The sequence below is a fragment of the Vombatus ursinus genome, unplaced genomic scaffold (assembly GCF_900497805.2).
Source record: "Vombatus ursinus unplaced genomic scaffold, bare-nosed wombat genome assembly UNPS02000582.1, whole genome shotgun sequence".
Lineage (NCBI taxonomy): Eukaryota > Metazoa > Chordata > Mammalia > Diprotodontia > Vombatidae > Vombatus > Vombatus ursinus.
In genome coordinates, this window is record NW_020940360.1 from 25,073,119 (window position 1) to 25,217,297 (window position 144,179).

Below are 144,179 nucleotides of genomic sequence, written 5' to 3' on the forward strand. Positions count from 1 at the left end.
TGAAACCCTCCTTAAGTCTGACATTCACCTCACTATTGCCTTTTGTGTGACCAGTAATTTTAGCTTTTTAGACTAATTAACCACAGGGGGAAAATGCTTATTGTATACATGATATGCAATTTGGTGGAAACTGGGACATTAGTTGTGTATGTGTAATTGTATGTGTGTCTGGGTATATGTATGTATGGGAGCTTACTGGCTATGTGACCCTGGACAAGCCACTTCACTCTTTGTGCTTCAGTTTCTTTATCTATAAAATGAGGGTTGGATGCAATGATCTATAAGACACCTTCCAGCTCTATATCTACAATCCATGACAACACTCCCCGCTTTTACTTAAACGCCTTTGGTGTGTCTCCATTATCTGCAAGAGAAAAATTCACCTGTAAAATCTCACACCTCTTCACCAGCAGAGAGCGAACACACACAGGAAAAACCACAGTTGTTTAGTATATGGAAGAAAAGGATGACAATGACCTGGACTAGAGTAATACCTATAGGGAGAGAATATTAGACTTCAGCTTCTGGGAGCCAAGATAGTGGAGTAAGAGGTGAGTCTCTTTTACCCTCTCCTATTAACCCCTGAAAGCCCAGAAAATATCACCCCAGGAAAATCCTGGAACAGCTGAACCAAAATAAAGATGGGTTGCAGCAGTCCAGTAGCCCAGGTAACTTGAGGGATTAACTGGAAAGGACCCTCTTACCTTGGGGGAAGGGGAGCAGTACCGAACTGGAGGTATCCCAGAAAGCTAGTGGAAAGCCCCACCTCAGCATAATAGGAAGAGATCCTGAAGCCCAGGTGGTGGAGCAGGTAAATACCAACACCTGGACCCTGAGTACCTCATTGAGGGTGGGGGAACTGGTGGAAAACAGCTCAGAAAACCACCAGGTGCCTCTGCAATTCTACAGCAACTGGCTCTCCCAGTGCCTTAGCAAAACTAAGGGAAGCAGTGCTCCAAGGGACCCCAGGTGGATGAACACCCTACAACATCCATCTGAAAAGAGCTGAAGAAAGCAAAAGGAAGGAAAGCCCTGGGTGAGCAGGAAATCTCCAGGAGCCACACTACCCAATCCTACCTCTAGAGTTCCAGTGTTGCTAATAAAAGCCCAACACCAGGTAAGCTGCCAGAATCCTACAACAAGAATCAATCAAACAAAAACAAAAGAATGGAAAAATAGATGAAAATGTAAAATACCTCATTGGTAAAACAACTGACCTGGAAAACAGATCCAGGAGAGACAATTTAAAATTATTGGTCTACCTGAAAATCACAATGAAAAAAAGAGCCTGGGCAGTATCTTTCAGGAAATCATAAAGGAAACCTGCCCTGAGGTCCTAGAACCAGATGGTAAAATAGCCATAGAAAGAATCCACTGATCACCTCCTGAAAGAGATCCCAAATGGAAAACACCAAGGAAAATAGTAGCCAAATTCCAAAATTACCAGGTCAAAGAGAAAATACTGCAAGCAGCCAGAAAGAAACAATTTAAATATCATGGAACCACAGTCAGGATTACACAGGACCTTACAGCTTCTACATTAAAAAACCATAGGGCGTGGATTATGATATTCCATAAGGCAAAGGAGCATGGATTACAACCAAGGATCAACTACCCAGTGAAAATGAGCATGATCTTTCAGGAGAGGAGATGGATATTCAGTGAAATAGGAGACTTCCATACCTTCCTGATAAAAAGACCAGAGCTCAACAGAAAATTTGATCTTCAAATACAGGCTCAAGAGAGACATAAAATGGGACAGAAAGATATAATATGTTGTTAATAAGGGCAAACTGTTTACATCCCTACAAGGGTAGATGATACTTGTAACTCTTGAGAACTGTATTGTTATTACACCATGTTAAAGGGGTATACATAAAGGGGGTGGGTATAAATTTACTTTTATGTAATGATGAAAAAAATCTAATCAAGTGGGTTAAATGGATCCAAGTAAATGAATTAATCTGATCTAACGAAGAAAATGTAGTGAGAGAAAAGGAAAAGAGGAGTCAGACAAGATGAGCATTGTTTGAACCTTGCTCTCACCAGATTTGGCTCAAGAAGGGAATAACATAATCAGGCATAGAAATCTAACTTGCCCTATAGGCAGTAGGAGGGAAAAGGGGAAAGAAAAGGGAGGGGGCTAATAGAAGGGAGGTGGGACTGAGGGAGGTGGTGGTCAAAAGCAAAACATTAGTGAGGAGGGAAAAGGAGAAAGGAGAAAGAAAAGCATAAACAGGGGAGGGGGGAAAGATGGAAAGAAAGAAACAGATAGTAATCATAATTGTGAATGTGATACATGAATGTAAGGAATACTATTGTGCTATAAGAAATGATGAACAGGCAGACTTCAGATAAACCTAGAAAGACTTGTATGGTTTGATACTGAGTGAATTGAGCAGAACCAGGAGAATGTTGTTCACAGTAACAGCCACACTGAGTGATGACTGACTTTGATAGACTTAACCCCTCTCAGCAATACGAGGATCTAAGACCATTTTCTATCATGATGGAAAATGCTATCCATATCCAAAGAAAGAACATACTATTTGCTATTTTTTTCTTCTGTTGTGTTTTGTTTCCTCTTTCTGGTGGTTCCTCCTATTAGTTCTAATTCTTACCTACAACATCACTACTGTGAAAATATGTTTAATAGGAATGTATATGTATAGCCTATATTAGATTGCGTGCCACCTTGGGGAGGGAGGTAGGGAGGGAGGGGGAGAAAAATTTTAAACTCAAAAGCTTATGGAAGTGATTGTTGATAAATTAAAATAAATTAATAAAAAAAATTTTAAAAGAGAATATTGTTGAGTTACTTTTTTTTTTTTTTGCTTTTTGGTGAGGCAATCTGGGTTAAGTGACTTGCCCAGGGTCACACAACTAGTAAGCATCAAGTGTCTGAGGCCAGATTTGAGCTCAGGTCCTCCTGACTCCAAGGCTGGAACTCTATGAAAGAATTACCTTGGTGATTTATCAAAGCCCTTCCTGACCCCAGTTATATTTCTAGAAGGTAGCATAGTGCATAGAGCACTAGACTTAAGAGTCAGGAAGACCTAGTTTCCATTCTTACCTGACACTTACTACTTGTGTGACCATGAAGACATCACTTGATTTCCTTCAGCTTCACTTTCCTCATCTACAAAATGGGAATAATAATAATAACACCTAACTCACAGGGTTGTTGTGAGGATCAAATACGATAATTTTTGTAAAGCATTTTTCAAACCTTAAAGCCCTATATAAATTTTAGCTATTATTATTGTTATTGTTATTTTGTTATTATTGTTCAGATTCTTGAAGTCATGAGTTTCCCATATAGGCTAACTGCTATGTGAACAACTACTTTTTTCTTTAAGCTTTATGCTAATGATCTTTAAAACATCAGGTCTACATGCCTTTTAAAGGTTAAGTCACTGTTTAGTCAGACATTCAAATATTTATATACCAAGACTTACACTAGGGTTGTCTGATTAATAGCTGTCCTGCAAAGCTCTGAATAATGCTGCATGGACTATGTTATTTCTACTAAGAATCCATCCATTTAATTTAACTTGTGTGTAGCAACAATTGCAAGTCAGAAGCTATTTGCTGAATGTTGTTACAACACTGTCCCATCTCATTCACAGCTCCTAATGATGATTACTGCCCCAGAAGACACTGAAGAGACAGTATAACCAAAGGCTTAGGGAAAACCCAACCAGGTTTCAGTGAAACTCAAAAAAGATTGTTTCATTAAAGAAAGTTGCTTTTTGTAAATACAAACTATCAATCCCAGCTCTGCCTCTTACTAGGTAGGTGACCTCAGATAAGTCATATAAGCTCTGTATCGTAGTTTTCTCATCTGTAAAATGGGGAAAATAATACTTGTGTTACCCACTGCATAGGGTCATTATAAGGATCACGTGAAAAAATAAATGTGAATGTATATTGTAACCATAAACTCTAATGATATAAAGTGATATTATCATTTTTAACTGGCAACTTTAATTTCTTGGAAACTGGCTTTCTATTATTTAAAGTCATGTCACGTCATCAGACAAATGTATATATTTTTAAAAAAAAGAAAATGATTGACTTTTCTTTCAGGGAGAAGTCTGGAATTAATAGAAGCCCTACCTAGTTTTTCAAAGGTGATCCAGCCTACTCTCCTCATCCTATTCAATTATGAACCAGTTCATGCTTTCCCTTTTTGGTGTCTGTTTCACACACACACACACACACACACACACACACACACACACATACTGTTTGCAAATTATTTTATATATGTTATCTCATTTGACTCTCACAAAAACCCCTCTAAGGTAGGTATTATTATTATCCCCATTTTACAGACTGGGAAACTGAAGCTAAGAGATATTAGTTGAGTAACTTGCTCACAGGCACAAAGCTAGTGTCTATATATACATATGTGTGTGGCTATCTATATACTAACATATATTTGTGTGTATGTATATGCTAATATTAACATATGCTATAAAAACATATGCTAACATCCCAACTGTCCAACTAATTTCATGTCATGTCTATACCAGGGATGGAGAATCTGTGGCCTCTAGGCCTTGTGTGACCTTCTAGGTCCTCAAGTGCAGCCCTTTGACTAAATCCAAACTTCACAGAACAGATCCCCTTAATAAAAGGATCTGTTCTATAAAACTTGGACTCAGTCAAAAGGCTGCACCCAAGGACCTAGAAGGTCACATGGGGCCTTGAGGCCGAAGGTTCCCCACCCTGGTCTATACCACAAGCATTATTCTTCCATTTGGTTTTTCTGGTGGGTGTAGTTAGTAAGAAGAGTTCAAGTTGCACCCAAAAAGCAAATGAAGAACTGTGTGGGAGAAGTGATATGAAGGGAAATATGAGTTATTATCATTATACATACAACAGATTCCCAGAAGTTTGTTAAAGGAAAGTTAGTGCTTATTCTCTGCCCTCATTGGAGGATAAGACAATCAAGGAGAAATAGTTCCCACAAAATATCCTTTGATATCATCACGGGGGGAAAATCCTGAATCAGATGGAGCACAGGTCTGACCTAGATGGCATTTTTCCTATTTGGTGCAGTCAGATCGAGAGAGGCAGAGCACAGAGGGAGAAGAGATAGATGCAGAAGCTCTGAGAATAAGATGCACCAACGTCACAATCAATAAGCATTCATTAAGTGCCTACTATGTGCCAGGTACTGTTCTCAGCTCTGCAGTTACAAAGAAAGGCAAAAACATGGTCTCTATCCCCCTAAGGATTTCCTTGTCTAATGGTGAAGACGACATGGAGACAATAATAGCACCTACCTCCTAGAATTGTTGGGAGGATCAAATAAGATATTTATAAAGTACTTAGCACTGTGTCTAGCATATAGTAAGCATTATATAAATGCTAGCTATTATTATTATTATATCATCATTTTTAGCTATGTATAGAAATAGTTTGATAGGGGCCACAAATCTTCAGAGCTCTCACCTGCTTTGACTCTTAGTAAATCACCCAATTTCCCTCTTTTCACTGAGCTGCTCTGTGAAAGTTGAAAATCATTTGGGAGAACTGTGCTATATTAAGGTAATATAATCATGTAGGGAAAATGACTGGAAATCAGAAAACTGGGGTTCTGTTACTAGTTTTGCCACCAAGTAATTGTATAATTTTGGGTAGGTCATTTAGTCCTTATGGGCCTCATCACTTCAAAAAAAAATTTTTCCCTAGATCTGTGATTTCATCAGTATAGAAATTCCTTTCATTCAAATAGATGAACATCTCATCTGCAATTTATAGTCTGAGTCAATCAGTGAACAAACATTAAGTACTTACTATGTACCACACACTATGCTAAGTGTTGGGAATACAAAGAAAGGCAAAAATAGTCTCTGCCTTCAATGAGTTTATATTTTTTTAAACACTTAAAAATTTTTTTTAATTTAATCTTTTTAGTTAATGAAAATCTTTCTCCCTCTCCCTCTCACCTTTTCCTACCCCTTCACTGAAAAAAAAAAAAAAGAAAGAAAATGCTGTAACAAATATGTATGTATAGTCAAGCAAAACAAATTCCTTCATTGGCCAAACCCAAAAAACAATGTATGTATCAATCTGCACCCTGATTCCATCCTCTTTGTCAGGAGGTTGGTAGTATGCTTCACTATGAGTCCTCTGGAATTGTGATTGGGCATTGCATTGATCAGAGCTCTTAAGTCTTTCAAAATTGTTTGTCTTTATGATATCATTGTCATATAAATTCTTCAGGGATCTTGCACATTAATGGCATTAAAGAATTACCTGAGGAGCTAAGTGATCTGACCAGTCATACAACTAGCACATATCAGGGACAGGACTTGAACCCAAGTCTTCATGACTCAAGGTTCCATCCTGACTCTGTCTCTATCTACTATGTGAAGCTATTTCTTTAGATCTTAAAAAAAGGTTTAATAATATGTTCTATCCAATAAGCTAATGCAGGTGAATACAACTGAAAAAGTTTGAGTACTTTAAGAAAAGAAAAAAGGTAAGCTATTATTACAAATCGAAATTCTTAGTCTAAGAGAACATGAGTCACAGGAGTTGGACAAGGTAAAAGAGGTGTGCCAACTACCAAGAAATGCTCCCTTAATTGTGTGTTTGTGTATAAGTGCATGAAATTCTCCCTGTTTAAGAGTAGACCCCATGTACTTGATTACAAAGGATGGACTTTGGCTGTGAAAAATCACTTGACTATAATTACAGAATCAAAGGAGTGTAGTGAGAGAGGGGATTGGGGGGAAAGAGAAGGAGGGAGTCATGATGCCAACAGGGAATAAAGGATTCAGGTCTATGTAATATATTTGCCAAGCAAACAGGAACACTTTGAATTACAGGGCTATAATTCCATCAAGGGATACTGGGAACTACATAAACCACTTGAGCTTCACTCACAGAACAAGAAATTACTATCCCATAATTCACCATCACCTGCAGCGTATTCTGTGTGATTCATCAGTTCCCTTTGAGGTGCATAGTGTTGAAGGCCCAAACTTTTGATGCTTCTGGGTAATTTGATTATTCTTTGTTTTTTCTCCAGGAATTCAGTCAGTCAGTCAAAAAACATTTACTGGGCATTTTCTATGTGGCTAACACATAATTGAGATGGTGAGGGGCAAAAATGAATACATGGTGGTCTCAACAAACATTTATTAAGCACCACTGGGTACCAAGGCAGTGCTAGGCAGTAAAGGTATGGAAAAATTTTAAAACATTCCCTCCCACAAGAAGCTTGCATTTTATTAGGGGAAGCAACACGTAAATAGGTAAGTAAATATAAAATTATACTAATACAAAGTAATTTCAAGGGGTAAGAGGAAATAACTGGAGAGATCAGGAAGACTGTCTTATAAGAGGTGACCCTTGGGCTTAACCTTGAATAGAACTACAATTTATTTAACTATTCTCTGCTTGATATGCAACCCCTTAGTTTCTTTTCTTTTTTTTTTCATTTTTTTTACCACCACAAAAACAGCTGCTATGAATATTTTTGTACTTATAGGACCTTTTTCCTTTCTTTGACCTCTTTTAGGTATAGGCCTATAATTCCAAATTGTTTTCTAGAATGTCTATAGCACCAACAATGTATCATTATGTCTGTTTTCCCATAACTCCTCCAACATGTCATTATTTCCTTTTTTGTCCTGATTGCCAATCTGATGGGTGCGAGGTAGGACTTCAGAATTACTTTAATTTGTATTTCTCTAATTAATAATAATTTAAGCATTAATTTATAATTTATAATTAATATAATTAATTTATAATTCCTTTAAGTTCCTCCAAGTGTAATAATTTAATTAATAATTTAAGCATATCCCTAAATGATTTAAGCATTTTTCTATATAACTAGATGGCCCAGCTTTCTTCTCTTGAGAACTGCCTGTTCATATCCTTAGATCACTTATCATTTGGGGAATGACTCTTAGTCGTATATATTTAAATCAGTTCTTCATATATTTTAGAAATGAGACCTTTTTCAGAGAAACTTGCTGCAAAGATGTTTTTCCCAGCAAATTGTTTCCCTTTCGATCTTAGCTTTATTGGATTTATTTGTGCAAAAACTTTTTAATTTTATAGCTACTTTAAAGTAATAACAATATTTTGACAGTTACTATGCTACGGAATAGTTTGTGATCTGGCACTGTTAGGCCCCCTTCATTCCCACTTCTTTTCATTGTTTCCCTTGAGATTCTTGACATTTTTGCCTCCATATGAATTTTGTTATTATATTTCTAGTTCTATAAAGTAATCCCTTGATAGTTTGATTGGTATGGCATTGAATAAGCAAATTAATTTAGATAGCATATGTGATAATAGTTTGCTGGGATGATAGGGTAAAGGAGGAAATTGTTTGGGAGAAACCAAGAACATATTAAAGCAAATGAGCTCTACATAGAAAAAATAGACTTTAATTCTTGTGAGTGTGGTATAACTCTATTTTCCCCCGTGCACTTACTCTCCAGGTCTCCCTGTTGGCATATTAGAGCAATAACACAGAGTTCCAAGCTTTGGAACCAAATACCAGTGACTTGGCAGTAACTCAGGAAAAAAGCCCCTTAAAGATATTGAGGTATCTCAGTAAGTAATCATATATGTGAAAATATATTGAAAAACCATAAAGTCAATATAAATATAAGGTTATGTGCATACACATACACACATATTTATTATATATATATATAATATACACATACATGTATGTGTATATACATAAATGTATATAGGATACTTCCCTACTGTGAAATAATAATTGGCATTTATATAGTCCATAAAGGTTCGCCAAGTTTTCTACATGTATCATCTCTCATGAGCCACACAACAACTCTCACTCTCTCTATCCCTTCAAGCTAACATGATTTCACCTGCCTAAAAATATTGGGGAGACCATCCACAATGTGATTTTCCCTGTATCTGAAATCCCTAAGAACTACTCTAACAGTAGTTCACATTTATATTTCGTAGTTAATACCTAAGAAGAGAGAGCTTTGAAGCAGCCATGGAACACAGACTTTTTACAACAGTGCAAAAAAGGAATTGCAAATTGTCACTCTTCAGATCATTCAGTCCATGGGGAGTCCAATGAACCAAGTCTTATAAACCATCATTTCTAACATGTCTGGCCTTGCTGATAATCTTCGTCACCTGGAAATACAACTCATGTTTCATCAGTATAACACTGAAGGAGCCAGAAGAGTCTGGGTGCTTTGTGACCTTGGAAAGAGTTATTCAAACTTTTGGCATTAAAGGAATAGTTGTACAAAAGATTTCTGGATTTGGAGTGAAAAGATCTAGGTTCAAATTTCAGTTCTGTTACTTACTACCTTAGTAACCTTGGGCAAGTCATTTCTTTCCTTAGGATCTTTTTTTCCTCCTTCACTGAATGAAGGAGGGAGTTGGACAATATGATATCTAAGGCTTCTTCTAGATCTAAATCCTATGACTTAATGGGTATAGGCACAGAATAAAACTGTTTATATCCCCCTTCCTTAGAGAAAATCCTTTCAGAAAAGAGTCCCTTGGGATCGAAATAAAGTAATTTATCAAGCCACATCATTTTTTTTCCCTTGAACTCAGAGAAAATTTGTGGGCAAATAAGTCTTGATTATCAATGTCAATGGAAAAGACATTGAGGGAACAAAGAAGAGAAAGAAGGAAAAAGGAAACTTTACTTGAAAGAGGGAGAGGAGCCTCTATGCATATAGCATGATTCATTTCAAGCTTCCCACATACACAAACAAACAAATATACATACAAATACACATACATAAGCACACATATCCCTAAGAACATTCCTGAAAATGATTTTTGGAAAAGTTGGAAAAGGTATCCAACTGGAAATTTCTCACCATAACTATTCATAACAGCTCTCATAATATAATATAGCTCTCCCAAAGGGCTTTCCAAGAATTTTCACAAAAGATTTTCTCTCTGATACTTGGGCATTTTCCACACATAATGAAGTTGGTTTAATGTTCTCTTACTTGTTTCAAAATATTCCATTCTATGTAATAATAAGTTGTGGCTGGAGTAGGAGACATCAAAAAAAAAAAGTAAGTGAGGTAAAGACAGCTAGTGGACAGCCTAATGGATAGAGTGCTAACCTAGAGTCAGGAAGACTCATCTCCCTGAGTTTAAATTTGGCCTCAGACACTTACTAGTTGTATGACCCTGGGCAAATCACTTAACCCCATTTGTCTAAGTTTACTCATCTGTAAAATGGGCTGGAGAAAGAAATGGCAAACCACTCCAGTATCTTTGCTTTAAAAAAAAAACAAATGGGATCATGAAGAGTCAGAGACAGCTGAAACAACTGACTAACAACAACCTAAGGTAAGTGGCATGAAATGTGTTTTAAAAAAAAAAAACTGATGGGTAATAGGTGGAGCTTACAGCGGATGCAGGTTCGCCAGTTCTGGTAGATTCCTATTTTAACTAACTATTACTGCTAAGCAGATATTAAGCCTAGTTGTTTCTACTTGCTAAAGGGGTGCAAGTGCTATCAGCTCCACCTCTATTTCAGCAGTATAGAGCAAACACCCAAGTACCCAGGGTACTTACAGTTCTGCTCACTATTTACAAAGACAAGATCTTTTTTTTCCCCATAAGAATACACTAAGTAGAGCTCACAATTATTAGCATGATCTTTTACAAATGAGAAAATTGAAACTCAGAAAAGTTAAGTAATTACCTTAAAGTCATATAGTTATTAGGTAAATAAAGGCAGGCCTTGAACTCAGGTCTCCTGATTCCTACTTTCCACTACACCACATTGAAAATAAATCCCTTTAACTGTGGCAGTTCCTAAAAAAAAAAAATCTAAACTATTGTTTTAAAAGTAAATTGTATATAAATAAGACAAAGTCCTGGCCTAAAAGAACCTTAATGAAGGGCCAAGAGTAAGACAGGATTGTTCAACCCAATTAAGTAAGCACTTAGTGAGTTCCTATGGTATGCAGAGTGCTATGTCCTACATGACCTAGAAGGTATCCTACTCATCTTCCCAAAAAGTGAAGGGGCAAAAAACCTTTTTCTGTTTTCTATGTTTAGAACCATAGAATTTTGGAGCTAGAGGGGGAGCTGAATCAAAGGAAATTTATGTTCATAACCCTGTCATGCTACTAAATGGCTTTCTTTTTTCTGTTTCTGCTTCACAGGAAAGGAAATAAAAAAATAGGAGTTGTGAGAGCAGGAAGTTTTCCTCGAATTAGCTCAGAAGTAGTGAAAGGGCTGAATCTTCAACTCAACCTAAACAAACGTTTATAAATTGTCTAGTGTGTGCCAAGCACTCGAGAGATATCAGATCCATGCTTTTCTTTTATGTCTAGAACTCCCTCTCACATAGACTGCTCAGCAACTATTAGTCTTAGAGAATTGCCCGAGTTAGGGCATTAAGAGGTTAAGAGGTCCAGCTTCATATCAACAGTTTGCATCAGAAATGGGACTTCAACCCCTGTCTTCCTAAATCCAAGGCTGACTCTGATTCCATTAGGCCAGTAGTTCTCAAAGTTTGGTCTGGGTTTTCATAATAATACTAAGATATTTTCATTGCTAATATAGAAAATACTGATAGATATGATCCACATAAGCAAAAGCTTTCGAGGAGGTCTTCTGTAATTTTTAAGAGTATAAGGAAGCCCTACAACCAAAAAGTTTGAGAACCTATTGTAAGATAAGGCCTAGTGGTTTTGAGACCATCATAACAGACTTTTCTTAAGGGTTGTTGTTGTTTGTCTTTTGTTTTTGGACTATGACATCAAAAAGGTGATGTCATGATTTGCAAGTGAATTGGATTTAACTGAGGGAGGGTTGTGCAAAGTCATCGGCCTCGCTCTCTTCTGAAGCCATCTAGGTCCAGTGGCCAGATATAGATCAGGATGACTAGAGATGGCCCAGCTCTCTTACAGGAGGCTGCAATTCATAACATCTATGCATGTCAACCATTGCCTAAGATTAGGCCATGGAAAACTACTGACAATAATATTTTAAGGTTAATACAGCTGTGTGTCCAAAGATAGTATTTCACCAATTACCAGTATGTCTTCCTCCGCCCTGGCACCTGTGTACCTCAAAAATCCCCTATGTGCCCTGAACATGTAAATCAGTCAGCTCCAGATGGGCCATCAAGATCAGGGTTTAAGTATCCCACTCTCAGAAGGGTATTGCGGGAGTATATCTCTCCTCCCTAGGAGTATGTCACTCCTGTGAGACCAAGCCTTTCTCACCTGAATGGACCACTTGAACGGATCTATGCCCCTGTGGTCTCCAGTACTATGCCACCCTTATGTGAGTTTTATTCTATGTTTACAAATATATTTGTCTGTGATTTGTATATGGTCCCCTTCTCCCCCACTTTCCATTCTACTCTATAATTTGTCCATAAAATTTGAATATTGAACTGGCCCCTATAGTTATGACATTATTCACAACACTCAAACTCATTCAGAGGCTTGTTTTTCTGATGTCTCTGGCTGGCCAACGGTCTTTTCTTAGACATAAACCTGGTTCCCAGACAGGCACATTCCCTTTCAACAGTCACACCTCGGGTAGGGGCTTAGATAAAAAGGGGAAACTTCCCCCTCCCAAGAGGGACTCCTTTATGCCAGAGGACTGTCACCAGCCATATCTCATATCAGGAAAAAAGACCAAAAGGAACAGCTTATATGACATGTACACATTTTAAAATATGGAAGATGATTTGAAAAGGAAAAAAACACAAGCAACTAGATCAGGGAAGGCTTCCTTGGGAATAACAACTTACCTGAGCCTTAAAAGAAACTAAGAGGAACAGAATGAGGGAGGGAGGACATTTTAGGCAAGAGGGACAGTTTGTCTGAGAGACATGAGAAGACAAAATGTCAAGTTTAAGGAATACAAGTAGACCAGTTTGGCTGCCTGAAGGAGAGTCATAACTGGAAAGCAGGATGACAGCCTGAGTGTGGAAAGGTTTTAACACTATGCCACCATCACCGAGTTGCATTTTATCACAGAGCAGGGGTTCTTCCTACTTTTGTACTACTGACACTTAAGTGTGTCATGTTTCCCTTTGGCAATCTGGAGAAACTGGGCCTCTGAGAATAATATCAAGTCTCAGGTTAAGTCCCATCTTCTTCAGGAAACATTTTCCCATTCTCCTTAATCCTAATGCTCTTCCTCTGAGACTACCCCCAACTTTTCCTGTATGTGTCTTATTTGTACATAGTTGTTTGCATGTTGTCTCTCCCATTAGTTAGTGAGCCCCTTGAGAGCAGGGACTGGTTTGTTATTGTTGTTGTTTGCCTTTCTTTGAATCCTCAGTGCTTAGCAAAGTGTTTCACCTTTGTTTTGCTGTTCTCTCATTTTCAGTCATGTCCAACTCTTTGTGACCCCATTTGTGGTTTTCTTGGCAAATAACCTGGAGCAGTATCCAGAAAAATGAGTCTCCAGCTTATTTTACAGATGAGTAAACTGAGGCAAACAGGGTTAAGTGACTTGTCCAAGGTGGCACAGCTAGCAAGTGTCTGAGGTCACATTTGAATTCAGGTCTTCCTGACTCCAGGCTCTGTATTCTTTATAGGCACTTAATAAATGGTTGCTGACTGACTGCATAAAATAAAATATATAGGATTACAGAGGAAATATGGTTATCGAAAAAAATTTAAATAAGTTCCACAGACACCAACTTAAGAACTCCTGTCCTGCTGCTGCTGCTGCTGTTATAGTGGTAGTCAGATGGAGAACGATTGAAGGCTGTAGAGACAGGAAACAGGAAGACCAAATATGGAGGCTACTGTAACAGACTTTAGGAAAGGTGATAAAAGCCTGTTCTTGTGTGGTAGCTATGATGAGTAAGAGAAATGTTGTAGAGGTAGAATCAACAAGATATGGCAATTGATTGGAAATGGGGAGTGGGCTTCTTGCTTGCCATTGGAAGCAGTGCCTAGAGGCACTGTGATGCTAAGCTAAAAGCCCAGAGGCACAGGACCCTGGAGAGTTGTGACTTCAAGTTAAGACAAACAGCCTGGCTTTCAAAGCTTGGCATTTTTATCATGATCTAAATATAATATTAGAATTAGGTTAAGGTATTCAGGAACCAGCACCCAGAGAGGATTGCTAAATTTTCATTGGGGGTGAGGAATGAGGGGTGGGGGAGAGGGAAAGGGAAAAAAAAATAAAGTAAAAAATGCACAGCAGAGAGCAAAAGAAAACCTAGAAGGAAGCAAAGAAAAGCAGGGAAGCTTTGGAAACAATGTGTAATATTTATTACATAGGTTTTCTTGAAATGGAAATTTATTGTTTTATAGTGAATCCTCTCATGGTCTTCTGTACACATGGACATGTTCTTTTTTTTTCTTGTTTTGAAGTTTAAAATGAATAAAAAATTTACAAAAAAAATTTTCACTATGAGCATTTACACCTTAGAAACTGGCAAAGGCCACAAATCAGGGCTTGATTTATTGTTTAGTTCATTGTGATGGGAAAAACCATCACTAATGCAAATTAAATTTAAAAGCATATCTTTGTCTTTGGAGAGTCAATCATTAACCATGTACCTGCACAACGCTGGAATTTATACCAGTGAAATGATAGAGAAAAAAAATTACCTAACATACCATAAGAATTTTTTGGTTTTGACCAAAACTTTATTTCCCTGGTAGAGGGAATCCCCAGGGAAGAAGCTCCATCTGTCAATACAGAGCAACCCCTAAACTGCAAATTGTAGTCTAGGCATATTGCCTGTGGCAATACTGAGAAGTTAAGTGACATGCCTAGGGTCACATAGCCAATACATGTCAAATAGGTCTTAAACCCAGGTGTTGCTGACCCTGAGGCGAGTTCTCTCTTCACTACACACAACAGCTACCTTTCTGAGTTGTTTTAAAAATTTCCACAAAAAAAACTTTAAATTCAGTTACAGGGTATTTTTGCTTGAGTTTAACTGCCAATGAAAAATTTTCCTTTTTATTAATACTCAGATATACCAATGAACCTATGAGTTCATCAATGTGAGCATTCCCTCTAACAATGCAGATTATAAAATCATTTTTTTCTTTCTAGCTTTTGTGAAATTCTTGTCCATGTCCTCCATCAATATCTTTCAGAGCAGGGACCCATCTTGTACTTAGTAAAAACATACACCTTACAAAGGAGACCCTGGGACTGTGAAAAATAATTATCACTTAGTGACAGTGTACTCAAAATGCAAGAATAGTAACAAACAGAAAATCAGCCTCTTAATTTAAAAGTTATGAGGTTAAGAAATTTATCAGACCACACCTGAGTGGGAATTAAGGATTGAACAGTCCATGCTTAACCTCAAGATTAATGTATAGTGAGACTTGAAACTGTTCTTTTTAATTCTTTGTAGCTGGGCTTCCAGGGACAGCTAGGTGGCACAATGGATAGAGCACTGCGCCAAGACTCATATTCCTGATTTCAAATCTGGCCTCAGACACTTACTAGCTGTGTGACCCTGGGCAAGTCACTTAGCCCTGTTTGCCTTACTTTCCTCGTCTGTAAAATGACCTGGAGAAGGAAATGGCAAACCATTCTAGTATCTTTGCCAAGTAAACCCCAAATGGGTTTTACAAGTAAACCCCAAAAGAGTCAGAGATGACTGAAAAATGACTAAGCAACAACAGCTGGGTTTCTACACATGAAAGATAAGAGAAAGTGGCCATATTTAAATTACACTGGGTCCTCTTCTCTTTTCCCACTATACCACTTCCTTTGGTGATCTCATCAGCCCCATGTCTATGTCAATGATTCTCAGATCTCTATGCTAAGCTCCAATTTCTCATCTCCAGCTGCCTTTCAGTCATCTGGAACTGGATGTCATTAGACATCTTAAATTCAACATGTCTAAATCAAAACTCATTATCTTTCCCCCTAAAACTCTCCACCTCCTACCTTCCCTAATATTGCAGAGGACAACACCATTCTCCCAGTCCCTCAGGCTCACCCAGCAGTCATTCTGGATCCCTCACTATCCATCATCCCCTATATCCAAGCTGTTGCCAAGGCCTGCTAATTTCACCTTTGCAACATCTCCAAACATAGCCCCCTTTCTCTTTCGATATTGCCACCACTCTAGTGCAGGCCCTCATCACCTCACATCTTAACTACAATAGTCTGCCTGCCTCAAGTCTCTCCCTACTCCAATCCATTCTCCATTCAGCAACTAAAGTGATTTTCCAAAAAGCAGGTTTGATCATACCACTCTCAATCCCCTAACTCAATAAACTCCAATTTTTCCCTATTGCCTCCAAGAACAAACACAAAATGCTCTATTTGGCATTCAAAAACCCTATATAACCTAACTTTCTAGTCTTCTTACACCCTATCGTGCAACCTGTAATCTTCAATCCAGGCACACTGTCCTCCTGGCTGTCCCATGAACATGACACTCCATCTCTTGGTTCTGGACATTTTATCTGGTGGTCCTCCATGCCTGGAAAGCTCTCCTTCCTCTACTCCAACTTCTGACATCCCTGACTTCCTTTCAGTCTCAACTAAAATCTTACCTTCTTACAGGAAGCTTTCTCTCACATTTCTTAATTCCAGTGCTTTTCCTCTCTTTTACTTCCTTTTTATCCTATAAATAGCTTGCTTTGTATATATTTGTTTGTCTGATTTTCCCCCATTAGATTGTAAGCTCAAAGAAAGGGACTGTCTTTTGCCTCTTTTTTGTGTTCCCAGTACTTAGAACAGCACCTGGCACATAAAAGGTGTTTAATAAATGTTTACTGAATTGAACTGAACTGGAATTGAATTGGTTAATGGTGTGTAAAGCTCATTGACAGATGCAGATCCAACTCCTTATATAGACTATATTTAAATTTTCCAACTAAAAACAAGATACAAATAAGAGGGGAAAGTAGAGGAGGGAAACAAGTGCTCTTGGTGGCAATAAGTGACAAGTCATACCCCAAAATATCCTTAAAGGAACATCAGGCAAGCAACTGGAGAGCATAGGGAAGGGAGGAGGAAATTAGTGCTTTTCCAAGGCAAATTTTCCTTTTAAAATTTATCAGAGTTAATATCCATTAGCTTAATACCTGCATAGATCAAGGACCTTACAAATATATACATATTCCCCCAACTCTGGATCCATTCATCTATGGGATCAAGAGAATGATGGATGTGGAAACTCATTGCATGTATAAAATTAAAGCATTTGTAAAAGAGAAGCACATTTCCCCAGTAGATAAATGGTCAAAAGATAAGAGCAAACAGCTTTCAAATGAAGATTTACAAACTATATATGACCACATGAACATCACTAGTAGCAAGAGAAATACAAATTTTTAAAAACTGAGATTTCACCTCTCACCCTGTAACTGGGCAAAGATGAAAAAACACAGGAACACTTCATTACTGGAGGGTCTATAGGAAGAAAGACACATTATTACACTATTGTTGGAGCTGTGAATTGGTCCCATGATTTAGGATATCAATTTGGAATTAAACAAAAAAAGTGACTAACATTTATATTCTTTGCTACAGTGATCCCATTACTGGGTGTGTACCCCAAGGAGGTGAAATAAAGAAACAAAAGTTAAATAATATATACCAAAATATTGATAATAGCACTTCTGTAGTAGCAAAGAACTGGGGACAACATACTTGCCCATCAATTTGGAAATAGCTGAAAAAAAATGTGGCATATGATTATAATATAATATTATTATGAATAATATTAAAATGAGATTTTTTTAAATGGGAAGATACATATTAACTAGTACAAAGTAAAATAAGCAGAATTGAAAGGTAAGCTCCCTCAGAGAAGGAACAGTCTTGTTTTCAGGGTTTATATACACAGCACTGAACACCATGCCTGGAACACAGTAAGCGCTTAATAAATACTTCATCTAAGAAAAATGACATGCACAATGAAGACAATAGACATGTAAAAAATCAGTAAAAGGAAGACAAACTGAGTAATTGAAAAACCTGAATGGTTTCAGGAAACAGATAATGAAACATTTCTTCCTCCTTAAGAGAGACTGAGGACTCCTACAGCACAATGTTATATACACTGTCAGACTTGGTCACTGTATCCAGTGTTTTTGCCTAATCTTTGTTTGTTGGGGTTTTGGGCGGGGGGGACCACAAGGGAGGCTGCAGTGTGGGCAATTTTTTTCCAGAAAATGCTGCGATAGAAGACCAAAAGGCATCAATAAAATTTTGTTGCTGTTGTTAAAGAGCTGGGCGCATTTGGAATAAAGACACAGAACTCAAGCAATTTCATACCCATTAATGATCATTTACACATCAATTACATGGAGCACTGAGACCAAATATACAGATTTTCACAGATTTATGTACATAGTGATCAACCTAATGCACAATTCAAATCTATCTTACAATCAAGTGTGCAAGTTTAGATATGGCTTTATAAGCTAGTAGTAATAACAGTGCTAAAACAACTCGTCTCGTGTAGGTCAAGAAACGAACAATGGGACACAGGTTCCATTAAGTAAGAGTCCTTGGTTAGCAATGTGTTCTTCCATGATACTTGCAAAAAGAGATTGTACAGATGTCTGCCCAAGTCATGCCCCAGGCATCCCAGGAATAGTGATTCCAACTAATTGGAAAATTGTTGGGTCTGCTCCTTTTCAAATGCTCTGAAAATTAAAAACCTGTCCAATTTAAGGACATATAAACACACTGAATTACAAAACAACAGAAGACACACATTAGCCAATATCTTTCTGAGATGTGTCATAGGATTGTTGATTTAGAACTGGAAGGGACCTTAGAAGTCATCAATCATTATCTATGGAGTCAAAAATAAGTCTTCTTAAAGAAAAATGGCTAGAAGATGAAGGCTGAGATTTTTAAGGGATTCAGTCTCCAAAGTGTCTCCAGACACTATTTTGATTTAGTGTCTGTTTTGTTCAGATCAGGGGATTACAAACATCTTCAGCAGCACTGAAGACATACTCAACCTGGGGTCCGTGAATTTTTTTAAAATACATATTTGCATAACTATTTCACTATAATTTTTCTTTGTGATCTTATGTATTTTATTTTATTCATTTTAAAATGTTTTCATTAGAAAAAGTCCATAGGCTTCACCGTTTTGCCAAAGGGATCCTTGACACACACAAAAATGGTAAAGAACCCCTGCTCTAAACCATCTGGTACTAAAAATGGAGAAGAGGAAGAACTCACAGAAGAGTTACTCCAAATCATCCACCTCTCAGAACAAGAAATATATTTTTCAAGTGTAAAACACAATATAGAAATCCCTCGTTTCCTTCCAACCATGGTCCCATTGGTGGGTCCTCCCTCTTTTGCCATTCCCACAGCCTACTGAATGAACAGTTGCAGACTGACTACCTAACTGCTTCACACTCCAGAAAGACATCACCTTTGTTTCTATAGCCTTAAACAAGTGACCACAGGATCTTAGATTTGGAGGTGGAAGGTATTTTATGGGTCAGCTAGCCCAACCAAAATCACTCCCCCATTTTACAGATGAAGAAACTGAGTCCTAGGAGGGAAGATGGTACATTGGGGAAAATGTTCAACCTAGATTCAGAGAACCTGAATTCAAACCCCAGCTCTACTGATTACTACTTATTTGGCCCTGGCGAAGTCATTTAATATCTCTGGGCCTCAATTTCTTCATCTATAAAATGAGAAAATTGGTCTAGTTGACCCCCAAGTCCCCTTTGATCTCTAAATCTATGATGCTATGACTGGCCCAGGGTTTTCCAGTAGTAAGTAGCAGAGCTGATACTCAAAGCCAGGGCCTCTGACTCAAGATCCAACACTCTTTCAACTGTACCACTTGACCTCACCTACTTGAGGATGTCTTCAATTATCTCTCAAAGAGTGTTGCAAAATTCTCAAAACAAAAATTGTTAAATTGGATTTTTTTAAATGTATGCAGTGCATCATTTGTAAAGGGATAGGGGGATATCTCAAAATCCAGTGATAAAGAGCTATAACTGCCCAAAAATTGGGGGTCAGTATTCTAGAGGTCTAGAATAGGGTAGATCCAAGACGCAGGTGGGGTAGGCTATATATGTGTGTATGTCTATATCTGTGTATACATGTATATGTGGCTATTTTTACACAGCTCTGTGTGTATATACATGAACATATGTACCTCCCAGGATATCCCTGGTTTCTTAGCCAGTAAAAAATGAAGAATAATTACTTTAATGGTCCCCTGTATTAGTCATTTATATACATGTTAGCAACAGCTCTACATATTAAGTACATTCATTTTCAACTTCTCAACCTGCAGGTTTTCATTTGCTTGAGAGATACCAAATCCCAAGAAAACATGAGTGGAAGTTACCTGATATGAAACACAGACCTCAGTTTCTTCACCCCTAGAGTTCACATTGATTTAACATAATTATTCCCACTCCTTCCACTTCATGTTCCAATGCTACCAAAGAACTTAGACCATCATTTTTCTGACTACCACCATCCAGAAATCTCAGCCATCAGAGAAATTCCAGTTTTCAGACATCCTACACAAGGCAGTTCATTGGGAAGAACATATGTGTGCACTAGGCCTGATTCCATAAGGCTTATTTACTTGAGGTAAACTCATCTTGACCGAAATAAGACAAAGTTGTCACCACTGCTGGAGTCTATATCCCTTGTAAAGTTGAAAATTGTGTTTAGCCTATTGCTGCAAAACATTTCAGATGCAATTTGTCTAAGGTAAAAATGAAACCATGGGGACATGGTTTCTGTTTTAATGAGCCAAAAGGGACTTCTCATGGAGAGTTCCAATCAAATAGGAAGGGATATATTTTATTCTAAGTAGCTCCAACAAAATAATAATAATAAATCCAAATAAAGGAAGAAAAATTGCTATCCTTTTTGAAGGTCCTCTAGAAACATAATCATATTATATTCCTTCTATAATTCTGCTCAGTAGCATTTAATAGAAGCATGGCATTTCAAGGTGTTGGCACCTACAAAAGGAAAAAGAAGCTGATTGGTCACAATGAGGTTGTAAAGCTAGCAAAAGATATGATTGCTCCTTTCAAATGAAGGTGGTTATTTTGCCTGTGCACCATGCCAGACAAAAATCAATGCCTGTCAACAAGAGGAAAAACTAAATGCTCCATAAATGCTTATGACTGATCATGAAATTAATAATAATAAATATTTATTTACTGCTTTAGATAACAAGCAGCTTATTACATTCAAAGCTATAAAGTGCGGCTATTTTCCAAAACTTCATAAAGCAAGAAAAGGCAACCAAAAACCATGAGGAAAGGGTTGTCCATGCAACACTAACCAAAAAAAATGTTTTTTGAGAGAAAGATGTCAAATTCAATTAGTGGGTTGTTTTATCTACCCAACAGATTTCTTTCTTTGAGTTGGACAATTGTTTGTGGTGTCACATAGACGCTGTCTTGGAATTGTACAGTCACAGTTGTTTATTTTCACATTGAAAATGTTAGCTTGTATGATGAAGACAGAGGAACATGGCCTGGCTTCTATGACTTAATGTAAAGTGAAGTAAGCAGAGCTAGGAAAACAATGTACATAATGACTACCACATAAATGGAAGGAATCACAACCACAAAACAATTGAATATGAAGAACTGTAAGAACTCTGATCAATACAAGGACCATTCTTGATTCCTGAGAATCAACAATAGAACATGCTATGTATTACAGAGAGGTGAGGGATTTAAGGTAAAGTATAAGACATATATCTATATATATATATATATATACATATATTTTTTTAACACAGCCATTTAGAGAATGTGTTTTGCTTGACAATACATATTTGTTAGAAGAAATTTTTTTCTTTTTCTTTTTTTGCAATGGGGTAAGGGGTGGGAGGGAGAGAAAATAGATTTGTTAATTTTTTTTAAAAAATAGAGAGGTAATATGAAAAGCTGCATGCACTTTCCTATGAGGTTTTATTATTAATTTTACTTAACTGTTTTACTTTGTTACAAGAGAATTCTCACAAAGTGGGAGTAATCTATCAATGTATGTAATGTAAAAGCAAAACAATGAAACTAAACTGAAAGTGACGCAAAAAAAGAAAATTAAGTTTCTAAAATTAAAAAGAGCTTAGCCCCAAATAAAAATTATAAAAAGATATCCCCCCAAAAAAATCCTTAACAGAGCTGGAGGTTGGTAAGTGAAGAATACCATATATAACATCAAATTTTTCTATGCGTTGAGTGGTTCTGCTGAATATTTTTCTCTTTTAAAAAAAAAATCTTTGTTACAAGAAATAACTCTCTGGGAGAGGAAGTAAATAGGTTATATGGGAAAATATAGGTCATATAAAAACAAGAGATGTCAATAAAAAAATTTTAAAAGAAAGTATTGGCTTTGGTTTATCTAGAAATCTGAGAGGATGAGAGCAAAGACAATTCTTGAGATGCTTTTAGAGCAATTCCTTTTGTTTGGCAGAACTCCAGGGAAGGCTTTGCTCTAGTTCCTAGATCTAGTCCCAGCTTCCTGCGGGTCAGAAACACTGGGGGCCAGGACTCCTGAGGAGGCCACATCCCTAGCCCTAGTCCTGGGATATGCTGGAGTCACTCCTCAAGACAGTCTTCATAACTGACACCTGCCTGGATTCCTGAGCCAAGAAACTTCCCAACAGAGACATGAAGTAAGAACTAGAAAAGTTAGGGACAAAAAAGGGCAAACTCCTTGAAAGGAATTTAAAGGAAACATACACACACACAGAGAGACACACCCTGAAACTTGTATATGTAAGCCACAGGCTACAACAGAGTTTAGTTACAATAGCCACTGCCACCACCTGACACTTTTAACCTTGGTAAGTTACACCAACGCTATGGGAATAAACCGAACCTTCAAGACATGGAATGAGTTGCTTGCCAAGTACATGGATTTGGACCATACACTTTCTATTTGAAAGTGTTTTGCCAACTCTTTGTTCCTCTTAAGTAGTTAGCCATCATTCGCATGATAGAAGACAAGGATCCAGCATCAAAGTCATGATGAGGAATACACAACTAACCAGACCCTGTTAAACTTAACCTGAGTTGTTTCAGATCAATCAAAGGCATTCACCTCCTATTGAAAATAACATTCACACATATGGTCAATACAAAGAACTGAATGAGGACAAGCTCCTGAAGACCTTTAAAGGGCAGGAATCTCTTTCCAGATAATTTGTCGCATGCCCAACCACCCCTCCTCCCCCCGCCCATGCACTCCCATAGCAGTTTGAACTGTCTACCAGCTAGAAAACTTGCATTCAGAAAGGCACTCACCTGATACTGAGTCTGGTTTGAAAAACATATGAGCTCTTTGAATCTAATTATTCTCCATAACTGCCCAGGGTTCTTCTGCATTACTCCCCAACGTACACTCCATGGTTCAGCTATTTTTGCCTCTCATCCCTGGAATTCATTCCTTCCTCACCTCCACCTTTGGGATTCTGATTTCCCTCAAGTCTCAGCTCAATGACCATTTCTACATGAAGCCCTTATTAATCTTCCCAGGTGCTAATGCTCTCCCTCCAAAACTACCTGTATTCATTTTCCGTATATTCTGTATGTACTGACATACAGAAATGTAGTCTCCACTTTTGGAACGTAAGTTCATTGAGAGCAGGGACTGCTTCACTTTTGTCTTTGTATCTCTAGCCCTTAGCGTGATGTAGTTTTCTTGGCAAAGATACTGGAGTGGTTTGCCATTTCCTTCTCCAACTCATTTTATAGATGCAGAAACTGAAGCAAACAGAGTTGTGATTTACCCAAAGTCAAACAGCTAGTAAGTCTCCAAGGCCACATTTGAACTCAGGTCTTCCTGACTTCAGACCTGGAGCTCCATCCACTGTATCACCTAGATGCCCTTCCTCACACATAGTAGGTGCTTAATAAATATTTATTAATCACCTGCTTGATTGATTATCAGGGGGATCACAGGATCAAGAACTGGAAGGACTGGATCCAACCCCTTCATTTTTCAGAAAAAGAAACTTAGGGGCAGCATAAAGTGGCTTGCCTAAAGTCATACAAGTAATAAGTAACAGAGCTGAAATTTGAAGCCAGGTCTTTTAACTCTAGGGCTAAACTATTTCCACTATCCCACACAGCCATTCACTAAAAATCTGTAGGTATTTTTTTTTCAACCACAAATTTAAAAAAAAAAAGTTTAAATTTAAAAGAAGTATTCTTACCAAAATATCAAACCTGTCCTTTTAAATCTGAAATTCAAAACCATTTTCCCATATGTTATCTTTTAGGACAGTCTTCTCCCTAGCCCCCAACACACACACAACCTTTCATTCCTGTTGGGATTCATTTTGCTTAATTCTTTTCCATCATTTCTCTCCTTCCTGCATTATGGGAGGAAAATAATGTACAATGAATTTAAATAGCACAATTTAGTGCTAAAATTTGAGTTCCATTTCTAATCTTAAATGTATTTATTACATAAGTTTTCTTTCCACTGTACCATGATAACACATGCTATAAATTCAGGGGATAGAGAAATCACTATAAGCTGAAGTGGTCAGAGGTCGTTTCACGGTAGAGAAGAACCTGGTACTGGACCCTAAAGCACAGTTATGATTTAGATAAGAAGAGAAGATCAGCAGCCAGGTTGGGGAAAAAAAAAAAAAAAACAGAGAGGTGAGGATAATCTGGCAGGGGAAGTGGTGTGGTCAAAAATACCGAGGTTGGAAAATGAAAGATGGGTTCAGACAACAATGGGTAGAACAGTGTGGCTAGGAAAATAAATGCTCACATAGGGGAGGAATAGTGGATTAGTAAGTACCTGGAAAGGTAAGTTTGGGGTCAGATTAGTATTGAACTTAAATATTAAGTCAAGATTTTGAATGTCTTTAGCTTCTACATGATAAAGGTCTTTGATCAAGGGAATGGCATGATCAAAGAAGTGATTTTTGGAAATTTAATCAGGAAGGACTGGAGTAGGGGGAAGAGATTAAAGATAGAGAGATCAGCTAAGAGATTAGCAGAAAAGTCTGGATGTGAGACAGCATATCAGGGCCTCTACTTTGGTGGGAATTATTGTTGTTCAGGCATTTCAGTCACGTCCAACTCTTAGTGACCCCTTGTTGGATTTTCTTGGCAGATACTAAAGAGGTGTGACATCTCCTTCACCAGTGCATTTGACAGATAAGGAAACTGAGGTAAACCAGATTAAATGACTTGTCCAGAGTCACACAGTTAGTGCCTGAAGCCAAATTTGAACTCAGGTCTTCCTGACTCTATTCACTGCACCCCCTAGCTGCCCTTTAGGTGGGAATTGCAAGAATATAATTGAGGAACACTGTTAAGGAAGAATAACAAGACTTCATGGCTGATTCAATATGGGAATTGAGGTAGAGGAAGGAATCAAAGTTTTCTGGGGCATCAAGATTGGGAGACCTGAAGAATGGTGATGTCATTAAAATAAACAGAAAAATCAGGAGAGAGCCATTTGGGGTTTGGGGGAGCAAGATGAGTGTAGTCTACTAGAAAGAACATTACACTAGATGTCAAAAAACTTCAGTTACAGTCCATAACTTGCTAGTTCCTAGCTGTGTGTTCCTGGGGAAATTCCTCATATCTCTGGGCCTCTGAATTGATCATTTATAAAATTATGAAATAGGTGCAGGCATGGTGAATTTTAGTTAATATATGACACAATTTGTAAATTATGTTCCTTTGATTTTTGGGATGGTTTGTACATGACTTCTAGGTTCCCTTTTGCGATCTTGTTTCCTGCTAAAATCTACTATATTGACTAGAAAGGGGGGAGGGGGAGGGGGGAGGTGGTCAAGGGGACCAGAACAAGCTATGACTTTAACACAGCCTCTAAAACAAAGTACCTGAATTAACTGATCTCTAAGATCCTTTGCCATTCTAAGAGACTGATTTCATGCTTCCTTTCAACTTGTCAAGCTAAAAACCTTGACATATTTTTGTCTTCAAATTCCACCTACTCTGCATTTGTGCAGATATCCTAAAATACAGTACATGAGAGATGTAACTAATGAACTCCCTGCTGCTCAAGTTTGGCTTACAAGCACTCCCAGTGGTCCCCAAAGTTAGCTCAGTCAGTGTTTACAAAGTGCTAACGTTATATTTCTTTGTTAATATATGACAATTGTTATCTCTAAAATAAAACAGAAACCCATTTGTGTGGCTTTTTAAAATCATTCACCATTTGGCCTCAACCTACCTTTCCAAATTCTTTATAAATTACCCCCATTTCCATACTCTATAATGCAACCAAAGTGGCTTTCTGGCTGCTGCTCACACTCAGTACCCCCATCTCCCATCTCCACGCCATTATCCTGGCTGTCCCCCACCCCTGGAATGCTCTCCCTCCTACCTTCCACCTCAGAATCCCTTATTTCCTCCAACTCAGCTCAAGCACTTCTTCTCCCGAGTCCTTTCCTGATCCTTCAAACTGCTAGTGCCCTTCTTCTTTTCACTACTTTCAATTTATTTTGCATTAGTCTGCTTGTACTTAAATATGTGCATATTATCTCTTCCAAGAGAACGTAAACTCCTCGAGAGCAGGTACTGCTTCATTTTTGACTTTGTGTTCAGGACCCAGCACGTGCATGGCACACAGCAGATTCTTAATAAATGCTTGTTGACTGGTTTAATTTCTGCATAAAGGAATGATACCCCCTCATTGGTCTCTCATTAAAACTAATACTGTACTGTTCATTAATTTTAATAAGATGATCACAAAATTAGAGATTGAGCGTTGAAAAGACCTCAGAAGCCATCTTGTTCAACCCCCCTCATTTACAGAAGAGGAAGCTGAGGTCCACCAAAGTTAAGTGACTTGCCCAAGGTCATACAAGGAGTAAGGAGTAGAAGTGGCCTTTGAACTCATGTCCTCTGACTCCAAATTCATTATACTTTCCCCTCTACCAGGCTGACTGGAGTTCGTTTTTGGTTGTCATTGTTCTTTGTCAGGGTAAGTGAATAGGATGGTTGGTTCAAGGGTCTTCTGACCACTCAAAAGAGATCTGTGAGAAAAGTCCTCCAAATATAGACAAATGATCCAAGTACTTAAAAATAGCCCCTCCTATCAGCTTCCTTGCAAATAGCACTTTTTCAGCAAAGACTAGGAAATTTCAAACCCAGATTTTTTTTAAAAAAATTTGAAGTTCTGAAAAAGTCTGGGGGGTCTTGTATGCAACACTGCTTCAAGTTACAGACACTTTGTGAATATTTGTTTTGCTTTAGACTTAATCTTACAGACATATTACATGGTTATATTGTTCAGAAGTCAAAGTCAGATTTCCATCTACGTGAACAACTGTCTACAGAGACATGAATCTTCACTGATGTCCCCAAAAAGAAATTCTGATTCAAGCTCCTATGTAAGGTAGCCTGAGTAAATCATCTGAATTAAATTTGTTTTCCATCCACCCTTTGGAAGCTGGGCTTCCATTTTAATATATTCCAAGTTAGACAGACGTTCATAGTACACAGCTGCCTAAGTATGTGCACGTTTAGCACTGCATACATGTGTGGCACTATGTACAGACTCATTGATTTAGACCTCAAAGGGACCTTAAAGTCATTGAGTCCAAACCTGAATCTTACACCAGAGGAAACTGAATTGGTTGAGTGACTTGTCCAAGGTAACACAGACAATAAGTGGCAGGACTAAATCAGATCCTCTGACGCCAAATTCTTTTCCCTTCCCATTGTACAACACTGCCTTCCTCAAATTGTAAGCAAACTTTCAGACAATTTTATGACCAGCCCAAAGACTAAAGAAGATTCCCAACCCCACCCTCACTGACTAGAATCTCAGGGACAACTCTTTCTTTGCCATACATACAGCAGGCCCCAAAACCATTGATGGCAAGGCATCGCTTTAAAACACATATGTATCACCTGTATATTCACTATGTCCATCTTTCCTTGTCAGTAGTTTATCCATATTCCAGTCAAGTTTATCCATGACCTGCCTGTCCCAGCAGCGCTCCATGCCTTCTCTGAAGGGTGATGTGAGAATAGCACCCTCAAATAAACTTCCAAAAAGAGACTCAAAACAGAGTTGGTGAAATCAGTGGCACTCCAGACTCCAACTGCACTTCCTACATTTGCTCCATAAAGACGAAAAAAGTTTTTTCAGATATGAATAGTTTTGATCAGATGTTAGCCCTACAATCCTTTCCAGTAATTCCTGGGGGCAGTTACCTGTGAAATAAACCTCTCTGATCTAGCACATTCCTCTTTCTGTTTTCAGGACTTTAGCTATATGTGCCCTACAAAGGCACTAAAGTAGTTACTTATGGAGACACAGATGCTCTTTCCTATTTCCTTTTGTGATTCAACTGTAGTTCCCTAAGGATTTTCTCACACAAACTATATTTGAGACATAAACTTCAGGAAAGAAGCTGGTCTGCAAACACCATTTGGGTCTCATGATACAAGATGCTACCTACTAGCCCCCAAATCCCAAAGGAATCATTGCCTTGTGGAATCAACCCAAAGAAGGGGGATGGTTGATTAATTTGCAATAGCAGGTGCCGCTTGATGGACTAGATCTCTTGAGTCGATTCATCCAAACCTCTAGCCTCTACCCAAACTATCTGAACCAATAACTAAAAGTGATTAGATGACCTTTAAGGTCTCTCCTGATTGTTGTTCAAAGATTCTCAAACCCATGTTTCCATGAATCAACAAAAACATCATTAGCAGAAGAGAGGATACCTTTTAAAAATCCCAATAAAATCCAGCATTCCAAAATCTTTGGGGAGAACAATTAAGAACACCAGATTAGCCTCAGCAGTTGCCCTCTGTCTTTAGGATATAGGTTAAAATATCAGAAAAGTCACATCAGTAGAGCTGTGTAGCACCTATCTATCATTGTAGTGCCTAGGTGCTCTGATATGAATAAGTTGGCTCCCTTCCTACTGCAACTTTTCAGTATCTCCCACAGTCTTGGATTTGGTGTTTGGTTTTGTTTTTTTTTTAAAGGAATGTTTTTCTTAGCAGCCAAGCTCCTGATTACCCAAATCCATAAAATGTTGCCTTCATCTCCATTAGACGCATGGTCTTTCTGTGCTTTATTGCCTCCAAATTAAAAAAAAATGGCAACCTAACGTCCTGGGGGTGGAGGAGACAAGGCTATTGAGCCCACATGAAGACAGACAAGATAAAGAACATTATTCTTCAGGGACACAGAGAAATACCAAGATGTCTTCAGGTGTCCTGTGGTTTGCAGCATTCTTTCAAAGAAAGATTTCAAGCAAAGTCAAGAAAAGAAATGATGGTAGATGGAGCCATAAGTGCTCCCACCTGTATACATACTTCATCTGCTAAGATGGTGCCCCTGACTGTCTGATCAGCTGATGAACTAAAATTCCTTTCCCTCCCTCAGTGTCTCACACATAAGAATCACAAAGATAAATGATATTTTATGTCTATGTAGCGCCTTTCTTCCCAAAGGTTCAAAGCGCCTTATTGTATATTATCTCATGAATCCTCACAACATCCCTGTGAGGTAGGTAGGTGGAAATTATTATAATCCCCATCTTACAGGCAGGGGAGACTGAGGCACACAAAAGTTAAGTGATTTGTCCAACCTCACACAGAGAGTCACTGGCAGAGCTTAGAAGAAGCATATTCCTGTTTAGCACCTAGCACAGTGCTTTGCACACAGTAGGAGCTCAATAAATATTTGTTGATTTGATTTATGCTGCCTCTAGGAACATATAATTCACATACACACAGGACAAGCAGTCACCAGGAAAAAAAAAACATACATTCTTCCATTTTTACATCTTACAACCATTTCCAATATAATCAGGTATAAGAATTTCAAGGACTCCTCTTTCAACTAAGCCTTTGGCCTCTTTTTTTAAAGAGGCTCATCGCGTGTACTTTCCTGTAGGCCCATCTCTCTGTTCTCCCTGCACCCAGGGCTCCACCCAAATTGACTGAGATACTAGTTTTCTCATGAAAACAAAAATGGATTTCAGGAACCATGCTGACTTTGTTGGCCGTTTTGTGTTTTACATGGAGCCAGCTGAACAGCTTTGTTTTCTGCTATTTGTGGGTTTCGTCTGTGTTGTCTTGGTCTTTTGTTACAAAAAGAAATAAGGCTGACCTAGTCCAGTTGACATGGGAGAACTGTATGTACCACATACCAGGAGCTCTCCCTCCCTGGAGGGTGTGGTGCTCTACCTGGGAACACTGGACTGACCCCAAGAGGTGACAGCTCTGAGAAAGGAGGGCCGGTATGCCTGGGCATCATTTGCATTGTTCATGGTCTGTATAGTCATCCATATCCACATCAGAATCAAAGAGGGAGTGTCCAGTGAAGTCTGTGTCAGGCGTCCGGGATATACTGTTCTCTGCCCCTTCATCATCAAAGGTTTCTGTCCTTGAATAAAAGCTGAAATCCGGCAGTGGGGTGTGGGTCTTGCTGCCTTCACTGCTTTCCTCAGACTCATAGATGGTATTGTCGTCATCATGGTGCCACTCTGGCCAGAATTTCCTCCTTATTCTTTCACAATACATGGCAAGGTTAATCAGTTCTCCTGAAATTGAATAAGACAAAGTGAGTTCTCAAAGTCATCAACTTTCCTGTCCCTACTGCTCCAGAGGACACTGGAGTTAACAGATCTTTTAATAGATAGACATTCTCAAATATTTATCACAACCCAGATGAAGAAAAGGATGGATGGAATGAATTAAAGATAAGAAAAAGAGAAAGAGACAGACAGACAAATGGATGGACAGAGAGAGACAGACAGATATATCTGTAGCATTGCATACCAAATAGAAGTCCAGCCTTAGAATTATGAAGACCCAGGTTCACATCCTGCCTCTGACATGTATTAGCTGTGTGGCCACAAGCAAAGCCCCACAGGGAAGAGATGATCAAGGGCAGGAAGGTATACTGGGAAAAACCCTGGATCTGGAGCCAGGAAATCTGAGTTCAAATCCAGCTTCTAATGTTTACTACCTGTATGACCTTGAGCAAGTCATAACCTCTCTGGACCTCAGTTTTCTCATCTGTAAAATGAGAAGGTTTGACTATATGATCCCTGAGGCCATATGACCCCATCTATGATCCTAAAATGTAGAACAGATGATTCAAAGCAGTAGATAAATGCCTATTTGTATGACTTTCTAATACATTTTACGACTGGAGAGGGGGGCAAAGAAAATATATCTTGCTTGGGTTCCTATCTGGACGTGTTCTCTGTGAAGATTTATGAAATGCCTTGAAAAAAGTCTCGAAGTGTAATGCATGAATAGTTCATGATCTCAACCACTAGGGGGAGTACTGACATTGATGAGATCATATATCCATGAAAAATATTAAATTAAGTTCTCAGGGAATATCAACAGAGAAATTGTCCAAAGAAAGCACAGAAATACACTATTTGGTAGGAAAATACCTTTCTAAATTAAAAATTTGGGCAAAAATAATCCACAAAGTAGATAGCTGAATATTGACTTTATAGATATGTGACCCACGTGAATTTTCTAAAACAATGATATCTGATTATAGATTGTTATTGAATCATTAGAATCAGTATCTTCATTCCCCAAATTTAGTCTTTTAAAAATATGAGTCAAAGGGAACTAATTCTAACTTTGTGTCATGAAAAAACAGATATTCAAAAGATAAGCAGTCAAGGTTTAGGAACAAATAGTTTTCAGAAGAAATGCAGGTAATCAACAACTGTATTTTCTAAAGTGCTATTTATGAATTATGATGAATATAAATTTAGAATGATAAGAGAAATTAAAATTAAAACAATTCTGAGGTTTCTCTTCACACTCATAATATTGGCAAAGATAACAAAAAACCAGAAGTCAATGTTATAGGCAAGTCATAGGAAAGAAATCACAATTTCTCTTGGAGAGAACCATAAAGAATGATGATGATGATGATGATGATGATGATGATGACAATAATAATGTTAGCAAGTATTTCTATATTACTTTAAGGCGTGTAGAGCACTATAGGTGTCATATAATTTGAGCCTCACAACAACCCCAGGAGAGAAGTGCTATTATTATCCCTTTTTTTACAAGTATGGAAACTGAGGTTGAGAAAGGTTAAGCGACTTGTCCAGGGTCAAACAACAACCAGTAAATCTCTAAGGTGGGATTTTAATTGAGGTCCTCCTGACCCTAAGTGCAGCACTCTTAACCGATGTGTCACCTAGCTATGAATTGATTCAACATTCTACAAAGCGATTTGCAATCAAAGAGGCACTAAATTATTTTTCCCCTTTTACCTTAGTTGTTCCATTCTTAGGCAGCTATGCCCAAGGAAGTCAATGACAGAAAAATCTCATCTATCCCAAAATGTGCATAGCAGCCATTTTTGTGGTAGAAAAAAAGTGGAAATTAAGGTAGTACCCACTGATCAAGAAATGACATAATTATAGCAAATGATTATAAAATGGAATATTATTGCACTATAAGAAATGACAAATATAGGGAATCCAGAGAAACATGGGAAGGTTTGTATAAAGTAATATAGAGCAAAAAGCAGGAAAAAAAAGGAATTATATACTCCCATACACACAATGAGCATAATAATGTAAATGAAAGCAATTTCTGATATTTACTGCCTGAATGACCTTGGACAAAGTCAATAAATCTCCCTGGGCCTCAGTTTCCTCATGTATAAAGTGAGGGGGTTGGATTACAGTGTCTCTATGGCCCCTTTCCTTTCTACATCTATTATTCTCTGCTCCTATGAACATTAAAGGGCAGCTAAATTCTGAGTATTTAGAATCAATATTCTTGGTCCCAGACAACAGGGGATGAAACCTATTTGTCTCCTCTTAGTGCAGAGATAGGGTGGAGGACTGCAAGTGTGAAATGTTGTACATCCTGTGAGTTGTGGTTACTCCATCAGTCAGTTTTATGTAACTTTTTTTTTAAATAAGAGTTCAATGTGGAGAAATTATATTGGGAAAATGGGGAGGGGATGGGGATGGAATATGCATTAAACATACCAAAAAAAAAAGAAAGAAAGAAAAAGCAGGTAGTCAACTGATCAAAAGGTGACATATACTAGTGTCTGATTTCATATGCTCAGACAGAGAAATGGACATTGTAATTTTGTTCCACCAGATGGCAACATTGCTTATAACAACATATGCAGGGCATCCCAAAAGTCTAGCATCAGTACAATTTTAAGCTACTACAGGGCAGTTTTAAGCCACAAAAGCCTAAAACTGCACTAGCAACAAGACTTTTGAGACTACCCACACAAACATATGTATATTTACATATGTGTACAGGTATGTCTGTTGTATATACCTATAAATGCATGTATACATATATAATTATCTTGTGTAGAACTTCACATCTAATCATTTTCTTGTATCTTCATAAGAAAGTAATATACATGCAGCATAAAAACAGTTGGATGTTGCATGAGAAAGATTTTAAAATATTACTCCTACCTATAGGTTAAAAAACATTTTTTATGCCTTTGCTATCTAGAACTCAACAAACTAGGAACCTCAGGTAAACAGACTGCTTACAGCATTCACTTTTTAGGAGGGAAAAAAAAAAGCAAATCATTTACAAACAAAAACAAAAAACTTTCAAGAAAATGCCCTGAAGTCAGTATACGCCCAATCCATCTGTCTTCATCTTCCACACTAATGACCCTGAGGCATTATGAAGTACCGACTCATCCAAAAACAATCTATATAAGCTCAATATCCTCTTACTTAAAAAAGCAGAAAAGTGAATTAATGCATTTGTACAATAATGTATTATTCACTTAAATGTTAACAATACATTTATAGCTGTTTATATTTCAAAACAAATTTCTACAGATGGTATGTTCATAACAGATCATATTTTAGTTTCTCCTTCTATAAGCTCTCTGTTCTCTGTCTCTATACTCATTATCTGTATACAACTTCCTTTTTATAACTTTAGAAATAATAATTTTTTAATATTTAAATTTTTAAAATATCTCAAAGGGTTGAAACAAAAAAAGTTTTTTAGTTAACCCTCAATCAGTTGAATTTTCATAGGATTTACAGCTAAACATAAACTTGGAAATAACCTAGTCTTACCTTCTCATTTTACAGAAAAGGAAACTGAAACTCTAAAAGACTGAGTGACTTGGCCAAGGTCACATGATAAGTGAGTGACAAAACTAAGAATCAAACATGGGTCCTTAGACGCCAAATGCAGAGCTTTTTCCACTACACCATACCGATTCTCATCAGTCACAGTACCCTGGACAAGTCACTTAATCCTTCTCAGCCTCACTTTCTGTACCTATAAGAAGGGGGATAATAATAGCACTTATATCTCCCAGGGTTGTTGTGAGGATCAAATGATATGCACACCTTAAAATAATATAGAAATGCTATCATTGTTACTGTTATTATTATTATTATTATTATTATTGTTATTATTATTATTATTTACAATTCTCTCCAAACATGTCAGTTAACCAAAATTACATAGATCTTGGATACACAGAGTTCATTAAATGGTGTTCCCAATAGTAAAGTCAAGCCATTGTAACCAAAAGCAATTACAATATAATAGTAACAAATATGAAAAACTATTTCATTTAAATCTTACACAGAAATGTGTGCATCCTGTATTATATTACAGAGAATTTTTGGGATGATAGGAGGACAGAGAGAAAAATTATTTGTACAATCTATGTACATGTAAGAATTCTGTGTTGGCGAACCCAACTATGGAAAAAATTTCAAATCTAAGTCATCTTTCCTTAAATGTGTCTTTCCTAGAAGAAAACTTTCAGAATTTCAGACAAATATTTGTGCCTAAGAGTCAGTGAGTCACTGATTCCATGAACAAGTATTTATTAATCACTTCATATGTGCCAGGCATTGCGCTACGTGCTGGGAATACAGAAAAAGACAAAAACAAGCTCTCCTCTCAAAAAGCACACATTCTAAAAGAGGAGACAATACATAACTATGAACAAAAAAAGACAAACATTTATTCCTTCCACATCATGGGGGCTAAGGACTGGGGGAACAGCACCCACGTGATCTGGAAAATCCACGTAAAATATTTTTGGCCCTCCCCTCATACCAGAGAAAAAGTCTGAATTATTACAGTATTAAAAGATAGAATATGTTGATATTACATACAATACTATACATATATTTTATGCATTTCTGAGTTGCTAAACTTTTTCTATGTCATCTACAGGCCTTCACGTGTTGTCTGCAGCTTCCACAAAAATCCCAAAAAATTCCCATTTAATTTCTTACACCGACTCGCAATATATCAAAACCTCAATGGGGAAAATCCTGACACAGAAGGGATAACTTCATACAGTGCATATGAAAGATTATCTCAGAGAGAAGGGATTGGCAGGGAGAGTGGAAAGAGGACCCAGAAAGTTCTTCTGCAGAAGGTAGGATTTTACCTGAGTCTTAAGCAAGAGGGAAACTAGGAGTTGGAAGTGAGGATGGACAGCATTCCACACAAGAGAGACAACCCAATACAAATGCATAAGGTCAGGACAAGGAGTGTTGTAGGTCAACACCAAGAAGGCCGGTGTAGCCAGATGGTAGAGCGCGTAGAGGGGAAAAAAGTGAAGTGAAAACTAGCAAGTCAGAAAGGGGCCAGGTTGTGAAGGTATTTAAAAGCCAAAAGGGGATTTTATGTTTGATCTTGGAGGTAATAGGAAGCCAGTAGAATTTTTCAAATACAGGATGATACGGTCAGACCTACAGTTTAAGAAAAGCATTTTTAAAATAAATTAATTAAAATTTAATTTAATTTAATTTAAATTTTAAAAAAAGAAAAGCATTTTAGCAGCTGAGTGTAGGACAGACTGGAGTGGCAAGAGACTTGAGGCAGGGAAACCAATCAAGCAGGCTATTACAACAGTCCAGGTACAAGGTGGTGCGTGTATATGAGTGTGAGTGAGGAGTCAAGGATGACAACTAGGCTGTGAACCTACATGAATGGAAGGACCATGGTGCTCTCAACAGTAATATCAAAGTTGGGAAGAAAGGATGGTTAGGAGACAGGGGGGAAGATCATCAATTCTGTTTTGGAAGTGTGTCTTAGATGCATACAGGACATCTAACTCAAAATGTCCAAAACACAGCTGGTGATGTGGGACTGGAGGTCAAGAGAGAGATTAGGACTGGACAAAGAGGTTAGGAATCACTGCACAGAAATAACAGTTACATCAACAGAAGGTGATGAAATCACAAAGCAATACATTATAGAAGGAAAAGATAAGAGCCAGGATAGAGCTTTGGGGGATACTCACAGTTGGGAGCATGACCTGAATGAAGATCCAGCAGAGGTGAATGAGAAGGAACTGTCAGAATGGCAAGAGGATGGCCTCAGACACTTGACACTTACTAGCTGTGTGACCTTGGGCAAGTCACTTAACCCCCGATTGCCTCACCAAAAAGCAAAAAACAACAACAACAACAACAACAACAGAATGGCAAGAGGAGAACCAGAAGATGGTAGTGTCACAAAAACCTAGAGAAGAGAAAGTATCCAGGAAGACAAAGTGATTGACTGTCATAAGCCTGTGAGGGGTCAGAAAGCATGTAGATTGAGAAAAGGTCATTAAAATTGGCAATTAAGAGATTATTGGTAGCTTTGAAGGAAGAAATTTCAGTTAAATTAAAGTTAAAGTAAAGTTAAAGTTAAGGTAGGAAGCCAGACTGCATAGCCTCCTAAAAGAGATCCACAATTATTCAAAAGAGTTCAGCCTAACCATCCACATAGGAAAAACTAAGCGGATAAAGAATGCCTATTGCTAAGGTTATGTATACAACCAAATGAACAACCTATAGAACTCATACAACAGAATAAATATCTCTTGAAGAGAAATTGCAAATGAACAATGAGGTAGGCCCAGAATGTAATAGGAGGAAAATAGGCTGGATTGTCTTTGGGAATTTGGGATTTTAATGACCCCAAAAGTTTCCCATAAAAAAATGGGCCCAGCTTTTTAATAAAAGTATTCTTTGGATGATGCTATATGGCTGTGAGTCATGGAACACTACTTTCTAAATGATTTGAGGACCACCTACAGGCTCATGGGGGGCCCGAAAAAACAACAACACCTTACAAATAAGAAATTATAAAGGAAAAACAGTATAAAGGGTGCATCAAAGAGATGTCCATGACTCTTTAAAAAAAAGGGACTGCTCATTAAATAAGAGAAAGGGATAACTGCCCACATTCTTCACTGGTATACACGAAATATGAAGAAAACAAGAGGAAGGTACCCAACATTCTGGGCAGACCTACTGTGGCAAATTTATGGGATTTGTTGTTTTTCAGTCGTTCTGTCATGTCCAACTCTATGTGACTCTATGGACTTGCTGTCCAGGGGTTTTCTTGGCAAAGATACTGGAAGGGTTTGCCATTTCCTTCTCTAGTGTGTCTTCATTTTACAAAGAAACTCCTTAACTGAGGAGTTAAGTGACTTGCCCAGGGTCACACAGCTAGTAAGTGTATGAAGGTGGATTTGAACTCAGATCTTCCTGGTTCCAAGCCCAGTATTCTATCTACTGCACCACCTAGCTGCCCAAAATTTATGGGAACACATGGACAAAAATTGCAAAGGATAAGCAAACATAGATTGCATTCTGCGTCATTGGTACAGATTACATTGATGAGATTATAGATCCAATTAGATATATTAGAATAAAATTTTTCAAAGACAGAATTCTTATTTAAGAGCCTCTTTGAAATAAATAGTTAAAACTATTTATTGTTTGAAAATTTAAATATCATCCTCTGGGACACCACATCTGTTCATAGCATCCTTTTTAAAAAAATCATAGGATTTCTAAAACCTCTCAGTATGTATACTGAAATAATAGGGCTTAGGTCAATGAGTGACAGCACAGAATCAGAATCTGTGGGCTCTCTTCCCAGAGCTAATATTCATTAGCTATGTGACCTTAAGCCAAATGCTTAATGTCTCAGGAACTCAATTTCTTCATCAGCAAAATATATCACAGAACCCTTTCTAAAGAGTAATACCACCCTAATGGTGCACAGCAGCTCCATAAAGGCTATAGAAAACATTTAGATTTTAACAGCTTCTCCAACTTTCCTTGCTGGGATCTGAGGAGGACAACACTGAGGGCCTCTGTACCCTGTACCCCATGAGGGGCAGAAGAGATGAGTGCAGAGGGAAGCAGGAGCTGTGTCACAATTGCAGCCACCATCAATGTGCCACAGTATGCTTACCTCCATCTCCAGAAAATCACTGGACTAGAAGGATGCTTAAGCCATCCTGTTCATTTCCTATATTCATCAAATCCTTATGCCATATTAGACAAAAGATATCAATTCTGATGTGCATTCATCTATGTGTTTCGTAGATGTCCAGAGAAAGATTCCAGTCTCCCTAGATGATGGATTTTAATGTTCAGAAACCCTCTGCATCCAAGAAATTCTTCCTTATATCTAATTTGAAGCACTCGTATTACCTTGTAAAAGTCCATTCTTTTTTTGTTTTTAACCAGACCAGTGACTTCACTGGTTTAGGAAACACCTGTAAGTGAGGAAGAAATAAAGAATTTCTTCTCCCAGTACCACCAGTCAGTATGTTCTCTGCAACTTAGTCTTAGAGAATTGCCCATGTCACATAGACAATGTGTCAGAGGGCAAGCACTGTCTTTTTGTTTGTATCTGTATCTCCAGCATTTAGCACCATGCCTGGCACATTATAAGTGCTTAATAGGGGCAGCTAGGTGGCGTAGTGGATAGAGTACCAGCCCTAGAGTCAGGAGGACCTGAGTTCAAATCTAGCCTCAAACACTTAACACTTACTAGCTGTGTGACCCTGGGCAAGTCACCTAATTCCATTGCCTAGCAAAAAAAAAAACAAAACAAAAAAACAAGAAACCAACAACAACACGAAAAATAAGTGCTTAATAAATGTTTGTTGTCGAATAGACTGCTAACTAAGGTTTAAACCAATGTCTTTTCTTTCTGAGGCTCTCTATCCACTTGTACTAACTCATATCTCTCATTTTCTCTCATTATTGTTTATAAAATGCTCTTTAAGGTCAAGCAATGGGCTGAATCCAAATGACCATTATTTTAACTATTTTTAATAAACTGAATTTCTATCTGATTTTTCTTCATTGACTTTGATCATAATTTCTTTAAAGAGTGATACATTATCTGTTGATGAATTCGTTCATACTGAATTATTTCATTTTTAATAAATTATAATTGCAAAAATTACAACAAAGACAATCTTTGCTCTGTAACCTCAGAAAGTAATTTCTCTCTAGATAGAATTTCTAAGGACTTCTCAAGTATTAAAATCCAATAATTCTATAAAATTGTCCTGAATTATGTAACTCCTATTAACTTTTGCTGCTTCTCAGGTCCAAACACAATTTTCTGACTGATGAAATCAAATCAGTGATGAGTGGAGTAAAACTTGGACTAGTTAGGAATCCATTCATTCAACAAGCAGTTTTTAGGGGAAGGGGAAAGGAAGAGCATAATCATTTAAACAGCAACTACTATGTGTCAGGCACTGTGCTAAGTGCTTTTATTTTTTAAAACAATTATTATGTCCTTTGATCCTCACAACAACCCTTCAAAGTAGATGCCACTATTATCCCTATTTTACAGATGAGGAAACTGAGGCAATGGAAGGTCATCCCCTCCCTAACAAGAGGGGCAAGGAAGAGACATCAAGATCTTCAAAATTCCATCATTAAAATACAAATATTCCTCGAAGTGTGTTGGCCTTAAACCATTATTATGTAATATCTTAATTATCAATGAACATTTCAGATAGATGGCAGCTGAGGATAAAAATGGGATCTCCAATAAATGACTAGACGGTAGATAAGAATGAGGACCCTAAGAAGGGTGAAAGTGTACACTGACATGAGCAAGAGAGAGAACCAAAGGCAAACTTATTTTTATTACTTCATCATTTGGCCCAAGGATATCACTGTCCATGCTTCAACTCATCCACCTCTATAATAAAGAAGTCAAGCTAACCACAAGTGCTGATCACTGAGCTAGCTACACATTCCACTCACTATCAATGACTAATCAACTTAAGTGTTTGTCTTTGTGACAGTAGGGGATGTCCAGCAGCGCATAGCGGATAATGCTAGACATAGTCAGGGAAACCTAAGCTCAGCTGCTACGTCTGACTCTTACTTGCTGAAGGACTATAGACAAGTCACTTAATATCCCTAAGCCTCAGTTTCTTCATTTGTAAAATAAGTATAATATTGCAATTTGTAATATTTGACATTATAATTATGTAAAATATAGTTTAAAAAAAAGCCCAATGGAAATAATGTAACTATCTAAAGGGATTCATTATTCACATTAAACAGGCCCTGACTATATAATATTTGCTTCAAAGGGTTGTTGTGAGGCTTCTATGAAATAATATACTTACTGTGGAAACCTTAAAAAGATATCTAAATGTATTACTATTATTTCAGTTCAAATAGTTATATGTACTCTCATAGCCTTTTTTCCTCTTTGGAATATTTTTAGGGTCTAAAAAAACAAAAGACATAATTGCTTCTATGTCAATTATGTTCTTATTTACCCTTTATTCCCCAATCAATCATTTTGTGTTCTTTAAAATGTACTACCTAGACTGTAGTAAATGAAAGCTCTTGGTATTTCATTAGAAAATTTGAATTTTACAACCAGCAGTCAGAGCAGGACTGTATATCAAATATTTTCATAAGGCAATATATGACTAAAGGCCTTTGTTAGACCTTTAGAATAGAAGTGTACACAAACACATGATGAATTTGGTAACTCTTTCTCACTGCCCTGGATATTAGTGTATGATTGGCTTTATCACAAAAACAGACCACTGTGGAGTGGAAAGAGAAGTGGTATTGAGTCAAGAAAACTGGATTCAAATTCTCCCTTTGACTTTTACTGAACATGTGACTTTAGGCAAGTCACTTTCCCTCATAAGATCATAAATAAAGAGAAAGGACCCCAAAGACCATCTAGTCCAATCCCTTCATTTTACAGATAAGGAAACGGAGGCTCAGACAGGTTAAGTGACATGTTCCAGTCACACAGAAAATAAGCAGAATTTGAAAGTATATTCTCTAACTCCAACTCCATTGAGCTTTTTACTACCACGCTATCTCCTTTCTGGGCTTCAGTTTCTTCATATGCAAAATTAAAGGATTAGTCTAGATGAGATGACTTCTCAGTTCTCTACCAGTTCCAAAGTCTATAATCCAAAAAAAGTCCCTGCTCAATTTTTAGATGTTTAAACTTTTTCACTTTAATACAAGAGATTTTGTGTATAAGTACCATGAAGAAATGCTACTTAAAAAAGAAAATGCTCTCCTCTTGGTTCACTGAGACTTCAATTTTTGCAGTCTCTGGGAAATAGTTTATCCTCTCTTAAAGAAACTATTGTTCATTTGTCCCAGGATGTGAGGGGGAAAAGAAAATACTTCATCTGTTTTCTAGTCAAATCAAGTCATCAAGCATTTATTAAATGCTTCCTATATAATATCATTAACTTCAACTTGAATAAATTCTCTTTTAAATGCTTGTTTTCGAATTTTCTATTGAATTGAATTTGTTGTTAATTAAAAGTGACCAAGAACTTTGGGAAGACAAACATAAAGGTGACCATATTGAAATGAGACTGGTTTTGTGCAGTGATCATTATCACTCTGTTGCATAAGCTCCAGCTATGTATTGGCTTTCACTTTAGAGACGAATATCACATTCCTACTTATAAGTACAGGGAGAGTTTGAATGACTAACAGTTCTGCTAATGTTAACTTTGGAGGCAGTACTTTCAGTTAAATAAGGAGACAAGAAGCTAGACTGCAGATCCTCAGAACACTAGAAAGCCTCCTAAAAGAGATCCAAAGTCATTCAAAAGAGTTTGGTCTAACAATCCATGCAGTTGAAAAACTAAGTGGATGAAGAATGACTATTATCCAGAATATACAGCTGAAGGGGCAACCTCTTGAACAGACATTACAAATGGACAATGAGTTGGACCTAGAATTGAACAGGGGAAATGGGCTGAATTGTCTTTTGAAAATTAGAAGATCATTTTAATGATCCCAAAAGTTTTCTAAAAAAACTGGGCTCAGCTTTTTCATACCAGTATTCTTCATGTGATCCTATATGGCTGTGGATAATGGAATAGTACAGTCTTCAAATAATTTGAGGATCACCTAAAGGCAAATGGAGATGTCACCCAGTATATAAGTGCCTACTATGTGTCAGTTACTGTACTGGGTGTTAAGGGTACTAAGACAATCCCTACTTTAAAAGGAGCTTAAACTCTGGAGTCTAGATCATCTGTTGGCCCTTCCTATAGCCCTGTACTTATCTTCTAGATTGTCAGTACTTTTATCAAAAAAGTCACCCTGCTTCCCTCTGGGGCTGACTTGACCTTTAGAATTCTCCATGGATTTTACTGATTTATTCTTCCTCTGTCCTGATTAACACATATAATGGACTTCAGCTCTACTTTTTGCAAATATTACAGTTTAAACTTATGTCCTATTAGCCAGGCTACATAGCTAAAACTTGGGGTACATTCATAAAGCACTAGTTGACCTCATCCCTTTTCTTGGTTTTTACTTCTTCTAAAATGGCAACATTCTAGTAAGACAAAATACAGTTCCAAATGAGGAGAATCTTCAGGTACCACACGTCCAAGGAAGACAAGTAACCTGTGAATACACATACACACCTTGGTCCAACACCCACCTTACAGTGTGGTTATGACAATCAAATGATGGTAAGTACTTAATAAATGTTTATTCCCTCCTTCTTCTTTGCCTTGGCTTTTGCTCTTCTGTTTTAGGTAGATTGGAAGCTGAGAGTTTGTGAATTTCAAAAAGTCAGGAGAGCAAGTCACCCAAAGTCCAGGAGCCCAGAAATGGATCACAGGCCAAATTTTGTATCAAGGCCCAAAGATCCAAGAACAGCCTTTGGAACCCAGACCTATTCATTATCGTCAAGAAAAGGATTCATCCAGCAGATAATGCTGTATTTGGATATGAATGTTCTCCCCCTATAATCAAGCTACTATAATGAAGAGTGTGCCCCCAAGGAAGTAGGAAGGAAATATTTTAACTCCCTGACATATTTCAAAGTAAAGATCTCTTTGTAAAAGCTAATTGATATGTATTGGTTAAATGGAACTGGGATTCTAATCACTGGTGGCTAAGTGTGAAGGAATATCTCAGAATGGATACTCAAACCAAAGACATTAGAGAAGAAATATCTCCAATCCCTCTGGGATACCCATAGAACCCTGAGGAGAAAATGTAGCTGGTCTTAATTTGGAAGAGACTCCCTACAGTTAATAGTAAGCACTTTTAAAGTATATAGTACCATGACTCTGGCCTTATTGGTTGAAGAAATTGCCCATTACTAATTACCATTTGTGTGTTCTACATGAGGTAGGGGTGGGGTAGGAGTGAGGTTAGAAGTCCAGAAACAAAAACAAACAAACAAACAAAAAATTCCCTCCAAGATGGGAAATTGAGCGATGAGACTGTACAGGCAAACAGGAAGGCAGATGATACAGGCAGCTAGGCTACGACATTTATAAAATGTTCATTGGTCCCAAGGTGTGCTTGTTACTCAATTCTGTAAAGCAAATTTGATTTATTCAATTCAACAAGCATTAATAAAGGGCCTACTATTTGCTAGGCACTTTGTTGTTCACTGAGGGTACAAAGACAAAAAGGAAATAGTCTGTGCCTTCCAGGGGTTTACATTCTTTGGGGGGCATTATATGCATACAAATAAATACAAAACACATATGAAACATGTACGACAGAGCGAAATTAAAGAATTGTAGGATCTTCCCAAGGCAGCACTACTGTATGAGAAAACAGCTTTCAGTGAAAGGGATAAAATTTTTCTCTAATCTCCATTGATTTCCTCCCTCTAGAGAATCACAGGTATTGCTGATGGACATTTAAATGTAAGGTTTTCATGCCTGTCCTTTACCCCTGATTTCTCATGGCAGAGTTGCCTAGCAACAAGGAAGAAAAATGAGAAAAGGAGAAATACTTTCGCATCTAAGAAAAATCAATCAAATTTTATTTTATCCTTCTGGGCCCAGAAAAAGGGTGGGCTCACCCTGTCTACCCTAGTATTGCAGTAATGAAGATGTAGAGCTGGAAGGGACCTTAGAGGTCATCTAGTCCACCCCCCTTATTTTACAGAAGAGAAACTGAGGCCCAGAGAGGCTAAGTGAATTGCCCAGAATCCCACAGAAGGAGAATGTGGCAGAGCCAGAATTCCATAGTCCCATCCTACTCTGCTATGGTGACAAGAGGGTTGTAATCTTTGTCCCAGAAGTGCTATAGGCCCAAATTTAATGGAAGGACTGAGATATAAAAGGACAAGAATACTAAGTTATCGTGGCATAGGACCTTAGAAATCACAGATCACACAATTACAGAACTACCCTGGAGGCTGGGAAATTTAAAGATTAAGGGACTTATACTCCTATGCACAAGCCTTCTCTTTTGGGGAACTCTTTTTAGGCTGGAATGACCTCATGTCTGGCAGAGGCCCTGGAACTGTGGGCTCCAATGTCACAAAAGCAAAATTCTGTGGGGAGAAAGTCTTATTCTCTTTTCTCTATTTAGTCTCTGCTTGCTTTTATGTACATTAGATTTTTTATATTAATAATAGCTAATTGCTAACATTTTTGTAGCACCTGTTGTATACCAGGCACTATGCTTTACAGATTTCATCTCATTTGATCCTCACAACATCTCTGGGAGGTAGGTGCTAATTATAACAAATATCTCATGCAAAGAAATTGTCTCATGGATTGGCATGTTTATTTTTTAGCAAAAATTTCATGCAGTATTCTAGCACAACAGAAAGAACTCTGCAGCTTCAATTAGAGGACCTGTTCTTAAAGCCCAACTCTGTCATCTCTTCAGGTTTGACTTTAGGCAAGTCACTTGACATCTCTGGGCCTCAGGTTACTGATTTGTAAAATAAGAGGAAGGCAGCTAGAGAGTGAAGTAGAAAGAATACTGGGCCTAAAATCAAGAAGACCTGAATTAAAATATAGCTTCAGATGCTTCATGGCTGTGTGACACTAGGCAAGTCACTTAAATTCTGCCTCCTTCATTTTCCTCCACGTAAAATGGGGAAAATAATAACATCCACTTCCCGGAGTTGTTGTGAGGATCAAATGAGATAAAAATTGAAAAAGTGCTCAGCGCATAGCAAGGGCTCTCTGAATGTTAGTTATTATTAGGTGAGATAATATTTGTAAAGCACTTCAGTACCTCGTACATAGTAGGTACTTAGTAAATACGCATTTCTTTCTTTCAATGAGAAAATCTCCAAGATCCCTTCCAGTTCTAAAAATAATAATAATAAGAGCTAGCATGTATTTGGCTCTTTAAAGTTTACAAAGGACTTTACAAATATTATCTCATTTAATCCTCACAACAACCCTGGGATGTAGGCGCCATTATTATGCCCACTGTACAGATGAGAAAACTGAGACAGACAGAAACTTGCTCAGGGTCTCACAAAGTACATCAGTCTAGATTTGAGCTTGGGTCTTCCTGATGCCAGGTCCAGTGCTCTACCCACTGCGCAACCTGGCTGCTTCTAGTTCTATAATTGTGTGATCTGTGATTTCTAAGGTCCTGTCCAGCATGAAGTCTATTATCCTATTTTAACCATATGTATTTGTTCTTATTTTCAAAGAGGAATTCATCTATGCAAGATTAATCAGATGCAATGTACTGAGATGTACTACTCAAGGGTCAAAAGTCAAAAAATTCCTGGGTTTATAAAACTACTTCTACTAGGAAATTCTGGGTAGTCACCTTTGTAACAAACACCTACACTACTGTTAACAAGATAGTGAATTACAGGCTGTTAGAGAGCTAGAAGAGACCTTAGAAATGAGCTGATTCATTTTACAGTTGAGGAAATAGTCAGAAGAGAGGTAAGGGATGGCATCAGACTTGGAATCACTGGACTGGAAATCAAGTTCTGGTCCTATCATTTACCAGAAAACTTGCTAAAGAAGACTTGTTTTTTAAAGTGGCACTGAATGGAATTTAATTTTGTCTTTACAAATTGAATCTAAAGACAACTATTAATAGAATATGGAAGTGCTGTAAGATGCTCGAAGTTCCACATTCCTTGGTATTTTACCATAGTTGGCAACTGACCCCTGGAGGGGGCAATAAGACAGCCTTCCCCTCCCCAGCTAGCTCAGGCCAGCGTAGGAATGTTCCCCAAAGGGTCATGAACTGAGGGTGTGGCTTCTGTGGTGAATACTGAGTAGGATCTTCTAGATCTGATGATATCAAAATGAGGCCCTTGGACTAGATTAAGAAGGTGGTTTTCTGATTCTTAATGGGTTCAAACCTTTTCACTCATAAACGGCCTAGAGTGGCTGGCCAGTTCCGGTAGGGCAACGCAGCTCTCTCCCTCCCTCCCTCCCTCACTCCCTCCCTTCCTTCCATGCTTCTTTCTTTCCTTCCTTCCTTCCTTCCTTTTTCCTTCCCTCCTCTCCCTCTGTCTACAGGAATCATACACTTACCTGCAAGTACTCTGCCCAAAGGAATATAAATTTTGATCACTGAAACCTCGCAATATATCTTGGGGTTTATGGGCTAGATTTCTTTTTTAAGGACCATGGCTTAAACCCAAATCACTCTGGCTCTCATTGATTGGCCAACTATAGGTCCCAATCCAAGCCTCATCTGGTCATTGTTTGGGCTCTGATTGGCCGAGAGTGTAAATAGCAATTGTTTCTGTTTTGGCCAGAAACCCTGAGGGTCTTCCCCTCCCAGATTGATTTTGTTTTTTCTAGATAAAAGAGGTCATTCTTTGCCTCATTTCTTCTTACCTAGCTTTAATCATTGATTGGGTGTTGCCTCAGACAAACTGAGACCTGGGAAAGACCTTAACTTAGGCCAAGGTATCCCACTGCATCTGGGGCCATCTCCAGTCACCCTGATGTACATCTTACCACAGGACCCAGATGGCTCCAGAGAAGAGAGTGAAGCTGGTGACTTTGCACAGCCCTGCCTCACTTAAATCCAATTCACTTGCAAGTCATGACATTAACTTCCCGATATCATGGTCCTCTTCGCGGACAAACAACAGTAACAAGAGCGGAGCTTACAACAGGAAGTTCTGCCACATTTGGGAGTGGAACTGAGTTATAGCTTCACTTCCTAGCTTTAGGCCACATGTCTGAGAGTACTTCACCCAGTTTGACTAGAAGTAGTAGACCTGACTTCATTCAAGCCCTTTGAGATGGTTGCTCTTGACCTTTACTTTTTCTTCCATTTAGTTGAGCTTTGAGTTAGAAATTGTCTGAATTGGCTTAAGCAATAGTGGAGACTAGCGGGTACCCCAACTTCTCTGTAGACAGAGGTAGAGAGAAGATTAATCTTCTAGTGAGTAGAGAAATAAGCAGTCTATCCGTCTGTCTGTCTCGATCAAAAGAGCTGAAAGCCCACTGGGAGTCATGTTCAAAGAATATACATTGGGCCAAGGAAGCATATTAATCTACTAATAATTATTCATTCTATGGATTTAAGATTATTGTTAAAAGTTTTATTTTCACTTTATAAGACACATTTTCAATAGACTGGTATGTGTTGTTGAATTAATATTTCACCTGATAGCCTATCTGTCCTCAAGTGCTTAGCATTTTCAAAGAAATGCCAATGATCCCTTAGCCATGAACATGGGTGCTTCCCAAACAGCTGTAGCAAGCCCACAGGCAAATGCAATGAATTTGACAAACATATTTTCAATAAAAAGAAAAAATAATTTCCCACACAAGAAGCTTTCAATGCTTACTTACCTTTGATTAGTCTCTCGGGCCTTGTCCCCGGCAAGGTCCACATTGCCTGTGCCAAGTGTCCAAAGACAGTGGCATCAAGAGTGGAAAATTTTGGTCCCATAATGTACTTTTTATCACCTACAATAATGAAAGAGTAAAGTGAGCAAAGCCAGTCTCTACTTTTCTCAGATGATCTTAATGACTACATCTTAAACCATTTTTTAAAAAAAACTTTATAATCCATTCTATTTTATCTTTTATTTATTTATGGATGGTCAAAAATCATTCACCTTTTCTTTGGAAAAAATAAAAAAGAAAACATATATCAAATTATGAGGAAGAAAAGCCAAGCAAACAAAACAATATATCATACTCAAATACGGTCAAATATGGCAATGACCCTGAAAACTCTGAACTGGATCCACACTAACAGGTGAGAACTTCAGCTAAATAGAATGAGAATTGCTAAAGATGACATCTCTATGAGAAATTCCTTTCTTCAAATCCTGACAATTAATTCTTATAGCCAGTTATATAACTGGAACTAGAGTGGGGCAAGCAGGGCTTTGCATAGTTAGCAAGAAAATTTAATCAAAATAAGAGGTTGCCAAATGGATCTCATTTTCTCTCCCTTCCTCTCCACCCCCATATCACTGAAATGGTTACATTGTGCAGGTTGATCTGCTGGTGATTCTCTTTCCTTCTTCCTCAACCAAAATGAAATAGATTTGAGAATACAGTCATATGGCTTGCCCAGAGCATTTTGTGAAGCTCACTCTGGGCAAGAAAATTCCAGTTATGACTCTGACTCATTCTACCGGAAAAAAACATAAAGAAAAATTCTCCCTAAGGTAACAAAGGCCCAAAAGATGTAAATGTAAAGATGTAGATCTTTAGATATAAATCTGACCCAAGGCCAACAATGTCCATGAAATATCACCCCAGGTGGGAGGAGCCTGAAGATTCTTTCCATTATTGGGAACTGAAGAGACACACTGATGAGAAATGGATGCAGATTTTTCAAGGACGTAAATTCTTTTCCATTATCTTATTAAATAAAAAGCAGTAATAATGTTTTCCACTGACAGACTGAATCTTACATCTGGATATCAATATGGTTTATAAACAATTCCAGTGACACCACTCCCATCCTTTCCTAATAGTGTAAATGAAGAGCAAAAAGTGCCTCTCCAGGACTATTTGGGGAGTCTGAAGCCACAGAGGACTCAAGAGTAAAGGTAAAAGCTTGACTTCTAGTTTCATGAGTTAGCCATTAAATCATACACAAGTCCAACTCTTTCCTAAATCTGAATCACTAATGTCTTCTCCTATCATGTGAAAGATTGTGGTCCACTCTAAGTTTTCAATGTACACTACTATGCGGATATATTATCAGGAAAAAAAAATTCATTTCTCATGACCCCTCAACTTCACAGACAGACCTTACTTTATTCAAAATAAGGGAACACTCCATTCCATGAGTGCTTATTTGTGTTCACACTGACCTTTGTAATCATTTTAATTCTCTCTGCTACACCATGAGACTCACCAAGGAGCAAACAGCAAATAAATAGTCCGATATTTTAGGACGCTTAGCTCCTTCTCAATTAAATTTACTGCCTCTTCAGAACAGCCTAGATGGCCTATATCTCATGAATTTTAGCTCATATAAAAGTCATCACAAAAATCTTCAGATGGCAAACAATTTTACATATGTCTCCAACTGCATTCTTTGACTCTGTGGTCTTCTATACTTAACACATAGAAGGGAGGTAAGGAAGAGGCATTATCATCTGCTTTGTTGCTGTACGTACCCTAAGGACCATGGGATGTTTCCATCTGACTTGCAGCTGAAACCTTCCATATGTGTTATCTCCTTATTGAATGTGAGACCCCTGGGAGCAAGGACAATCTTACTTTTCTATTTGTACTAAGTACTAAGTACAGTGCTTTCTTAGCATATAGTAAGTGCTTTTAAAATGCTTTAGTCATTTATAAGTCATTCTTAACACAACTTCTCTGCACTCAGTTTCTTCACCTTCAAAATGAGAAAGTTGTATATCAGATTGCTTGCCATCTTGGAGAGAGGGGAGGGAAAAGAGGGAAGGAGAAAAATTTGGGAACTCAAAATCTTATAAAAAATGAATGTTGAAAACTATCTTTACATATATTTGGAAAAAGTAAAATATTATTTACAAAAGGAAAAAAGAAAAAGAAATGAGGAGGTTGGACTACATGGCCTCTATGGTACCTTTTGGTCCTAAAAGTTATGATCCTGACCAACCAATTGGAGCTGCTTGGTTCCATTTGCTTATATGACAATAAAACCCTGCTTGACCCCCTGCCGTGAGAAAACTATCAAAGTGAAAAAGATCAACAGTGTCAATAAGAATGAATATAGAGAAAAAGCCATTAGATTTGGCAATTAAGAAATCATTAGTAACTTTGGAGATGTGCAGTTTTGGTTAAAACATGCAGCTCAAAGACAGACTAAAGAGAGTTAAGAAGAGAGTGGGAGGAAAAAAGGGGAGATACCTATTGTAGAGGGCCTTCCCAAGGAGTTTAGATACAAAAAGGAGGCAAGATATGACAGCTAATGGGATGGAAGATTGAAATGGGGTTTTTTTTTGAGAACAGGGAAAAAACAGACTTGTTTGTAGGCTGTAGGAAAGCAGCTAGTAGATAGGGAGTAATCTGAAGATGGCCAAAGACGGCTAGACCTTATAAGTAGATAAATAATCTAATCATTAGACTCTAATGTAAGCTTGGCCTAATGTAAGCATGCTCATGGACTTTAGAGCATGTGAAGATATTCTATTACAGTTTCATGTTCTCTGGCCTTATGGTGAAGAAAGATACCTTTTGTTTTCTGCCACCACAAAGAGAGCTGTTAGTAACATTTTAGAACATATAGGTTCTCTTCCTTTTCCTTTTCTTTTTTCTTTGGAAATAGACCTAGTAGAGCTTGGATTACAACCAAGGATCAAATACCCAGCGAAAATAAGCATGATCTTTCAGGGGAGAAGATGGATATTCAGTGAAATAAGGGACTTCCATACCTTCCTGATAAAAGGACCAGAGCTCAACAGAAAATTTGATGTTCAAATACAAAACTCAAGAGAGACATAAAAAGTTAAACGGGACAGAAAGTAACAACATGTTATTAATAAGGACAAACTCTTTACATTCCTACAAGGGAAGATGACACTTGTAACTCTTGAGAACTGTATTGTTATTACACCATGTTAAAGGGGTATACATAAAGGGGGTGGGTATAAATTGACTTTGATATAATGATGAAAAAAATCCAATCAAGTGGGTTAAATGGATCCAAGTAAGTGAATTGATCTGATCTAACTAAGAAAATGTACTGAGAGAAAAGGAAAGGAGGAGTCAGACAAGATGAGCATTGTTTGAACGGAGCATTGTTTGAATGTTACTCTCATCAGATTTGGCTCAAGAAGGGAATAACATAATCAGTTAGGCATAGAAATCTAACTTGCCCTATTGGCAGTAAAAGGGAAAAGGGGAAAGAAAAGGGAGGGGGCTAATAGAAGGGAGGTGGTACTGAGGGAGGCGGTGGTCAAAAGGAAAACATTAGTGAGGAGGGAAAAGGAGAAAGGAGAAAGAAAAGCATAAACAGGGGAGGGGGGAAAGATGGAGAGAAAGACACAGATAGTAACCATAATTGTGAATGTGATATATGAATGTAATGGAATACTATTGTGCTATAAGAAATGATGAACAGGCAGACTTCAGATAAACCTAGAAAGACTTGTATGGTTTGATGCTGAGCGAAGTGAGCAGAACCAAGAGAATGTTGTACACAGTAACAGCCACATTGAGTGGAAGTGATTTTTGATAAATCAAAATAAATTAATTTTTTAAAAAAGGAAAAAAAACTTATGATCCTAATTCATAAATTAAGAAATTAATTAACCAGACAGGGTTATAAATTTCTGAATTTTTATTTCTCTTTGTGTGTGTGTGTGTGTGTGTGTGTGTGTGTGTGTGTAATTAGAACCCTGAAGTTAAAAAAAAATAGTGATACTCTGAAAATGGGCCTACACAGTGAAAACTTGTTTCATTCCTCACAGGAGGTGAAAGCTAAGGAACTCTGTAAGCAGAGTAAAGATTAAAATACAGCTGTCAAGACTCTCCCTCATTCTGTAGTTAAATAGAGCTCCCTGGCTCTCCAGAATCTCAGAAGAGTGCTTTTGTTGAGTTTTTGTTAAAATGAATGAAATAAATGTCATGCTCAGGCTAATATTGATGGCAGCAATCAACACAGAAGACAATCTTCCCTGCCAAGGGCTTTGCAGAGAGCATCCCTGAAGTGCACCATGGAGCCAGTGGGTTCAACCTCAGCAGGGTCCTGAAGGCCTGGGCTCAATGTCAGTAAGATCCAAATCATTTAACTCTATCATCTAGGATTATCTTCTTGCCAGAGGATTATCTGCATTAAGGATTAAATTGAGCACCTTTACTATGTGGCTACTCAGCTAGGTCCTGGGATCCCTCCTCCTAGGAAGGGGATGGATTTTCCTGGAGTCAACTTCTTCTGACTTTGTAACTTATTTGTATTTATTGTTTGTATGTATATATTTATTTGCTGCCTCCCACATTACAACATAAGATCCTTGAAAGGGGAGGGGGATGTTTCATTCATGGTATTTGTATCCCCAGCATGTTGCATAGTAGCTAATCAAACTAGTGATTTAATAAATGCTTGTTTGTTTATTGACAGAATGTGTGAGAGGCATATTTGAACCCACGTCTTACTGACTCTGAAACCAGCTCTCCATCCACTACACCAGCCCATGTCTCCTCCTACCATTCTGGGCAAGCCAACCTAGCTAAAGCATCAAGGCACCATAAAGGACAGAAAGGAAGTGGTATGTTCCAGAAGGGCAAAACCATCTCCTTTTATACTCCAGGACCCTGAGCCCAAGAAGCCCAGGAATAACACTTCAGACTCCTGGCTCTGTATCCAGCTCAGCCTTAGGAGACATCACCAAGGGATAGCATCATTACATCCTTGTGGAAAAGGTGCCCACCATCCCTGGCAACACCAACACCAGTCACTGACCAAATGTCACCAACCAGCAACAAGCTCAAGAGCCCTGGGAACTGTATCAGGACCCCCTTCCCAGACTACCGTCCCTGCTTCCAGTTCGGCCCTCACAGTCATCATCCAGGGCACAGTTACTGAAGACCCAGAAGAGAAAGTTCTTGTTGTCAAAGTCCTTAGCAATGCAAATGGTTCAAGGTCAGAAACCATTATGGTTTTATCAATGGACATGACATTAACACTTTGTTACTGGAAGAAAGACAAGAAGTATTTATGAAGAATATATATATGACAGGCACTGTGCTAACTGCTTTACAAATATTATCTCCTTTAAGATTCACAACTCTGAGAGGTAGGCGTTATTATTTATTACCCCCATTTTACAGCTGAGGAAACTGAGACAGACAGTGGTTAAGTGGCTTAAGGACCAGGATCACAATCTAGTATCTAAGGACTGATTTGAACTCAGGTTTTCCTGGGTTTTTTTGTTTTTTTGTTTTTTTTAGGCAATTGGGGTTAAGTGACTTGCCCAGGGTCACACAGCTAGTAAGTGTCAAGTGTTTGGTCTGAGGCCAGATTTGCACTCAGGTCCTCCTGACTTCAGGGCCGGTGCTCTATCCACTGCGCCACCTAGCTGCCCCCTTGAACTCAGGTTTTCCTGACTCCATTTTCAGCACTCCGTCCACCGTGGCCCCTAGGTGTCTAAGGATCTTTCAGTGTGACTTGCAGCTCAACTTTCTTGCTTTTCTATCTGTATCCCCAGTGCCTTATGATTTCCAAATAATGAGTGCTTAATAAATTATTTCTCATTAATTCATTAACCTCTCATCAGTAGTGGTAGGCAGTTAATACTTTTAACATATCTATTCACATACTACTCTCCATTAAAAGGTGGACAGTAATATTCATGTTATGTTTCTAAATAGTAACACAGTCAGGATTTTTAAAAGGCAACTATCCCTATTTCTGCTAGTAAATAAAGGAAATCAAGATCTTCACAATGGTACACTTAAGCCTGGGGTCTCATATGATCCTATCAAACAAAAAAAGTGAATTTAATAGTATGTGTTAAGTTGATTCCCAAGATCAATACACACACCCCCATTTAATCAAATACAGAGAGTAAAAATAGGCACTAGACCTATGACTTCACTGGTATAGTGAATTCCCAGGCAAGGAAACTCTCTAACAATGTAGTCAGGCACCTTCTCTGGAACTTACAGAGCATTAAAAGGTTAAGTGACTTACCCAGGGTCACACAGCCAGTATGTTTCAGAAATAGGATTTTAACCCAAGTCTTTCTGGCTTTTCTAGTTCTATTCATAATACCAAGCTGCCTATTTATAAAATAATTCTAAAATATAATGGGCAGGAGAGGGTGTGGCACACTAAGCAAGATGTGGGGGGAGAAAAAAATCAAAGATCAAGAAAAGCTTTTTGTAGGAGGTGGTACTTGGGCTGCTAAGGAAGCTAGGAATTCTAAAGGTTCAATGAGAAGAAAAAACATGCCAGACTTAGGGGACAGCCTGCAAAAAGGTTCACAGGTAAAAAATGGAATGTCATCTGCTGGGAACAGCAAGAAGACCCCAGTTTGACTAGGACTTAGGATATGTGAGAGGTAGTAATGTGCCATTAGCCTGGAAGGATAGGTAGAGCCAAATTGTGAAAGGGATTAAATGCCAAACTGAGAAGTTTGTTCCTGCAAACAAAAGAACATCACTAAAACAATCTTCTCTGAGTCTCTGTTTCCCTATCTATAAAATAATACCTGTCCTGTATATCTCACAGGTTTGTTTTGAGAATCAATTTATAGAATGAATAATGATCATAGTAGTAGTAGTAGTAGTAGTAGTAGTAGTAGTAGTAGTAGTAGTAGTAGTAATAGTAATTGACATTTATGTAAGGTTTTAAGTTTGCGAGGGGTTTTATACATAGTATCTCATTTTAATCTCACAAGTCTGTCACATAAGTATTATAGGTATTTATGTATCTGTTATCCCCATTTTACAAATGAGGAGACTGAGGCAGAATAAGGTTAAGTAATTGTGACTTGATCATGGTCTTCCAAACAATAAGTGTCAAAAGGAGTATTCTAAACCCACATCTTGCTGACCCCAAGTCTAGCACTGTAACCACTATGTCACAGTATCCCACTCTCTTGTCATCCTCACTGCTCACCTCCCCTCAAAAAAGTCCTGACAATTATGTAGCACTTTCCAAACATTAAATTATTTGAACCTCTAAATAACTGTGTGATGTAAGTATGGTTAAACTGAAACTCAAAAAGATTGTGACTTGTCCATGGTAACATAGCCGCTAAATGTCAGAAGTGGGATTTGAACTTGAATGTTCCTGGCTTCAAGTCCAGCACAGTCCACTATGCCCCGTTGTCTCTCTTGGAAAGAATGTGTTTTGTAAGCTAAAAATCTGAGTTGTTATTCTGTGTTGTGCTTTAACTGCTCAGGACGTGCTCACCCTGAACCATTCACTAATGTAGGGACAGCTTAGCCAATCAAGGTTTCTGCTCATGTGTGTCATTAATGGTTTAATGGGAGAAACTATATAACTAAGCAAAGTAGGGAGTACTATCATTAAAATAATTATTTCCAAAATGAGCAGCTCACTGGTCTTTGAGTGAAGTCCACATCAAAAGCTGTAGAAAACTAGAAATAAACCTAAAAATAGCATATCATACAAGGCACTGAACAGAGGAGCAGTACTGAGCAGGGGTGGGGAACCTGCAGCCTCAAGGCCACATGTAGTCCTCTAGGCCCTCCAGGCCCCTAAGCCTGTTGACTGAGTCCAAGTTTTACAAAACAAATCCTTTTATTAAGGTGACTTGTTCTGTGAAGTTTGGATTCAGTCAAAGGGCCATATTTGAGGACCTGGAAGGCCACATGTGACCTTGAAGCTGCAGGTTCCGAACCCCTGGTATAGGGTATCAATACCAAAATGCATACTAAACAATTTAAGGCATTTTGTTCCTGGAAAAGTCTTATAATAAGGAAAATCAACCCAGAGCACCAACACACAAGTACCAGAGCTTGGGGACTTTAAACCCCATCCTCGCCTCTGTCTTACATACAACATCTATGCTTCCTTCTCAAATTAATAATGGTTAGCATTTATATAGCACTTTAAAGTTTGCAAAGCACTTTACATATATTATCTCATTTGATCCTCAGAATAAACCTGAAAAGTAGGTGCTATTATTATATACCCATTTTACGGATGAGGCAGGTAGAGGTTAAGTGACTTGCCCAAGGTTACTTGGCAAGTAAAGAGCTGGAGTGAGATTTGAACTCAGGCCTTCCTGACTGAAGCTCCAATACTCCACTTCTCCACCTAGCTGCCTCAGTACATACATATATAATGAATTTCCTATGTTTTGCATGATTACACACACATAACCTATATCATTATCTGAGAGGGAAAAGAAGAAAAGGAGGGAGAGAATTTGGAACTCAAAAAAATCTTTTTAATTAATGTTAAAAATTGACTTTACATGTAATTAGGAAAAATATTATTTAAAAAAGAATAGGGATAGGGTTAATGCATAGATTAGAATGATTGATCTGTTAAATATTTTTCATTCAAGTAAAAGGAATGTAAAGTAAAGTAAAATTTAACTATAAAATTAGAAAACAGACCTCTTTATATCATAGAGCCAAAGAACCACTGAATGATAGGGCTGGAAGGACTTGTGAGATCATGTAGGCCACTTTTCCCCAACCTACAGACTGTAGAATTATTCCATAGGACTGTGAAATCCCACATCAAGCACTCATCTTTACTTAGTGTAAATAAAATCTATATGACTTAGCATGATAAATAAACATTCTACAGACAGAAGAAGTGTCTTACTTTTACACACGATATATATTACTATTTTTCATGTTTAGAGATGCTACCATGATGTCAATATATTAGGAGACACCCTGTTTTCCAGAGCTGAGTCCCAGCAAGCAAGCTGTGCCCTGAACTTGCTATAACAACAATTGTTTGTGCTCACCCTCTAGATGATTTTAGCCACAGCAAAATCCCAGAATCGATTCATTTAATTATTGTGTTGCTTTGACCAGCAGCAGGTCTGAGCTTGGACAAGCAGCTGCTGTATCCATGTTCTGGTCATGAAACCCTGCTATGAATCAAACTTGTCACATTGTTGCTGTTACCCTTCATTGTCAGGGCTACAGCTCACTAAGCCATCGGTATAAGTCCCCCAACTAGGGGCAGGGCACTGGCACACGTGTCCTTGCTTGCAAACCATCTCCCTCACTTTGAAATTAACTTCTACTGGATTCCTGACTCTCCTGTCTTTAGCCTGCTCTGTTTGTCTCCAGCCATCCACTGGTTAGAGGCTGACTTGGTCCAATTGGCGATGATGAATAAAATAAAAATGCATCTGTGAGTATTATAGAATTCATAGTAGTTTTTCCCTCATAACATATTCTCTCAATCAACTGATACTAATTGTACAGCTATTATCATATGGTAGTCCAAGAAAGATTTTGACACTAAAAAGGGATCCTCATTAGCAGTATGATGGACCAAGCTCAAATCAGCTCACAAGAGCTCAGCAATTGTTAAATTCTCAGTGTGAGCATTTATAAATACACCTGAGAAATCAGCAAATGTTACAAACCAAGGACTTTATTTATTGTTTCATTGATTATCTAGACTTCAGAAAGTGATGGAGAAAATGTTAATGATGCAGATTAAACATAAAAGTGTATCATACATAGATCCCCTTTTCTGACATCTTTTCTCATCTAGAAAAAAAAAGCATTTGACATCTGAAATAAGCTAAAGGCAACAAGAAAGATAAATACTTCTTTATCAAAGACCCTCCATCACTGTCTGCACCAGGACCATAGAATCACAGGTGCAGCACTGGAAAGCCATGAGTCCAACTCATCTTACAAATGAAGAAATAGACACAGAAAGATTAAGTGACTAGCCCAGTATCACACAGCTAGTAAATGCCAGAGATGGAATCTGACCCCAGGTCTTCCTGACACCAAGTGCAATACCCTCGCCACTCTTTCATGCTGCCTCTAATAAGAGATGGGTCTCACACCTATTATCAACACCTACAGGACAAGAGATGGGCCAAGCCCATCCATTTTCCCAGGACTTCCATTTATCCTTCCACCAAACAAGGTGTTACTCTGCCTGCCTGGTCACTATTTTCCACTCAGTGCTGCGCTGACAACATGTCACAACTTAAGGGAGAGCCGGGGCAAAGGAGGAGCATTCTTCCTTTCAGAGATGCTATTCAGTCACTTTTCAGTCATAACCGACTCTTCATGACCCCATTTGGGGTTTTCTTGGCAAAGATACTGGAGCCTTTTGTCATTTTCTTCTGCAGCTCATTTTACAGATGAGGAAACTGAGGCAAAGAAGGCTAAGTGACTTTCCCAGGGTCACAGAGCTAGTAAGTGTCTCAGGCAGAATTTGAACTCAGGAAGATGAGTCTTTCTGACTCCAGGCCCAGCACTATCCACTGAGCCACCTAACTGCCCCACTTCCTTTCAGTAATCTTATGTTAAGAGAGCATCCTGGATATGCTCATCTATTAGCAAGTCCCTCATTCCAGCCTTCTTCTATCATGAAGATGTTCTCACATATCAAAGGAGAAATAAAATCCTTTCAGAACATTTTATAGCTTTCAGCATAAAGACAGAGAAAGACAACAAGCACTAGAGGGGGGCAACAGGGCATATTGGGAAGAGTCTTGGCAATGGAGTGAAAAGACCTGGGTTCTACTTTTGACTGACCCATCCTCTCTATGCAGCTGTGAGCTGAGTCACTTATCCTCTCTAAGCCTCAATTTCCTCATCTTCAAAATGGGAATGATAATACTTGCCTGTCCCTACCCGCCTGCCTCATAGTGTTGTTGTGAAGAAATAGTAACATGTATACTGCACTTACTAAGTGACAGACACTGTGTTAAGCATTTTAAAATTATTATCTCATTTGATCCTCACAACAACCCTGGAAGGTTGGTGCTATTATTATCCTCATTTTACAGATAGAAAATTGAGGCAAACATGGACCCCTTTGGTAGTCTGGCAAAGTGTGTGGAACTATTCTCAGAACATATAATCTTCTTATTTTAATTAATTATTCTAGCTAACTAGGTGCTAAGTTCAGTTATTTCTACCTGCTGAAGAAGTACAAATACTATAACATCTCTCTAAATTTCAGCAGCTGGGGAAAAGCCCCAGCATCCCATCCTAGTTAACATTCTGGTTAAATAGTGATGTATGAATCACAATGTGATTCATAAAGGAAAAAACTGACGCCAAATAAAAAATACTGCATAAAATAAAAGGCATTGTACATTACCCAAAAGCCCTGCTAAAGATCGCATGTCTTTCTCCATCAGCATGTAGATTTCTTCCTCAGAGAAGCGACCAATGCCATGGCCATACATTTCTCGCTTCACAATGCCCTTCGTTAGGTGGCAGAGAATCCACTTGAGCAGGTCACTAAAGGGACCACTAAGAGAAAGCATCTTCTGTGTCTCATGGAGATTGTCGACCCACTGGCAATAAGCTAATGTCCTAGAAGGATGTAGAAACAAGTAAATGAGAGTGTTAGATACAAAATGCTTCTCTAAAGACACTTGCGAATGACTCTTCAAGAATTTACTGAATTCTAGAGAAAACAACTATTCCTAGCCTCAAAAAAAAAAAGATATCTGAATGCAATGGGATTAGATTTAAGAGACTATGAGATAAAATTAAAAGTTCAAATGTGGGGGGCAGCTAGGTGGCACAGTGGATAGAGCTCTCGCCATGGAATCAGGAGGACCTGAGTTCAAATTTGACCTCAGACACATGACACTAGCTATGTAACCCTGGGCAAGCCACTTAACCCTGATTGCCTCACCAAAAAGAAAAAAAAAAGTTCAAATGTGACTGACAATGACCAAATGCTGAACCATTTTGTATTCATAAACAATAACAATAACAAAACACATTTACATGTCACTTTAAAAAGCTCTATAGATAGGCCATGGCACCATTCTACAAAACCTGTGCAATCAGGCCTCCTTGCTTCTCTATTTTATATGATTTCTACTTCCTTTCCTGCTTTGGGGATTTGTTTTTTTACTATAGAAACCTCCCCCCTCCAAAAAATAATAATTTTTATAGCACCTGTGATAGTTCTATTCTTTTAATGAAAACTCACCTGTCCATATCTGGTATATAGAGGGAATTTTTTCATTTAATGGATTTATCCAGCCTCAGACATTTAATAGCTGTGTGACCCTGGGCAAGTGATTAAACCTCTGTCTCTGTTTTCTCATCTGTAAGATGGGGATGATAATAGCACCTTCCTCCTAGAGTTGTTGTGATAATCAAATGAGATAATAATTGTAATTCCTTTATTAAGAGCTGAAATAATGCTCTGGGAGCTATGGCCTAGCTCAACAGGAGTTTCTATACATGGACCCCTTTGGTAGTCTGGCAAAGTGTGTGGAACTATTCTCAGAACATATAATCTTCTTATTTTAACTAATTATTCTAGCTAACTAGGTGCTAAGTTCAGGCCTAGCACATAGTAACTGCTATATAAATGTTAGCTATCAATAGTAACAACAATAGTAATAGTATTTATTACTCTTCAGAAGGTCAATAGCTGATTGAGGTTTTCTTTCTAGTGTGCTATAGCCAATATGAACATAAGTGAATCATTTGGGTTGTTTCTTCAGGAGTCCATAGAAAATGGTCTTCTCCTGGGGACTTGTGTTTAAAGATATTATGGGATAAAATTAAAAATTCAAATGTGACTGACAGAGGCAGTGGATAGAGCACCGGCCTTGAGTTCAAATGCAGACTCAGACATATAACACTCACTAGCTGTATGACTCTGGGCAAGTCACTTGACCCCAATTGCCTCACCAAAAAAAAACAAAAACAAATGTGACTGACAATGACCAAAAGATGTGAGGTTTTTTTTAACAATAACTCAATAAACTATTGTCTATTATCTATCACCAAGGCATATTATTTTATTCTACAAGAGCTTGATCTAATGACAGGCCAAAGAATTATAATGAAATTAAAGGTCATCCATGTGAGGTTAACTGATTTTTTCAGAGAAGAAGGACTACCACCTATGGCGTTAACAATAGTTGATGGGAGTTGGTTTCTTAGAAAAGGTAATTTAAATAATGGAACTCTGGTGCCCTAGAACAAAATAATTTACATTCATAAGGTCTGAGAGGGGCGGCCTTGGAAGTAATCTAGTTCAACTCTCTCATTTTATAGATGAAGGACTAAGGCCCCCAGAAAAGTTGCCCAAGGTCACGCATAGACTAAATCATGGAACCAAGTTCATACCTGAGGCCTTTAACTCCAAATCTTACACCATTCCTTTGTATCACATGGCTTCCCTAGCCTATATTTACTCCCTAGGAATATCATACACAAAGAGGCTTCAGTTGAATAAATTCCCCAACATTCCTACTTTGGGTCAAAGTATTTTTAAGAGATAAAACATGAAGAAGAGAAATAACCTGAGGGTAAGGGGTGGGGGGAGAGTCTACTTCCCCCATATCTCTTCTGGAAACCAATGTTCTTGACATTTCTTGCTGGGCAAAGAGCCCACAGTACTCTTGAATTATTGGCTGGGGATGACAGTGAAGGCCAATTTGTAAATTAACATTGGCTAAGCAATTAACATCATGTATCATCTTGTGAGCCTATTTCTGAAGTTGAGACACTCATTTTCTTGAACTTTAATGCTGTTTCTGATTAGTCCAAAGAAAGGGGGTCAGAGATAGAGGAATTAAGTGCCTTCAGGATTCAGAAGAGAAAGGTAAAGAGCACCGCAGAATGAAGGAAGGTGCTTAAATTTCTTAAAGGAAATCAAGATAAACATCAAACCTAATGATTTTTCTATTACCACTTAACAAAATTTGTAGGGTTTTTTTGGGTTTCTGTTTTTTGTTGTTGTTTTTTTTTTTTAATCTGGCCCTGTGATTTTGGTTGTGTAGGGAATTGACAGAATAGAAGCTGCTAGTCAGCAACTGATCTGTACCTTGGAGAATTGCCTGGGGCACTGAGAAGTTAAATGATTCACCATGGGTCACAAAGCAATTCCTCATCAGAAGTGAGGCTTGAACCCACATCTTCTGGACTCTTAGGACAATCCTCTATCTACTATACCATACTACTTCTCTCAAAAGAATAGAATAAAAATCAAACCAAGGAATGGTTTTGTTTAGCAGGATATTGTCATTTCTTAGACAGTAATATCTTACTTTGGGGAAGCTAGGTGAAGCAGTAGATAGAGTCAGCAGGACCTGAGTTCAAATCTCACCTCAGACACTTACTAGCTGTGTGACCCTGGACAAGCCACTTAATCATCTTTGCCTCAGTTTGCTCATCTGTAAAACGACCAGGAGAAGGAAATGGCAAACCACTCCAGTATCTCTACCAAGAAAACCCCAAATGGGGCCACGAAGATTTGGACATGACTGAAAACAACTAAACAACGATTTTAAGAGTTAGGGAGTAACTCTTGTCATTTCACATAGCGTAGGGCACAGTGAACCCTAAATATAACAAATGATGAGAAAAAGGGAAAGCTGGGAAAGAAAAAGAGATGTAATCAACAGAGATATAATCAGAGCTTGTCCACTTGGTTTATAAAAAGGGCTTTTTTCCACATTTGATGTCTCTAAAGTATTTATTTCACTAACACCGCCTTCATCACCAGTACATAATTTACATAATTAGAATTCACAGTTCAAAAGCTGATTTTTCTTTAAGAGATGAGAACTAGTGTGAATATAGTCTGACAGTAGTGTATTTCACACCTGATCATGCATTTGATACTCAAAGTTCTCAATGATTTCTCTAAGAAGTCATTATGTTCATATAGTGTGTTACATTGAAAAACCTGTCATTTTGTAGCCTGAGGTAGCTAGGTGGTAGAGTGGATAGATAACTGCAGCTAGAATCAGGAAGACATGAGTTCAAATCCCATCTCAGACACTTACTAGCTGTGTGATCCTGGGCAAGTCACTTAACTCCTCTTTGTCTCAATTTCCTCATCTGCAAAATGAGGATATGATACCACTGACCACCCACGGTTGTCATAAGGATAAAAAGAGATGATATTTGTAAAGCACTCTGCAAACCTTAAAATGCTATCTAAATGCTAGTTATGATTATCAATTTGGTTCAAATAAGTTGACCCTGAATTCTTCTAATTTCTCTTTACTCACATTTGTCTGCATTTAGTCTAACAGGCATCAGGTGGAAGTAAGGAGCTAAAGAGATTCTGCCTTCCTAGACTTCAATAATAGCTTTTATTAAAAAAATAATAATAGCTTTTATAACACGAGTGGGGTATAATCGCATAGATTGCAAATGCAAGAAAATTCACTTTGTGTATCTGAAGAGACTTAAAATGGAATTTCAGAATCAAAAAGCATTGAGGTCACAAAGAGTAGGACACTACTGAAATGACCAAACAACAATGAACAACAACAGAAGAAAAAACAAATGTGTTTCCATGGAAGAAATACTGTATTTAGAATCAAATTAACTATATCTGAATCTACAATCTGGTAATTATTAGCTGTGTAAACTTAAGCAAATCATTTAGCCTCTCTAGAGCTGCATCCTCATTTGTGAAATGAAAGGATTGGATGAGATCTGACATTCTTAAACCTTTTTGTGTCATGGACACCCAGGCAGTCTGGCAAACTGATTCATGGGCCCCTTTTCAGAATAATGTTTTTAGGGGCAGGTAGGTGGCGCAGTGGATAGAGCTCCGGTCTTGGAGTCAGGAGGATCTGAGTTCAAATATGGCCTCAGACACATGACACTTACTAGCTGTGTGACCCCGGGCAAGTCACTTAACCCCATTGTCTAACAAAAAACAAAACAAAAAGAATAATGTTTTTAAATAATTGAAGAAAATGCTATGTTTAAGTCAGAGGTTAGCAAAAATAAAGACGCAATTTGTCCCATCTAATCTGTGGACCCCCCAGTCCCCAAAACCTATCCAGAGATTCCAGGTTAAGACTCCATACACTAAACATTCCCTGAAATAATTTTTCACTCTAAATCTGTAATTCTAGTCCTAAATTGGGACAGCTAGGTGGTGAAATGGATAGAGTGCCAGGCCTGGAGTCAGGAAGACTCATCTCCCTGAGTTCAAATCTGGCCTCAGAAACTTACTAGTTGTATGACACGGGGCAAGTCACTGAACCCTGTTTGGTTCAGTTTCCTCATCTGTAAAATGAATTGGAGAAGGAAAGGCAAACCACTCCAGTACATTTGCCCCGAAAACCCCAAAAGGCATCATGAAGAGTCGACACAACTGAAAATGTCTCAACAACAACAAAGTCCTAAATTATATCGACTGGCCGGTCTTTATGAGTACGTGCAATAGGCTCTGCTGGATGCAGTTCTCAACATGGACTTTGGATCATGCCCAAGTATTCTGTTTCCAGTACACTAACCACATGGTGAAGAGATGGTCTTCTTACTGGATACCGAACTGGAACTGGGAGTGCATACAGAAGATATCCAAGGCCCTTTTCCTTCCCTGGTGGTGAACAAGAAGGATGAGTTGTTGTGGGTCTCCAGGTGGGAGATCTCTCCCACCACAAAGCCAAGAGTGTGTAGTCCAGCTGTTTCTGAGAGAGGCAGGAACAATAACTTCCAGCTCTCACTTGTCTATCTACCCACCTGTGGCCCATGAACATGGGCCTCCGTCTTTTGTTTGTTTGCCTGTTTTTTTGCCTCTTTGCATTTGTTCTTTCCCATGGCTACAATCTTATGTGCTTCAAAAGGTAGGAATGGCTCGCCACCAGGGGCCCAGGAACCAATGTACATTCTGGGTTTTCCTAGAAACCGAGATGGGAGATGTGCCAGCACTGCCCTGAGGGAGTAACCTAAGGGACTCCCAAGACTTTGTGAGGACAGGACTTTACCAGCAGCTGTGCCATATTTAGAAGTGAACTTGATGGGGCAAAAGTGTTTTTTCAACTGCTTTAATCTTAAGGTTAATCTTCCCAGGAACTAATGTGATCAAAGGGAGAATTCAGAGAATAATTTGTACTTCTGTTTATGCTATGTTGTTTGTCCTTCATTTTCAAAGAGGACCATGACATCAGGAAGCTGATGCCATGACTTGCAAGTGAATTGGATTTAAGTGAGGGAGGGCTGTGCAAAGTCACTAGCCTCACTTTCTCCTCTGGAGCCATCTGGGTCCACTGGCAAGATACAGATCAGGATGACTAGAGGTAGCCCCTCTATGCTACATATTCTCAGTAAATATCCCTTTGTAAAAACTACTTCATGTTAATTGGCTAAATGATATTGGAAGACCAACCACTCGCAGTTAACATTGGGGAGAATAGGAATGTGAGCTCAAGTCAATAATATCAGAAACACATCCTAAACCCTCAAGGGTACCCCTAGAATCCTGAGAGGAGATATGTAGCTACCCTTATTGGGGTTCCAATTTATTTGTGGGAACTGAGATAAGGATGATTATTCCTCTATAGAGTATATAAGCAACATGTTCTTCAGAAACTCAAGACTAGAATATATAAATAGAGATCTGGCCTGTGATTTCACTCATATAAGGAACTCCCAAATGAGGGAGCTTCTCCACCAATGCAAGTCAGCACTTTCTCTACAACTTTTAGTCTTAGAGAACTGCCTAGAGCCCTGAGAGGTTAAGTGACTTGCCTAGAGCGTGGAACCAGTATGTGATAGATGGACTTGAACCCAGCTCTTTGTGGCTTTAAGACTAGCTTGACATCCACTACTCCACATTGACTTCTTCTACTTTACAACTTAGGGGCCCAAAAAAGGACACTTCAACTGGAAACAGGCAAATAATTAAGGCAAAACAGGGAGGAGGGCTTACATCATTTTCTAGATAGCTATTTCAATTTTCTCTTTTATTTTGTGAGAGTACACAAAACCTCATACTTTAGCTTTATAGAATTCAGCAATATTTTACTATAAGGCTAATTTCATAGCCTCCAACACATTCTGGTATGTCCTTAGAATCACTGGGCTGGATTTTTACCCCCCTGAACAGAGTACACATAGTTATAATTCACTAATGGAGGAGAAATGCTCACTGTGGGATTACAGGAAGGAAGAATGACTACTATAGCTTGACAGGAAGAGGATGGCCCTAAACTCAGCTCCCATTTTCCCATGACTCTGTCACTAAATCTATTTGGGCATGTATCCAAGAACAGAAAAAGAATAGGGGAGGGTGAAGCCCTCCCCCCAGCTCAAATGATCCTGCAAGTAGCTACCTAGCTCCTGGGAACAGCTATGTTCATGATTTTTAATACACAAAAAAGTCTTTGCTTAGTGTCCCCAGAGCCTGTTGGCAAGAGTGAGTGTTCAGAATACTAAGAAAAAGATGTTCTCCCTCAAAATAATTCCCTCATGAAAAACAAATACACAAAAAAGTTGAGTTGCATTATTTAGTGGAAAACATCCAATTAAGGTTTCTGAATTATTTTAAGGAAAAGTTTAAAAAAGTGTGCAACTACTGCCATCCAAGTAAAAGAGTAGATTTTGGGGAGCCCTGAAAGGACTTTACTTTACTCCTATCCCACTGCAAGGTGCTTCATGAAAGTACCTCTGTAAACTTCTTCCATGGGGGCTTAGAAGCTAAACTTAAAACCAATCAAATAACACAGATGCTAAAATCAGTTGTGGCTTTCATCTGGGGTCCCCCAACTTTCCACTATCTCTAAGGAAGAGGTGATCTGTACTCCAGAAAAACGCTATCCTCTCTGATCAAGCACAAATCAAAGAAAACTCTTGCTTCCATTGTAAAATGTTCCAAGTTCTCATTGAGATAGATCAAAGTCAGAGAAAGATAAACTGGGACTTAGTGGGCAGAATTGACCTCCAGCTCAGAGTCAAGATCTGGGTTCAAGTTTTACTTCTGATACATACTGGCTGTCTGACTTTGGGCAATCCATGTAACTTCTCTTTGTCCCGGGCAACTTCTCAAGACTACAAGTTGAAGAGCTGGAATCAATCTGCCTTCATAGCAAGTTTCCTCACTAGCAGTTTCCTATGTCAATTAAATCACAAGTCACATCCAAAAAATATATGTATATTTAACCAGGGGTTGCTCAGTGATTATCTGCTTGGACCTTGAAGAATGGTGAACCTATAGCTGAATGCTTAGCTTCTTCTGAAGGGAGAAGGGAGAGCAAGAGACATCTCTGAGATACTCAGGGAAAATATAAGCCTGCTAAGAGGTAGTAGCACTGAGAAAACCCAGGAAACAAAGGAAGAAGAATCATCACTTCAATGATACGTGGAGTCAGAAGAATGGCTGCCAGGCCCTGCCATAGCCTCCCAGTGGCTTAAATCATTGAATGACCATGTGATGGGAAAAGAAGGCTTAATAAATGGAAACAGTAGAAAGCCCCTTTCTGAGGCAATGGCCTTGGGCAACTCACCTCTCCAAGATTCCATTTGCACTTCAGGTTGAAAGGAATGCATTCTCCAAAGAGAGATCCTAAAACAGTGACTAGAGAGAAAGCCATACCTGAAGGTGTTAGGAACACGGTGGCCCATTTCCTAGTTTTCCTCTTCAGCCAAACACCATTATTGTTAGACACCTATCAGAAGTGGGAATTATCTAGTATTCACTGGCAGCAGTTTTTCAGGCATCTGAGAAGAGAATGTTCTCTATTGATGGACTTGTCAGTCACTTTCCCAAGCTATATTGAGGCTCCCCTTCCTTAAGGATAATTGGGGTGGAAAAGGAATGCTCTGAAAGAAGCCTAAACTTGTGTCTGGGAGGTCAGTAAGGCAGATATGGTCCACAAGACTTTTCTCAGAAGTCACACAAATGTTAATGAGGAAACCCAGTCACAAGGGAAACACTGCTTTTTTACTGTAGTCTGTCCCAGTTGTTTCCATGTCCAGAACATTTGTTCAATGAAAAAACCCTTTGTCTATCTGTATCTCCTCCTCCCCCAACTTGGTCTTGTACTCCTGGCCTCTTCACCCCTTTCACTGGAAGAGTAACATTTTGGGTATTTAAATGACTCCTGAAAATCCTTCCTAATGTTCCCATTGCCAATTCAATCAGCCTCCCCTTTCCATTCTCTAACCCAGCAAGTCAGAAACCAGCCCCACATTTGTGCCTCTCAGGGGAAACAGCCCCAAGAGGAAAGGGGCCAGAAGCAAAAATTTAAGAGAATGGATATTTTTAAAAGTAAAAAGGAAGTAATAGCAAGATTTCAATCCCAAGAGGCAGATGAATAGATCACAACACAAATACTATAGGAAAATAGAATGGAAGGGCAGTTTACCATCCCCAGCCTAAAATAACAAGAAAAGGAACAGATTCCCCACCCTAAATAATTCTTTGGGATCTACTTCATTGTGGCCCAGTGGAGAAAGTGCTAGGCCTAGAGTCAAGAAAACTTGAGTTCCCACCCAGCCTCAGAAACTAGCTGTGTGACCTTGGGCAGATCACTTAACCTTTGTCTCAGTTTCCTCATCTTTAAAACTGGGATAATAATAACACCTACCTCCTAGGCTTGTTGTAATAAATGAGATAATAATTGTAAAGTGCTTAGCACAGTGACTGGCATATAATAAATACTATATAAACATAGTTATTATCATTACTATTATAGGAATTGCATTTAATGTCAAAGAAGCCAAAAGACTTTTATAGGTATGTCCCTAGAAAAAGTGAAAGTTTGCTTTTAAAAAAAAAAAGCTTCTGATTCTATGTAGGGAGTCAAAAAAGGCTATTACATTCTCAAAAAAAAAAAGACTTAAGAGAAAGGGATAAGGAACAACAAATAAATGGATAAACATATCAACTTAATTCACATTGTAGAAAATTAGGACAGCCCTCAGGGCTTACAATGACAAGGGTAATTGATAAGTATTATCTTTTGATAGAAAAACAAGAAGTGAGAGATTCTAAGGTACTCAAGAAGGAAATGTTAATTCTGCAACAGAGAAAAGTAATTAAAATCATCCAGACAAAAAGCATTATTGAGATATAAAATGCTGCATACCTTTGATTCATACAATCATAAAATTAATAGGACAATAAATCTAGAGCTAGAAGGAACCTCAGAGACCATCTTGTTCAAAGTCCTCATTTTACCAACAGAGAAACTGGGGCCAGGAGAGATTAAGTGACCATCCAAAGTTACACAAGTAGTAAGTGGCAGAGGTACATCATCTGATTCCAGGACCAGTGTTCTTTCATTTGAGGCCTTCAAAATGCTTCAAGAATCTTCTAATGATCTAATATATCATAATTCCCTCAGCCTGGTACATTGTATTCCTGTATTAGGCCAACTTCATGAAGTCTTTCTATCACCTCAGCCCATTCCAGTTTTTTGAGTAAGAAGTTCAAGCCCAAATCAAATCACAAATTTCCCTTCTCAAATTCATACATAGGAAACTTCTCAAGCGGTGGGTGAATGACTAGAAATGGAAACAGGCAAGCATTGAGTGTATTCCTTTGGAGGATACTAGGAAGCTTCCTTTCTTGATTCACCCTAAATCTACTACTCACCAGGCATATCTCCTTTTCCTAAAGCAAACTTACCAATAGAAGTGCTCCTCCACCATCTTGGTCACGGCTCTGGACACTGCTCTTTCGTGGGGGCCAAGGTTTTTATTTAAGTTCACTCCAAGTTTCTCTTCCAAAAAGTCAATGATGAATTCTGTGCCAGACACTTTTTCCTGATTGTATTCAATCCAAGGCATTTTCCCTTGAGGGGAAAGCTTTCCATCAAAATAGTTCTAAGCAAGTGAATGAAAAAAGAAAATGAAAATATTAATAAAAACACTCTCAACTTGTAATTAAAAAAAAAAAAAAGCATGGAAACTGAGTGATATAGTGGAAAGAGGGCTGCATTTGGAGCCAGAGAGCCTAGGTTCAAATCTTAACTTTACCATTTATTATCTGGGTGTTCTTAGAAAGTCACTTAACTTCTCTAGGCCTCATCTCTAAAATTGTTGGACTAAGTGATCTCAAGGTCCCTTCCAGCTCTAAACTAATGCATCTTAAAGTCTATGATCTGTGAGATATTAACTAAGGGAGCCATTGTGCTAATAAGATAAATTAATTCAATGCGCAAGTCCTTTAAGAAAATGAAAGTATTACTCATATCTAAGTAATGAGGCAGCTTATCCTACAGAGGTAAAGAATGGACCTAATATAAGCCTAATTGTAAATAGTTACTAAGCAAGTTTGGTTGTTCATATTTAATTAATTAATTAAATTAATTTAATGATATTTAATATTCTATTTCTAATAAAAATGTTTAATTTAAAATAGCAACAACACAATAATGATGACTGATAGAGAGCGATATAAAGTTCATAAAGTACATTAGACATAGTATTTCATTTGAGCCTCACAACAACCCTGTGTTACTGAACCACTGGTATCTGTGACAGCCCTCACCCAGGGAAGCAGGTCACTCCAATGGATTGTATGACTTGCTCTGGAAGATCAAACCCAAGGGGAACACTTTTCCCTAAAAATGAAATAAAGACCAATTTTTTTTACAGAACCATCTTTTTACTTGGGAAAAAGAAAGAGAATTAATTTATTCCAATCCCATTAAATTCAGCAAACATTTAGTAAGTACCTACTATGTGCAGAACACTGTGATAGGTACTAAAGATGATAGATTTCAATAAAAAAAAACTGTCCTTGCCCTCTTGGAGCTTATATCTTATAGTGAAACATGAAAAAATAACCATAACACAAAGTAATATATAAATTATGAGAAATGCAGCCAAAAATAAAGAGGGAGCATTGAACAAAGAACTACACTTAAGATATATAGGGTGAGGTAAAAGTCACTGTTATGAAAAGATTTTCAAAGAAATTATAATACTGAGGTCATTAGGAGAAAAAATAAAATCATAGACATACTAGGTATGTTTGGTGTTCTAAGCAGCGCCTAAGCAATTCATACTGATCATGGTCGAAAAGAGGGATACTAATGCACTGATCCCAGCTTTGTCACTCACTGGCTGTGTGACCTTGGGCAAATCATTTCACCTCCCTGTGCCTCAGTTTCTTCATGTACAAATGTAATATCTGTAAAAGGAAGAAGTTAGACTAAATGATCTCAAAGGTCCTTTCCAACTTTGAGTCTATGATCCTTTGATAAATCTAGTAGAATACTGACTTTTACCTTACTTTGATGTCAAATAAGTGACTTGCCCAGGGTCACACAGCTAGTAATGTCTGAGGCCAAATTTGAACTCAAGTCTTCCTGACTCCAGGCTTGGCTCTCCATCCACTGTACCACCCAGCACCTCAGCTTGACTACATACATAGCCTAAATTAAATCTTCATTTTGTGTTGGGTCTATCCTTAGGTTGAAGGAAATCAATAAATATCTAAAACCTCTAGCAATCTGTCTAAAATCACCCTATCTTTCCACTAAGTAAGCAAAAAAAAAATTGCTTATCTCACAACAGGGAAGCTCAATGATAGGTTATTTTGTTTGTTCAGTGGGTGGATGGGGTGGTAAGGGATGGTGTTGGAAAGAGGATAGAAAGTTATTTGGAAAAAAATGATTCAAGGTTTTTAAAACACTGGTAATCTATTTTCATTGTCAGTTTACAAAAGTGACTGGCTGTCTTCAAAATGAAGTTTCAGGTACCACACCTACCTATCAAATAGAGCTCTCAGAACTTCTGTTTCAGCTATTAAACTAAGAACTATTAAACTGTCCATACTCTTTGACCCATCAATACAGATACTAGGTCTATACCCCAACGAGATCAAAGGAAAAGGACCCCTATGTACAAAAAATATTTATAGCAGCTCTTTTTGTGGTAGCAAAGAATTGGAAACTGAAAGAATACCCATCAATTGGGAAATGGCTAGACAAGCATAAGAATGTAATAGAATACTATTGTGCTGCAACAAATGATGAAAAGGATGGTTCCAAAGAAATCTGGGGAGATTTGTATGAACTGATGCAAAGTGAACAAAACAAGGAGAACAATTTATATGATGACAAAAATATCGTAAAGGACAAATAATCTGGAATGATTTAGGCACTCAGATCAACACAATGACCAACCACAATTCCAGAAGACTTGTAATGAAACATACTATGCACCTCCTGGTAGAGAAGAAGTGATGGACTCAGTATGCAGATGGAAGCTTTTTTTTTTTCTCAAAGTGCCAACGTGCAAATTTATTTTGCTTGACTATACACATTGTGATAGGTTTTGTTTTTCTTGGTTTCTCAATGGGAGGCAAGGGGAAGGAGGAAGAGGTAGGAGGGAGAAATGAAAACCTGAAAATAAAATAAATTTGAATTTACATAAAAAAGAAAACAAATAGCTATGGAATATCTTAGCCACAAGAGCTGCGAAAAATAGCCACAACGTTTGGTTTGCTTAACTATGCTTATTTGTTACAAGAATTGTATCTTTCTTTTTTTTTGTGGGGTAAAGGACAAGGAAGCTTTGAGGGGCAAGAAAGGAGCTAGTGATAGTGTTTCCAGAAGAAGAAAAGAAAGGACAAGCGTTGAAGTATTTTTTTAAAATGCTGAGAGGGGAAGGTAGGTGGCACCCTGGATAGAGTACCAGCTCTGAAGTCAGGAGGACCTGAGTTTGAGTTCAGTCTCCGATCAGACACTTCACACTTATTAGCTGTGTGACCCTGGACAAATCACTTAATCCCAACTGCCTCACCAAAGAAAATGAAAATAAAAATAAAAATAAAAATGCACAGAGGACAGAAGAAAGTTCATAAGGAAACAGACAAGCTGGACAGCCTGTAACTTATTGAATATATTAAATACTTATTTTTTTTTAAAGCAAAAGATTCATCGTTTCACATAGATGGTGTTCCAAAAGTCTTTAATAAGCTTTAATGCCTTAAAACTACACTGAGGCTTTTGGAACACCCCGTATAATCCTGTACACACACACACACACACACACACACACACACATGCGTGCGCTCATGCGTACACACACACACACACACACACACACATAGTATATAGGAATTTTCTCTTATTTTAGTGTTCATTACATTTAGAACAAAAAAAAAAATAGAAGTCACAAATGCACATGCTTTTGTGCCTGTGCTCATTAGCCACTATAAAAAGTGATTATTTAACATTTTAAATAATTTTTCTTAAATATATCAAAGAATTAATCCATCTACTATTACAGATGCATTTGAAGTCAGATTTGTCCACAGAGGACAATTTCAGGCCTAAAGATCACTCAGGGAGAAGAAACAGAGATCTGTTAGAGAGAAATCCTCTGGTCATAATCTGATCAAGTTCACATTTTCCCTTCAATCTCTCTATAAAAGAGCAATGCCTTCATGTTTCAATGCATTGTTGTCGGTAAACAATAAAAATATTCAAGAAAGCACAGAAGAAAGAATTAGTGTTGAAGAAGAAATCATTAAAAGTATATTAAAAGTATTTCATCTCTGGACCTTAGCTTCTTCTTTTGTCAAATGAAAGGATTGCCCAACTGATCTCCAAGATCTCTTCCAGTTATAAATTCTACGTTATTTTGACCATCTTGTTCCTCGAAAAAACTGATAGGGGACCAAGATCTTAAGACTCCCTGCTTGGTATGTCAGCTTCTTGATAGACCATATTGCTCAAAACATCTTTATCTAAATTTTTATCACATTAAATTCAGTGTCCAATATTTTGAGGTTAAAAAATAGCTCACATCGGGGAGAGCTAGGTGGCACAGTGGATAGAGCACCGGCCCTGGATTCAGGAGGACCTGAGTTCAAATCTGGCCTCAGACACATAACACTTAATAGCTGTGTGACCCTGGGCAAGTCACTTAAACCCCATTGCCCATTAAAAGAAAAAAAAGATAACACTTAAGTTGACTGATGGCACTAAATATTTATACAAATCTTAAAGGGAAAAAAGACTTGAAAAGTGAAAGACATGATCTTAGGAACAAGACATTAGTCTTGCCAACAATCCCTCTAGATCTATTCCAAAAGTATTTGAAAGCTTCCCAACATAAAAGACTAGAGTAGAGAAGGGGGTAGAGAGCTAGAAATATGAATAAAAAGACTCCAGTATTTATCCCCAGCCTCAAAAATATGATGGGAAGAGAGGTGGGTGGGAGAGAAAGAACATGTCCTATACTCTAAAGCAGAGAAGGGAAGGGGTAAATTGCTCTTTGGCTAAGAATAAGGTCTGAGAGAATTTGATTGAGAAAGTTGATGAGTGGGAGAGGAGAGCGGAGCCAAGATGGTGGAGTAAAGGTAGGAACTCACTTGAGCTTTCCCCCAAACCCGTTCAAATACCTTTAAAAATTACTCTAAACAAATTCTAGAGCAGCAAAACCCACAAAAATACAGAGTGAAACAAATTTCCAGCTCAAGACAACCTGGAAGGTCAACAAGAAAGGTCCGTTGCACCAGGCTGAGAGAGGAGCACAGTCCAGCACAGGCACTGGCAGCAGGGGCAGTTTCCAGACTTCTCAGCCCACAAACGCCAAAGACAACTTAGAAGGTCAGAAGACTGCTCACCTCCTGAAAGAGATCCCAAAATGAAAATTGGGAATATTACCCTATGGTTCTAGAATATCAGGGCAGTTTTCCTTGATAATTTCTTGAAAGGTAATATTCCCAAAATGAAAACTCCCAGGAACATTACAGCCAAATTCCAGAGTTCCCAGGTCAAAGAGAAAATATGGCAAGCAGCCAGAAAGAAACAATTCAAGTATTGTGGAACCACAATCAGGATAGCACAAGATTTAGCAGCTTTTACATTACAAGATCAGAGGGTTTGGAATATGATATTCCAGAAGTCAAAGGAGCTAGGATTGAAACCAAGAGTCACCTACCCAGCAAAACTGAGTATAATCCTTCAGGGGAAAAAAATGGATATTCAATGAGATAGAGGAATTTCATGCATTCTTGAGAAAAGACCAGAGCTAAATAGAAAATTTGACTTTCAAATACAAGACTCAAAAGAAGCATGAAAAGGTAAACAAGAAAGAGAAATCATAAGGGACTTATTAAAGTTAAACTGTTTACATTCCTACATGGAAAGATGATATTTGTAACTCATAAGACCTTTCTCATTATTAGGGTAACCAGAAGGAGTATACATATACATATATATATACAGACAGAGGGCATAGGTGTGAGTTGAATATGAAGCATGATATCTAAAAAATAAAATTAAGTGGTGAGAGACGAATGTACTGGGAGAAAGAGAAAGAGAGAAGTAGAATGGGGTAAAGTATCTCACATAAAAGAGGCAAGAAAAAGCTTTTACAGTGGAGGGGAAAAGGGGAGAGGTGAGAGGGAATGAGTGAACCTTACTCTCATCAGAATTGGCTTAAAGAGGGAATAACATACACACTCAATCAGGTATAGAAATCTACCTTACTCTACAGGAAAGTAGGGGAGAAGGGGATATGAGAAAGGGGGCAGTGATAGAAGGGATGGCAGATTGGGGGAAGGGGTAATCAGAAGCAAATACTTTTGAGGAGAAACAGGATGAAAAGAGATAACAGAATAAATGGAGTGGGATAGGATGGATGGAAATATAGTTAGTCTTTCACAACATGACTATTATGGAAGTGTTTTGCATGAATATACATGTATAACCTATATTGAATTGTTTGCCTTCTCACTGAGGTGAGTGGGAGGGAGAAAGGGAGAAAATTTGAAACTCAAAGTTTTAAAAATGAATGCTAAAAATTGTTTTTTACATGTAACTGGAGAAAAAAATAAAATATCAAATAAAAATAATTAGAGAAGGTTGATCCATCATAGGACTTTTAACAGCTGCCTGAGTGACCTGTGTGTGCACCAACTGGGCCAGGCTATAGATCTGACTAACAAAAGAACTGGAAATTGGTTAACTAGCCCCATGTCACATTGGTGATCTAACTCAGACACATTTTGCTTCTTCCACTAAAAGAGGAAGTGGACTATTGGAAGTTTGTTGTTGTTGTTTGTCCTTCATTCTTAAAGAGGACCATGACATCAGGAAGGTGATGTCATGACTTGCAAGTAAATTGTATTTAAGTGAGGCAGGGCTGTGCAAAGTCACCAGCCTTATTCTCTCCTCCAAAGCCATCTGGATCCAGTGGCAAGATATAGATCAGGATGATTGGAGATGGCCCCAGATGCAGTGGGAGACCTTGGCCTTTTTTTTTTTTTAGAGAGGCAATTTCAGGTTAAGTGACTTGCCCAGAGTCACACAGTGTTATATGTCTGAGGCAGAATTTGAACTCAGGTCCTCCTGACTCCGGGGCCAGTGCTCTATCCACTGGGCCACCTAGCTAGTTGCCCCAGGCCTTGGCATTTTTAAGCTAAGGTCTTTAACAGGTCTCAGTTTGAGGCAATAGTCATTAAATGATTAAGACTAGGTAAGAAATGAGGCAGAGAATGGCCCCTTTTACCTAGTCAAAAAAAAAAAATCAGTCTGGGAGGGGAAGACCCTCAGGGTTTCTGGCCAAAACAGAAACAATTGCTATTTGCATTCACTCAGAGTCATGGGAATCCAATGACCAAGTGGGGCTTGGGCTGGGCTCTATTATTTGCCAATCAATGAGAGCCAAAGCGACTTGGGTTTAAGGCATGATCCTTAAGAAAGAAATCTAGCTGTAAACCCCAAGATATCTTGAAGTTTCAGCTATCAAAATGGATATTCCTTTGGGCAGAGCACTTACAGGTAAAGAGGGAGAAGGAGGAGAGGAGAGGAGAAGAAAGGAGAGAAAGAAGGAAGGAAGGAAGGAAAGAAAGAAGGAAGGAAGGAAGGAGCTGCATTGCTCAATTGGAACTGGCCAGCTGGGTCCCCAGTGGGGCACCTCGTAGTATTCACAGGTAGTTGTTTGTCCTTCGTTCTCCAAGAGGACCATGACATCAGGAAGGTGATGCCATGGCTTGAAAATGAATTGGATCTAAGTGAGGGAGTGCTGTCACCAGCCTCACGTTCTCCTCCAAAGTCAGTTTGATTATGCTGTCAGATGGGGTGCCTGTATCAGCTGATTTTAACTGTTTTATTTGTTACAAGGGAGTTTACTGGGAGTGAGTGACATTTTTAAAATCTTCTTAAGTCAAAGACTATAACACTTTGCCAAGAAAGTGCCAGTGGCAGCAGCAGTGGAAAGCAGATGGCCAATTTGGAGGCAGTGATGAAGTACAATAGTAGCAGGGCAACATAACCCCCTATCCTTAGTGAAAGACTGGGCAATCCTGAGCTGTATACTTCCCAAAGACAGTAATTAATGCAGCACTGACCTGAAGGACCTGTAGAGAGTGGAGCAATGAAGAGATTAAAAAAAAAATGGAGAAATGGAACATAAAAAGAGGAAGAGGAAGAGGAACTGGTGGAACATGCAAGTATAGTCACAAAAATCAAAGGAAGGCCTTGAACTGGAGGATTACAAGGCCCAGATCCATGAAGAGGAGCAAATCTGAACCTTGTCCTTCACTGATTCAATGAGTCACATGGACTGTGCAGGTCCAGAGGAGGAAATCAACTCTCTATATACTTGGCGGAACTTCAACCCTAGGTTGTAAGTCTGAAACAACTACATAGGCTCCTAAGGAAAGTAGAGCCTATCAAAGGGGCAGATTACCTGCCTACCTAGCAACCCTAAGGTGGGTTTCCTGCTTAGAAAGGGGCCATAACTCCAGCATGGTACTCTAAATTTGAAACAAATATGTAAGTCCTTGGGCAAGGTGAAATTCGCCAAGGGGAAAATATTTCTTAACTGTCTGTATTCTTTGTTACGTATAATGAACTTCTTTCCATGTTTTATATTTTGTCAGTTTGGTTGCCTAGATGACAGCCAGAAATAAATCCATTTCAAATGTTGAGAAAGCATTTGGGATGTGATGGGATGGGGATAGTGGGACCATGATCCATAGAGCTATTATTGAGAAACTTTCAAGATTACCATCAGTCAATGTAAGCCCAGGATTTGAGTTCTGGGTGATGGGTTATGTTACCAGGACAATGTGGAAAGAATGGAGATCTACTTTAGGTTAATGTGTTTTATGCAAGACATTAACTCCAGTGTTAGAAATGATCTGTCCCTTCTTTAAGTCTCTGTGGCTGTTTTGTTTGATCTCTCCTTTTATTTTCTAACTCAGATTATAGTTAGGTATGTAACTGTCCTACACCCATACTAGGTTACGAGCAGGGGCTAGGTTCTTTTTAATTTTGGTATTCCTAGTGCCTGGAATAGGCCTCACACATAGTAAGTGCTTGATAAGTATTTGTTGAGCTCTCAAAAAGACTAACTACTATTTCTTAGAATTTCAAGAGCTGGAAGGGAATTAAAAGATCATGTAATCCAAACCAAACAGGTATGTAAACCTTCTATACCACCCCCAACAAGAGGGCTTCCAGGCTTGGTCTTAAGACTTTCATTGATGGAGGACTCTTCTGTCCTCTGCTCCCAAATCTAACCTCTGAGGCCAAGTAAAACAAATGTTATAGTATCCTCATCCACATGACAGCCTTTTAAATACTTGAAGAGAACCATCATGTGCCCCCTAAATCCTCTCTTATTCCCACCAATTACTTCAATTAATCCTCATGTGGCATAGTCTTCAATCCTCTCATCACCTTGGTCATCCTCCTCTGAAAATGGTACAGTTTATCAATGTCTATCCTAAAACATGAACTACACATAGTCGTAATGCAATCTGACCATGGAAGAGCACATCATCCCCCTCATTCTGGATACTATGCTTCTATTAGTTCTATTAAAGCTTCTATTACTGTAGCCTAATGTCACTTTAGCTTTTTGGTGTCCATATCACCCTGTTGACTTATGATATACTTGTAAACCACTAAGACCTGCAGATCTTCTTCATACAAACTATAGTTGACCATATCTCCTCAATCATGTATTTTTGCAGTTGATTTTTGAACCAAAGTATCTAATTCCTCCTAAGCAATTTCACCATTAAATATTTATAGTATAGCTATATAAAGAATATACTTTTTCTTTTACCCCTCTGCAAAAGCTATGTACAGGAAGAGGTTTCCTTTACAATTTCACATACGTCAGAACACTACTGGGTGTTTTAAAGCATTAATCAGAAATGGTTCTATTCCGGGGAAGTGGGGGGGGGGGTGGGAGGAAAGGAACCCTTCTACTTTGCCAACAGTCTCTATGAAAATAAATCAGTGCCAAAACCATACACTTCCAAGTACTGTGGCCTGGTGTCAATTTTCACAGTAGGGCCAGTGTTATCCCACCAGATAGTAGCAGGGCGGCAGCTAGAGTTACATGCCTTCAAAGCAGCTGCTGTGAAGATGGAAACCAAGTAGTCAGCCCAAATAACGACCCAGTCTTCTCTGCTCACTCCTCCAACATGGTTAGGAGGAAAGAATGGTCAGGAGGAAAGAATGGTCAAGCTGAATGACAGCTGCAACCACTAAAGGCTTCTCTTCTACAGAGAGGTAAATAGCAGAATCACTTGAGTGTGGAGGAAAAATCTACAGAAAAAAAGCTCTGGAAGAAAAGAAGGGAGGCAAATTGCAAAAATTCTAGAGCTTTAATTAATTGTCAAAAATACTGCAATTAAATGTGGCAGTGTTTGGTAGAGCAGTTATAGTATTAAGACAGATGGATGAGTAAGGGGCCCACTCTTTCCTTAATTTAACATTACTGCATCCCAGTGATGCGTCTCCTGCAGAGGGCTGAATGCCAACACCTCAGCCAAGCAACAACCCACAGAATCTGATCAAAGCAAACAGTCAAGGTGGACCACTTGGGCAAAAACAAAGAGTGATAGCTGACATTTATGCACAACACTTCAGAGTTTACAGAATGCCTCGCTCACTTCATTTCATCCTCACAGACACCCATTGAGGAAGGTAGTATAAGTATCATAAGCCCCATTTGACTGAGGAAGAAATAGAGCCCAGAGAAAAGTGACTTGCCCCAAATCACACAGCAGGCCAAGTATTCCTTAGTTGTGTTCTTCCCAGTATACCAGTCTGATGAACAAAAAAAAAGCCTCTAACTTTTTTTTCCTTCAGAAAAGAGAGGGAATACCAACCCTAATTACCTTACCCATCCATTACATTTTTTTTCTGTGCAGAAACAGATGGATAGCATGAAAGAACAACACAGCAAGACTTAACTGCCTGCTATTTGCCAGCTTCTGAAGGCCCATAAAGAACCTGAAAGGCCTTGGGGGGGTAAAAGATTATGCTAATGTAAACTCTGGTTATTATTATGGTTGCTTGAAACGAAAATTTAAATTGTTTCAGATAATAAAAATAATACTTAGCATTTCAAATAGCTCTCTTGGAATTTACCAAGTCCTTTAAAGTACAGGTATTCAATAACCCAGGTGACATTCAGAGCTCACCAAATGCAGCTGATCAGTGGGCCAAATTCAAGGGATGATAGTTCTCAGGAGGCCAGCCAAACCTGGAGCTGGAAGGGATGGGCAGCTATGTGGGTTCTCTCTCTTCTCATGTGCCTAGCCTCCAGGGAAAAGTGAGCATCCTTCCCTACCACCTCTCTCCTTCCCCTACTTTGGTGAAGTGCCATACCTTAATGACAGCAAGATAATTGTAGCTCCTTCCTGCTTCTTACTGTTCCAATAAAGATCTTTAGAGACTCAAGGGGGTGCAGTTTATAGGCACTGTCATTTTGTAAAAAGAACTGTTAAGAAGGGTTTTAAGTTTCCCTTGAGGAAATTAGGTGGTGCAGTACATAGTGCTGGGAGTTGGGATTAGACCTGTATCCAAACCTATCTCCTACACTTAATCACTAACATTTATGTAGTATTTAGCTAGCTATGTGACCCTGGGTGGTTACTTAGCCTTTCTGAGCCTCAGTTGCCTCATCTGTAAAATGACAATACCTCACAGGATTGTCTTGAAAAACAAAGGAGTTACATAACATAGGTAATTGTTCAGTCATTTTTCAGTCATGTCCAACTCTTTATGACCCTGTTCAGGGTTTTCTTGGCAAAGATGCTCAGTAGTTTGACATTTCCTTCTCTAGCTCATTTTGCAGATGAGCAAACTGAGGCAAACAGAGTTAAGTGACTTGCCCAGGGTCACACAGTTAAAAAGTGTCTGAGGTCACATTTGAACTCAGGAAGATGAGTCTTCCTGACACCAGGCCTATAGCTCTGTCCACTGTGCCCCAACTGCCCTAACATAGGTAAAGGGCTTTGCAAAAAACTTATAACTCTATGTAAATGTGAGTTATGATTATTGTTATTTGGACTTGGGGTTTTAACACCAGATATTTCTTTCATTGTCCAAATCCAAGTGTTAACTGATACATTTCCTATTAAACTCCCCATTTCTCTGACAGCAAACACAGTTTCCCACCAACAGCACCTCAAGTAAAGTTTTCTAAAACAGAACCTGAAGACTTCAGAAATGCAATTCCCATCTTTCTTGGAATGACTGGGGTATTCTGCTCTGACCTGAAATTTCAGCTGTATAAGACATAGCATGATAATTTCTGGGAAGCATATCTGTAAATGGATTGTGGCCAACAACCTGGAGTATGCTGGTAAATGCTTAACAACTAGCTCTCTGTGGAAATAAATCTACCCATAGTACACGTTTAAGTTTAATCTGCATTATTAACATTTTCTGGGGCAGCTAGGTGGCACAGTGGATAGAGCTCCGGCCTTGGAGTCAGGAGGACCTGAGTTGAAATCTGGCCTCAAACACTTGACACTTGCTAGCTGTGTGACCCTGGGCAAGTCACTTAACCCTGACTGCCTCACCAAAAAAAAAAAAAAATTTCTCCATCACTTTCTTAAGTACAGATAATCAACAAGACAATAAATCAAGGGGGCAGCTAGGTGGTGCAGTGGATAGAGCACCGGCCCTGGACTCAGGAGAACCTGAGTTCAAATCTGACCTCAGACACAATACTTACTAGCTGTGTGACCCTAGGCAAGTCACTTAAGCCCAACTGCCTCGCCAAAATAAATAAATAAATCCCTGTTTAAACAATCAGGTGGTTAAGTCCTGTTTGAGCTGAGTTCAGCACATCATTGCCAACTATTCTTTATAGAACAAATGTCCTAAATGTATTTAGGCTTGATATAAGAGGAAACTTCCTAACAACTACAACTGTCCACTAGTGGGATAGGCTTTCTTGGGAGCTGTTGGCCACCTGTCCCATGACTTAAAGTCACGATAACCACTGAAGTCTCCTCCAGCTCTGCGATTCTGTGACTGAAGGCGGAGGCAAAGATTATTTTCAAGACATTGCATTGCTCTTCAAGGTCAAGTACACATGCAAATATGTCTATGTGCAGAAGCCCAGAACCCAAAGACCTTTCTATAATGCCTTTGAGAACCTAGAGTGACCTCTGGGCCTATGATAAGGCAATACTAATGGAACACAGGCTCTGACAGGTCCTACCAAGCTAGAATGACTCTAAGGATAGACTGGTAAGACTGTCTGTCATCAGAGAGGATCAGTCTAGCTAATCCAAAGTGGTTCATCACCAGACCAACAGGTGATAATTTTTTTTTTTGCCCACTCATAAAGACCATTTAGTAAATAGTTGATCAGTATTGGCAAAGAGAGTACCAATATCAATGAAATCACATGACTATAAAGTATTAAAGAAAGAATCACCCAAAAGCAAAGGGCTAGCAAAGCCAAATGGGATGGTTTAGTAAGAGATGCGGCCAGTGTGATTCTCTCATGGCTCAATGCTTTCTGATGATAATTATTATGCTATCTGACATTTATAAAAATGCTTTTTAAGGTTTGCTAAGTGCTTTGTATATGCCATCCCAAGCGATCTCATCAACTCTGTGAGACAAGTACTATTATTATCCCCATTTTATATATGAGGAAACTGGGGCTCAAAGAGGTTAAATTACTTGCCCAAGATCACAAAGCTAATAAGTTTCTGAGACAAGATCTGAACCTAGTTCTTCCTTATTCCAGGTCTCCACAATCCAACTTGGTCCTTAGGCTTATATCACCAGCCCAAACAGAGCAACCAAAGAACCCCATTTCTGATGGTCCCATTTCAAACAAGTCAGGTGGTGGCTGCCAATGAATAGGCTGCTGGTCCTAGAGTCAGGAAGACTTGAGTCCAAATCTGGCCTCAGACAATTACTAGCTGTGTGACCTTAAGCAAATCTACCTGCCTCAGTTTCTTCAACTGTAAAATGGGGATAAAAATAGCACTTACCTCACAGAGTTGTGGTGAGAATCAAACAAGACATTTGTATAGTATTTAGTGCAGGACCTATCGGGTAATAGGCACTTAATAAATGTATGTTCCCTTTTGGCCTTCCTCCCAAAACCCTTCTATTCAAAGGGACCAAAGGAACCAGAGGAGCCAATCACTGCAAAACAAACCTAAGATCCATTAAATGCACAAGCACAATCATTATGTAACACTATTATTCAATTTTGGCTAGATGAGAAGGGATAACATCATTGACATATAATGAAACTTTTCTTCTGCTTTCCCCCCATTTTTTGGCGTCTGTTGATCTTTCCCCGAAAGAATGAAATAAGAATGGTACAATTGCATGATACAATTGAAAAAGCTCTAGATTTTGAATTAAAAGACCTGGGTTTGAATTTCAGCCCTGCCACTTACTATATATAAGTTGTTTAACTTGCCTAAATGTTAGAGTTCCTCATCTATAAAATTGGGAGGTTGGACTAGATGGCCAGTAAAGTCCCTTATGTCCCTAAATGTATGATAATGTGATATGCATGAAAAGAAAAAAGAAAACAAGCATGTGGTAGACATCTAGTGTGTGCCAGGCACTGTGCTAAGCACTTAAAACATTATCTCATTTGATCCTTATAGCAATCCTGGGAGGTGGGTGTTATTATGATTCCAATTTTACAGTTAAGGAAACTGAGGCAGACAAGTTAAATTCCTTGCCAGGATCACATAGAGAGTAAGTGTCTGTGGCCAGATTTGAACTTAGGTTCCCTTGCTCCAGGCCCAGCTTTCTGCCCACTGCACCACCTAGCTGCCTCAATCTACAAAATGAGAAATTAAATAACCAGGAGATGACAACTGAGGATGCCTACTATGCCAGTTTCTACAGCACTTTAATGTATACAAAATGCTTCCCCCATGACAATACTGTGGGGTAGGTAGATAGTATACATATTAATTTCCTGATTTATAGTTGAGGTAACTTGGGCTTGTAAAGGTGAAGTGACAGGATTTTCATTCATCTCCTTGGCCCAGTCACACATCTAGCTAAATGTTCAAGGTGGGATCCCTAGAAGGTTAAGAGGGCATCTTTCTTGGTCTTTAGATGACCCATTAGAATCTTTAACTATCTGTTTTCCTAATTGTCAAACAAGTGGCTAAGAACTGTTCTCTTCAAAATCCACAATGGAAAAAGGAAAGAGAAGAAAAGGAAACCACCAAAGACTAATAAGGAAAGAATCATAGAATCATAGATCTATAGAGCTGGAAGGGACCCCCCAGAAGTCAAGTCCAACCCCTTCATTTTACAAACGAGGAAACTGAGGTCCTGAAAAGTTAAGTGACTTGCCCTAGGTCACATAGGTTATAAATAGTAGAAATGGGATTCAAACCCAGGTCCTCTCACCCTAAACCTATCACTCATGCCACTGTAACTCTAAAACATTTAATTTTTATCAATTTACCGGCATTCTAAAGAACAATCTCTGTCCTTCCCCAAACCTGCAGTAATGGATAGAGTCATGATCTTGGGGTAAAGAAAACCCAGGTTCAGATCCAGCCTCAGACACTAAAAGAATGACCACAGATAAGTCACAACTTTTTTGTCCTTGTTTCCTCATCGACAAAATGATTACAATAACATCTATGATAATCTACCTCTCAGGGTTGTTTTGAGCCCTAAGGGAAATTATGCGCATCAAGAATATGGCAATTTTGAAAGTAATATAAAAATATTAGTTATTTTTAGAAGGAAACCAAATAGAGAGGTTCCTTGTCTTCCAAACATTGGTATGCCTAATCAAGCTGCTTCCAGGGGAAAAGGATCTCTCCAGTACCACCCCCTCTCCTGAGATACCCACTAACTAAAGTCATCCACCTGCCCCAGATGCCAACAGGAATTCCAATGCAAGGTCAGTTACAGCCTTCTGAGATGGGGAGCAGTAGCACAGGAACCGTCATGGGCGACCTGACATTTGGCCCATTCCAAACACTCTGGAAAGTTTTCAAATGTAATGGTATTCTCAGCACAGGCAGAGCTGCCTCGATCAAGGGCTTTCATAAATCATTCATCAAACCACATCTACTCCACCCCCATGAATCAGCTAGATGGAGCAGTGATAAAGTCATCAATCAATCAATCAATCAATCAACAAGCATTTCTTTTTTTTTTTTTTATTTTTAGGCAATTGGGGTTAAGTGACTTGCCCATGGTCACACAGCTAGTAAGTGTCAAGTGTTTGGTGTGAGGTCAGATTTGAACTCAGGTCCTCTTGACTTCAGGGCTGGTGCTCTAACAAGCATTTCTTGAGATCTATTATGTGCCAGGGCACTGTGTTGGGTCCTGGGGCTACAAAGATGAAAATGAAACATTCCCTGCCTTCAAAGAGCTTAAAGTCAACTGGAAATGTCTAAAAAATAAGGTGGTAACCAAAGGCTACAGAAAATGACAGGTACTAACCACTTTCTAACTCCTTTTTCTCAGCTTCCCATATCAGCTAAGTAATGGATAATTTCTTGTCTGTTATCATCTCTGAGTTATATAACAAACGTTTGTGATATATAAAAACAATGCTACTGTTTGTCATTATATTCTTTATATCACAAAGGAAATTGTAAAACAGAATTTCCCTCTCTTAAGGTTCTTAAGAAAGGGCTGACAATTATCATTCCAAGGTGGTTTAGGTACAAGATTGTCTGTAGACAGGAGGATAGAATAGATAGGCCCTTTGGGTTCCTGCCACCATGATCCAATCAAGCATTTAGTTTCTCCCACCCTATCTCCCAAACAAACAAAAAAAATACTGAGTGGAGCAGTGTGTGATTTTTTAGAAATAGCTTAGACTTTACTGTCACCCAGAAACTTCATCAGAAACAATGTCTATTTATCGTAATATCATCATGACAAGGAACAGCCCCTTGCTGTCACAGAAAATTAAAAATACTGCAGGAAATTCCTGCTCACATGACAAGAAACAAATAATTTTCAGAGATCTCCACAACAGCATAAGAATGGAAAAGAAAGGGGAAATGTTGGTGAAGATAAAACAATCTACAGAAATGCCATTTCTTAAATAATGACAGGTTAAGAAAACACTTAGCACCCAGATCTGGAACCAACATTCAGTGCCTTAGCCCAGCTGCAGTAATGTCTGAAAGGACAAAACATTTCACTACATCCACTTCAAAGAGAGTAAGAAGCAGTGTACATGGCCCTTCTGTCCTTCGGTTCCTGGGATCCAGGAGGGAAAAAAAATCATCTCCAAAGAATAAGAATAAAGAAAAGGTGATAGGAATACAGGAGAGTATAATCTATGTGGTTAGCACAGTGAGTGATCAGATCAAAACAGTACTATTTTAATCTCAAAATCACTTCAGGGTACAACAGGCCACTTTATCAAAGAATCGCAAAATCCCAGAATTGGAAAGGATTTCAGGTCATTTAGTCACACCCCAACCCGAAGCACAGATTCCCTCCATGATACCCCTGACAAATAGTCATCTAGTCTCAGCTTGAAGAGATGGATAACTTCGAGTGACAGATAACTCACTATCTTCCAGGATAATCCATTCCATGTTGGGATAGCTCTAATTTTTAGGAAGTCCCTCCTTATATATTGGGCTGAAATATGCTTTCCTGTAACTTTAGCCTATAGTTCCTTGTTCTGCCCTGTGGAGCCAAGCAGAATAAATCTAATCTCTCTTCTTCACAAAAGAGGATTAGTTAACATACCACCCCATTGTGCCATACTTAAGCTAGGTATCTGAAAACATCAATAGACCCTGAGATCTGTGATGTCTGTATGGCGAAGGGCACACCAGGGTCTGATGAAATCTAACAGATGCCAAGCATACACTCAACATTTCTGCTGAATCCAATTAAACTCTCTGCCACTAGTAGGCTCTGTTACGGTGGGAGTGGAGGTATAATTGGGAAAACCTCATATGCACAGAACATGCACAGATGTACCTGGTAAGGTAAGTCGGCCATCCTTAAATAAGTTTCCATTTTCAAACAGAAAGGAGACAAACTGGGGACACCATTGTTTGGCCTTGAGAACTGATGCAAAATAATAGCATCTTTGGAGTCAACCTCTTGCTCTTTCCTGTCAAAACCAGAACAGAAATAAAAAAAAAAACAACAACAACAACAATAGAACACGTGTTATACATTCAGCAAACTGAGTTCAAAAGCTACTGAGGCACGGCTCCTTAATGAGATAGTAGACCTGTTTTATTCAAGTCTTGACAGACTCTAATGCACTTAGCTTACAGAAAGAAAGCTTAGCCAATACATCAGAAAAGATCATGAAACTTTAGAAGTTCTCTCTAGTAGACAGTGGCTTAAGGGCTTAGGAAAAAATGTTTTCAACCTTCTTTGCTTAAGTGCATAATGATAACAATGATGATGATGATGATGACGACAAGGAAGAATACAGATGATGATCTTTATATAGCACTTTTATATTTGCAAAATGTTTTACATTTATCATCTCATGTGAGCCTCACAACAACCCTGTGAGGTAGGAACTACAGAAAATGTGTAAAACTCCCCATTTTACAGATGAGAAACAGATGAGGTTCAGAGAAGTAGTTAATTGACTTGTCCATGATCATCAAACAGCTACTGTCAAAGTTAGAATTTGAACCCAGGTCTTTCTGACTCCAAATCAGGCATTATCTACTACACCAGACTGTCTCTCCTCAAATATAAGTAGGCTCCGTGAGCAAGAAAAGCATTTTTCAGAATAAATCCATTTCATTCACTGTGGATTACATTTCTTCTATTGGGGCCAAATTGGATGGGACTGAAACATTCAATCTACTACAGATCATCTATAAAACCACATTACTTATAGAGACCCAGAAATAACAGTCTGCCTATGCACATGCCACCAGAATTGCCTGCAGGGAACTAGCTCAGTTTAGTGGGTTAGTCCCAAAGATCCAGGTATCATGAAGATCTGGTTTCTCATCACTTTCCCTTTGCTCCCAATATCAGCTGCCTTAGCAATGTCCTTTTCCTTCACTTCCAGTAACCTTCTCTCATCTCCTCATTCTAGGAAGCCTATCACCACCCTCCCCTTTTGTTTTGCTCCACTCCCACACTTCCGTCTCATTTTATTTTTAAGCTTTGGCTACTCTCTTCTTGGAAAGTAGTAAACTGCTTGTTGCTATCCATGAAGCACAGACTATTGTTAACAAGAGATAAGGTGTTCTTAACCATTATTTTCCATCCTTTCTCATAAAGTCCCCCTAGATCTCACCCACTCAATTCATTTCAGGAACTGATTTGAATTGCCATCTATTTTTACTCTATATTTTTTCCAACCCAAATGACAGAACTTACTGACTTTAGCTTTCTCTTTGAAGCTCCTCACTCTCTGGTTTATTTATTTGTCACTCTTACTTGGGGTAGTATTAGTCAATATACCTCCTCACTCTCTCCTGTTAACCTGAGTATTTGAAAACATTAACAGACTCTGAGACCAACTATGACCATCTGGTAAAGAGCAGGCTGTAGTCCTCTGATGTCCCACTATGCCAATAAGCATTTGCTTAACATTTTTGATAAATGAGATGAAATTCTCTGTCACTACTACCATGAAGGGTGATAGAATGGAAAAATACTGAACTTGGAGTCAGAAGAACTGGATGTGAGTCCTAACTATGACAATTGCCAGCTATGTGACCTAAGGAAAATAACCTTTTCAGACCTCAGTTTCCTTATCTGTAATCAGACCAACATTTATAAAATATACCTACCAGGTTTGTTATAAGACTCGAAGAATGTTAGAGTTGGAGGGGACCTTAGAGGTCATTCTACCCTCCCCCCCACCCATTTAACAGATGGGAAGCCAGAGAGAGAAAATTACTTGCTCAGTGTCACACTTTTAGTTAGTGGCACAGCCAAGAATGTGTTGGCTAGGTGGCAAAGTGGATAGCCTGGAGTCAGGAAGATTCATCTTTCATCTTCCTGAGTTCAAATTTGACCTCAGACACTAACTGTGTGATGCTGGGCAAGCAACTCAACCCTCTTTGCCTTAGTTTCCTCACCTATAAAATGACCTGGAGAAGGAAATGGCAAACCACTCCAATATCTTTTGCCATGAAAACTCAAAATGGGGTCATGAATAGTCGGATAGAATTGAAAAAGGACTGAACAACAACAAAAGAGCCAAAAATAGCACCTGGGCCTCCTGACTCCCAGGCCTGTGCTGTTTCCACAATACTCTGTTTTTCAAGATAATTCAAGCAAAGGCTTGCTTTGTAACCTAAAAGTGCTATATAAAATCAACAAATTCAATAAGCATTTACTAAGTGTCCTGCACAAAATAGGTGCTTTATAAATAATTGAGTGATTATTTGTTATCATGCCTACTGAAAGGCATTTTCTTCTCCTTTATTGTTCTTGGGCTTCATCTACATTTTAAATCATTCCACTTAAAGTTAATGCAAGGTTTTGGGGTTTTTTTAACTTTGCACAGATATTCACTAAGGGTGCCAACACTAAGGGAAGGAAGTATAGTTTCAAAATGTTTGCATTTTCAAAATTTTTGCCACATTAATGGCTATAAAACTGAAGTTAATGAATGGAACATTTTGAATACTCATCTTTACTAGTCAAAAGAATAGAAATAAGTTTTTCTTTCTGGACTTTCTTTTAGATGAGAATGCTTTACATGTTAAGATACTAGCAAACAAAACATTTATTTAGGCTACACTTAAAAAACACAAAGTAAAGTGTGGGCCGATTATCTAGGTATCTAGTCCAAAGAAGGCTGGACATCAAATGGGATACTTTTAATTAAGGATAGACTATATCAGAATGGAATCTTCTATATAATGATAGAATCTAGTGTTGCATACTTAGTAAATGCTTGTAATTAATTGATTGAATTCACATAAAATTTTTCCACAACTTACTGCTAGGTGGTGACACAGTGGATCAAGTGCTAGACTTAGAGTTAGAAAGACCTAGAGTTAGTCAAATCCCACCTCAGACACTTACCAGCAATGTGACCCTGGGTAAGTAATTTAACCTCAGTTTCCTCAACTGTCAAATGGGGATGATAATAATAGCACCTACCTCACAAGGTTGTTGGGAGGATCAAATGAAATAATATTTGTGAAGTATTTTACAAATCTTAAAGCACTATACAAATGCTAGCTATTATTATTTTTACTATTACTGAGTAATTCAGATTTTTTGCCTATTTTCCTGATAAATGAAACTGTGTATACCTGTTTTCTCAGAGTTTAGCCTAAATCCAGCCTAAATAAACTCACAAAGTTTGACTTTGGTATAACTCTATTTCCCTTTTAGCACATTTCTTCTCCTTTTAAGGTACCTTTTGCCAGGTACCCACTGAAGACAGCACAGGACAAAGAGAAAAAGTACTGGTTCTAGAAACAAAGGACATGGGTTCATATCCTACCCTAATATCTGTATGACCTACAGCAAATCAATCTTCTGATTTGTAAAATGGAGTGGGAAGGAGGGAGTGGATAGCCCCTGAGATCACTTCCAGCTTCAGACCAAGGCTACCTAGGGGACATTAGGTACCCCACCTGGGTCTGCCTTGCTGGGCAGTACTCTATCATCTGGACCTTACCCTTCCTCTTTCCCCCATCAAAACTTTCTTCATAACCTACTACCACTTAGAGATCATATCTGTATCATAGAATGAATTTTCACAGACATAATGCCTTATCCCTCAGGATTTAGGGAATATTTGTCACCAGTGAGGAGATATTAGAAATACAAGGGAATTTCTCTATGGCCAGTTCTGACCACCAAGATATATTTCAAGGTTATTGCTGGAATACAGTAAGCTAAATAAATACCTTGAGGGTACATCTACACATATAAATGATATGGAGAACAGAGCTAAACAAGTCATACGAGTAGAGAAAGAGAGAGAGAGAGAGAGAGAGAGAGAGAGAGAGAGAGAGAGAGAGAGAGAGAGAGAGAGAACAAAGAAAGAAAGAAAACCTTATGGCCTGAAATCTAATTAAGATAAAATTGGGTTCCTGTTTCAATTCTTTATTCCTTCCTCCAGTAAAGTCCTATTCTAATGACTAATAGCGGCCTGGGTTTTCAAAGGCTTTGCCAGAGGAGTACAAAATCTATTTGACTCTCTGATTAACTAAGTCATTCCATTGACATATGTTACATTCATGAGCCAGCCACACTAATGTGTAGAGAAGGATGGCCAACAGGTGATAAAATCCTTTCCCCAAAACTACTAATGAAAACCATCTCTAAAAGCATGGAGGACTTGTAATCTGCATCAGCGGAAGGAGTCCTCAAATGGATAGAACCATAGATTATTGAAGTATTTAAGTTCGAATTGCCTAAATCATTTGAATAAATTGTTTCAAATCTGTGCTTTATTTTACATATGTCAACACATCCTGAGACATAATTTCTTGTGTGAGCAAAAAAACGTAGGCACAAATATAACCTATAGTGCTGAGAGAGTCAAATAGCTATACAGTTCAAAGCAGAAAACTCTGCAGATGTGGACATGATAGTTTAAAATCCAAACCCTTTCCCCACAGCTATGCTATGTAAGATTCCTGTTCTGCAAACTGAAGAATCCAAATATACAAGACAACGTCCTAACACATTCTCAAATGTGTTTCAGGTTTTTGTTTTCTGTAAAGATTATTTAATAGGCTTTCTGGAAGGGGAATGAAGAATTGGGAAAATGTTAACAAAAGATAATAGAAAAAAATCAAAGGTCATTACAGAACTTCTGTTTATACTACATTGTGGAAGATTCCCCCCCCCCCCACTGAAGAAAAAAATATGCATATGATTCTCTTTATAGGAGTTTGCCAAAAAGACATTTTAGTCCTTTGAAGATGCTTTATATAAAATTGGCCAACATGTTAACTTGGTTCCAGGGACCTTTCAGCAATTTAAGGAAGGCTTAAATACAGTATAATTTTCACCAGGACTCCAAGCACCCATGAACCACCCCCACATCCTTCCTCAAGATAAACGCCTTCCTTTCCAGTTGGCTCCATCTGCAGTTTGCTGAAGCCACCATTTTCGGAGATTTTCCACATCTATCCCTGTAAACAAACTGCAGCAAGCTCTACTACCATTTCTAGCACTTCCAGATTTCCTGTTGAAGGCAAACACAGACACCTATGTGGGGCCCTCACTCTCAGATATTCTCAGTGCTCACAGGGTTATTCAGTTGGAAGTTGAAGCTGGGAGTCCCAGCAGCCTGATCCACATGGTGGTGAGTATGAAACAAGAAGGACGCTGCCCTGTTCTTTCTGCAGGCAGCTCTAAACAGGTTAATACTGCATCATTTCCCAAAGCTGCCCAAACACATTGGTTTAAGCTTAAAAACAGCCCTTCAAAGACAATAGGAGCTGCTGATTTTGCGACTACAACTTCCCTGAAATTGTAGGTTAAATTGAGGATGCTCAAAACTCATATTCTAGCATAGCCTTCCAATCAAGTGCTGCAGCCTGTTTCATTTGGTTCACGGAATAAACAAATCTTCGGCCTAATTCAGTTTCCAAAATCCAGGCCAATCAACACCTATATGGAAAATGAAAAACTCAAGTGCTGTGCAATTATCCTTCATAAGGACCATTGCCTCGGGCTATTTCTGCTTAACACCAATATGGGTCTGGGTAGGTTTGCTGGCCACTTTCTCCTTAGTTCATCCAGCAGCTCAATGTCCTGGAAACTCAAAAATTGCACACACCGCCAGGTGACCACTGAGACACCCTCGGGCAGAACGACTACCTAGACTGCGGGCATTTCTGTGATCTGGCCTGGCCTAAGGAAGAGAGGAAGGGCTGAAGCAAACTAAACTCTCACCTGGTGTAGGGCAGTGCGCCTGGCCCGCCCCTCGCCCCCACCCGTGTCAACAACGCCCCTGACTACTGCAGCAGCAGCAGCAGCAGCAGCAACAACGGGCACCGCAGCCTGCTCAGGGGCCCTCTGCCAGTCTCCCTGGGCTCGCCGTCTCTCGGTCTCACCTAATGGCCAGGAGCTCGTGGAGCAGGTACGCCGCTGCAGCCAGCAGGGCTCCCCCAGTCAAGTACAGGGTTTTCTTCCACCAGGAATCCGAACCCAACCCTGCCATGATCCCTCCGTAATCCTGCAAAGGGAAAGCGATGATGTCCCCATAAAAGGTATAGGGTTCCTCAGATGCGGCCCACAAGCCGAAGGAGATGCTCTGGTTCCGGCTCAGATCCACCACACACGACCTGGACGAGGCAAAGCCAATCCCCCAGTGCATGCTGCGCGGCTAGCGCCCGGCGGCCCTCGGCTGGCCAGGGCGGTGCGCATGGGACAAGGAGGAGGAGGAAGAGGCGATGGAGGAGGGCTCCGAGCCGAGGCGTCAGGAGCGCGAGCGAGCTCAGGGAGCAGCTGGAGCGGAGAGAAGTGGAGGAGATGGAAGAGGAAGAGAAGGAAGAGGAGGAGGAGGAAAAGCAGAAGGAGGAGGTGGAGAAACAAGAGCTGGAGCAGCAGCAGCAGCAGCAAGAGAAACAGCAGCAGCACCTGGCCGGGGTTGCTCTGGCTCTCTCTGTAGCTGCCGAAGCCGCAGCCACCACAGGCGCATCCTCCAGCTGCTTCTCTTTGCCTTCCTTTGTGCCCAGAAGAGCCTGAGTGATGTCATTGCTCCTCAGGGCAGGAAAATAGATGGGGGAGAAAATCACCTTCGTACCTGCCCCACCCCCACCCTTCACCCCTCTCTTCTCAAGTCTCTCCTCCTTCTCTTCCACCTCCTGCACCAAGCTCCTCGGACCGAGAAAGGGGAACCACTGGCGAGGCCATGTCTAAATTTGGGTCTGAGCCCTCACGGCCCCGACAGTCCAGTCCATGGTTTCTGCGCCTCTAAGCGGCGCTCGCTGCGAGGCACGCCCGAGAAAAGATCTCTCTGGACCAGAGGGTCTGTGGCAGGCTGGGAAGTCGGCCTGACGATGAGAGAGCTTCCTCTCCGCATCCTCCAAGGGGGATCGAAGAGTACGCAAGGCTCTTGCAAGGTCCCTTCATCCTCTCCACCCTCCGAGCCTCATCCTCCTCCCGTGTCCTGTCTTCTGTTCTAAGTGTCTGGGAAAGGTCACAGGCAGAGGGCATAACTCACCTCACGCTAAGAGGGATATTCAGACTAGCAGACCAGCGCTGCTGCAACTGGAGCTGGGGACCGGGAAAGGGGGAAGGGGGGGACGGGGGGGACGGGGGGGACGGGGGACCCGGATTGATGTCTGGAAATTGACTGATTGACCACTAAGGAACCCGTTTTCTATTTGAATTGAAGAGAATGTCCGTCAGTCAATCAGTCAGCGAACTAACATTTATTAAGGGCCTGGTATGTGCACAGCATTGTGCTAAGTGTCTGAGGAAAGAAGGAAGGAAGAAATGAAAGAGGAAGAGAGAAAAAAAAGAGAATTTAGGCTTTGTTATGTATCCCTTGGGATGGGGCATGGGCCTGTTTTTACCATTCAAAAAAAATACTAAGGATAGGAAAGTTAGTCCCAGAAAAACCCTCTCAAATATTGCCTCCTTTGAGATCTTGGAAAGGGATTTCCCAGATCCACATCCAGTATCTTTTGGTTAGAAAAATCTCCCAGAATTTAAATTATTTTTTCTTGTTGTGAAATTATGAAGAACAACAAACTTGTTTGTTTGTTTGTTTTTTGGTAAAGCAACTGAGGTTAAGTGACTTGCCCAGAGTCACACAGCTAGTAAGTGTTATGTATCTGAGGTTGGATTTGAACGCAGGTCCTCCTGACTCTAGGGCCAGTGCTCTATCCACTGTGCCACCTAGCTGCCCCAAACTTTTTTTTTTTAAGTATACAAAACACTGGACTGGGATTTATGAAAAGCAAAGATAGAAAGTTTTCAGTAAGGCAGGGGCCACTGGGTTTCAAAATCATGAAAAACTGATGACCTTAGAGACAATAGTTTCATTTCAGTGCTGGGAACAAAAATCTGATTAGAGGATTTGAAAGAGTAGGCAGTAGGTTGATGTGCCGTGTTTTGTCTTTCAGCCCTGTCCGATTCTTTCTGACCCATTTTGGGATTTTCTTGGCAAAGATAATTGAGTGGTTTGCCATTTCCTTCTCCAGCTCATTGCATAGTTCGGAAACTGAGGCAGATGGAAGTTAAATGACTTGCCCAAGGTCACACAGCCAGTAAGTGTCTGAGGTCAGATTTGAACTGAGGTCTTTCTGACACCAAGCCTAGTGCTTTATCCACTGTATCACTTAGCTGCCTCTAGGTAGTAGGTAGTGTCTGACCAAAAAAAAGTACTGTACTCTTTTTTGGGAATAAGCTTGTCAAAAAATGTATAATAAAAAATTATCCTAATGCAAGCATTTTTCTGCTTATGGAGAGAAATGTTCAAATTGACAAGAGTTTCCTGTGACCTTCCAACATCTCTCTCAAGTAAAGCATTTTGAAATCACAATTTATAAGATTCTTTAACAATGACTATTTCACAGTCAAGACTGAGCAAGGTAACAGAGTTTAGGTAACAATTGAGTTAACATTTTGTTTCATCTACTGGGATTTATGAGGAATGGAGGAAGAGAACTGACTGGGTTTATATTACATAACCTCAGTCTTCTTAATGAAGTAGAAGTGTAGGTTAGATGCTCTTAAGTGTGGAGGTAAGAGTAAACATGAAGATGAAAGGAGGGAAAAGTCCCTTCCTCCTTAAGAAGATGGAGGCTATGAGATGAGGAATTTCTTAGGGAGTAGTGCATGGATTGTCTAACAGTATTAAGGGCCCAACTGAGATGGTACAACTTTAATTTTTAGTAAGTGAAACTGATTCAATTACATGACTTTCTCTAGTGACTCTCCACAGCCCTGGAGCATGAGAAGAGAAGATAAAAGTAGCCTCAGAAAGGTATTTCTCTAGTCAAGTTTCAAATCTTGGAGGTAGATCTTCCTGCCTTCAGGAAATGGAGAGACCACCATGTTAGTGCATAGATAAAGCAGGCTAGGCAAGACCACTTGAGCAGAGAAATTGTGTAGTCAGTTGGCTAGAGCAATCATCAAAATGAATATTGAAATTCCTGAAGGTGACAGCAAGAGATAGGGTGAAAAGGGAAGATTATGAGCTAGTACTAACAGTCTCAGAGAAAGGAGAAAATCAGAAAAAAAATAACCTGATGAATAAGAATAAGAATAAATCAGTCAATAAACATTTTTAAGTGCCCATTATATATCAGGCACTGTGATAAGCTTTAGAAATACAAAGTAAAAAGATAGTCCCTGCCCTCAAGGAGCTCACAATCTAAAGGGAGAAGACATTCTAAGAAGAGAAGCTAAAGGGGGGAGGGGAGAAGAAGGGAACCTAGCTCAGGGCATGATGAAGACCTGCAGCCAGGTGGGAAATGATAAGATAGTTGTAATGGGCACCTTTCTTAAATAGAGGAATTCTCCAAATCTCCAATCAGAGGGAGGAAGTTGTCCCAGGGTCAGGGAATACTGAGTTGGTGTGAGTTTCAGAGTTGATGCAGTGTTGTAGGAAGATGAGCTGAAGTAGAAGTCCAGAACGTCAACCAGGTGGGAAGTTATTCTCAGCTCCATTTTCTTTTCTTTTCTTTCTTTTTTTTTTCTGTGAGGCAATCGAAGTTAAGTGACTTGCCCAGGGTCACACAGCTAGTGTCATGTGTCTGAGACTGGATTTGAACTCACATCCTCCTGACTCCAAGGCCAGAGCTCTATCCACTGTGCCATCTAGCTGCCCCTCCATTTTCTCTTCATCTCAAATCTTTCTAACATGGTTCGCCATCCCCATATCCTTCATACCAGTGTCTGATGAAGTGGAGGCTCTTTTCTGTATCAGGGTCAACACTTCTATATGTACCCTTGACACCAACCCCTCCTATGCTCTCCTGAAGATTGCCCCCACAATCATCCCCATTATCTTTCTAATCTTCAGGTTCTGCCTGTGTACTGGTTCTCTGCTAGCTACAAACTCTCCAAAGCCTCCTCACCCGATATCACTCCTCCCTTTCTGAACTCCTTGGGGGAAACAGTGTATCAAGTAGGTACCTCCTCTTTCTCATCACTCTTTTTCTAAATCCTCTGCAATCTGGTTTCTGACCTCATTAACTAAAACTGCTCTCACCAAAGTTACCAGTGATGTCTTAAATCCCTAATCCTGGACTTTTCTGTAGCATTTGACACTATTTACCTAGATGTTCTCTTCTTTTCCTTGCAATCTCTTTATTTTTCTCCTAATATATGTTAGTTGACTGACTGACTACCCATCTGACTTCTTTCTCAATCTTCTTTGCTGGATCTTCATCCATGTCACATCCCCACCCAAGTATCTGTCCTTGGTCCCTTTTCCCTTTACTTGCTATACTTTATTTGATGTCTCATCAGTTCCCATAGATTTAATCATCAGTATTAAGCAGATGATTTCCAGATCTATTTATCCATCCCTAACCTCTCTCCTGAGTACCAATCCCATTACACTAACTGTCTATTGGACATTTCAAACTCGATATCCTCTAGGCATCTCAAACTCAGTATGTACAAAACACTAACTTTCCTCTAAAACCCACCCCTCTTCTGAACTTCCTTCTTACTGTCAAGAGCACTGCCTTCCTCCAAGGCACCCAAGTTTGCAACCTCATTATTCTCCTAAGGCAAACACTCTTTTGAGGGACTTTAGATCTCTCCCCCAAAAGGGGAAGATGCCTGAAGAAGGTACATTAAAGGAAACTGAAAAGGGAGAGGAGATACCCACTTCGGGGCATGGTAGAAAATATCCAGAGAGTGAAGCTTTGAGAATAATGAGGACATGGCTGGCCTGGGTATTTATTCCTTAAAATGGAGGCTCTGGGAGGAACCAGCCCCTAGGTATATGGAGGTTACCTATTCATCCCCTCTATGCACAATGGAGCAGCCATAATGGCTCTCCTACTATTCCTCAGGAACAACACTCTATCTCCTTCTCCACACCTTTGCATTGGCTGTCTCTTACACCTGGAATGTTTTCCCATCTCACTTTCACTTTTTGAATCCTTAACTTCCTTCAAAATGTAGCTCAAATGTTATCTTCTACAGAAGGTCTTTCCTGGTGCTGTGTCCTATTTCTACCCCATCTCCAAATTGCTAGTGCCTTCACCCTAAGGCCACCTTTTACCGTCTCTCTGGATAGATTAGATAGATAGATAGATAGATAGATAGATAGATAGATAGATAGATAGATAGGGATCTCTTGTGCATTCTGACTTATGTACATTATTAAAAGTTATGCTTGACTCAGTGACCCATTGTTCCTAGACCTGCTTGTCAATCAGTGTTGGGGGAGATTCACCCAGTTTGCGGTTTTGTATTGCCTGATATTCATCATGTAGAAAGTCATCCCCTATCTGTTTGTACCTAGCAAACTGTCCCCTACTTACTACCTTGGGAAGGAACTGAGATGCAATGGTCCATCTACTTTCACCGATGTGGACCTATCAGAATTGCCTTTATCTTATTACAAATAAATAAATTACAAATAAATATCTTATAACAATAAAAGCTGGCCCCATCTTGAAACCCTTGCTGATCTCCAGTGATAAGTCCATCATTGCTACCTTGATATACTTCTAAGAAACTCCTTTTAACTTACTTTGTCCTGAGTTTTGCCTCCTTAATTAGGGTGAAAGCCTGAACAAAGAATTTTTCCTTTTAACATGTTTGTTGTCTCCTCCATTTGAATATAATCTCCTCAAGGTCAAGAACTATGCTTTCTTTTTCTCTTTATCCTTATGCTTACCACAGTACCTTAGTAAGGGTTTAATAAATATTTGCTGATTGATTGATTGAAGAGAAGTCTTAACCTCAAAATGCCCAAGTCACCACTTAAGACAACTGATGAAGTATGATTTTGGTCTCTTGGAAGAGGTGAGGGAATAGTGGTGCAGAATGAGACATACATTATACTTATCCATTAAAAAGAAGGGCTTATATTTGAGGAATGGAAGTGTTAGTGGGTAATGATGAAGAAAAAAAGAAAAGAACACCAATGAAACATTAAAAATACAGAGAAGACAAAAGAAGTTCAAAGGAGAACATACACAATTAGAAAGTAGAAATGGCTGCCAGAATTGAAATGGGCTGCCTTGAGAAATGGTCAATTAACAATGGGACGCAGTGGATTAGAGTGCCAGGTCTGGAGTCAGGAAGACTCATCTTCCAGAGTTCAAATCTGGCCTCAGACACTTACTAGCTATATGACCTAGGGCAAGTCACTTACCCTTTTTTGCTTCAGTTTCCTCATCTGTAAAATGAGGTGGAGAAGGAAATGGCAAACCACTTCAGTATCTTTGCCAAGAAATGGGCTCATGAAGAGCTGAACTCAACTGAAATGATCAAACTGAATTGTTTGTATTTTACCCTGGAGGCAATAGGTAACTTTTTGACCAGGGGAATAAATGACATGGTCAGACTTGTGCTTTAGGAATATCTTTTTGTTCTTAAGCTCTAAGTAACAGCATCCCAATGAAAGAATGCCATTCCATTAAAGGAAAGGAAAATAAAATCATAATCATGAAATGTTCAACTATTTTTATTGGACTTGAGTTGATACAGTATCAAATGAAATTGTCATTAGGTTGCAATTACTTCATAACACTAATTAGCTAGCAAGATGAATTTATTTTCTTCCTATGTCATGACTTTGGGCTTACGGTATTTCACCACATAATCATTGCCACCATATAATCATTGCACCCTGTTTTTTCAGTCGCAAAATTAGTTTATAACCTTTCATTGCATAATCATCACATGGCATAATTCTGTTCATCACACCACTTAAATGGTAAACAGAGCAGCAATATAATCACCAGTGGCATATGGATACCCATTTATCTCTTGCCCATTCTAGCCAATTCTCAGCACATGAACTCTCAGCACATGTATATTGTTGAGTATTCAATTTTTAAGGTATATTTATGAGTATTCTGTGCATCCTAATCTTGCACCAAAGACATTTTAGTAATAAATGATTTTTAAGCAATACCAGCACAGTTTTTAAAAACTTCACATAATGGTCACACCCCATCTTTTTTTTTTTCAAAAATCTGCCATAAAATCTTCAATGATTATGTGGTGAATTACAGGATTTCATTTTCAGAGGAATAGGCCCCTTCTTTATCTAAGTCTTTCATATTCTATTTCAGTAAGTTCTTCATTTAAAAAAAAAAGGGAACATCAGTTTGGTAGGTCTATGGTGTATGAATTGGAGAGGGAAAAGAGTAGGCAAGGAGACCAATTGGGAAGCAATTATGACAATCTAGTTAAGTAAAGTCAACAAATATCTATTTAGTGCCTACTCTGTCCAGGAACTGTGCAACACACTAAGGTTACAAATAACCAAGAAGTGGTCTGATCTAGGGTGATGCTTGTGTGAGTGGGGGAAAGGGGACAGGTGAAAAATATATTATGGAAGTAGAATTCAAAGACTTGAAAAGACTTCCCTTGGAAAGGGAAGTGTCAAGTATGAGTCCAGAGTTGAAAACTTGAGTTCCTGGAAGGATCATCATTCTACCCTCAAAAGAAATAAGAAAGTTGGGAAGAGCAGAGGATTTCACAGGGTGAGGTAAAATAATGAATTCTGTCTTGAATATTGCTTGAATACTTCCAAGGGGAAAGAAGGAACCCACCATTTCTTAAGGCAGCCCTTTTCAGTTTTGTCAGCCATTTCCACTTTGGAATTATTGGGAAGTTCTTCCTGATATCAAGCCTACATTTTCCTCTTTGCTTCTTCCACCTATTGAGCTTTCTTCTACCCTCAGGGACCAGAACAATAGAACAAGTTTAATCCCTATTCCACCTAACAACCTTTAAAATACTTGAAGACATATATCATGTTTCCCCTAAGTCTTCTTGTATCCAGGCTAAAAATGCCTAATTTTTTCAATAGACCTTCATAGGACATGGATTCAAAAGTCCTTTGCCCCACTCTGGACACTTCATGCCTTCATGTGATGCAGCCCAAGATCTGATTCCTTCTGTTTTGTTTTGACTGCTACATCACACTGCTGACTGACACCGAACTTGTGGTCAATTAAAACACCCAGCTTTTTTTAGGACAAATTGAAATCTAATTGGCCTTCTCCATCATGTAATTGGGAAGTTTATTTTTTTAAAACCAGGTAAGACATTACATTGGAGGCAGTGCAGTAAATAGAGCGCCAGGCCCTGAGTCAGGAAGACCCGAATTTAAATCTGGCCTCAGACACTTACCAGCTGTGTGACCCTGGGCAAGTTGCTTGACTCTGTTTACCTCAGTTTCTTCATCTGCAAAATAAGCTAGAGAAGGAATTGGAAATCCATTGAAGTATCTCTGTCAAGAAAACCCCAAATGAAGTCATAAAGAATAGGACACGAATGAAACAACTGAACAACAGCAAAAGGTATTACATTTATCCCAATTGAACTTCATCTTTTTAGATTCAACCTAATTTCCTAACCTGTCAAGATCTTTTTGGATTATATGAAATGCAGCACAGTAGGTATACCTCTCAGTTTTGTGTCATGTTGAATTTGAGATGCCTATGGGACCTTCGGTTAAAAATCGTTCAATAATAGACAGTTGGTAATGCAGGAATGGAGTTCAGGAAAGAGTCAGGGTTTAGTTATATAGATCTGGGAGTCATTTGCATAAAGATGATAATTTGAACTCCTGAGAGCTAATGAAATCACCAAGAGAGTTTAGATCCAGAAAAAGGCCTTAGATGATTGTCTGCATAGGTGGTGGGACTTGGGTGATGATGCAGCAAAGGATTCTAAGAATGGGGCAAACAGGCAGGGGGAGAACCAGCAGAGAGAAGTGTAACCAAAGTACAGAGCAGAGAGGCTATCTAAGAGAACAAGGGATCAACAATGTCAAATGTTACAGAAGTAAAGAAGGATGAATGCTTAGAAAAGTCCATTGCATTGGAGTTAGAACCTAAGGGATCATTGGTAATCTTGGAAAAAGTTTTAGTTGAGTGATGCAGTTAGAAAACATGAGATAAAGAAATACGTGGGAGGTTATAAAGCTGAGGCAAGGAATGCAGAAAGCTTTTTCCAAGGGTTTGGTTGAAAAGGGAGAAGAAAAAATAGGACAATAGCTTGAGGGGCTGGTAGAATCAAATTAAAGTTTGTTTATTTGTTTGTTTTTTTAAGGATGAGAGAGAGATGGGCATATTTGTACCATTAGGAGCCACTGGATAAGGAGAAAATGAGGGTGATCAAAGGGGCAAGCTCCCAGAAGAAATAAGAAGGGATGGATTCAAGACACAAACAAAGAGGTTGGCTTTGGGAAGGACTCCCTCTTTCTCCAAGACTTTAAAGAAGCAGAAACACCTTCATGCCCCAATGATGTATCTGAAAAGGACCTCAATCTAAAACTCAAAGAGCTATCATAGCATCTATTTGAAATGAATGATTCTTCAAACATTTTCTAATTCATACTTTTCAATAATTCACATTGGCTTTCCCTTTCCCTGTCCCATTATTCTAACGGCTCGGTATTCTGTCTTCCAGGAAGACATTATCCCTAAAAAATAAAGTACCTCATTCTGACACTAACTAAATCTCCGTGGTTTACCAGAGCTGGAGAGATTAGTAAATCAAAGATAATGACCTGTATAAAAAATTATCACAGATAATTTTGGGATTTCCCAAAAGAAGGAGGGGATAATCCCTAACAACTGCAAAAACTCAAAAGAAAACATGGATTTTCCTTAAGGTCTATATTAATACCTAGAAGAAATAAAGCAAGTTACAAAAAGTTAAAAGCTTTGGAAGAGAGAATAAGTTTTAGAAGTGAAAATGGTAACTTATGACAAAATTTATGACAAAACAGAAGCACCACTAATTCATCACTTTGTTATAACCTTTAAGATTTTTTATTTCATATTCATAAAATGAAGATATGTTCACTAAGGGTTTTTCTTTACCTGATACATAGTTTTGTCAGCAGCCTCTATATTTAAAAATAATTTTTACATCTCAATATTTTAAAGTCAAAACAGTGGGTATTACCAACCACTGGTTCTATTTTCATCAGATCCCTGTCCAGGCACACATAAGAAACTTGAATCCAAGTCTAACTAAATGTCTTTTCTTTCCCATTGAATTCCTTCTTCAGCCCCAATTTTCAGCTGTCATTATAATTTTGAATATGATTTCTTCTCTCCTGCTCCCACGTCACTTCCCTCCTCCCAATACTTACTTCCTAGACGGTATCTCTTTGGCCTGTGCTATAACATAACATCTCTAAAACCCGAAAAGGTTGGTTTCACAAGGAATGCCTTCTGTAGAATTTTTATACAAATCTTCACTGCCAGGATGCTTTTTTAACACAAAATCTTATATACCATTTACCTCCATGAATTTGACAATCATTTCAATTTAATTCAATAAATAATTAATATAATATATTATATACAAGGCAGTGTGTTAGGTCTATATCCCAAACAAATGAAAGAGGAAAAGGGCATGTATAAAAATATTTATAGCTCTTTTTGAGGTGGCAAAATAAATGATGTCCATCAACTGGGGAATGGCTGAACAAGTTATGGTATAAAAACATGATAAAATACTATTGTGCTATAAAATAGTATGATGGGGATGATTTCAGAGAGAACTGGAAAGACTTGTATGAACTAATACAGAGTGAACTGAACTGAATGAGAACAATTTATGCAATGGTAACAACATGGTAAAGACAAACAACTTTAAAGAATTAGGAATTCTGAATAGCCTTATGACCAACCACTATTCCAGAGGACTTACAATGAAACATGCTGCCCATTTCCTATTCGAAAGGTAAAAGCATTGTTTTGAGGGGGAGGCAGTGGAATAAAAAGGGAAGAGGAAGATTTTTACTATTTGAAAAAACAAAATCTATTTTAAAAAATAGGAAGTTTGGGGAAGGAGTGGGTTGAGGAAAAATAAAATAATAATAAAATAATACACATTGCAACCCATCCAGGCCTGCTCATTCTGCATGATTTACTTTGTTCTACCAAAAATTAAAAGACAGCAGAGACAAGGCTCATTTATTCTCAGTTCTAGAGTACAGAACTAGTCCTTCAAAGGGCACTTGTTGTAGCCATGAGGTTATCTGAGGTGGGGGGGTGGAAGAGAGAGGGGCTGTCAAGTTTTCCCAACATCACTTGCAATGACTGGTTCAAAAGAGAAGAGTTTAAGAACTTTAACAATGGAAAGGGAAGAATGGGAGAAAGTTAGGGAATAATATTATATGTAATTGCATTGAAGACAAGCTGTGTGATTGACTGTCACCAAACAAGTGAAGGGAAGGAGTCAGCCATCTTCTCACCTCCTAATTGTCTGATCACACAACCCTTGGGATCACTTTGGTCTCACTTTGGAGACAATAGATATAGATGAAGAGAGGAGATGGGGGGTGGGGGTGGGGAAGAGTCTCAAAATAAAGTAAAAAGTGAAAGAACAAGTAAAATTCAGCATAACCATGGATCCATGAAACAGTCTAATACTAATAAAAATATAAGTTATAATTACATATAACAAGTTATCATAAAAAATAATATTAATAGCAGTCATACACAGATTGAAAAGAGAATTCTATTGGTTCTGCTAACTCCTTCCAATTATCCCTTATTGAATTAACTGAATGAACAGGGTAATGGCCTAATTGTGTAGACAGGACAGAGGTATTCTGGATTATCATGGGTTACTACAATTTTGAGTTTTCATTTATCTCCTGAGGCAAGGAAGTGACAAGTGTTTTGAGACTCAAGCAGAAGAGAGACAACACATGTAGAGAAAGGAGGTGGTGGCATTTCTCCCCTTTTTTCAGTGGCACTGGCACTGACAACAGGAACAGAGCAGTTTTCTAATGACAGCTTGGCACTTCCCCTCCTCAAATCCCATGTGACTGGGGAAGCTGAGGAGGTGAAAGCTAAAGGTCCAGGCATCAAGACTGCTTTTGTCAACATCTGTCACTCTGGCGCCTGGAGCACTGAGAAAAAAAAAATAGATGTGGTACAGGGCTTCTTAAACTTTTTCCACTCTAGAACCACAGTTTAAGAAGCATTGCAGGAAAGACTATCATAATGGTCCTTATTCCCTTCTCCTGCCTGAATCTTACATCTTTTTTTTTTCAATATTTGATTTTGTTTTATTATTTCTTGCTGTCTCTTGGAGTTATTTATTTCTGCTTAGTCTATTATAGTTTTTAGGAAGCCTATTAGTTGGGTAAAATTTACCACTTTCCCTTCTAAAACTTATTCTCTCTTCCAGAGTTTTTAACTTTCTGTAACTTGCTTTATTTCTTCTAGGTATTAATATAGACCTTAAGGAAAATCCATGTTTTCCTTTGAGTTTTTGCAGTTGTTAGGGATTATCCCCTCCTTCTTTTGGGAAATCCCAAAATTATCTGTGATAATTTTTTATACAGGTCGGTATCTTTGATTTACTAATTTCTCCAGCTCTGGTTCCAAAATGGGGCTTTGTGCCAGGGCCAGGCTCTGCTCCTTGCTGTGCATCTGGTTGGAGATATTTTCTCTTGTTTTGTCCATGCCGTTGGTCCACCGGGTTCCTGAGCTTACCTCCACCTCCTGTGGCAAGCCCCACATTGATCTTTGAAGTTCAAAGTCCTCAGTCTTCAAGAACTTCTATGGCATATCAGAATAGAATTCTAGGCTGTTGATGGAGTTGTGAATTGATCCAACCATTTGGAAAACGATTTGGAACTATGCCCAAAGGACTATAAAACTGCATACCCTTTGACCCAGCAATACCATAACTAGGTCTGTATCTCAAAGAGATTAGAAAAAAAAAGGAAAAGAACCTATCTGTACAAAAACAGCAGCTCTTTTTGTGGTGGCTAAGAATTAGAAATTAAGGGGATGCCTATTAATTGGGGAATGGCTGAACAAGTTGTGGTATATGATTGTAATGGAATATTATGGTGTTATAAAAAATGACAAGCAGAATGATTTCAGAAAAATCTGGGAAGATTTACATGAAATGATATAAAGTGAAGTGAACACAACCAGAAGAGTACTATGTCTAGTAACAGCAATATTGTATAATGAATAACTGTGAACGACTTGGCTCTTCTCAACAATACAATGCCCTAAGACAATTCCAAAGGACTCATAATGAAAAATACCATCCACTTCCAGAGAAAGAACTGATGTCATCTGAATACAGACCAAAGCATACTATTTTTCACTTTTTTTTTGTTCAAGTTTTCTTGCACAAAATAACTAACATGGAAATGTTTTACATGATTGCACATCTATTACCTATAACTGATTGTTTACCATCTCAGGGAGGGAGCAAGAGACAGGAAGAATACAATTTAGAATTCAAAACTTAAAAAAAAAAACTAATGTTAAAAACTGTTTTTACAGTAATTGGGGAAAATATAAAATATTATTTAAAAAAAAAAAAAGAAAAAATAGAGTGCTAGGAAGCTCAGTACTCCTGGGTACCTGGGCTGTCTTGGTCTTGAGCACTGCCATGACACATTAATTATTACCACTCCCCAGTGCTTCCAATGTTCTCATGATGGGACATTATGACTATCCTGGGGCCTTCTCATTTCTGCCCTCCACTCTTGCTACCTATGAACAGACCTACTATCTACAAATATTTCTGACTACTCTGGTTTTGTTGAAAGACTACCATTTTGTTTGCCTGAGGTGGCTTTGCTGGTGCCCCCCTTTCCTATTGTCCATAGTCATCTGGCTGGCTTTTTGCAGTTTTGGGGTGGAAAGACACTCAAGTTTCTCAAATTTCAGGTTTCTGAAGGACTAAGTACATGGGATGAAGATGGTCTACCCTTGTTCAGGAAGCTATCTTGGCCAGAAGTTCCTGAGGAGTATTTTACCTGCATCCCAGAAATTATGATATCTTCTTTTATAGTCACTATTTCTGATTTGTTTTTTGACCCACTCATTACTCAAGATGTTATCATTAAGTTTCCACTTAGGCCTTTATCTTTTGCTCGCAGTTATGATCTATAAAGAATATTTGGTATTTCTGCTTTTTTAGAATTATGTATAATTTATCTGTGCCCTAGAACATGATTTATTTTTGAAAAGGCATTACATGGTGTTAAGAAATATGCTTATTGCTCCCCTTCTCATGCCTTTCAGCTTTAAATACTCCATTTGCTTAGTTCTGTAGTCTCCTTTTTGTTTATCTTTCTCCTAGATTTGCCTAGTTCTGAGAAACAAACATTAAAATCTCCAGCAATATATTGTTACGACTATCTGTACAGTGGGAGTGCCAGAGCCTGGGAATGTGACCTGGAGTCTGTTAATGTAAACTACCTTGAGTAAATATAAACAGCAAAAGAAATTCCAACTATCTCAGGGAAACGTGTGCATGTGACTATGGGCCATCTCTGGCAGTATGCCTTCTTTGTTTTTTCTCTATATCTAACTTGGCCAAGGGTTGATGGGGGGGATCCATTAGACCATTCTCTCCTCCTGCCACCAAGGACTGGGTCTCATGAGTAAACTCCCCTAAACAACCCAATTAACTTAATTAACCCTAATAAAAACCTATTGATTACCAAGCTGGCATGGGCCCCTTTTTCTTTGGTATCTCTCAGTATCCTCTTGGCAGGTCTGCATCCCTACAATTGTCATGTTAGGGCAGAACCAATCAGCCCCTTGACATGTGTCCCTACAACTGGCATAGCTAGCAGGACAGTCTTCCCCCCTACAAATCTTGTGTCCTTCCATTGTGTCTTTTTCCAACTCAGTTAACCTTTCCTTTGTGAAAAATGTCATGCTATCAGGGACATGTATGCTTGTGTTGATATTGGCCACTGTCTACAGTTTCTTTAAATTATAATTCCTAAATCACTGCCTTTAAAAGATATCTTATACTTTTTTATTATATATAAGCTATCTCTTTTTCTGCTAGGATCCCCTAGGTTCAGCCAACTCGCTAGAAATATTCATTTTTAAGAGGAAAAAAATTATGATGTCTATTGTGCCCGTTACCCTTTCATTCAAATTTGGCTAAAATTTTCTCCAGGATCAATCCTAATTATGTGAAGAAAGAGTAACTTTTTAGTAAACTACCTCTTTCAAAGTAAATCACAAGTAACAATAAAACAGAACCAAATTCTTATTGCTATGACTAATATTGGTCTCAAAGAAGAGGTGATGAAATACATTTCTCTTAGGTAGGAAGATTGGAGGATTCTACATGCAGAATTTTGTAGAAGCTGTTTTGCTTAACATTTTTCTCTGCTACAAGGGAAGATTCAATGTATTGGGTAAGGGTATATATTGGAAAATGATAGTGACATAAAACAAAAAGCATCTATAAAACTTTGGAAAAAATTGATAATTGATGATTACTGTTATTGGCATCATTTTTGCAGTTACTCCATTTAGGAACCACAGCTTCAATAAGGGTCCATAAGGAAGTAAGCACTTCTAATTTTTTTTTTATCCCCTCATTTAGTAATGCATGGCTAAGGAAAAATAAGTATGTTGACGTGACTTAATCTCATTTGAAATTATACTGAAAGGCTGCCTGTGAAAACTGTTTACAGTAAAGCTAAAAATGACTCACAAACAAAATACTTGAAAGATTCCCGACTGTTTTTGTTGTTCAGTTGTTTCAGTCATGTTCAACTCTTCGTGATCCCATTTGGTGTTTTCCTGGCAAAGACACTGGAGTGGTTTGCCATTTCCTTCTCCAGCTCATTTTATAGATGAGAAAACTGAGGCAAACAGGATTAAGTGACTTGCCCGGGGTCACACAGCTAGTAAGTGTCTGAGGCCAGATTTGAACTAGAGAAGATGAGTCTTTCTGACTCTACGCCTGGCACTCTATTCACTTTGACACCTAGTTGCCCTAGTCCTGACTGTAGATAGTTCAAATTCTACTGGCATCCCCAAATGTTTGAAGTGTATGAATATTATACTGTTGATAAAAAAATCAAAGTATTGAAAAGTTACAAACTGACCATCTAGATGTAACATTATTCTTCACTGTGTACTTAATGGCATTAAGCAGACATTCTATTTCTTGGTGTCCATCTCCCAATTATAATATTTAGTATACAGTATATGAGAGATAGCACAATGTAGTAGATAGTGAGAAAGACCTGGATTCAAGTCCTCCCTCTGATACATACTGGCTGTGGACCCTTGCCAAAGCACTTAAGCTCTCAATGCTCTAGGGAAGTATCTCAGGCTCTCAGTTACAGAGAAGGGTCAGACCGCACTGTTAGAAGATTCTTCCATTCCTCATACCAACAAAATCATATATTTCACTAACCTTATATAGTATTTAACTCAGAAGGTACTTCAAAAGGAGTTTTTTCACTCACTAGTTATATCTGAATAATTAAGAGTTAGTTTGAAGTGAAATTCATTTGCTTTTTTAAAAATGCAATTTATACAAATGAATTATTTTAAAACCCTTTTCAAGGTATAGATCACTTGTCACAATGAACATTTGTGGAATTTCTATAAAAAGCTGTATTTAGTGGTATCTAAACTTTAAAGTTGAAACCTAATTTTAATACTGAAGCAATAGTTATCCAAAAAAGGAAAAAAACCTATGCTAATCCAAAAAAGATTTCATTTGTGGGGTCTAGCTTCTCTTCCTATAGGCTGCTTCTGCATCAGACGTGAGCCCTTTCTTTTTTCTTGCTTCTTTCCAGCTAATTGCACTAAAGTAAGACCTGTCACAAGGCCCTCCCTCATGTGAGTGAAAATATGCCAAGTAATAGGTGATTGCTTTTAGCATCCTTAACTGGTTTTTTAATTCTACAAAAATCCCTAGGTCTCTCTTTGATCTCTTTGGGGTACAGGCCTAGTAGTGATATAGCTGGGTCAAAGAATAAGCACAGCTTAGTTACTCTGGGGGTATATTTCTAAATTGTTTTTCAAAATGGCTAGACAAATTCACAGCTCCACCAACAATGCTTTTATGTGCCTATTTTCCATCAGGACTCATATGTACAAAAATATAGTAGCTCTTTGAAATGGCAGAGAACTGGAAATTAGGGGGGGATTCCTCAATAACTGGGGAATAGCTGGACAAATTATGGTATATGAATGTAATGGAATACTATGTCATAAGAAATGAAAGGGACAATTTCAAAGAAACCTGGGAAGACGTGCATGAACCAATATAGAGTAAAATGAACAGAACCAAAACAATTTATATAAACACAACAACACTGTAAAGACAGGCAAATCTGAAAGACTCAAGAACACTGAGCAATGCAATTAAACATACTACCTATCTCCTGATAGAGAGTTTGTGGACTAAGAGTGAAAATTTAGACATCTATTTTTGGACATAGCCAATGGGGGAATTTGTTTTGCTTCACTATACACATTTGTTACAAAGATTTTGTTTTTCTTTTTCTTTTTTTCCAGTGAGATGAGAATGTGGGGAGAGCAAACAGATTTTTTGTTCACTGAAAAAAATTAAACTAAATTTTCAAAAAATCTCTAGATCCTAAGAAGTAGTTGCAATGGACTGGGAAAACATCCATCTGTCTTCCAAATATATCTGACATAAAGCATGTACTCTGGAGAAATCTGCCAAGTCTCTGCTGTCAGCTACACAACAGTTTAAAACTAAGCTAAAAAAAAGAGAAACATGATGCATTTTTTTAAAAATTAAAGACAAAGATAAAATTTGATACTAAACATTTCTATAAGGGGAAATGTTTAAAATATATATAGATTATATTTTTTAAGAATGGGGAGAGAAGACATGCCAATCTGAAGAAAGCCCTCTACCTTATATATTACCTTAGCAAAACCAAGATTTTAGTGTTAAAACAGGCATGTGAAGGTGGCTATAATTTTGAATAAAAACTTTTTTCCTGTGTTTTTGTTCTTTTCCTACATGATTCCTTCTAGAAAGTTAATTTTTAAAAAATTTTCATATTCAGAAACATTAGGCTAGCAAGTAACATTACTAAAATGTATAGAACTGATTCATTTCTGAGATGCTTCCTGGCCATCTATGCCAGGAGTTTTAGTATGGTGCTCTTCAGTTTCCACTTGTGCACTAGATTTAATGGCATGAGCTGCATAGTTAAGGCTGGTATTTTCAGTCCATCTCCAGTAGCCTGAGAAAGGATTGTATAGCATTCCTGTTATTGTCTGGACCAAAAGACCATCTAAAAAAAAAAAATCACAAAACTGATTTAACAAATTATAACAAGCAAAGTTCTTAGAATGTTGATATAACTACCAGTAATAAAAAAGCAAGGTTGAAATAATACACATACAACTCTTCTTGAATGGTATAGGCAGCCATACTTTCTAATCAATTAGAAAAAAAGAGCTCATCTTAGGTCTGATGTTTAAAAACAGTACAAAAAGGAATCTAAAAAACAAACCATTTCTAATTGGGACTATAAAATTCATTTCAATTCAATAAACATTTATTAAGCACCTACTATGTGCCAAGCATTGTGCTAAGCACTGGGATTACAAAAAGAGGTAAAAGACAGCACCTGCCCTCAAAGAGCTTACTATCTAGTGGGGGACAACATTCGAATAAATATAGACAAAGCAAGCTATATACAGAATAAATAGGAAATAATTAACAAAAGGAAGGCACTGGAATTAAAGAGAGGTTAGGGAAAGCTTCCTGTAGAAGGTAGGATTTTAGTTGAGACTTAAAGGAAGACAAGGAGGTCAGTAAGCAGAGGAGAAAAGGGAGAATATTCCACTCGTGGGGGACAGCCAGAGAAAATGCACAGAGCCAAGAAACAGAATGTCCTATTCACAGAATAGCCAGGAGGCCAATGTCACTGGATTGAAGAGTATGTGTCGGAGAGTCAGGTGTAAGAAGACTGGACCTAGGGTTATGAAGAGTTCTGAACGCCAAACAATGCATTTTGTATTTGCTTCTGGAAGTAACTGAAAGCCACTAGAATTTCAGGGGGTGGGGGCAGGGGGTGGATATGTGACATAATTAGATTTAGGAAAATCACTGTAGTGACTGAATGGAAGATGGATTGGAGTAGGGAGAGACTTGAGCCAGGTAGACTCATCAGCCAGCTATTGCAGTAATTAAGGTGTGAAGTAATGAGGGCCTGCACCAGAGTGGTGCACCAAATACCATTTAGTTTTTAACATTTTAACATTTAGCATTAAAATTAAACATTTAACATCACAACCTGAATATGTATAACAAATTTATAAACAAGTATATTGGTCACAAAATAAGTTGATCATGGCTTAATAATGGCCAAGTAGCTATGAAGCCTAGCAGGTTCATCATAATATTTTGGTGTAAACTTGTCCAACATTGTTGAAGGTTTTTCCCATTCATATGCATTCTTGGTTTACTACCCTTTGTTAAAAAGAAGAACATTTAAATGTTTTGCATGCTTGCACATGTATAACCTATATCAGATTGCTTGCCCTCTCAGGGAGAGGAGAAGGAATGGAGGAAAGGATAGAATGTGGAAACTTTAAAAAAAAAATGAATATTAAAAATTGTTTTACATGGAATTGGGGTAAAAATGAAATAATAAAAAAAAAAAAGAAGTCCATATTATACAATAGTGCCTTTAAGTATAGGCAGCTTAAGGGGACTGGTCTGAGGGTTCTTTGGGCTTTGCCCACACTAGAAGCACTTCAATACCTGAGGGGACATGAATGAGTGAGGAAATGAATAAAGAGGGGTGCAACTAGATACTAGGGCTTTCATCTGCTAACGGTACCTAGGAAATGCCCTAGCCCAATGTGACTGGGATCACAGAACATGAGAGTGGTTGGAAGGGATCTTATAGGTCATCTAACCTGTTGCCCTAATTTTCATAGAGTGACAGTTGTAAGAGACTTTAGAGATAATCTAGTCCAACCCTCACATTTTACAAGTGAGGAAACTGGTCAAGTTTGGAAACTTGGAGATAAAAGAAACAAATGAAGACACTTGCCCAAGATCACATAAACATCAACTGGCAGCATTTTTTCACTCTAAGATAGTATTCTTTACACTAGATCAGGGGTTCTTAATGTAGTGTCCATGACTTTATTTTTTTTAATATCCTGATAGCTGTATTCCAATATGATTGGTTCCTTTGCCGTCCTGTGTATTTTATATCTTTAAAGACCTTATTCTGAGAAGAGGGCTATAGGCTTCACCAGAGTGACAAACTGGTCCATGACACTAAAAAGATTAAGAACTCCTGCACTAAGCCAAGCCTACCCCTTGCAGATGATTGAAACGAGGCCTAGAGAACCTAAGTGAGTCGCATAAGATTAAGCTTAAGATACAGAACCAGTACCAGAATCCCGGTCCCCCATATCCCAGATCCAGCTCTCTTCTCAACACTGCACAGTTATCTCTATTTGACATTCATATATATATATATCCCTCCCCAATTTAAGAGTTGGTTTCTCCTGAATTTGTTGGGTCCTATTTTACTCCTTTATGTGTCATCTTATTTATAGCAATGAGTAAATTACAAGACTTCATTAAGATCACATTTTAAAAAAGGTTTTATGTTTTAGAAAGAATTATTTGTATTTAAGCTGGTAAGATTGTTTTAATACTTACTTGATTCTAAAAAGCTCTCTAATTCTTCTGGTGAAACAAATTTCTCCCAGTTATGAGTTCCTTTAGGTACAATGCCTGCAATTTGTTCTGCAAAGATAATTGCTAAGGCATAGGAAAGCTGTGTTTTGTTGATTGTAGTAATGAACAAAGAGCCTCCAGGCTAACAAGACCAAAAAAAAAAAAAAAGGCAGTTTAAAGAAATTCAGAAGGGAAGGTAGCACCAGTCAGGTGACAGGTTTGAGACTGTTTCATGGTAGGTTCAAAAACCAACATAATTGTAGCTGAGATGCATATAAGGAAAAATATAATATATCAAAATAATATTCATGGCATTGGGAGGGAAAATCTATCCATTTCTACCCATTATTAAAGGCGGTTACCTTCATATTCAAAGATAGGTTTTTATTAGCACTGCACTCACAACTCTCACAAAGCTAATCAGTTACTTTTTCTAACTTTTGGACACATGAATTCTGAAAAATAATATCTGAAAATAAGATAACAAATTAAATCAATATTTAGCTTCCACCTCACACCTATCAGGTTGGTAAAGATAGTATAAGAGGAAAATAGCAATGATCAGAAAGCTTGTAGAATAGGCAGACTCATACACTATGAACATGGAGCTGTGAACTGGTTCAATTATAACCCAAATGTCACTAAACCAAAAATACTCTTTAACTCAGCAAACCTACTATTAGGCATCTATACCAAAGAAATCAAAGATAAAGGAAAAGAACCCATATGTACAAAAATATCTACAGCATCTCTTCCTATAGTAGCAAAGGAAATAAAATAGGTCCCCTTTAATTGGGGGATAGCTGAAAAATTATGGTAATATAAATGTAAGGGAATATTTTTATACTATAAGAAATTACGTATATGAAAGATTCCGAGAAACATGGGAAGACTCTTGCAAACTGATATTGAGTAAAATGAACATGCAAAGAAATACCTTTAAAAGACCTCAGAACTCTAATCAAAGCAGTGAACAATATTGATTTTAAGACTGACAATGATACCTTCTACATCTTGACAGATAGGTCAGGAACTCAAGATTTTGAATGAGATATGCATTCTCAGACACATGTTGACTTGTTTTGCTAGCCTAGGCATACATTTGTTATAAAAAAGGACATCTATTGAGGTAGGAGGAGGTGAGAGTAGTAAGTGAGTGAATTAATGATTGATATGCAAAAAAAAGCATTAATAAAACATCCATTTTTAAATGACCAGAAGGGAAGAGTACATAAGGTAATACAAACAAATAGAGCAGTTTGGTCAAATTTTATAATTACATATGTATGTATTTATCTTTTAAAAAACATGTAGATATATGTATGAGTATATATCTTCTAAAAACACACATATAACAGAAATTTAATTTTTTACATAATCGTCTTTTTCTTTGCATGCTTAAATTTTCATATTTATCAGTGACTAAGTTCCAATAAAAAAGAAACTTTAAAAAAATAAGGTATCTTTAAAATGATGGAATCAAAGACATTTTAAAAAATAACCTAGAAAATGAAACTGAAAGAATAATAATATTCCTCAGTACAAGCATTTTACACATTATTGTCAGGCTTTTAATAGTAACTCAGGCTCTTAATAATGTTTTTTTCTATGAAGCACCAGCATTCCATAACATCTTGTGCAAAAAATACTGATTGACCTGCACAATTTATGTACAGCACAATCTCACTATAAAGGGATGAGGTGCAACAAATATCATACTTATAAAAGGATTTCCTGTGAGATATGAATAAATAATTTTCTGTAAGAAAATAAGGAAGCCCCTATCATAGAATGACAGTTGAGAAATGTACCCTGGGAGAGAGATTCAATTAGGTTTAGTTTCCTTCATGAGAAAAACATATAACTTCAATTTATGAGCTTCTTAAATAAGAAATTCAACAAGCGTGCAATGGAAGCTTAGGTTTTAAACTTTAGAGAAAGTAGCTAAGGCACTGAGAGATTTTGCTACTGCCAGGTCATTAGACAGACCTGAAACAAGATTATCTCAGTTACTAATTCTTTGTTTCCAGCATTCTTATTAAAATGATATTTTAGAAAAACAGAATTTTGCTAAATAGTCTATTAGATTATGCGAGCTGAGAGAGAAAAGGGTAAAAATGACCCCAAAATAACAGATTAGTCAAAGTAATTTATATGTGGCTTTGTAACATTTTCCTATGCATCAAACAATATGGGAAATCAAAGAACTTAATTGCAAATTAATTACAGGGAGATATGTTTTTGGATATCACTTTTATCCAATTTCTCCCTAATCCTTTTACTATTTGTAAATCTGCACTACTTTTCTGACTGATGGAAGAAAAAACAACCTAAGCAGATCTCCCTAAATTCACTAACAGTCACTCTTTCACTAGATAAGTGAAATTGATAGAGGAAAAGTAATTATTTTTGTTTAAAATGTTTTTCTGATGAAAAAAGGTGTATACATAGCAAGAGAAAGCATTTACTTTCAATTCCTTCAGAGTTATAGAATTTGTGCAAGAAAAGTTCAACAAGGGAAATGAGAACATAAACAGAAGGTGAAAGCCAAGGCACTTCTTTGGCTCTTGAAAGGAAGATGAATTTATCCAGTTGTTTTTTTTTCTGGAATACTTCAGCTACACATTTATGTGCATGCACCTATGGGCAATGAAATTTGGGCAATGAAGGAAAATTGGGGACAGCATTCCATTCTTTTTCCACCTGAATCTAGGGAATCCTCTTGAACAAAATACTGTTAGAATTCAAAAGTGAATGATCATGGCTCAGATAGTTTATGTTGCTATAATTACTTAGCCTTTACAAGACTGGATAAAAAAAATACAAAAGTCCCATAAGTCCCTCACGAATATCAGTCTCATCATCTCACATTTAGCTTCAGAGCTAACATTTTATATTGAAGGTACTTTGAGAGGTAGAATACAATGCAATGTGGCCACATGTAAAAAGAAATTTTGGAACACATACTTAGACTACAAAGCCTAGATTGAGCTGTTCTGCACAGGATCTTGAACAGCCATATATATATGTACAGAGTTGCTTAACATATACAATTTGATAACTGAAATTACTGTAACAGATGTCACTTTTTAATTGATTACAAATCAATTGTTCTTGGAATTTTTGCAAAAGCATCCCTTAACTATTTAAACCTACTCAACATTACAGGAAAGAATACTGCAATAAATGAGGATAGCTTTCCAAAGTTGCACTTGTCAAAGATCATTCACTTTCAATAAGAAACGAGACTCCAAAAATTTTTAGAGCGTCTGCCTTTGCATTGCCTAATAAAGTCAGCAACCCGGGTTTCAAGATATCAGTTCTCTACTGAGTGGTATCGATATTAAGGGCCAAGACAAGAGCACATAAAGATATAGAGAGAAGAGGCACTGCCAAGTTCCCTAAGACATGCTCGACTTTAAAGGCTGAAGCTGGAGACTGAATGGCTTCAGTTGCAAAAGGAAATCTATTACCACATGCACAAAAAACCCTTTGCCCTGCCAAGACCTGCTTGAGTACCTGCTTCGTAAAAGAAATAAACAGAAGAGAACCTTTGGCCAACCTAAAACAATGCTTACTTTTAATACTTGGCAACAGCACTGAATAAAGGTTTCCAAATCATTCACATGCTCCACAACCTCTGAAGCTACAACAGCATCGAAAGTTTCTGCAGTCTCTTCTACAATATCCTCCAGGGAACATGCTTTGTACTGGATTCTCTTGTCCAGGACTGGATCAAATGATTTGTGCTGCTGTGCTGTTTTAATATTCTCATTCAAAGGATCAATTCCAGTAACCAAAGCTCCCAGTCGCCCTAGAGGCTAAGAACAAAAAGGATTGTCACCCTCTGAAAGAAAATGAGATTCCTGTACTATCATCCTAAAATTTTTAGTAATTTTCTAAAAGACTAGCAGTCAGACATTATGAAAAAAAATTTTCTCTAGCCTCTGGGCACATGGCACTATATTTATTTTCTATAGTCATAGCGGCAAACAACAAAAAATATACTAAGTTTATGTATTATGTATTTTTAAAATAAAGGCATAATCAGTCTTTGAGTTCTCTTAACCACTCTAGAGGACTGCCCTTTTCCTCTGAAGACGAGAAATTATTTGATGTGAGCTGTTCTCTTTTTCACCTTCAGGAACCAATGAGTATTTTTATACAAAAGTCATATAGACTTAGTTTATGTTGCTATAATTACTAAGCCTTTACAAGGCTGGATAAAAAAATTACAAAAATCCCATGAGCCCCTCATGAATATCAGTCTCATCATCTCACATTTAGCTTCAGAGCTAACATTTTAGATTGAAGGTACTTTTGAGCAGTAGCATGTTATAAACTAATTATTTCTCCTTACCTTCACTATTTACATGCCATTACATTAATACCCTTGAAATGTGGCAGAATAATTACAATGTCATTTCACAAGGTTTTTCAACATGACAAGGGGAAGGACAATGTTTCAGCAAGATTCTTCTATATTATGAGTTTTATAAGAAAAATACCCAGAATACAGAATGAAAGGTTCATTGCTAGTCCCCAAGGCCTGGTATAATACAGCAACAAACTTTAATGTCACCTGTTAAAATTCCATGGCCAAGTTAGGTGACTGTATTAGAAGAACTTTTTTAATCTCAGCCTTAACCCCTCATCATAGGATGGATATTATCATTCACTCATTCAAATGTTTCTTAAAAATATTTAATGAATACAGTATAAATCTGTTCCTCTCCCTCTCAGGCTTCTAACTTTGGTTTAAAAGGGAAAAAATAAGTGAGATAATTATCCACTGATCTAGTTCTTACTTCACATAACAATCCACCTCCACAGCCAACATCCAGAATCTTCATTCCAGACAAAGGACTTTCCAACTGATGATTAGTAACCGTTTTCAAAAGGTTATCTCTAAAAAATAATAATAATAATAAAATCTGTGACTGGCTTATGTCTAAAAAAACAAAAAATATAAAAGTTCAGTGATTGGTTTATTAATAAAAAGTTTTAAAGTATGCCATTCTTAAAGAACTGCTGCATTTGCAATTTAAAATCAGTTTGTTTGTAAATATTTTAAAATTTTTATTTTCCCATGATCAAAACCAGAAAAGCTAAAGAATAACTTTGAAACTGGAGGAATGGGAGGAGGAAGAAATAATGCAGACCAGAGGCAACTAAGTTTTTTAACAGTGGGCCGCATAATCAGAAATACCTATTTTACCTCAGATCCAACAACTGACAAAGACAATAAAAGGCAGTAATAGACAACATTGGATAAGTTATAACAAGACAAATACACTAAAAGGAGGTAGATAGGGTATGAGTTAGTCTAAAAATTCTGGACAGAAATTGAGAATTATGCCAAGGAAATGACAGCAATGTCACAGAGATCTGACTACTAGGCATAATACCTGAAGGAGGTCCAATATGGAAAGAAAGATACTGTGTATAACAAAATATTTATGCAACATTTTTGTGTACAACAAAGAGCTGGTAACAAAGTAGTTTCCTACTAATTGGGGAATGGCCAAACCAACTGTAGTACCTAATGACAAAAGAATATTAAACTTCTTAAAAGTTCTATATGTGATGAGTTCAAAGGTGAGAAATAATTCCAGTGAGAAGCAAAAGGGAGAGTTGTCTTAAGAAACCAAAGAACTCACCAAAAAACTTAAATCTTAAGACATGTGCAGAAGATAAAAAGAAAGACAGGCAACAAAGAATAAATAGAAAAATGTAGGAAGTCCTATAAAATTAGTTTCAGAGTATGAAAACTCAAAATGAAGTGAGATTGGGCAGAAAAGCTAATGATAACACAAAGTACAGGGTTTTTTAAACTATACTGAAGACTACCAAAGAGGTCCATCCTTTTAACACCAATATTCTGTTATTAAATGATAAATGATTTTAATGTCATAGGACACTCCTTTACCAAAGCAAGTCAGCACCTTCTCTACAATGTATAGTCTTAGACAATTGCTTAGGGCATTGAGAGGTTGCCCAATAAATATGCGGCAAAGGCAGTACCAAAACTCATGTCTTCTTGCCTTCAACACCAGTTTTCTATCTGTTTACCACCATGCCTCTCAGAATATACTGTTGCTGTAATACAGCCATAAATCATAGTATACCCCAATCTCAGAAAAAATAAAATTACAAAAAAATAACCCAAACCGAAAAAACTATGAAAAGACTAAAAATGGGTACAAAGATGCTGTAGCATATTACCAAAATGTGATGCTTTTAAACAATTATAAGAGGAGCACAAAATTTGCCTTTTCCAGAGCCATAACGTAGAAAAGCTACGGAGAAAAAACAGTGATATATTCAGAAGACCTGGGTTTCTGGTCCAATCTGCCACTTGCTTACTGTGCATTATTTCCTATTTATGACCATTTTTAAAATTTGAGTTCCAAATTCTCTCCCTTTCTCCCCTCTCCCACTGACTGAGAAGGCAAACTACGTAGTATCAATTGAATATGTGAAATCATGCAAAACAGGTTTCCATATTAGCCATGACCCCTCCAAAAAAGTGAAAAAATTATACTTTAATTCACACTCAGAATTCAACATTTTTCTCTAGAGGTGGATAGCATTTTTCATCATGAGTCCCTTGGAATTGTCACGGATCATTGTAATGATCACAGTCTTGCTATGTATTTTGAACAAATCACTTGGAAGGGACCTTAGAGACTATGTAGTCCAACTCCCTTATTTTACAGATAAGTAAACTGAAATCCAGTGAAGTTTAAATGATTAAAATCATGCATTTATATTTCCATGGTCTGTTTCCTCATCAGTAAAATGAGCATTTTTTCATCTCAAAAATTCTATAATCACAAAGCATGAACTTTCACAAAACACCCTACCACTCTGTCAATTTGTTATTTTTTTCAGATAGTATGTGTAAGGAAGTCTGTTTTATGTAAGCAAATTTTTAAAAGCAACAACAGTATGTCTGTTGGGCATTTCTGGTATTAATCCAAAGAATGGTCACAGTAATCCTAATAGGAAGAATGGAAAAAGAAACACTCACTGAAAAGATGTTTGAGGAATAGGGGAAGGGGTGGAATGATATAGCCTAGATGGTACAAAACTGAAAAAGGTTTAGGAGCCTCTAAATCAAAACGAGAAAATGAGTACAAAGGGAACAATAGTACCTTCAAACCACAAATAATTTCCATACAATGAAAGGAAGTTAAAAATCATAGAGTCATTGATCCTTAGAGCTGGAAGGGACCTCAGATATCATCCAGCAAGATTCATTTTACAGACAAGGAAAGACTGGGTTAGAGAGGTTGAATAATTTTTTTTTTTTAGGCAATTGGAGTTAAGTGACTTGCCCAGGGTCACACAGCTAGTAAGTGCCAAGCTGTTTGGTCTGAGACCAGATTTGAACTCAGTTCCTCCTGACTTCAGGGCCGGTGCTCTATCCACTGAGCCACCTAGCTGCCCCAGAGGTTGAATAATTTGCCCAGGGTTACACAGAGTATGAGCCATGGAGACACAGTTTGAACTTTTGCATGCAAATTTCTCATCCACTGTCTTTTACAATAAGAAAAGACAATTTGGATAGTCGTGGTGTTGTGCAGAAGTGGAAATCAAGAGCAATCAAAATGAATTACAGGAAATCCTTGCTTTTTTTTTTTTTTGCTTTAAGAAATCACATCACCATTTATCAATTAGCTTATCTGTAGACAGGAAAGGAATCTATATTTCACTATTTATGGATCTGATCCACTCATTCATTACTTCAGTCATTTTTTTCCAGTGTTTTTTTTTTAAGTTCATCAGTTTTGTGTAAAGTCTGTGCGTAAGATTTCACCTTACAAATGCAGAAATGTCATCTCATGGCAAAAGAACATTTATGTAAGATAGATATATATATATATATATATATACACACACACACACGTATATATATAAATATAAGCTAAATAGCACAATGGGGGAGGGGGAAAGGGGGAATGATCTATTTTTTTTCCTGTTTTGCCTTCTTAATGGATTTTCATTGTTCAAAAGATCACAGATTCTTCTCCTCAATGCCACTTTCAAGCTTCCACTTTACCATCATCACTCAGTAACCCTCCTCTCCTTTGAAGTTCGCTCAGTCCATACCTACTACCCAATCAAAAAATCTGACCTTCAGGACACTCCCTTTCCATCTTCAATGAGTTCAATGCCCGGCTCAAAGTCTTTCTCTTCTCTCCAATTCCTGTCCTCATACTAGAAGCTTTCAACATTTATAATTATAGTCCCTCCAACACCCTAACCTCCCGGTTCTTCAACTTACTCATTTCCCATGATATACTCTTCTACTCAATCTCAGCTACACACAGAGATGGTCATACCCTTGATCTTGCCATCACCCACAAATGCACTGCTTACATGTTCATGAATTTGCAGATTTCCTTATCTGATCACAAACTTGTTATTCTACTTCTGCCTCTGCCTTTGAAAGTTCTTCATCCTCACTGTGGCCTCTAATCCTCCCACCTCTATTCTCTTCTAAGCCATCACTGCTGTACTAGGTCCTCTCTCCTCCCTTCCCCATTTTGAACCAGTTCAACTCTACCTTGTCCTCTTCTCTCAAGTCCCTTGGCCCTTATCCTATCACCAACTTTGTTCCTACTCATGTGCTACTGAACAAAGCTAGACAAAAATCATAAAACTATGGTGAATGAGAACACTACAAATTTATGTTACATAATCTCAAGTGGGCTCTCACCAGAGCAAGGCAATCCTTTTACACCTCCCTAATTGACTCACCATCTCACTCACCACAGTAGCTTTTCCAAACCTTTTCATCCCTCAAATCTCCCAAAGTTCCCTCTACCCTTACTCTCATAGCTAACAACCTTGCTTCATATTTTACCGAAAAAATTGAGGTCATTCACCAAGAGTTTCATTTCTCTCCCTCCTCTTCATCTTATATCACCCAGATATCATGCTCTTCCTTGAAAAAGGCATTTCATCTCCTGACTCTGCATTTTCACTGGCTGTCCCCTATGCCTAGAAAGGCTTCTTGTAGAAGGTGGGACTTTAGATGGGACCTGAAGGAAGCCAGAGAAGTCAGGAGGTGGAGATGAGGATTGAATTTTAAAAAAAAATTTTTTAAAGTATGGTTAGGGGAAAAGTTTGCTGAACTGAAATGAAAAGAGGGTCTTAAAAAATCAGAAGAACAGGAATCAGAAAGTCTGGGGTGTAAGGTACCTTGTGAGGTACTAGAGAAAAGATTATCATATTAGGTGACATTATTGATAATATAATAAAATAACAAAAATATTCAAACAGCTTTGTAAAAGATTCTAACTTCAAAGGCATGATAACAATGTATCCTTTTCTGTGCATTTTTGCACACAGTTTATACTTATGAGGTTGAGTATATATTAAGAGAAAACAAACTTAACAGAAAATCAAGCACTAAACACAGTATCATTTAAGAAGACTAAGAGTTTGCCAAATAGTACCTAATAAGTGGCACCCTTAAGTCATTCATAGAATGAAGAGGTGCATATGCTCCTTGCTCATCCCACCATTTGTATGCCAGGGCCTTAAATGTTTTCATCTCTTTTGGATCCACTGTTTTTGAAGTGCTATACAATCTCATTCCAACATACCTGAAGAATAAAAATAATGAACATATGAAATGCCAAAGGTCTTCAAAACATAACATGGATAATACTGCATTCTTACTTATAGTTCATAAAATACAAAACCCCCATATCCCTTTGTTTTATGAGGGAGTTCTGTTAATATCACCATGGCTGATTTCCTTTGAAATAAAATCTTTTATAATAAATTTGCCCTTAAGTACAGAAAGAAGTTTGCTTTCCACCAAAGTTACTTCTAGTAATTTGAGGCTTTCCAGGCTCATGACACCAGACAGCACCACGATGATTCTGAAAAGTCCAGTGGATAATACAATTTCTGGCAAATTTGGGCAAAAGGGAATGAATGCAGCATGTGCTACTGAGCAACAATGTCTGGGGAATGGGTCCTCTAATGAAAGAAAATCACCAGACACTGTGTAGTATAAACCTACAAAATTGAATTCTCTAGTCCTTCCAAGAGAGCTAGGCTACAGAGAATTACTATGTTTATTTAACACAAGACCTTAGGACTACGTTGTGTTAGTTTGGACACACAACTTGCTAAACCTTTCAGGAAGCTCCTCTGAATAAGACCATTAAATGTTTATAATTTTCCAAGAGTTTTAAAAATTTGGGATCTGCAGGGCAGCTAGGTGGCACAGTGGATAGAGCACTGGCACTGGAGTCAGGAGGACCTTAGTTCAAATCCAGCCATAACACTTACTAGCTATGTGACTTTGGGCAAGTCACTCAACCCCATCACCTAGCCAAAAAAAAAAAAAATTGGGATCTAAAAGGTACCTGTACCATTTTAAGTTTCACGCTGTAGCAGAACAAAATCCGTTACAGTGAAATTCTATTTTATGAAATGTTGGGTGATGCCAGTTAGGCTTTAGCATGTCACATTATGTTCAGTAATACCTGTAAATCCTGAAGGCTAAGTATACAACATACATGTCCTTTTAAGATACAGGTAGAACTCTTCCTTAATATTATGTTCATCCACCTTTTTTCATTCTTCATTACCCGATTACTTCAAAAACACCCTTATGCAGGAAGCAAGGCTAGACACTTGGAAAATAGAGCCCAATCTAAATAATATTTTTCATAAAATTGTAAATTTCATTTTGTGAAACTAATACAATTATGCAAAAGTTCCTAATTTAATATTAACTGTATACATACAAAATAGATTTTCTCTTTGACCAAAATAATTTATGGTTTCACATGTGACATTATTACATAACTCTACCAAAATACTCAAAGAAAAAGTGACACATAAATTCTGCATTCTAATTTTAAAAAATAAGAAGCCATTCAATCAAAGTATTTGACTATCACAGAAGGACAAATTAGTAAACATCATCTCACTGCCAAGTGAGATGATAAATTATTGTGATTATGATAAATCATTACATTTCTCCTCCAAATAAGTAATGATTATACTGACTGGTCAATAAACGTACCTGTAGTTTTTCATTTTATCTGAATAGGCAAAGGTTATATTGTTATATTTTAAACACATGATTCCTTTGTCACTGAATAGCCAAGGTGTCATCAGTTGAGTTCTATTGGTTTGCTTTCCTGGATAAATGGGAAAATAAAAAGCAATGAAAGGCAAGGCAAAAAACAAAAATCCTTCCAAAGAATGATCCTTACTGATAGACAATTTTATCTTGAAACTAACCAACACAATGCATTCCTATATTATATCACAACTGAAAAAATTTAGGTAGATTTTTAAGATAAAGGGAAAATATTTTTTCAGACTGTACTCTATTTTAAAAAAGCAAAATTCTAGTTACAGCCATTTAACCAATAGTTAGGTGGCTCAATGGATAGAGCACTGGGCCTAAAGTCAGGGAGACCTGAGTTTAAATCTAGCCTCAGGCATTTACTAGCTATGTGACCCTGAGAAAGTCACTCTATTTGCCTTAATCCACTGGAGAAGGAAATGGCAAACCAGTATCTTTACCAAGAAAATCCCAAGGTGAGTATAATCCATGGGGTCATGAAGAGTCCGACGTGACTGAACAACAACACTACTACTTAATAATGAGAATAATTAGAGTCTACCATTCTTTTTTTTTTTAAACCACTGCTATTCAACACAGTAAAAAGACCATCAGTAGCTTCATATTCAAATATGAAAGTAGGGAATTCTTCTATTCTGAAGTCAGGCTAACTTTTTCCACCCAATGATATGAAAATATGTATGTTCAAACTAGTCCTTATTCTCCCATTTTTACATTACTCACTTAGAATTGACAGTACAATAGAAACATTAGACTTGAAGTCAGGAGACCTTGGTTAGAGTATTGCCTCTATGTGATACTGGGAAAGTCATTTAACTTCTCTGAGTCTCAGTTCTCTCATCTGTCAAATGGGGATGATAACAACACTGCCTATTTCTTGGGCTTGACACTTTACAGAGTGTCCCAAAAGTCTTAATGCAGTTTTAAGCTTTAATGGCATTATGGTACACATTTAAGCTATGAAAGCTTAAAACTGTAGTAAGGTTTTTGAGACACCCTGTGTAAATATGGAGCAGTAATTGTAATAGTAGTAGTATTCACTATTTTATTCTATGAACAAAACAATTATTCAAAATTTTGAGATATATCCACCTATCAACATTCATTAAGGAAAGCGGTCTATTGTTTTCTTTCTCTGTTTTTGCTCTCCCTTTGGTATCAAAACCATATTTGTGTTATAAAAGGAATTAAGTAGGACTTCTTTATCTATTTTTTCCCCCAAAGTTTGTATAGTATTGGGATTAACTGTTCCTTAAATGTGGCAGAATTTACTTGTTAATCCATCTGAGATTTTTTCTTAGGGAGTTCATTGATGGCTTGTTCAATTTCTTTTCCTAAGATAGGGTTATTTAAGTATTCTATTTCCTCTAATGTTAGTTCGAGTTTATATTTTTATAATGTTTGCCCATTTCACTTAGTTTATTAGTTTTACTGGCAAATAACTGGGCAAATAATTCCTAATAATTGCTTTAATTTCATCTTCATTGGTGGTGCAGTTACCCTTTTCATTTTTGACACTAGTGATTTGGTTTTCTTTTCTTTTTTTTAATCAAATTAACCACTGGTTTATCTATTTTTTTTCATAAAACCAGCTGCTAATTTTATTAGTTCAATAATTTTGTTCCTTTCAATTTTATTAATCTCTCATTCAATTTTTCAGGATTTCCATTTTGGTGTTTAATTGAAGGTTGTTAATTTGTTCTTTTTCTAAATTTTTTTAGTAGCATGTCCAATTTATTGATTTGTTTTCTCTCTTTTATTGATGTATACAATTAGTGACATAATTTTCCCAAGTATCACATTGACGGCATCCCACAAATTTTGTAATGTCTCATTTTTGCCATTCTCTTTAATGAAATTATTGATGGTTTCTATGATTTGTTCTGTGACCTAGTCATTCTTTAGGATTAGATTATTTAGTTTCCAATTAGCTTTTAATCTATGGTTCCATAGCCCTTTATTAAATGTCATTTTTATTGCATTATGGTCTGAAAATGATGCATTTTATGTTTCTTCTTTTCTGCATTTGGTTGTGAGGTTTTTAATGCCCTGATACATGGCCAATTTTTGTGAGGTGCCATATACAGCTGAGAAAAAGATACATTCTTTTCTACTCCCATCATTTTTCTCCAGAGGCCTATCACATCTAACTTTTCTAAGATTCTATTCATCTTCTTGATTCCTTATTTATCTTATGGTGAGATTTATCTAACTGATAATAGATTTATCTATCTGAGAAGGGGAAGGTTGAGGTCCCCCACCAGTATGGTTTTACTGTCTGTTACCTTCTATAATTCATTTAACTTTTCCTTTAAGAATTTGGATGCTATGCCATTTGGTGCATATGTTTACCATTAGTATTACTTCATTGTCTATGGTATCATTCAGCAAAATGTAGTTTCCCTGTTTATCTCTTTCAATTAAGTCTATTTTTGCTTTTGGTTTGTCTGAGATCATGATTTCTACCCCTGCTTTTTTTACTTCAACTGAGGCATAATAGATTCTGTTCTAGCCCTTTATTTTTCTGAGTGCCTCTTTGTTTCAAATGTTTCTTGTAAACAACATATTCTTGGGTTCTAGTTTGTAATTCATTCTGCTATCTCCTTCCATTTTATGACTGAATTCATTCCATTCACATTTACAGTTATCACTACTAACTCCATTTCCCTCCATCCTATTTTCTTTTGTTTATTCTTCTCTCTCTTCTAAAGTCTGTTTTGCTTCTGACCACTGCCTTCTTTATCTGCCTTCCCTTTTATTACCACCCCCTTTTTCTCTTATCCCCTTCCCCTCCTGCTTCCCTATTGTGTAAGACAGATTTTTATTACCAATTTAGTGTGCGTGTATACACACACACACATATACAGCTAGAGAGAGAGAGAGAGAGATTAATTGATTCCCATTTTGAACCATTTAGATGTGAGTGAGGTTCAGGTATTGCCCACCACCCCATTTTTCCCTCCATTGTAAAAATCTTCCTTTCATGCCTCTTTTATGTGAGATAATTTTCCCATTGCCCTTTCCCTTATCAAGGAATCCCTCTTTCTCACCTATTCATTTTTTTTTTACTTCATTCCAACATAATCAACTCACTCCCACAGCCTTTTTCTATATAGAACCCTTCTAACTACTCTAATAATGATAAAGTTCTTAGAACATATATGTATCATCTTCCCATATAGAAAGGTACATAGTTGAACTTTACTGAGTCCCTTATGATTTCTCTTTCATGTTTACCTTTTTATGCTTCTCTTGAGTCTTGTATTGAAAGTCAAATTATCTGTTCAGCTCTCGTCTTTTCATCAAGAATACTTAAAAATCCTCTCATTAAATATCTATTTCTTTTCCCTTGAAGGATTATACTCAGTTTTGCTAGGTAGGTTATTCTTGGTTGTTATTCCAGCTCTTTCACCTTCTGGAATATCATATTCCAAGCCTTCTACTCCTTTAGTGTGGTAGATAGTAAATCATGTGGCTCCACAGTATTTGAAAGGATTCTTTCTGGCTGCTTGAAATATTTTCTCTTTGACCTGGGAGCTTTGGAATTTGACTATAATATCCCTGAAAGTTTTTATTTTGGGATCTCCTTCAGGTGTTGATTGGTGGATTATTTCAATTTCCATTTCACATTCTGGGTCCAGGATACTGGGGCAGTTTTCCTTGATAATTTCATGAAATATGACATCTGGGCTCTTTCTTTTGATTATGGTTTTCAGGTAATCCAATAATTCTTAGAGTATGTTTCCTTGTGCTTTCCAGGTCAGTTGTTTTTCTGATGAGATATTTCACATTTTCTTCTATTTTTTTTTTCATCCTTTTGACTATGTTTTGTTGTTTCTTGACATCTCATGGAGTCCCATTTCTAATTTTTAGGGAATGATTTTCTTCAGTGAGTTTTTATTCCTTTTCCCCTCTCCCCCCAATTTGGCCAATTCTGCATCCAATACTACTACAGAGGTACTCTGTAATCTCTCTCTGACTGTTGTCAGGTCCCCTTACCACTTCTGGCTTGAGAGGTCCCAAAGCTGCTGCTGCTTCTGTCACCACCACCTGGTCCCACCACTACCGTTTCATTCACATAGGCCCCAGCCAATCTCCTCCCCCCTGTCACAGACTTCTTTTTCTGAACTCCTATGTTGATCTGGGCTGGAAGAATGCCTCAGTCTCACCTTCTGTTGCCTTTGCCACTCCTGAATTTGATTTGAGCTGTTATTTTAAAGTTGTTTGGAGAGGAAAGTTGGTAGAGCTTGGCTGAGTGCTTGTCATCTTGGTTCTGTCTCCGGCAATTCAATGTTTTAGAAATTCAGTGTGTTAACCTCTGGGCTTGTTTTCCCATCTGTGACTGAGGGAGAGTGGCTCCTGGCCCACCATTTGTGGACAATACTGTCTGGGAACACATTCCCATTCCCCACCCCTTGCAGTTGCCACCACTGCCACTCCAGGGCTTCGGATCCTTGAAAGTAAGCTTTAACAATGAATGGTAGCATGGCAGTGAAAATTATATTTCAAAGAAAGGACACTGAATGTTTCCCCAGCCTACTGACTTAATTATTCCTTTGGAAACAGGAAAAGAAGGTGAGCTAGTCATGTAGCAAGGGAGCAAGAGATAAAATTCGGACATCTAGTACTGTACTAGTGCCCAAAGAAATTTAAAAGAACTAAAGGAAGTCCCATAGTCTGTTGGGTATCTCTTCTGTAGATGATTTAGGGAAGGCCATGGACAAGAACAGAATCAGAAACAGTACAATTACTTACAAATTTAGAGGGAGTAACTTTATCAATAAAAGCCTCAAGCCATTAAAGTACTGGAAATGTCCCTTTGGAAGAGATGATGGATTATTTGGGCAAGCCCCAATGTGCAAGGTCACACAAAATACATTAGTATAATGTAAGGAAATGGTAAATACTTTTTTTTTGCGGGGGGGGGGAACTTCCCAGTTTTAACCTACACTGAACATATTGAACAATATGACAGTTTTAAAACTAAATGCTTTTTGGGGTGGGGGTTAGGGAGAAGTATGAGAGCAAAGAGCTTAAAAGTTGTTAAATCAATAATTCTAGCAAATTCACAGTTCATTTTACATATACATACACATATATGTGTGTAAATAACATTAAATATATATAATATTTTAATATAATTATTAACTTTTTTGGTTGTTACATCATACTGCTTACTCATATTTAGTTTACAATCAACTAAAACCTTCAGGTCTTTTTCAAACCAGCTAATGAGTTTAACTGTGTCTTTGGAAGGAAATTATTAGATCATTAATAAAATTATACACATATATGTATATACATATACACATATACACACACATACATATATTCACACATGTATATACAAATACAAATTATATGATCATATATAAATAAGATTTATTATATATGTGTCAATAGCAAGATAATATTAAAATATATGGTCTATCATATTATATAATTATCTAGTTTATTTTGTATCATTATATTATTAAAGTATTTTGTATTCCATCTCTCTCTCTCTCTCTCTCTCACACACACACACACACACACACAAACGTGTGTGTGTATGTGTGATCAATGATCCAATAATTCCCTTCAAACACATGGTAACTCAATAGCTGGTCTAAAAAAGATCCAAAGTAGATTGTAAACTACATATAGGTAAATAATATGATGTGACAGCCAAAAAAGTCAATTCCATCTTGGGCTACATCAAAACAGGCATGGCTTCCAAGAATAAGGAAATGATAGTCCCTCTGTACTTTGCCCTGGAGTACTTTATCACACCTGGAGAGTTGTGTTCTGTTCTGGGAGCAACAGTTTAAGTAAGGTAGAGAGCATCCAAGGAAGGGCCACAAGGATGCTGAAGGGCCTTGAGTCCAAATTAGGTGGGATTGGTAGAAGGAACTAGGAATGTTCAGCCTAGAGAGCAAAAGATTCAAGGTTGACATGATAACTGTCTTCAAATATCTGAAAAAAAGTCATGTGGAAGAGAGATCAGATTTGTTCTTTGAGGGCAGAACCAGGCGCAACAAATGGAAAGTTGCAAAGAGGCAAATTTAGGCTTAATGTCAGGAAAAACTTCCTAAAAATCAGGTGTCCAAACGTAGGATGTGCTACCTTTGGAGGTGGTGGGCTCCCCAACACCAACACGACCACTGGAACTCTTCAAGCTGAGGCTAGAATGTGTTGCATGTGTTAGAGTAGGGATTCGCTTTATGCATGAGTTGGACCAGACGGCCACTGAGATCTTTTAAAATTCTATGACTCAAGATCATCGAAGCAAAGCACTCACCAGATTATGTCGGCTTTAATTGCGTTTGTAGAACTGGACCACAGTTCTTCCAGATTCCAAGTCCAGCAGTCTCTTTCTACTATATCACGTGGCCTCTGAGTTGTTCTTTAACATTTTTTCCACCTTTAAATTCTATGATCTGAAGTTAGTACAGTAGGTAAATGCAGTATCTTCTTGAGCTCCCTAAGTCTCTAATAATACCAAACTAAGAGAGGTAGCCCTTTATAGGGAGGATCCTATGGCACCTCCATATTTGGTGTCCTGAGGCTCCTTCATTCTCTGGGTCCTGAAGACTTCCGGAGAGCTTGGGTGGGAACTATACCTTGCAATGTCTGTAACTTTCAGTATAAATAGTATGTTTAATAGAGTTTTGACCTTAGAGAAAATTCTACCAAAGTTGGCATTAAAATATAGTAACAAAATAAAGCTAGTAAAGCCACAATTACGTTTCAGACAACTTACAGTTCTAAAATCCCATGTTCCTAAAAAGGGCACTGCATCAAGGTTATCTCAGCAGATGGCCCTCCGAAACTGTGAGGCTTAATGTGCTCTTTTGGCTTATCTGATTTGTCAATGTGTTATTTTTCTATGGCATTCATCTCCCCACAAATAAAAAGCTATTACTAATAATATGAAGGAAGCACAAAACCTTCAGCTGGGCTTAAATTTAATTCTATATTTATGCATGGCAGGGGGGAGGAATAAGACAGTGGTTTCTTTTCTTTTTTGGGTATGAAATCTCTCGAACTTGGTACACTTCATTTTTTTAATATATATTGTATTTTTTCCCCAATTACATGTTAAAACAATTTTTTAACATTTTTTTTTAAGTTTTGAGTTCCAAATTCTATCCCTCCCTCCCTTTCTCCCCTCTCCCTCCCTGAGACAGTAAGCAATCAGATATAGGTTGTACATGTGCAATCATGTAAAACATTTCTATACTAGTCATTCTGTACAAAGAAATTTCAATAAAAGAAAAAGAATGAAAGAAAGTGAAAAATAGCATATTTCAATCTATATTCAAACAATATCAGTTCTTTCTCTGGAGACAGATAGTATGCTTCATCATTAGTCCTTTGGGATGTCCTGGATCACTGTATTGCTGAGAATAGCTAAGTCATTCACAATTCTTCATCATACAATATTGATGTTGCTGTGCATAATGTTCTCTGGTTCTGTTCACTTCACTTTACATCAGTTCATGTAAATCTTTCCAGGTTTTTCTGAAATCATCCTGCTTTGCATTCCTTGTAACACAATAATATTCCATTACAATCGTATACCACAGTTTGTTTAGCCATTCCCCAGTTGATAGGTATTCTCTTAATTTCCAATTCTTAGCCACCACAAAAAGCTGCTATAAATATTTTTGTACAAATAGGTAATTTTTCCTTATATATTGATGGATCAAAGAATATGCACAGTTTTATAGCTCTTTGGGCTTAGTTCCAAACTGCTCCCCAGAATAGTTGGATCAGTTCACAATTCCACCAACAGTGCAATAATGCTTCTTAAACAGTTTAAGAATTACTGAAGGGGCGACAAGTGGAAAAAGTTTAAGAAGTCCTGCTGAAAATAGGAGACAATGGTTTCTTACCCCCAATAGCCTCCCAAGAATACCCTCCCTACAAATCTTCAAACATTGTGAAAATTAATACATCACAGAGCATGTATCACCTCTGAGATTTCCTTAGTATTTCACTTGTAGTTCTCTTGCCTTGCCAGATTGCCTTGTATTACATTTTTTTTTGGGAGGGGGGGGTCATGTCAGATCACTACATATGCAGTCACACTCAGAAATGCCTTCAGATGAGGCCAGTTCCAGCTTTAAGGCCAAAGGCCAGGGAGTAAGTGACTATGATTTGGCTCCCAAGAGTGAACTTAAGGGTCTCCTGCATGGTAAGGGGAAGTAGCCAGTGTAATGAAAGTTAGTACAGCAAAAGTTCTAGTCCATATTCTGCCACTAAATAGCTGTGTGACCTGAGGCAAACTATTTCTCCTAGGATAATATAATTTGAGCCAGAAAAGATTTTAGAGACCATGGAGAGTCCACCCCTTTTACATATAAGGAACCTAAGGCACAGGTTTAAGTGACTTGGCCTAGATTACATAACTAGTAAGTATCTAAGGCAGAATTTGAACCCAGGTCTTCCTGACTCCAAAACCATCACTCATCACTGTGTCACTTCTGAGTGTATTTCCTCATCTGTTAAATGAGGGGGCTGGACTAGACGACCTCAAAATCCTTTTACGCTCTAAACTGATGACACTATGATATACGTCCCTTGGAAATTACCAGAATAGCCATGTCCCCTTTGGACAAGTCACATAATCTCAGTTTAATTGTCTCCACAAAAAAAGGGTACATTCATTCATTCATCCAATCATTCTACAAGCATTTATTTATGTGCCTTCTATGGGTCAAAAACAGGGCCCACTAATGGGTATCATACTTCTTGCCTTCTCAATGGGTGGGAAGGAGAGAGAGAATTTGGAATTCAAAATTTTTTAAATGAATCCAAAATTTTAAAAATATATTTCATGTGGGGTATACTAAGAAAAAGAAGAAACTCTTGAGGAACCTCTACTTTACTGAGAAAAACCAATACATAAAAAGCAAATGCAAAATGAAAACAAACTGATTTTAGTAGAAGTGTACTAGAAATTGGGAGGAGTGAGAAAAGGAGAGGAAGAGGTAATAAAGTCCTCTAGTGTGATGTAACACTTGAGAGAGGCCTGGAAGGAAGTCAGAGAATTCTAAGCAAAGGTGAGGAGGGAGTGGATTCCAGGTATGGCAGCAGTCAGTACAAAGAAGTGGGAGATGGAATGTCAACAAGCAAGTCAGCTGCTGAAAGACTGAAGGAGGGTAACATACAAGAATCTTAGAAAGGCACCCCTTCAGTTTCCAATTCTTTATCACTACAAAAAGAGCTGTGAACTCTGAGATGCCACCTCAGACCTGAGCTGTAATAAACTCAATAGCCTCCCCACCCAACTAAATGAAGAAGCCCCTAAGAAAAATCAAAAACCCCCGTAACGAGGTTGGGATGTCAAAATCTATAAGGACCTTAATCTAAAACAGACTGCTTGTGGTTCACACTCTTTTCTATGCCAATACCTACCTACACTGAGAATATTAGAAGGTGCCCAAAGGGTGCTTTTAAGGCTGGCTAACTGTGTGATCTGCAAAATCTGGAGGTTGGAACTTCTAAAATCAAAATCAACACATAAGATTGTGATATTTCTGTGGTTGAATTAAAGTAGTGGCAACTTCCTTACCGAAAATGAATTATCTCCAGGGTAGCTTCTGGATCCTGAGATTCCCTGAGGCTGGAAGAAAAGTTTTGCCAGTCTCTGGTCTCAAGAGATATTTAAAAATGCTTCCTGTCCTAGACTCCCAAATGGCCTCCCCAAATAAGCTAAAATATGGCAGGAAATTAAGCAGGGAAAGAAGTTGCTGCTGCTGATGACAGCTTTAACCTCTCACTCCCTAGTCGGCTAGTGGAAAAAGGGTCTCCCTAGGCTCCCTCTACACAAAAATTTATGGTGAGAGGGGAGAAGGGAGAAACCAGAGACTGAAAAAAAAATGTAGTAAATTCACAAGCCTAGAAATTAAGATCCTCCACAGAGAAAAAAGAGGGAGCTGACCGACTGGCCTGCTTCTACACCAAAGGGGCAGAATTTGTGCTTAATTGCATGGATACTAAACAGCTGACAGGCTCCTGCAAACACCTAAGACAGAGGTGGGGAACCTGCAGCCTTGAGGCTACATGCGGCCCCCTAGGTCCTCAAGTGTGGCCCTTTGACTGATTTGTTTATTGAAGTTTGGATTCAGTCAGAGGGCCTGCACTTGAGGACCTAGAGGGCCACATGTGGCCTCCAGGCTGCAGGTTCTCCATCCCTGCCTTAAAATATCAATTGCTACTTAGGAGAGCTCTTCCTAACTGAGGGGAAACCTATTTGACCCAGGGTCCCAGCAGGATGCCCAATTCTACCTGGGCCGTCAGTCATCAGACTTGACCTATTTTCATTTTCCCTGACTGCCCTACATATTAGAAATATATTTAAAGATAGCGTGCTTTACTGTCTTATTATGTACTCCATGTTTCCTTTATTGGATTTTGGTATATCCTAAACCTGTTGGTAAAGCAGTGAACTGGTTATCTACTCTGGAAAGCAATATGATATTATACCCCTAAAGTTACTAACTTTCCATATGCTTTGACCTAGCAATATCACTACTATGTCTATACCCCAAAGAGATCAAAATCACCCATATGTACAAAAATATTTATAGCAACTCTTTTCATGGTAACAAAGAATTGGAAACTAAGGGGATGTCCATCAGCTAGGGAATGGTTGAATAAATAATGATACATGAAGGCAATGGAATACTACTGTGCCATAAGAAATGATGAAATGGGGCAGTTCGGTGGCACAGTGGATAAAGCACCGGCCCTGAAGTCAGGAGGACCTGAGTTCAAATCTGGCCTCAGACCAAACACTTGACACTTACTAGCTATGTGACCCTGGGCAAGTCATTTAACCCCAAGTGCCTAAAAAACAAACAAACAAACAAAAAGAAAAAAAGAAAAAAGAAATGATGAAATAGGAAAGTCTCAGAGAAACCTGGGTCAACTTGTATAAACTGATGCAGATGTAAACGAGCAAAGCACAAACAACTCATATAACAACAATACTGTAAAGACAAACAACTTTGAAAGCCACATGCACTCTGATCAATGCAATGACCAAGATTCCAGAAGACCAACGATGAAGTATGTTACCAACCTCTTTGCAGAGGAATGATAGACTTAGGATGCAGAATGAGATACTTATTTTTTGGATACGGCCAATGGGAAAATTTGGTTTGACCATGCATATTTGTTACAAGGGTTCCAAGGGTTCAAGGGTCTGAGTTTTTTTAATTGATGGTGGGGAGTGCTGAGGGATAAAAAAAGAGTTTAATTCATTGAAAAAAATTAACTAAAAAAGAACATAAGCTCCTTTAGTACAATGACTGTTTTTGCCTTTCATTTACCTCCACTGTTGCTCAGAACACTGATACACCATTAAATGCTTACTCAATGACTGCAGACTTAAATGAAAACTTCTGTATTTTATTTATAATAACAAAGAAATGGAAACTAAGGGAGTGGCCACTGAATTGAGGAATGTCTAAACAAATAATGGTCTAAAAACATGATAAATAATTTATGAATGTAATAGAATATTATTGTGCAACAAGAAATGACATGAGTTGAGACCTCTAAGAAGACCTGTATGAACTAATGCAGAGTAAAGTAGTAGAAACAGAACAATTTATACAATAAGAACACTTCTAGAGAACTTTGTCAAATTTATAAGAATATGAGTTACACCCCAACTGACAAATGGTCAAAGGATATGAACAGGCAGTTTTTAGATGAAGAAATAAAAACTATACATAGTCATGGGAAAAAATGCTCTAAATCATTATTGATTAGAGAAATGCAAATTAAAACAATTTTGAGATATCATCTCACATCTATCAGACTGGCTAAAATGATAGAAAGGGAAAGTGACAAATGTTGTAGGGGATGTGGAAAAATTAGAACACTAACACAGTGTTGGTGGAACTGTGAACTGATCCAACCATTTTGGAGAACAATCTGGAACTATGTCCAAAGAGTTATAAAATTGTGCATATCAGGGGGCAGCTAGATGGCACAGTGGATAGAGCACTGGCCCTGGAGTCAGGACCTGAGTTCAAATCCAGACTCAGACACATAACACTTACTAGATGTGTGACCCTGAGTAAGTCACTTAACCTCACTGCCTAGCAAAAAAAAAAAAAAGGCAAAAACAAAACAAAACTGTGCATATCCTTTGACTCAGCAATACCACTATCAGGCCTGCTTCCCAAGGTGACTAGAGAAAAAGGAAAAGAATGTATATGTTCTAAAATCTTTACAGCAGCTCTCTTGGTGGTGGTAAAGAGCTGGAAATTGAGAGGATGAGTCAATTAGGGAATGGCTAAACAAGTTGTGGTACATAATTGTGATGGAATATTACTGTGCTATCAGAAATGATGAGCTGGTTGATTTTAGAAAAACACTGAACCCAGTGAAAATGAACATGATCTTTCACGGGAGGAGATGGATATTCAACGAAATAAGGGACTTCCATACCTTCCTGATAAAAAGACCAGAGCTCAACAGAAAATTTAATCTTCAAATATAAGACTCAAGAGAAACATAAAAAGGTAAATGGGACAGAAAGTAACAACATGTTGTTAATAAGGACAAACTCTTTACATCACTACAAAGGAAGATGACACTCCTAACTCTTCAGAACTGTATTGTTATTACACCATGTAAAAGCGGTATACATACAGGGGGTGGGTATAAATTGATTTTGATGTAATGATGAAAAAATCTAATCATGTAGGTTCAATGGATCCAAGTAAGTGAATTAATCTAATCTAACTAAGAAAATGTCCTGAGAGAAAAGGAAAGGAGGAGTCAGTCAAGGGTAAATTGTATCACAGGAAAAGGCACAAAAACCTATTACAGCAGAAGGAAGGAAGGGAGGGAGATTAGCATTGTTTGAACCTTAACTCTCTTCAGATTTGGCTTAAGAAGGGAATAACATAATCAGTTAGGTATAGAAATCTAACATGCCCTATAGGCAGTAGAAGGGAAAAGGGGAAAGAAAAGGGAGGGGGCTAATAGAAGGGAGGTGGGACTGAGGGAGACAGTGATCAAAAGCAAAACATTAGTGAGGAGGGAAAAGAAGAAAGGAGAAAGAAAAGCATTTTTTTCTTCTGTTGTGTTTTGTTTCCTCTTTCTGGTGGCTCTTCCTATTAATTCTAATTCTTACTTACAACATCACTAATGTGAAAATATGTTTAATAAGAATGTATGTATATGTATAGCTTATATTAGATTGCAAGCCGTCTGGGGGGGGAGAAAAATTTAAAACTCAAGAGCTTATGGAAGTGATTGTTGATAAATCAAAATAAATTAATTTTAAAAAATAAAAAAACAAACAATAAAAAAGAGAGCCAAAAAAAAAAACAAAACACTGAAAGACTTGCATGAAATAGTGAAGAGTGAAATGAGCTGAACCAAGAGAATGTTGTAGGTATACCGTAACAGCAATAGTTTTCAAAGAACTGTGAATGACTAAGTCATTATGAGTGTTATAAATACTGAAATCAATTACAAAGGACCTATGAAGGAAGATGCTATCTGCCTTCAGAGAACTGACATATAGAAGTATGTATAGTATGGTTTATACATATATATACAGACACACACTCATATATATTATCTAATGGTGGCCTACTCTAGCGAAGAGTGGGGAGGGGTGAGGAGGGAAGGAGAAAAGAAATAGAGTGCACAGCAGAAAACAAAAGAAAACTCAGAAGGAAGCACAGAAAACCAGGGTAGCTTTGACAATAATGTCTAGTATTTATTACATATTTTAAAAAAAGCAAACTGAAATGGAGATTCATGGTTTCATATTAAATCCTCTTTGTATTGTACCATATACATGGAAATGGATTTTTTTCTTTTTGTATTTAAGTTCAAAATGAATACATTTTAGACACACAGATAAAACTCTGAAAGGCTTAAGAACAGATCAATGCAATGAGAACCATCATTACAGAGGTCAGATGATAATCTGCGTTACCCACTTCCTAAAAAGTGGGTAACGCAGGTGATGGATTCAAATGCAGGACGAGATGGACACTTTTGGTCTCAACCGGTATGGCAGTTTGTCGTGCTTGACTATGAATAACGGTTACAAGCGGGTTTTTGTTTGTTTTAAATGGGAGGGAAGGAAAGAAAATAATGTTTAATTTTTTTAAAACTCTGGAAAGGTACTCTGGGGCCGGATTGTGATCTCCCAGGTCACCTGAACCTGCGGGCACAGAAGTTCAATGTCAGCTTCCTCCGCCCTGGTCCTTTCGGCCCCGCCCCAAGGCTGACATTTTCCGCCGGAGTTCGTAATTCCTTCCCCCTGCCCCCTTCCTCCCCTTCCTCCCCGGCCTCCTTGCCCGCGCCTGCGCATTTACCACAACCCCCTATCCGCCCGCTAAGCGTGTGCCCAAGGGCGGGAGGGAGCGCGATCGACACTCACCTTCTGCTGCTGTTGCATGCGGAGGTCCGGCCCCTCGGCCCGCGCTCCGAACCCCAGCTAGCCCCCAGCCGCGAGCCCCCACGGCCCTCAGCCCACCACCTCCCCGCATTGCCGGTGCTCGTGTCCCTTGCCCTTTCCGGTCCCTCCAGCAAACGAGCACCTGCTTCGTAAAGGTTCCAGACACAGTGTGCCCGGCCGTCTCGCGCCTCGCGGGGACGCGAGTTCTTCTCTGGCGCCTTTTTTGGTGGTGGGTGGTCCTTTTTGGAAAGGGGAGGAGCAAGAGAGGAGAGGAGGCAAACCCTAGCCTGCCCGCTGGTCTTCAGTTTTAAGACCCCAGAATCTCGCTAGTAATTAATGTGGTTTAAATCACAAAACGTACTTCTAGTCACGCGCGTTCATTTTACAGATGAGGAAACTGAAGCCAGATTGGAGTTAAATGACTTGTCCAATACTGCGAGGCTAATTGTTGGTTGTAGTAGGATAGCGGCCAAAGCTGTGATTATTTTGTTAAAAAGAGGAGCACCCCTTACCGATGCGGGTTAGCGCAGTCCCTGCAACTTCCAGGCTTATGTAGACCCCACTTAGAGGCTAAGTATCCAGGGTCACCCAACCAGTAGGTCAAACTGGTACTTGATTTCAGTGAATAGATCAATAAACATTTATAAAACGCCTACTGTGTGGTAGGTAATGTGCTAAGAGCAGGGAATACAATGAAAGGTAATAATAATCGCTGCTCTCAAGGAGCTGTGTCTAAAGGGGGAAACAATATGCAAATAACTATGTACAATTAAGCTACAAACAGGAAAATTTGAAATCAACAGAGGGAGGATGCTAGAATTAAAAGGTCCTGCTGGCTCCTGAGTTATACCATGAAGTCTTTTATTTACATAAGGATTAAAATCTTCACTGATCTGCCTCCCAGTCCAGAGTTCTTTCCTACATGACATGCATGCTATTTCTGATGGGGCGCTAATGATGGACCCCTAAAAGTCTCTGGACTTTCCCAAGTGGCCCAGGTCCCTGGCGTTGGTTTGCCCAGGGCACAGTTCCTTGCATTGTAGCCTGGCCCTAATCTCCAATTCTCTGTTACCTCTAACCTAGCCCAGCCCTTCATTTTCTGTTACCTTCAGATCCTAGGTCATATCCCAATCCAGATCTTTCCAGTCTTCTGTATAAAAGATCCATCTTGCCTCCATTAAAGTGCTCAAATTCCTTAAGAGTCTGGCCTCAACATGACAAAACAAGAAAATGATAAATGTTGGAGAAGATATGGGAAAATTAGAACACTAATACATTGTTGGTGGAGTTGTGAAATGATCCAACCATTTTGGAGAGCAATTTGGAACTATGCCCAAAGGGCTATAAAAATGTGCATACCCTTTGACCCAGCAATAGCACTTCTAGGGCTATATCTCAAAGAGATCATACAAATGGAAAAAGGACCCAGATGTACAAAAATATTTATAGCAGCTCTTTCTGTGGTGGCAAAGAATTGAAAATTGAGGGGATGCCCATCAATTGGGGAATGGCTGAACAAGTTCTGGTATATGAATGTAATAGAATACTATTGTGCTATAGGAAATGATGAGCAGGGGCAGCCAGGTGGCAGTGGATAGAGCATCGGCCCTGGAGTCAGAAGGACCCCAGTTCAAATCCAGCCTCAGACACTAGCTGTGTGACTATGGGCAAGTCACTTAACCCCAATTACCTCAGAAAAAAAAGCCTGGAAAGACCTGTATGGGACTGATGCTGAGTGAAGTGAGTAGAACCAGGAGAGCATTGTACATAGTAACAGCCATTGTTTAATGACTAACTTTGACAGACTTAGCCCTTCTCAGCAATGCAAGGATCTCCAAAAGTCTCATGATGGAAAATGTTATCCACAATGGAGCTTGAATGCAGATCGAAGCATAGTATTTGCTCTTTTTTTTTCTTCTGTTTTGTTTTGTTTTCTCTTTCTTGTGGTTCCTCCTATTGGTTCTAATTCTTCCTTACAACATGACTAATATGAAAATGTTTAATGGGAATGTATATGTAGAGCCTATATCAGATTGCATGCTGTTTTAGGGAGGAAGGCAGGGAGGGAAGGGAGAAAAATTTAAAATTCAAAAGCATATGGAAGTGATTGTTGGAAACTAAAAATAAATTAATAAAAAAATACAAAAAAAAAGTCTGGACTGGTTGTATTCTCATTACAAAGGGTCAGATTCTTAAAATCTCACCAATAGCACGAATTCTTAAAATCTTGCCCACCTCAATTGGTGTTTTAATAAACCTTGTCTCTGGCTGAAAGGTTTGAATTGAATTCTTTCAAGGCATGACTCACATTTTCTACCCTTGAATTTTCGGGTTCCCAGCACCCTTAGACTGCAACACTTCCAGACTCACTCCTTGAAATCATAGGATCATAGATTATGATTTGGAGGGGAAAAGACATAATTACTCTTCTCATTATCTTTCTCACTAAATCCTCCCCACCTCCTACCTTCCCTTTTACTATAGAGGGCAGCCCCATCATCCCAGTTCCTTAGACTCACACCATAGGTGTCATCCTGGATTCTTCACTATCTCTAACCCCACCCCATATCCAATCTGTTGCCAATGCCCATAGATTTCACCTTTGTAATATCTTTCTGATATGACTCTTTCTCTCTTCTGACACTGTCATCACCCTGATGTAGGCCTCCATCTCCTCACACCCAGACTATTGCAATAGCCTGCCTCAAGTCTTTCTCCACTCCAGTCAATCCTCCATTCAGCCACTAAAATGATCTTCCTAAAGCATAGGTCTTTCCATGTTACCCTCCCAACTCCAGTGGCTCCCTATTGTTCCCAGGATCAAATACAAAATGCTGTGTGACATTCAAGGCCTTTCATAACCTAGCACCCCCTTCTACCTGTCCAGTCTGCTTACGCTGTTCTCCCCCTACTCTTTGACCCAGTGACGTTGGCCTCCTGGTTGTGCTACGACGAAGACACTCCTCTAGGCTCTAGGCATTTTTTAAATTTTTTTTCTTTTTTTATTTTTAGGCAATTGGGGTTAAGTGACTTGCCCAGGGTCACACAGATAGTAAGTGTCAAGTGTTTGGTCTGAGGCTGGATTTGAACTCAGGTCCTCCTGACTTCAGGGCCGATGCTCTATCCACTGTGCCACCTAGCTGCCCCTGGCTCTAGGCATTTTCTCTGGCTGACCCCATGCCTGGAATATTCTCCCTCCTCTGCTCTGCTTACTGACCTCTGGCTTCCTTTAAGTCCCAACTAAAATTCCATCTTTTATTGAAGGCTTCACAATCCCTCTTAATTCTTATGCCTTACCTCCATTAATGATTTTCAACTTATCCTGTACAGAGCTTGCTTTGTATGTATTTGTTTGATGACATCTCCCCTCATTAGATTCTAAACTTGGGGGTAGAGACTGTCTTTTGCACAGTGCCTGGCACATAGTAGGTAGTTAATAAATGTTTACTGATTGATTGATTTTACAGATAAGGAAACTGAGGCCCAAATAAGGTCATGACTTGCTCAAGATCACAAAAGTAGTAAATTGCAGAGTTGGAATTCAGATCTAGGTCCTCTGATTCTAAATCCAGAATTTTAAATTGAGACAACTTCACAAAGTCTGATTAAGATGAATTCCACAGAACTATTAAGTATCTGAAGGAGAAGAGTCAAGATGCCAAAGCAGGAAGCACTTAGCTGAGCTCTCCCAACTTCCTCTCCAAACAATTCTAAAATAATGCCTCAAATAGAATTCTGGAGGGGCAGAAGCAACAGAGAATCAGGTGAAACAATTTTCCAATTCAAGACAACTTAGAGGCAGGAAAGGCCTCTCTCATGGGATTTGGGGTCAAGCCTGGACCATTGTGAAGACAGCAGGGGACCTTGGAGGTGGTTGCATTGGTGGCAGCAGCAGTTTTAAGAGCTCTCAGCCCACTGATGGTGACAGGGTTGGACAACCAGTTGGAAGGAGATTGCAGCATACTTTTTACTGATGCTCGGTTCAGGACTGTTGTATTGTTCATACACAGTGCAAGGTGAGGTTGAGCAATGGCACTTGCAGTCACAGGGGAGGAAGAACACTGGTCACTGTTCTAGGTTGGAGAGGAGTGCTTGTGGTCATTCACAGGGAGTAGAGACCATAGTCTCAATTCCAAGACAGAGGGTTGTTATTCAGTGGTCTGACTCCTCATGACCCCATGAACCATAGCACACCAGGTCCTTCAATCCCCCGTTATCTCCCAAAGTCTCCAAGTTCATATTCATTGTTTCCTTAATACTTATCTCTCTCATCCTCTACCATCTCCTTTTCCTTTTGCCTTCAATCTTTCCCAACATTAGGGTCTTTCCTAACAAGTCCTATCTTCTCATTATGTGGCCAAAATATTTAAGCTTCAGCTTCAATATTTGACATGCCAGTGAATAGCCCAAATTAATTTAAGTATTGATTGATTTGATTTCCTTGCTGTCCAAGGGACTCTCAAAAGTCTTCTCCAGCACCACAATTTAAAAGCGTTGATTCTATGGCACTTAGCTTTCCTAATAGTCTAGCTCTCACAGCCATACATTGCTACTGGAAAAACCACAGCTTTGCCTACACAAACCTTTGTCAGTAAGCCAATGTCTCTGCTTTTTAGTATGCTGTCCAGATTTTGCCATAGCTTGCTTCCAAGGAGCAAGTGTCTTTAAATCTCATGGCTGTAATTGCCATCTGCAGTAATCTTTAAGCCTAAGAATATAAAATTGGACACTACTTACATTTCTTCTCCCTCTATTTGCCAGGAAGTGATGGGACCACTTGCCAAGATCTTAGGGTTTTTTTTTTTTTATATTAAGTTTTTACACTCACCTCTTTCACTCTCATCAAGAGGCTTAATTCCTCTTCACTTTCTGCTATCTGAGTGGTATCACCTGCATATCTGAGATTGTTGATATTTCTCTTGGTAACCTTAATTTCAGCTTTTGATTCATCCAGCCTGGTATTTCACGTGATGTACTCTGCATTGTTGTTTGTTTGTCCTTCATTCTCAAAGAGGACCAT

At 38.3% G+C, this 144,179-nt stretch overlaps 2 protein-coding genes across 3 annotated transcripts; both read right to left on the reverse strand.

The window, feature by feature from the left end:
* Window positions 1–29,764: 29,764 nt before the first annotated feature.
* On the reverse strand, window positions 29,765–93,318 carry FAXC (failed axon connections homolog, metaxin like GST domain containing). Its single transcript, XM_027856161.1, has 6 exons — window positions 93,056–93,318; window positions 87,015–87,150; window positions 69,455–69,651; window positions 59,198–59,415; window positions 47,797–47,913; window positions 29,765–30,493 (listed from the first exon to the last, which is right to left on the reverse strand). The coding sequence occupies exons 1-6, from the start codon at window positions 93,316–93,318 to the stop codon at window positions 30,204–30,206; spliced, it is 1,221 nt and encodes a 406-aa protein (XP_027711962.1). The 3' UTR covers window positions 29,765–30,203.
* A 16,882-nt stretch (window positions 93,319–110,200) lies between these two features.
* Window positions 110,201–139,250, reverse strand: COQ3 (coenzyme Q3, methyltransferase). Of its 2 annotated transcripts, none has more exons than XM_027855785.1 (7): window positions 139,142–139,250; window positions 124,666–124,783; window positions 123,077–123,226; window positions 118,418–118,517; window positions 117,188–117,430; window positions 113,592–113,751; window positions 110,201–111,195 (listed from the first exon to the last, which is right to left on the reverse strand). In XM_027855785.1, the coding sequence occupies exons 1-7, from the start codon at window positions 139,248–139,250 to the stop codon at window positions 111,011–111,013; spliced, it is 1,065 nt and encodes a 354-aa protein (XP_027711586.1). In that variant the 3' UTR covers window positions 110,201–111,010. The 2 variants fall into 2 exon arrangements, with proteins under 2 accessions (XP_027711586.1, XP_027711596.1); XM_027855795.1 differs by lacking the exon at window positions 139,142–139,250 and adding an exon at window positions 131,015–131,113.
* Between the last annotated feature and the right edge of the window lie 4,929 nt (window positions 139,251–144,179).

What these genes read in the sequence shown, in the direction of transcription:
- FAXC (XM_027856161.1), bottom strand. Translation starts at nt 93,318, where the DNA reads ATGCACTGGGGGATTGGCTTTGCCTCGTCCAGGTCGTGTGTGGTGGAT. An exon ending in CACGAGCTCCTGGCCATTAG is followed by an intron (nt 87,151 to 93,055) that starts GTGAGACCGAGA and finishes TGGTTTTGACAG; the next exon opens with GAAAGAGCAAGAGGTTGACT. An exon ending in TGGCCGACTTACCTTACCAG is followed by an intron (nt 69,652 to 87,014) that starts GTACATCTGTGC and finishes TCACTTGCTTAG; the next exon opens with AACTATTTTGATGGAAAGCT.
- COQ3 (XM_027855785.1), bottom strand. Translation starts at nt 139,250, where the DNA reads ATGCGGGGAGGTGGTGGGCTGAGGGCCGTGGGGGCTCGCGGCTGGGGG. An exon ending in GCATGCAACAGCAGCAGAAG is followed by an intron (nt 124,784 to 139,141) that starts GTGAGTGTCGAT and finishes CCATTTATCCAG; the next exon opens with GAAAGCAAACCAATAGAACT. An exon ending in TTAAGGGTGCCACTTATTAG is followed by an intron (nt 118,518 to 123,076) that starts GTACTATTTGGC and finishes ATTATTTTTTAG; the next exon opens with AGATAACCTTTTGAAAACGG.